This window comes from Tiliqua scincoides, chromosome 1 (genome assembly GCF_035046505.1).
Source record: "Tiliqua scincoides isolate rTilSci1 chromosome 1, rTilSci1.hap2, whole genome shotgun sequence".
NCBI classification, from domain to species: Eukaryota; Metazoa; Chordata; class Lepidosauria; order Squamata; family Scincidae; genus Tiliqua; species Tiliqua scincoides.
Window position 1 is genome coordinate 69,056,812 of NC_089821.1, and position 140,799 is coordinate 69,197,610.

General features: G+C 46.1%; 6 protein-coding genes across 8 annotated transcripts; 3 read left to right on the forward strand and 3 right to left on the reverse strand.

Annotated features, from left to right (window-relative positions):
* The first annotated feature begins 15,959 nt into the window (after positions 1 to 15,959).
* On the forward strand, positions 15,960 to 42,724 carry CARNS1 (carnosine synthase 1). Of its 2 annotated transcripts, XM_066611487.1 has the most exons (10): positions 15,960 to 16,091; positions 22,188 to 22,207; positions 23,242 to 23,494; positions 24,801 to 24,890; positions 30,278 to 30,765; positions 30,952 to 31,153; positions 32,005 to 32,090; positions 33,063 to 33,294; positions 37,390 to 37,661; positions 39,766 to 42,724. In XM_066611487.1, the coding sequence occupies exons 2-10, from the start codon at positions 22,202 to 22,204 to the stop codon at positions 40,996 to 40,998; spliced, it is 2,862 nt and encodes a 953-aa protein (XP_066467584.1). In that variant the 5' UTR covers positions 15,960 to 16,091; positions 22,188 to 22,201; the 3' UTR covers positions 40,999 to 42,724. The 2 variants fall into 2 exon arrangements, with proteins under 2 accessions (XP_066467584.1, XP_066467585.1); XM_066611488.1 differs by lacking the exons at positions 15,960 to 16,091; positions 22,188 to 22,207 and having other exon boundaries at positions 23,264 to 23,531.
* Positions 42,725 to 58,717: 15,993 nt separating this feature from the next.
* RPS6KB2 (ribosomal protein S6 kinase B2) lies at positions 58,718 to 74,446 on the forward strand. Of its 2 annotated transcripts, XR_010793523.1 has the most exons (16): positions 58,718 to 58,832; positions 58,930 to 58,964; positions 60,895 to 61,018; positions 63,099 to 63,167; positions 63,256 to 63,403; positions 63,555 to 63,612; positions 66,058 to 66,158; positions 66,246 to 66,336; positions 66,468 to 66,558; positions 67,153 to 67,260; positions 67,604 to 67,666; positions 69,109 to 69,186; positions 70,440 to 70,547; positions 70,737 to 70,849; positions 71,115 to 72,913; positions 74,273 to 74,446. XR_010793523.1 is itself a non-coding variant. In XM_066611490.1 (15 exons), the coding sequence occupies exons 1-15, from the start codon at positions 58,758 to 58,760 to the stop codon at positions 71,281 to 71,283; spliced, it is 1,431 nt and encodes a 476-aa protein (XP_066467587.1). In that variant the 5' UTR covers positions 58,718 to 58,757; the 3' UTR covers positions 71,284 to 74,446. The 2 variants fall into 2 exon arrangements, 1 of the variants encoding a protein (XP_066467587.1); XM_066611490.1 differs by having other exon boundaries at positions 71,115 to 74,446.
* PTPRCAP (protein tyrosine phosphatase receptor type C associated protein) lies at positions 72,131 to 72,986 on the reverse strand (the record flags this gene model as incomplete). The annotated part of the gene is made up of 1 exon (XM_066611491.1): positions 72,131 to 72,986. A coding segment is annotated over one exon (627 nt), but the record flags the coding sequence as incomplete, so codon positions are not given.
* Positions 74,447 to 84,299: 9,853 nt separating the features above from the next.
* Positions 84,300 to 103,286, reverse strand: CORO1B (coronin 1B). Its single transcript, XM_066631476.1, has 11 exons — positions 103,213 to 103,286; positions 99,040 to 99,242; positions 98,627 to 98,749; positions 97,925 to 98,054; positions 97,598 to 97,779; positions 90,265 to 90,384; positions 88,947 to 89,051; positions 87,557 to 87,702; positions 87,358 to 87,415; positions 85,972 to 86,256; positions 84,300 to 85,175 (listed from the first exon to the last, which is right to left on the reverse strand). Exons 2-11 carry the CDS (start codon positions 99,238 to 99,240, stop codon positions 85,047 to 85,049), a joined length of 1,479 nt encoding a protein of 492 aa, XP_066487573.1. The 5' UTR covers positions 99,241 to 99,242; positions 103,213 to 103,286; the 3' UTR covers positions 84,300 to 85,046.
* Positions 103,287 to 103,546: 260 nt separating this feature from the next.
* Positions 103,547 to 121,080, forward strand: CABP4 (calcium binding protein 4). The gene is made up of 6 exons (XM_066636668.1): positions 103,547 to 103,581; positions 114,069 to 114,099; positions 116,548 to 116,691; positions 118,373 to 118,482; positions 119,859 to 120,006; positions 120,754 to 121,080. The coding sequence occupies exons 3-6, from the start codon at positions 116,622 to 116,624 to the stop codon at positions 120,780 to 120,782; spliced, it is 357 nt and encodes a 118-aa protein (XP_066492765.1). The 5' UTR covers positions 103,547 to 103,581; positions 114,069 to 114,099; positions 116,548 to 116,621; the 3' UTR covers positions 120,783 to 121,080.
* A 2,489-nt stretch (positions 121,081 to 123,569) lies between these two features.
* ACY3 (aminoacylase 3) lies at positions 123,570 to 129,620 on the reverse strand. Its single transcript, XM_066621000.1, has 6 exons — positions 129,388 to 129,620; positions 127,677 to 127,872; positions 127,500 to 127,569; positions 125,374 to 125,481; positions 124,070 to 124,179; positions 123,570 to 123,764 (listed from the first exon to the last, which is right to left on the reverse strand). Exons 1-6 carry the CDS (start codon positions 129,618 to 129,620, stop codon positions 123,570 to 123,572), a joined length of 912 nt encoding a protein of 303 aa, XP_066477097.1.
* Positions 129,621 to 140,799: the final 11,179 nt, after the last annotated feature.

The window sequence follows — 140,799 nt, forward strand, 5'->3', positions numbered from 1 at the left end:
GGCAGAAGACCTCGGGCAGATACCGCTGCCCGAACGGCCCCTCCTGACCGAGGAGTTAAGTCAGATAGAGGTTAAAAGAGAAGATGTTTCAGACCTCATTGATAAATTAAAGATCAATAAATTAAAGATCACCAGGCCCTGATGGCATCCACCCAAGAGTTATTAAGGAATTGAAGAATGAAGTTGCAGATCTCTTGACTAAGGTATGCAACTTGTCCCTCAAAACGGCCACGGTGCCAGAAGATTGGAGGATAGCAAATGTCACGCCTATTTTTAAAAAGGGAAAGAGGGGGGACCTGGGAAACTATAGGCCGGTCAGCCTAACATCCATACCGGGTAAGATGGTGGAATGCCTCATCAAAGATAGGATCTCAAAACACATAGATGAACAGGCCTTGTTGAGGGAGAGTCAGCATGGCTTCTGTAAGGGTAAGTCTTGCCTCACAAACCTTATAGAATTATTTGAAAAGGTCAACAGGCATGTGGATTTGGGAGAACCCGTGGACATTATATATCTGGACTTTCAGAAGGCGTTTGACACGGTCCCTCACCAAAGGCTACTGAAAAAACTCCACAGTCAGGGAATTAGAGGACAGGTCCTCTCCTGGATTGAGAACTGGTTGGAGGCCAGGAAGCAGAGAGTGGGTGTCAATGGGCAATTTTCACAATGGAGAGAGGTGAAAAGCGGTGTGCCCCAAGGATCTGTCCTGGGACCGGTGCTTTTCAACCTCTTCATAAATGACCTGGAGACAGGGTTGAGCAGTGAAGTGGCTAAGTTTGCAGACGACACCAAACTTTTCCGAGTGGTGAAGACCAGAAGTGATTGTGAGGAGCTCCAGAAGGATCTCTCCAGACTGGCAGAATGGGCAGCAAAATGGCAGATGCGCTTCAATGTCAGTAAGTGTAAAGTCATGCACATTGGGGCAAAAAATCAAAACTTCACATATAGGCTGATGGGTTCTGAGCTGTCTGTGACAGATCAGGAGAGAAATCTTGGGGTGGTGGTGGACAGGTCGATGAAAGTGTCGACCCAATGTGCAGCGGCAGTGAAGAAGGCCAATTCTATGCTTGGGATCATTAGGAAGGGTATTGAGAACAAAACGGCTAGTATTATAATGCCGTTGTACAAATCTATGGTAAGGCCACACCTGGAGTATTGTGTCCAGTTGTGGTCGCCGCATCTCAAAAAAGACATAGTGGAAATGGAAAAGGTGCAAAAGAGAGCGACTAAGATGATTACGGGGCTGGGGCACCTTCCTTATGAGGAAAGGCTACGGCGTTTGGGCCTCTTCAGCCTAGAAAAGAGATGCCTGAGGGGGGACATGATTGAGACATACAAAATTATGCAGGGGATGGACAGAGTGGATAGGCAGATGCTCTTTACACTCTCACATAATACCAGAACCAGGGGACCTCCACTAAAATTGAGTGTTGGGCGGGTTAGGACAGACAAAAGAAAATATTTCTTTACTCAGCGTGTGGTCGGTCTATGGAACTCCTTGCCACAGGATGTGGTGCTGGCGTCTAGCCTAGACGCCTTTAAAAGGGGATTGGACAAGTTTCTGGAGGAAAAATCCATTACGGGGTACAAGCCATGATGTGTATGCGCAACCTCCTGATTTTAGAAATGGGTTATGTCAGAATGCCAGATGCAAGGGAGGGCACCAGGATGAGGTGTCTTGTTATCTGGTGTGCTCCCTGGGGCATTTGGTGGGCCGCTGTGAGATACGGGAAGCTGGACTAGATGGGCCTATGGCCTGATCCAGTGGGGCTGTTCTTATGTTCTTATGATCCTCCCTGTTATATAAACAGACACACTGCTGAAGGCTATGGAAGATGTGATTGCCTTATTAAGAGCATCTTTATTGTGCTTTGATCACTGTCATATACGCGGTCCATCATTAAGCAAATGGTTGTTAAGTGGCGCACACCTGTAATCATAATATTACTATTAAATATTAAGATCATTTAGCTTAGCTATGGGTTTGTCTTTAAAGTCTGTATTGGTTCTTCAGTTAATCAAACATTGGGTATATCTACACCACAGATTTTAACCAGTGTCAGACTTGTTGAAATGTCATGGCTGGCAGCCAAGGTACTTGTGAACTGCAATTCTATCAAGGGGCTTGACTCTCTAAAATCCATCTCCATCCCTAGAGGAAGCAACACCCCCATGTGAACATTCCCAACAAGTGCACCTTTCCCTATCATTGCACCTCCATGCTAATGGGGGGTGTGCACCTGTCAGATTTTTGTCTGTCATGAAGATCTCATGCTTCTGGAATCATGAAACCACAAGAACCCTATCAGGAAAATAAAATAGCGGTAACCATAAGACATCACAATTATATCCTTCCTGAGCCTATTTTTTACATCTGTGAAGGGGAAAGCTGCTTCTCGATATGTATCACAGTTTGCTGATGTGGGTTAAATACAGACAGATTTTGTTATTTATTTTATTTAAGAAATTTATATCCTGCCTTTCCTATGCCAAAGCAAATGCCCAAGGCAGCTTACAAATATGCCTTTTAGCCCTTCACGTCTCTCTCTGAACAAATGCTTGCTTGATTTAGATTAATTTAGAAGCAATAGGTTGTGCTCCACTCTTGTGACATGAAGTATCTTAAACTATTAATAATTTTTCAGCACTTTTGACGTGCAGAGTGTTTTATTATCCTCATCTCATTTTTATAATGGCAGTCCTACGAGGTAGGTCTCTGTTACTTCTGCATTTTTACAGATGTGGACTACAATTACTTGACAGTGGTCTGAAGCCGCAAAGTTCATGGGACTTTTATCCAAGTTTCCAGAGTTGTAGCCCAGAAGTTTCTCCATTTGATCACAATAGCTCATGATATAAAGTAAACACAATGCAGCATACAAACTATGTTTTATTGAGAAACTGGCTAAATGATTTGTGTAAGTTTGCCCTACATGATATGGTAAAAATCCATGATTTCTGTTTTTCCATTTTGAACCTTTCTGGCCTTCCCTCCCAACCTTTTAGGCGTCTAAGAGGTCCAAGCATCCTGAGGAAGACTGCTGAGCCATCCAAAGACAAATTGCCATACTCCTTTGTTTGGTATCTTCTCTTTCCCAAGAGCATTGCCCCCTTAACTGGTACCCAAAGAAATTTGACCTTGAACCAGCTCATTGGACCTTAAAGCCCACCTCATGCCCAAGGGCAGTAAATACAAGGACAGTGATCCCAAATCACCAATCCTTCAGAAAAAGCAGTTTACCCTTACTGATTATTATACAGCTTGGGGGTTATCCTGGACTCATGGCTGCTCCTGGATGCCCAGGTATCAGCTGTGGCCAGGAGCACCTTTGCCCAGCTTCGGTTGGTGCACCAGCTGCGGCCATACCTGCCTCAATCGGAGCTGGCCAAGGTGGTCCATGCCATGGTGACATCAAGATTAGACTATTGCAACGCGCTCTACATGGGGCTGCCCTTGAAGACAGTCGGGAAGTTGCAGCTAGTGCAGAATGCGGTGCCTTGTATGGTTGCTGGAGGTTGGTGGTTTGACTCTGTCACACCACTGCTCCAGCGGCTGCACTGCCTGCCCATTTGTTTCCGGTCCCAATTCAAGGTACTGGTTTTGACCTTTAAAGCCCTAAAAGGCTTGGGACCAGCGTATTTGAGAGACCACCTTCTACCATATATTCCAACCCGCTCTCTTCAGTCATTAGAGGGGGCCCTGTTGGTTGTGCCATCATAAAGAGAGGTTAGGGGGATGGTGGCCAGAAATAGGGCCTTCTCAGTGGTGGTGCCTGTATTGTGGAATTCCCTCCCCTTTGAGCTGAGAACAGCTCCTTCATTGTTAACCTTCTGGGGAGGCCTGAAGATGTTTTTATTCCAGCAAGACTTTGATGTTGGATGACTGCTTTTAACTGTTTTTACTACTGATTTTATTGCTGTTGTTTTAATGTATTGTAGGACTTTTAAATGTTGTTAGACACCTTGGGTGCCCTCCAAGGAGAAAGGCGGATTACAAATCAAATCAAATCAAAAAATAAATGCGTACAATTGCCCTGGTGCAATGTTGGAGCATGAGATGCTCAGTGTAGGTTGTGCTCATTTCCTTGACATCCTTGGGGATGAGAAGTCTGGAAGTTGAGATTGCATGAGTAAACTGAGATAGGAAATGTGTCTAGTTTAGCTGCATAATGCTTTGTTTATTTTCAACTTGCCAGAAAATTTCCCTGCCAAGCCCTCACCTTTTCTTTTTGTTTGCCAAAAAGATCCACATTTTCTCCTTATCATCTGCAGTTATCTCCCCTGTGATTCCAAAGCCTTGCAACCCCTTTTAATAAATTTCCTATTTTTTAAAACTGATGTTCTTTCCTGGTTCAAGTTCACTCTGGAGGGAACGTGAGACGTTTCTGACACTGTCCCATTTTTGCAAAAGAGAATTCTTAAGGATGTGGAGTTGCCTGTTCACATGGGAGAGAGATTCTTTCAAAGTAGCCTCTTCTCTGGGCTACCTAACTTTGGATGGTGGCGGCAACTCAATTACCAGTTTGCCCCAGTTTGCCCAGCAAAAGGAGAAAAGTGGGCGCTGCATGCTGGATGCTAACTTCCTAGATGCAATTCCTTGGTCAGCTCCCTGGCTTCCCTTATGAAAATGAGTCTAGATTCTTGAGCCATATCCTGAGACTAAGCTCAGAATTCCTTTCAGACCATTTCTGATTTCTAGAGCCAGCCAGCCTCTACCCTACACCAAGAATAGAGCAAAGATGTGGCTTGTAATGCCTCTGAGATCATGACTCTGAAAGCAGAGCCTGCTGCCCTTCTTCATTGACCCCTACCCCCAATCCCTGGGTCCTGTTCACTCCCCAGCAGCAGTACCTGTGAGGCTGATGATGCTGGAATCCTAGAACACCCAGATCCATGATGGGAAGAAACTGTGCCTTGGATAGTGACATGACTTTTCCTTTTTCTGCCTCCAAGTCTGATACCTGATATCCAGCCCAGTCATTTTCCAGGCTTACCAGCACAAGCAGGGAGCCTGGCTGGAGATGTCTTGCCAACATTCTGACCTATGTGGATACTGGTAACTCTTTCCAGAGGGCTTCTCAGTCTGCACCCCTTTGACCATCATTCAACACAGGAAGCAAATGTGCAAAAAAATCTCTTAACTCAGTAATGCATCAGCAGATGCAGTTGTAGCAGGGGCCAGTTTCACAATACGCTATATTGAGTATACTTGCTCTTTACATGGTGTTGGGCACACCTTTCTTCCAGTGCCTTTACTCAACTCCATGATTTGACAAATCAGCTGGGAAAAGAATCAGCTATAGTACAGCAAATCCTGAAATGTAGGCCCTCATAGTCCTAAACAGCCAGATGCTAAGACTGAGAAAGAGCAGATGTACACGCAGTATTGTGAACATTTTCTCTGTGTTGATTAAGGGTCAAACCTATCCAATTTTCCAGTACCAGTGCAGTGGTGCCAATGGGACGTGTGCTGCATCCTGTGGTGGGGATACAGTCACAGAGATCTCCTCAAGGTATGCAAACATTTGTTCCCTTACCTCAGGGCTGCATTACAGTTTCACTGATGCAGGAAAGTTGGATAGGATTGGGCCCTAAGCCACTTTTCCTTATAATTTATCTCCTGTATATCCCACCCTTCCTCTAAAGAGCTCAGTGTGACCTACATGGTGGTGATCCCACCCTGTGTTGGCATCCTTCAGTCTCGGAAGACTATGGTATCGCGCTCTGAATGGTGGTTCTGGAACAGAGTGTCCTCTCCAGTGCGCGAAGCCTGGGTAAAGTAGGTATGGAGGATAGACTGCTACCCATGCAGCAAATCCCTCCTCTCCATGTCGCTGAAATGGCCCAATGGAAAGGCAGAGGCCAATATGGGTTGGTTCCAGCGGCATCGCAGAAGTTGCCAGAACGTGACTGTGTTCAGCCATGAACTGCCTCAGGGATTCCGGCTCCAGATTTTGCCTTGAGGTTTGCTCCTGAAGCCTTTTCCATAACTGGATGTAGCCACAAGGCAGTGGAGGTTTGGGATCAGAGTCTTCCTTCTCTCAGATGAGCTGCCTTCCCAGGCTAACGAGTCCCATCTACCCGGTGGCTGTTTAGTCACCTCTTACAAGTACAGCCAGACTGAGGGCCTATTCTTATCCCCCAGCCCCCAGAGGTTGATCCCAATCTATCCTTTCAATAAATACTATATTCTGCCATTTAATGCTGCTCTTATTGCATTTTGCCTGCACTGCCTTTTGTTGCACATTATCTGGGTTTTATGATGTATTTCATGCTGATGCTTTATGTGCTTTATCACTGCTTATTTGCTGGGTTTTCTGTGTGTTGACGTTTCCCTTTATAATGTGCGCTGTTTTCATTTTGTTATTTTTAATATATAGTTTTATATGTTGTAAAAATTTTAATGACATTTAATACTAGTGTCTATTTTTTGTTATTTTATTGTTTGTTTTTCACATTTTAATACCATCCTTCTTCCAAGGAACTCAAGGTGGTGTACATTGTTCCTCCCTTACTTATTAGCTACTTTGGGCACTCCCAATTGCGGGGGAAAGGCAGTGTATAAATTCACTGGCGTCGCTAGGGGGTGTGGGGGGTGCAGGCCACATCAGGTGACGCGCTGGGGGGTGATGCGCCCTGGGGGTGATGCGCCCTGGGGGTGATGCGCTAAAATTGCGCCTTTACGAGCTACCACATCATACCATACACCGTTGGGTGTGGAATGACCAGTGGAACACAATGCAATAAACCCCATTGAGAACTCCTTTCGTTCAAAAATTATGGCCAAAAAACCGGAAGGAAAAAATGCATGGAGACCTATGGAAAGTGAAAGTGAGCCATATCGCGCATTTACTCACAAGTAGGTGTACTTGCCATAGTCCGTTGGAAAGGGCAGGCTGAGAGGGCTCCAGCATCGTCAGAATGGTCCTGATCCAATTAATGCATTCCCAAAAACACCTGAGGAGGAGGTCCCTCCCCCCCAGCTGCAAGTGTATGGAGCCCTATGGGAAGTGAAGCAGCCTCACATAGCGTTTACGTGCGAGTAGGCAGATGTGTCTTGGCTGGTGGTCAGGCCAGGCAAAGAATGTGAGAACACCAGAATGGTCCCGATCCGATGGGATTAGAGTGCAACAAAAGCCCCAGAAGGCAGCCTCCCCCCCCCCACTAGAAAGGACCAACAAAGAGGCTTGAACTGGTAAAGGGAAAGTTTTCTATTTTGCACTTGCAAAGTTTCCCTCACAGCCCAGTCCAACCCACATTTTCCTGGGAGTAAGCCCAACTGACTCTAATGGAACTTACTTCTGAGTAGACATGCGTAGAATTGGGCTCTGAGACTAGACTCCTATCACCACTTTCCTGGGAGTAAACCCCATTGACTCTAATGGGACTTACTTCTGAGTAGACAGGCATAGGCTTGGGCTCTCAGACTTGTAAAGCCAGGTGGGTCTTTGTATTGATGTGCTTGAAATAGAAGGACTTTAAACTGGGCATTGGGAGGGCTGGAAATCTCACTGATTCTTTGGGGGGGGGGTGTTATTGCAGGCAGACTACAGAGAAAACTCACTTGGTGGAACAGGACTGGCTCCCCCTTATTTAATTATTTTAATTTAACTATTTATAATTATTTATTTTAATTTTCTTGATGATGTCACTTCTGGCCATGACATCACTTCCAATGGTTCCTGGACAGATTGTCATTCTAAAAAGTGGGTCCCAGTGCTAAAAGTATGAGAACTGCTACAATAAGGTGTTTGTAAGTTGACAAGGGTGTGTGTGTGCATGACTCCACAAGTTTTCAAAATCACTAAAATCAGAATTTGGAGGAATAAGACCATCATGTTATATATCAATCAATGTGTAATTTCATGCAGAATGCAATGAAACAATCCACATTGAAATATCTGTGTTCTAACAAAAGGTACAGCCAAAAAGCCTGTGGCGGTGGGGCAATGGTACATCACCATGCCCACCACCTGGGGTGTTGCCCCGCCCACTACATGGGGTGATGCATAGGCCTCCCGCACCGGGTGATGCGAATCTTAGTGATGCCACTGTATAAATTGATTACATAAATAATCCAGTGAAATGGCAAAGGGTAGGCTGGGACAGACGGTTTGCCCAGTGAACCCCATGACTGAGTGTGGATTTGAGCCTCGACCTCCCCGGTCCTAATTCAGTGTTCTGTCCAATTTATCACAATGACTATTTTAAAACCAGCTTGCTTGTTCAGTTGGCTGACCAAGGTTACTGCAGTAAAAAGTTTGAAAACATTTCCGGCTGTGCACTCTTCTCTCCTGCCTGAGGGTATGGACTTTTTCACTATGGGACAAAGTCTCTGGGCTTGAGGATTTCCCAGCACAAGCTGAAATTCATTTAGCTCTGTTCCTGCCTTTTTCTTCACTGGGAGAATCAGGTTGTCTTTTCTCCCCAGTGGTCAGTAGATGTGGAAAAAAACTATGCATGCATCCTTTGTTGATAAAGGGATTCAGCCTCTTCTCTGTCAAGATTGTTGACATTCCGGAAGCCTTCCATCTCTGATACTGTTCAGACTGCCTTTACTATGCATGCAGATCTGCCACTTTGTCTTGGCATTGACAGAATTCAGCCCCATTGACAGAATTATAGACCCAGTACTTGAGCATCTCTGGCAATGTTGAGTTATTCCCGCTTCCCTTCCCTAGCTACCTGGGACTGGCTGCCTCTGTGTTGTTTATACAAGTAGGCCATGTTTCAGTTGAGACCTTTGTCCAAAGGTTTTTTGAGGGCTTAATTTGGATTGTATCCTGCCTTGAAAAAACATTGGCCTCAAAATTTTCCACTCTTCTCACAAGGAGGCTCTTGTGATTACTGTATTAGCGTTTGTTCAGATTCTTCTGTTGTAAATTAGCCCTCCAGCAAATATGGATAAATGTGCTGGTTGAACTGGATAGACTCCAACTTTGTGTAAAGACAAAATACAGCTCAGAAAGCACTGCAAATCCCTAAGCCTTATTCCCATAGTCAATGTGACTCTTGAAAGTGCCTGTGTGCAGGTTACATAATGATCATTTGTGAAAATTTGGATTGAACATTTTAAACAGCGGGAGCTGCTGCCGTGGTTCATCGAGCCCAGTATCCTGCCTTTGAAAGCAGCCAATCTTTGATGTTATAGTGAAAATGCACAATAGTATGAAATCATTGCTATACAGCTCATCTGGCCATTCATTGGTGTCTGACAAAGCACCAATCCCAGGTGAGTGAACTCCTGAGTGGCTGGGATATTTGGTGAAGGAGCAGAGAAAAGTCGAAATATCCATTCTGCCATGTCCAACCCTTGGCAATTCCATGAACCAGCTCTCTTCATGATTTCTGATCTTCTACAGCTTCTTTCAGTTGCTTTATATTTTGGCCAGTGTCTACTATGATTACATCTAGCCAACGCGTTCTTTGGTATCCTCGTCATCTTTTGCCACTGACCATTCCGAGCATAACATCTTTCTCCAATGATGCTAACTGCATGACATGGTCGGAGTAACTGTAAGTCTAAGTTTTATTATTTTGCCTTCCAGTGACGTGTCCAGTTTTATCCACTGCAGCACTTCTTTATTCGTTATCTTTGCCATCCATGGGATACGCAAGAGCTTCCTCCAACACCATAGCTCAAAAGAATCAATTTTCCTTCTGTCCAACTGTTATAGCCATATATAGTTATGGGGAACACGATAGTGTGGACTAATCTACAGTTGGTCACCAAACTGATTACTTTTCCATATTTGATTCATACTCATCATGATTGTGCGACCCAGCATAATTTGGCATTTAATTTCTTGGCTGCAGCCACCATTTTGATTTATCAGTGAACCTAAAAAGATGAATTCTTCCACACATTCAACCTCCTCTCCACCAATTACTATTTTGATATTTCCATTCTTTGCAGTTGTCATGAGTTTGGCCTTCGTGATGTTCATGAAGAGGCCAAACTTCTCACTTTCTTCTCTGGGTTTCATAATTAAGTACTTTAGGCCTTCTTGAGTTTCTGAGAGGAGGGTTGTATCATCTGCATGTCAAAGATGATTGATGTTTCTCCTGCCAATTTTTACCCCATATTAGATTTTTACCCCAATATTAGAGAAAAATTCCTTTCTAAATTCGTAAAGTGGTCTCTGTGTCTCTTCATTTGAAAAGTCTGCTTCCTAAGGTCAACCAGTTCTAAAGTTACACTCAGGGGAATAGAGGAGAAAATGCGTGCAAAGAAGCAACAGTCCATAAGATCTGTCCAAATACCATGAAGGAAATAGTTTCCTTTGCTGGTCATGTGTTTTATTTGAGGACAGAAGTTATAACGCCACGTGACATATCATAGGGAAGGACAATAAAAGATAATTTAAACCAGGAGTGTCAAGTCACAGATACTTCTGTGAATAGCAACTGTGAGTCCAGCAGAAGCCCCAAACTGTGAATCTGCTCTTTTAAGGGGAGCGCAACCCTATTCAGTGCAGGACGATAGTTCAGCACCTGCATCATTGATTTTTAAACCATGCAAAACTCTGTCTTGTTCAGATTTAATTTCAGCTTGTAGCACTGTCTGGAAGTAGTGAGGATCTGGATGGGGGCTAACAAGCTGAAATTAAATCCGGATAAGACAGAGACTCTCCTGGTTCGGAAATCCTCGATGCAGGTGCTGGATTATCGGCTTGCTCTGAATGGGGTTGCACTCCCTCTGAAGGAGCAGGTCTGCAGCTTGGGGGTCCACCTGGACTCGCAGCTGCTCCTGGATTCCCAGGTGGCGGCTGTGGCTAGGGGGGCCTTTGCTCAGCTTCGGCTGGTGCGCCAGCTGCGTCCGTACTTGGATCGTGCAGACCTGGCCACGGTGATCCATGCTACGGTGACATCGAGGTTAGATTATTGTAACGCGCTTTATGTGGGGCTGCCCCTGAAGACGGTTTGGAAACTGCAATTAGTGCAGAATGTGGCGGCCCGTGTGGTCACTGGAGCTAGGTGGTTTGACTCTGTCAGCCCGCTTCTCCGGGGGCTGCATTGGCTGCCCATTCATTTCCGGGCCCAATTCAAGGTGCTGGTTTTGACCTTTAAAGCCCTATACTGCTCTGGGCCAGGTTATCTTAGAGATCGCCTACTTCCGCACAATCCGGCTCGTCCTCTCAGGGCATCAGAGAAGACCTTTTTACAAGTGCCGCCGCCCAAGGAGGTTCGTGGGGCGGCGGCAAGAAATAGGGCCTTCTCAGTAGTGGCACCAACGTTATGGAACTCCCTTCCCCTTGACTTGAGAATGGCTCCCTCTCTTGAGACCTTTCGGCGAGGCCTGAAGACCTTGTTGTTTAACCAAGCCTTCTGACTTTATGGCCTTTTTAACATCTTTTATACATCTTTTAGTTGCTTTTTTACAGGCCCGATTCCTCTAAGAACTGCTGTTTTATGCTCTTTTATTCTAACTTTTATCTGACTACTGTTTTTATGGGTTCTGCTAATGTGTTTTTTAATATGTTTTTATCTGTTGTGAAATTATGTTTTAATCTGTTTTATATGTTGTTAGCCGCCCTGGGTCCCTTTGGGGAGAAGGGCGGGATAAAAATAAAGTTCTTTTATTATTATTATTATTATTATTATTATTATTATTATTATTATTATTATTATTATTATTATTATTATTATTATTATTCCTGGGCCACAACAGCCACACTGGTGTCCAGTGGAAAGGAGAGATAGAGCTGAGTGTCATCAGCAAACCGATGGCATCAAAATCCCTGATAACCTCTTCCAGCAGTTTCATACAGATATTAAATAACATGGGAGACAACATAGAACCCTGTGGCACCCACCCCAAGGACCAAGCTGCCAAGCAGGAGTCCCCCCCAGAACTGCTATTTGGGATCTGTTGGCCAAGAAGCAGTGGCAAGACCGCAGAACAGTGCCCCCAATCCCCAACTTGACCAACTGTTCCAGAAGGACACCACTATCAATGGTGTTGAAAGCTGCTGAAAGGTCCAAAAGTTGTATGGTTGTTAATTTCTGTTTATGTTCGTTTTAAGCCGCCCTAAGTTCTTGTGAGAAGACTAAGGGCCCGATCCTGTCCAACTTTTCAGCACCGGTGCAGCCGCAACACAGCCCTGAAGTAAGGGTATAAATGTCCCATACCTTGAGGAGGCCTCTGTGACTGCCCCCCACTTGCAAGATACAGTGCACGCCCCATTGGCACCAGCACTGGGAAATTGGATAGGATTGGGCCCTAAGAGTATCACTTTTAAAAATGCACATATGAATAAACAACAAGCTGACAGATGTATCCCCGCCTACTCAGGGCTAGACTTCATGCACCTGATTTGTTGTTTTTGCTGCTGCAGGACAACATGAACACCCCTCTGGAAATAGTAGTAAGGATGCCACCACTGGTGTTCAGGGATGCTGCATGTAGATAGGTGCCCTTTCAAGAGCTGATATAACACCAGGTAAATAATAATTTACAAGGTGATATCCAGTGGCGGGCTGGGGGGGGGGCAAAAGCCCCAGACACATGTCTGCAGGTCCTGCCTGCTGCAGTGCCACTGCTGCTGCCTCCATCCGCCCTCCGGAGCCATTCCGGGGGCAGGCGAAGCCCGCTCTGCACCTCCTCAGCACTCTGAAAGCCTTCTGAGGCCTCTGGAACACCTTTAACAGTACTTCTGGTTTCCATCAGGAAACTGGAAGTTCAAAATAGTTCAGAACATTTTGAAAATGATATAATCTGTCAACATTCAATCACAAACACTTAAATCATTTTAATCTATAAAACAGAAGCAGAAGAAAGTGCACCACATTAACTGTACTTGTAGTGGGCATTGGCTTAACTAAACAAAAGCAGACATACATCCCTGTGCTAATGCTGTCTACCACAGGTATTCACATTGTTGCTGCATATGCTTTCCAGTTAGCAGCTAGCAGGAAGTGACATCACTAGCATGCTTCTAGCTCGATTCATTAACAAATGACAACAAGCACAGAACATGGCACTTTACTACTAAGGATTAGGAGACCCTGACAAAAGATGCAGTGTGGCACCTTGTCAAAGGCAAACAGGCATCAACATGAGTACTGTAGTCAAATACCAAAATAACTTGGGTAAAATGTTACCAAAACTTAAACAGATAACTGTATGTATTTTACCTGCACATATTTGTCCATAACTTTCTTTGTTGGTTGCTATTTCTACTTTTCTTCCACCTGGGAGGTAAATGATCATGTGATGTATGGAGGCCGCCTATCTCCGGACCAGATCAGACAGAAAGCTCTTCAACCTCTCCAGACTGAGAGCAAAGTCCAAAGTCCAGCTGAAATGTCTGCATGACTTCCTCTTTGCTGACAATGCAGCTGTCACCGCCCACTCTGCCAAAGATCTCCAGCAACTCATGAACTGTTTTAGCAAGGCCTGCCAAGACTTTGGACTGACAATCAGCCTGAAGAAAACACAGGTCATGGTTCAGGATGTGGACTCACCTCCCTGCACTACAATCTCTGCACACGAACTGGAGGTTGTCCATGATTTTGTGTACCTTGGCTCAACAATCTCCGATACTCTTTCTCTCGATACCGAGCTAAATAAACGCATCGGCAAAGCAGCTACCATGTTTTCCAGACTCACAAAGAGAGTCTGGTCCAACAAGAAGCTGACGGAACATACCAAGGTCCAGGTCTACAGAGCTTGCATCTTGAGTACACTTCTGTACTGCAGCGAGTCATGGACTCTTCACACACAACAGGAGAAGAAGCTGAATGCTTTCCACATGCGCTGCCTCCGATGCATCCTCGGTATCACCTGGCAGGACAAAGTTCCAAACAACACAGTCCTGACACAAGCTGGAATCCCCAGCGTGTATACACTGCTGAAACACAGACGCCTGCGTTGGCTTGGTCATGTCGTGAGAATGGGCGATGGTCGGATCCCAAAGGATCTCCTCTATAGAGAACTTGTGCAGGGAAAGCGCCCTACGGGTAGACCACAGCTGTGCTACAAGGATATCTGCAAGAGGGATCTGAAAGCCTTAGGAATGAACCTCAACAGATGGGAAACCTTGGCCTCTGAGCGTTCTGCTTGGAGGCAGGCAATGCAGCATGGCCTTTCCCAGTTTGAAGAGACACTCTGCCAACAGTCTGAGGCAAAGAGGCAAAGAAGGAAGGCCCATAGCCAGGGAGACAGACCAGGGACACACTACACTTGCTCCCAGTGTGGAAGAGATTGTCACTCCCGAATTGGCCTTTTCAACCACACTAGACGCTGTGCCAGAACCACAATTCAGAGTGTGATACCATAGTCTTTCGAGACTGAAGGTTGCCAACAATGGAGGCTGCCATGTTTAATACCTTTGAACTTGAAGGAAAAGTTGCAAGTGTGGTGAACATGCTAGAAGCTGAAAAACATATGTGATCATAGCATGCTGGGAGATTTACATACACCTTTCTAGCACTACTGATACTGCTACCTGCAAAACATAGGCAGTCTCATATGCAGTCAAACCTGTTTCATATAGGAGGCCAAATAGCATTCATGGTGTCTGCTGAGGGCCAGAAGTGACATCATTAAGCAGGAAGTGATGTCTTTAAGCAAATAATGGTCAGAAATAAGCACTTTCCTCTCACATAGAAACTCATCAGAGGCAAATAACAGAAAATAGGCAACCTTGATAATATTTTCAAGATATGGGAGAGTCCAATTATCACACAGGCCACCCTTTCAGCAGCACTGCCTCTGCTGCAGAATCACTTAGCAGCTCAGCAGCTGAGAGGTGGTCTGCAAAGTGATGCCTCGGAAGGAGCAGTGCTACTGAAAAGGTGGCTTGTGTGATATAACTGGGCTCTTTCAGTACCTCAGCAGTGTCTCCCTTGCTCCTCTTGGTCTGCACCTTACCCTGTAGTGTTCCTTGCCTTCTGAGGCCTCCTTCCAGCTCTTCCTCTCAGAGCCTCCGCTGCTGAAAGCGTGGCTCTGGGAGAGCCCAATAGTCATGGATTCTGGATAAAGAGCTACTGGGGGCCTTATCCAGCCTGTGGGCCTTATGGGCCTTCTCTATTAGTATGACCAATACATGACCATAATAGAGTTGTTGAATTTACCGACACTGGCTGAATTAACCTGCACCCTTCTAGGGACTGCCTTGGGTGTGGCATTAGGATGGAGTCTGGGTGAGGGAAGCCCAGTTTCTCCAGCCTCAGCTATGAAGCTCAGTAGGTGGCCTTGAGTAAACCACAACATTTCAACCTCACTCACCCTAAAGAAGAAGCTCTGTGAGGCTAAAACGCTCCTTGGCATTCCTCCGGTGGAAGACAAGGACTGCACATAAAGAGGTACTTTTTCAGCACTGTCTCTCTTGTATTTGGCATGGAGAGACCAACTGTCTCTCTTCATCCCAGCACAGCATCCCTCCCAGGAGCTGTTTGCTGTTATCCAGGTCATCTCTTAGTCCAGGTTGTCAGCCCATCTGGGGCCAAGGAACCATTCTCCCCTCCATTTCTTTTGCTATGCAAAACACTTTGTTAGCTTGTTGTTGTTGTTGAAGAAATCTAATAATGGTAAGACTTGTCTTGTGCAGAGGCTGGGACTTCTAGGAAAGCCCTTCTCCTCTTCCCCCTTTGTAAAAAGGACATATGGTCAGCAATCACCTGCCCCACACAGTGGAGCTGTGGGCTGATCCAGGTCCAAGGAACTTTTGCACAGCTTGCAAGGGGTCTATCCATCAGCGGCCCTTCCATTTGCACGGGGCCAGATGGGTCTTTCCGCTCTTCCCCCCTCAGTCACCCTGCTGGAATCCTTCCTTCCCCACCCCTCGCAGCAATCCCAGCCCCCTCCGTGCACGCTCCCACTCCCAGCCCCTCGGAGCGGGTATCTCCCTCGGTCAATGGCTGTGGGTGTCGCTGGCGCGGGCGAGCGCCTGCCTTGCACCGATGCTTGATAAGCTGCCTGGCCTCACTGGGCATGCCCGCTCCGCTTCTATATAAAACCCGGCTGAGTTAATCCCTGGACATTCCCCGGCTCCTTTCACCCCGCCCTCGCCATCGGATTGTGCCGGATCGCGCTGCTTCTCCTCGGCATCACTCAGATCTGCTGCCGCCGCCGCCTTGCAACAAGGTAAGGGGGGAGGAAGGAGGAGGGGTCGCCTTTCTTTCCCCGCTCCGCGCAGGGTTCTTGCATCCATTCCTGCACCGGCGCCCGGATCGGTGGTTGGGGGAGAGGGGAAGGGAGCTGGGATCGGGGGGGGGGGATTAGAGGCACAGCCTGTTGCACCAAGGAAGGCCAAGGCAAGGGGTCGGGAGGGCGCCGCAGCACGCGTGCTTTGCAAGGACGGAGGACCAGCCGTGCCGTTCTCTCGGGAAAGTCCACTGCACAAGCCCCCGCTGACGGTCAGGGGCCTGGACGGCAACCTGTTCTGCGCTGGTGCGGGGCGAGGGAAGAACTCTCCGGCCCGGGCAGCCCGCGCGCGGCTCATCCCTGGCACCGATCATCAGGTCGCGAGGGGGTAGAGCAACAGAGCTCGGAGACGTGCGCGAAGGCAGCTCTGCGCGCGGTGGGGGGAGGGCGAGGGAGTCCAGCAGCGGCTTACGGGGTCCCTGCTTGACCCGCAGCCCCGCCCACATGGGCTTGTCTCCTCCTCCTCTGCCTCTCCCCCCCCCCCCCCCATAGAGCAGGCTGGGGAATAAAAGCATCAAGTTCCAGTGGTCCAGAAAGGACGCCTCAAACCCTGATCCCCAGCTGGGCACTGGGGACCTGCGCACCTCTGATGCACCCTGCCACAACACCTCGCCTTTGTTTGCCCCCTCCTTGTTGAAGTAGCCTGAATTGATTGCACATACACAGAGATTCTGCCTGCACCTTCCCTTGCACCGACCAGAATCAACATTCCACCCATCCATAAACATGCTGTGGAAAGGGAGGGCACAACACTCTCATTCTCTCCCTCTCCCCCCCCCCCATCCATCCCTTTGATTGTCTGCTGACAAAAAGGTGGTGGGTGGTGGTGAGTAACTCCAAGCATGTTGGCAGGCAGTTTTCTGCATTCCCCACTGAGGGCTGTAATGCACTTTCTGCAAAGAAGGAGGTAACCCTGGAACTTTTCCCTTGTATGACAGTGGAAAGCTGGCTGTGCAGATTGGACAAGGGATTCCACGGTCATCCACAGTCATGGGGGTTCTGAAGTCCCAGCTATGCACCAACTGGGGCCTCCAGAAACATTGCATTGCACCCTACCAAGACAACATGCAGACATGTCCTTCCTTAATTGGAGCACCACAAGGACAGGCCTATTTCCTCTTCCATATCTGGAATATTTAAGAATGTACAGCTACTTATGTTCATAGTTCTCCCCATACTTGTTGCCTAAACTTTTCCAACCAGGATCAGACAGTGATTTGACATTTTTGTCAATCACAAAATGAGAATTGCCAATAGCCACTTGCCCTTGCAGGTGGCAGTCACCTCTAGAGTAGCTTTTGGAAACCGGAAGAGAGTTTTGTTTTCTTTTTTTCATTCATTGATCAGCATGCAACAGCACTACTGATATCCTAACCCCCTTCCTGTGCCCAATTCCTGCAGCATGGGCAAAGATCCAAATTGAGTCACCTGAACCACGGAGGCTTACCTTGGGGAAGCCTCCTGCACTACTCCCCCCTCAAAGGATACAGCAGTCACTGTTTTGGTGCCACTGCATTGACAGATGGTGGGAGGGTGATAGGATTTGGCTGCATGTCCTTTTCCCCCTCCCAGCTGGTATTTGCACCTCAAGGTATTCATACAGGTGCAGTACTGTGCCTTTTTTTAAGTATAGCATTCTCACAATACCTTACACACAATGCTAGGGAGTCATGCAAAATTCCTAGCTATATGAATTTCTTACTGTTATGCATACCTACTTCTGAATAGACCTAACTGGAGCAGCTTCGGATTAGTTCTGTGTAAACATGTCCAAGCTGCACATGTGTGAAACCCCTTTTGTTGAATCAGGTGTTTGCCATTCCAGCCTCAGCTTCTCCCCCCCCCCCCGCTTTTGCTTGGAATACATCAGACTTGAAGCAATCCCTTCATTTCTGCTGTCTTGCAGATGTTGCATACATGTCACCACTGGCCAAGTTACACAAACAAATTACGCAATCCCACATTCCCAAGAACAATGTATGAATTAGGATTTCATAATAGTGGAATAGCAAGCGTGAAAATTGTACTTGGTAAAGTGAGCACTATATATATCGTAGGACCCTAACCTCTCACTCTCGCAGTTACCAATGGTTAAGAAAAACTGGCCTCATCTGCTCTTATGCACTTATACAGCTTGAGCTGCAGAAATCCGGTGAAGCATTTTGCACCATGGAGGGAAGCATTACCACCTGAAAAACACAGGGGCAAGAGCTGGTTCAAAGTTGGCAGCCCTGCCCTCATTAGTACTTGCCACCCAATGTGCCTTGTGAAGAATGGTGTATTGCTCTGTTTGTCTCATTCATTGCATTGATTCAATGCCAGTGCATGCATCCTGAATTCTATCCCTTGGCATGAGTAGAAGTTTGCCTAGGATACTCTTTTGGGAAAGGGCACTACTTCAACAATTTCCGTTTAAAGGGAAGCAAGTGAAGTAATTACACTGCATCCTAGAACAGCCTTCTTGGTCTGTTTTAACACTAGGATGGAACTACTACAGGGACTTTGGCAGAAAATAAACTGATTTAATACCAAACTCTTGCCCGGGTAATGTTAAATATATAGGCATTTCTCATAGTAACTTCTGCAGAAGCAAAGCAGCTGTGGTGCTTGCATTAAATGCTGCTGTGTTTTCCACATACTATGTAAAGATTAGCTTTCTCAATAAATGAAATCAGTAGTATGGCCCCTGTTCTTGTAGGAGATAGCAGTTTATTCTGATAAAATCAGACAGGCAAAATAATTTACTGTGTAGAAAATTAATCTCAGCATGTGTGCATTGAGTTTGACAGTGCCATTAGCACTGAACAGTCTATCCAAGAAGAACAAATGCAAATCTAAGTAAAATATCTCAATTTTTTTAAACTTGCTAATGAATTAACTGATTAATTATACTAATGCTTTCTACTCAGGATATACTAAAACTAGATTTTGACTGCACTGAAAAGCAGAGCTTCAAGCTTTAATTGATTAATTGGTGAGATTAATCAACTAAAGCTATAAGCGAGGATTAAAATTTTTATCCCTGTTTAATCAGTGAAGCTCACAACAAGCAAAGACTCAGAACTTAAAAGACTCGCTGTGCTCTAGGTCACACAGATGTGCCAACTCCCTTTTTGTTGCCACAGGTTTGATGGAAATGAAATGTAAAGAGAGCCCTTCAAGTTTGTATTCAAAGCTAGTGCACCATTTTCCTTACAAACTACAGGTAACTGAATCAGATGCTTGTATGCTGAAATCACTATAAATACATTATGCACCTGCTTCTACAATACTGATGAATCTTAGACTGGTTTATTAGACTAGTTCATCAACGAGTGGCAATATTATTACATTCCAAGGTTCCAACCCTGCTGGAGAGCTGGTGTGGTGTAGTAGCTGTAGTGCCTGCCCATGAAGCTCTCTGGGTGACCTGAATAATTTGTTCTCAGCTCACCCTACCTCACAGGGTTGTTGTGATGTTAAAAGGGGCAGAAGAACAATGTGTTCTGCCCTGAGTTCCTCAAAGGGTGGGACATAAATGCAATCAATAAATTGTGCCTAGAAGCAGCCATATTCAGCGACATTCAGGACATTATGGCTACTATCTTGTGCACAGGTATGCTGCTTAAATCCCAGTGTGATTTAAGTGGAGTTTCAGCAGCCTGCAAGAGACCTTGCAGCCCATACATTCACAGTTGGGTAAAATCCATCTTTAGTGCTGAAATACAACTGATTCTGACTGATAGGAATCCTTGTTGCTTGAGCTGATGTTTTATTGGTGGAAATAACCAACTTCATTTTCCCAGATTCTGCCTATAACCTGGATATTTATCCTGACATATGGGAGAAGCAACCAATAATAGACAAGGTGAAGAAAGTGATGTTTTGCAGGCCAGGCGAAAGTGTAGTGGGCTGAAAGCCAGCAGGCACTTCTGCATTCTGCTTCAGCTCACACCTTCAGTGAGTCTCAAGTTACTTGAAGAGGCCTAGAAAAGGAATGGGGATCACTGGGCTCCAAGCTGAGCAAGGATGTTGTTTCCTCATCAGGTTTTTATGAGGAGGATCTGGAAATGGCTAGTGCTACTTGTTTCTCCAGTAAACAAAGCTGAGCTTTATTTGAATTATCATGCTGCCTCGAATGGGTGTGTCAGAGCTACGTGTTTCAGTTACCTTATCTATAACCTCCTAGAGTCAGGAAACAAATGCAGGAAACCCGCTCTGCAATATTTTTATGGTGCTCACTACACAGCAGTATATGAACTGCATCTTTCTTCATTCCTTCTGATGGATCAGGAACAGAAAGTTCATCTGTGCACAGCCAGTTGTAATGCTTTTAAGTGCTGAAGTGGATGTAGAAAAACAAAGATGCGCATGTTCACAGGACACAACATCCTGGCTCCTTTCCTTTATCCTGGGCCAGCTTTGTTAATCTCGTGGAAGGAGTGGTTTGTTCAAAGCATCACTCTATGCACAGTGCATGTGTAGAGCAGTGGTTCAGATGAACCCCTCCCCCATGCAACAGAGGAAGCTCCCCCCCCCCCCCCCGATTCTGGGGGAATTGGAAGTGGCATATACCATGAGCATGTGTATCATCTGACCTAGCCCAAACTGTTGACTAAAGGCTGCCTCAGCCCTAAATGTTGCCACCTGATTTATGAATGCCCAGGGGTGTGGCTATAATAGTGATTGGGCAGCAGTACCCCCTTCCCAGTAGCTGCTTTTATCCCTTGATGCAGGTAGCCTAATCTGTCTTGTCAGTTTCACAACCCACAAGATTGGGTTGTGACCCACTGGTGTGTCCCAACCCAGAGTTTGGGTAAATGGAATAGCTCGCATAAATTGATTCACATTTCACTCTTAATTTTTGGCAACACAGTTTGAATCTAGGTTTAGGGGTGTGGATTTGATACAATTTACATTTTGGTCACTGTTTTGCCACAGACAAAGAAAGCTAGGTTTGAACTCTCAGAAAAAGAATTATGGACAAAAGAGTCAGGTGGCTAGAGACTGTAAAGCAGGAAGAGCTGCTAGAGGTTGTGCTGTGTAAAGAAGCACCAGTCTCTGGCTTGTTGAATGCCACCTGTAGTAGTGGCTACCTCTTTTCAGATCTTTTTCTGCAATGTGGACTAGAAATCTGCTCTCTAGTGTTCACACTCACACATACACACACACCCCTCAGGATTCTGTGGGGGCTCAGATTCTACATTTTAAGCTGTATTATTTGCTCTGCAACTTGTTGGCAACCTTAGCATTGACAACCTTGGCAACTCTGGGGCACAACACTTGGAAAGAACATTGAAATGAATCCATAACCCTATAGACTGTAGATTTACAATAGTTTTGTAAGAACTGAAGTTTGTGTAATCATTTCTCATGATATACACACATTTTTTTTGTGGTCCTGCTGTCATCTCTAGTCTAACAGATTTTGTACATTTTTAAAAAACACTACAAAAAGAGGACAGATAGTCACAGAATAAATATTTGATGGACCTTTCCTATCACCTTCAGCACTGCAGGGTTCTAGGCTTTGCTTTGGATATGTACATCATTGCCTGTTGTTGCTGTCGTTGCTCCAGCGGTCTCTTGGGGCCCAGGGCAACTGTTATCTGGTAGGACGGCAAAGCCATTGACTGAGCAGATAAAGAGGGCCCTTGCATGAACCTGTGAGCCAGCAGTAGTAGACTGAGGAAAGTGAGTGAATAGACATGTTACTTTAATCCTAACCGCATCTTTAAAATTCTAATCTCAAACTACTGGGAATTTCAGAGTTCTTAGCTGACCTGTTGTGGCTGCAGGGGCTTACCCTGGGACAAGGGGACAAATGTCCCCTTACTCTGAGGAGACCTCCAGGAGCCACAGATCCCCTGTGGGATGCTGTGTAGTCCATGCCAGCACCGCTGCGTCACTGCACAGGGATTTAGGTAGGACTGGGCTGTGAGTAGTGAGTTTATCCAGAAATCTTTTGGAGATGGAGATGTGAGTCACAAATTGTGAGTCACAAATTGCACACAAGGAAAAAAAAGCTCCATTCATTAATTTTTTCTTCTCTTGCAGCATCTTCACCCTGAATGATGGTGAGTTTACCCTTCTTTGACTCTCTTCTTTCTCACTTTGTATGTCCCCCTCCCCCTCGTTCAGGCAAACGTGTCTTATCTTGTGCTTGGAGCAATGCATGTCAGTTTGTGGTCTTTAAAAATCCCTGTATCCCATTTGAGGTTTCTGGAGATTTGTTTCCACTCCTGTAAACTACACGTGAGTGCATCTGTGCTCTCAGGAACCGAGTGTGTTCAATGTGGATACAGTCAGTGTGCTGTGTACCACGGATTTTTAATCTGTAGAAAAGAGCCCAGTCAGTCCAATGGAAATTTGTCCCTGTGTACAGACAGCTGTGCCTGTGCACCGACAACATTCTGTAGCTCGGTACAGCATGATATGTGAACAGCCACACACACAGAGCTGCCTTCACTATGCAAAGAAATCCCATCTGCAGCTCCAAGCTCCAAGTGCCAGCTGTGGTCTCAGGCAGCATTATCTGCAGCTCCTTCCTTTGCCTGTCCATCTCCTACAATTCATTCATAGTCCCGACAAGGCATTAATCTAGCAGAAGCATTTGCTTCTACCCTGTCCTGGGCCCCATTTTTTTTCCCCTCACTGTTAGTGTCCTTGCAAGCTACTATGGGAACAGGGGCCCTTGTTTTTCTCTGTAATTGTTCCTGGCCACTCCAGTCATTAACTTTCCTGATGTCCTAGTACAGGCCTGCTCCAACCTGCTGAAAAATGTAAGTTTTCTCTACCTGGTCCTTAATTTAGGACCTAATGTAGTTTAGGCCAAGGCACAACAGAACTCAGCTAGTATCACTGGCTTTCTTTTTGTCCAAGAGTGGTCCACTTCTTCCAGTGGGTTCCCAGCCTCCTGAGCACTCTGTGGCACTGTACCTCAACCAGCCACTTCCACACCAAAGCAGTGCAACTCTTGTCCCATCAGACCTTGTGTGCCTGCTCCTAGGAATTTCCTTCTCCTCTTTCCTGCTCCAGTAAATCCACAGAGCTGCCAAGATTCTTCTTTTCGGAGTACATTTCTCTGTCTCCTGTCTTTCTCTGTCTGCAGCTGTCTCTGGACCAGATCCACACAGAGCCACCCCCAACACCCAAGGAACTGGACTGGTCAGAACAGGGGTTCCAACCACCCCTGAGCCCTCTGCGCTGTGCTTGGCGCCGGGATGTGCCCCTGGATTGCAAGATCTGCCCTGAGGATGCACAGGCACGGGCCTGGACTGCTTACTATTATGACCTGTTGCAGTGCACCCTGCAGCAAGAAGGGCTCCCTGAGACTGTTGACCTCACCAAGGAGCCCCGGACAGGTGAGCCCTGCTTTGGCTGGAGGGCCCAGTGGCTCAGGTACAGTCCTTTCCAACAATCTACTGAAGTAATTCTTAGTAGTAGTATTGAGTGACATTCCTATAGCACAGTGGTTATGTATTAAATGCTACAATTCTATACATACTTTCCTGGGAGTAAGCTTCATTGATCATAATGGGACTTACTTCTGAGTAGTCATAAATAGGATTGCAATGTAAAATGCAAATTATTGGTCACATAGACACAAACGTTTGAATAAAGATGTTCCCAGAGCCGTACCGTCCAATATGTGCTGGGACTTTTATTCTAGTTCTGAAACAAAACGTTTTGTATCTCTCAAAGTTTTCTTCTGTGTCTTGTTTTGTTGATATTGCTCTTTTGTGGAATCACCAGCCTATAAGAGCACAGCAGCCCTTTAAAATTATTATCAGAAAGGTCATCAGCATAAAATTCCCTTGTACTGGGCAAAGGGAATGGGTATATGGAAGCAGGTGTGCTGCTGTGGCTGTGAGTGACAAAGGGGAAAGTCCTTGATTCTATTCCTGCTTCTGCCATAAATGCTCTATGAAGCCTGAGGCAAGCCTCTCTCTCTTAGCTCCTGCAATATGGGAACACTAATACCAGTTTACTTTACAGGGGTTTTCAAAGGATAATAGCAAGATAATGTATGTGAAGCATTTTGAACACTGACGTACTACATTATCCAGGCAAAGAGGATAACAGCAGTGTCTTATATGGGGAGGTGGTCTGGGCAATAAGGGCATAAGTGACACATGACACCTCCACAGTCACTCTCAGAACAATGCAATAACAAATGGAAACATGGAGTTTTGTATGAAACTTGAGCTAGGTCTTGGTTGAGAGCATCTGAAGTTATAACAGATCAAGCTGATTCAGAGAAATGGCTGAGGCAGTGACTAAAGCAGTAAACTTGCCACAGATTAATGTTTTGGGGTCAGGGGTGAAGGACATGGTATTCATTCCTGTGAATTTTCTGATAAATACCGTCTTTCAACTTAATCCTACACTTCAAAGAAAGCCCAAGAGGTGACCTGTGATTTCACTCTCAGTCATATTTCACCCTCATACATCAGAACATCTGCATGAATGGTTACCATGCCACAAATATATCTTTCCATGATTATGTCACTAGTTCATCTGAATCCACCTGTAGAATTATACTGGAATATAGGCTGTGGCAGACTCTGTTATCCAAGTCCTGGAATGTGGAATTGGAATACAAAAACATTGGGGTTCCCAGTTCTTTTCTGAGGACCAGGCAGTTGATTCTTCTCTTGTCTTTTGCAGGATTTGGGCCCTCAGACATAACCATCTGTGTCTTGGGTTCCCCCACCTCATATCTGTCTGTGCTTCTGGAAGGTGGCAACCAATGTCCTGGTGAGTTCCATTCAAAAGTCATGGTCAAGTCTCTTCACCTTTGCTTAACTACATGACGTACCTATTCTTACTGTTTGATTAGAACTGATGAAGTAATCCTATGATACCCCACCTCACCTGACAGGATTCCTAGATAAGACTGCCCACAGGCAGCACTTTTGCAGCACAGTCTCCCACTAGAGCATCTTCCCACCAGTAAAAGAATGCTGTGCTTATTCTCTCCATCTTTTAATATGGAAGGGAGGAACTGATCAATGACTTCCTCTGTGTAGGAGAGAGGGAGAGGCCGAAGAAGAAACAAACTTGCTGTTTCCTTGCCAGGCTCTAAGAAATCAGTGTCCTTGCAAGCAGAGTTGGTATACCTTGTTGGAGTAACTAGTAGTTGGATCCATAAGTTTTAGCTTTGGTAAGCGTGAACAAAAACCTGTAACCTAAAAACCGTAATGATGAGGTAATATGTAGGGAAAACATGGTGAGCAGTCCCTCATATGTGTACATTTTCCCCAAGGGGGGTTGAAAGGAATGGTTTTTTGAACAAGGGGAGGCAGTTTAATTGGTTGTTAGGAAAAACTCTGCAAGGGGCAGAAGCTGAATTTCTGAGCTATCTAAAGAAGCCACTTGAATCCTTCTGACATTTTGTCCTGTTCCTGGTTGAGATGCTAGCCTAGTTCTGAAGTAACCTTAAACCATGGTGTAGCACTATGAGAACAAGCTGTGACAAGCTTCAGACCCACACCCTCCCTCCATCTGCTCAAGAAGAGAAAACTGAAAGTATCTGCTTTAGTTTTTGTACTAACCTCTTTGCCATTATACCTGAACTCAGGGAACTGAAGTTTGTTCTAATTGAAGCTTAGTTAAAACTGCAAACCATGGTTTGATACTCTGGTTTGTTAACCATATTTTGGCAAATATTTCTATGACCAGAGAAAACAGTGCAACAGAAGAGAAGTGATGCCTCTTCACTTTCAGCTCTCTTACAACCTATTGCCGCATCGGCCTTCATCAAGCTTGCTGCAGTTAACTTTCCTGACTGCTTCTTGCTGCCAAAACAACAGGGGGGACCACTGCAAATCCTGTTGCTTCTCCCATGCAGGTTCTATGGGCATTGTAGGAACTCTCACTGCCAAAATCCTGGTACTGATAAACCCTGATGTCATTACTATTTACATGTAGTTCCATCATTCATACCTGTGGGATTAATTATTGCTTGCCAGATACTGGTTATACAAGAAAGGACAGGAGAGGCTCTGCAAACAATCATCTGCATATGTTGTGGGTGCCTAATTTTGCAGTTTTTTTGCATGCATAAGTTACACAGACTGCTTCCTAAGGGTACAATCCTATTCACACTTACCTAGGAGTAAGCTCCATTGATAATGAAACTTACTTTTGAATAGACATGAAATTCATGTATATATAAAAGAGGTGAGTAGATGGATCTAAATAAAACTATTGCCCTTATTGATTTGAGAAGGCAAATGTATACTCTTTGGCCCCAGTCCAGCAAAATGGGACATGGTCATGACTAACTTTAGCTGGATTAGGGGCATGTTCTTTACAGAACTGAACAACGACATAACTGTGGTGCTTTTTTGTGTTTACAAGTATATTATAATAAGCCACTTTATTCTAACCTAAGTACCTGAAAGTCATCAGGAAATTCTCTTTAGCTGTGATCCTCTCTGGACTGAGATTTCTGGCTATGCATGCTTCCCACAGACCCTCTTGGGCAGCTGCTGTTCTGTATTCCTGGCATTCTTCCCATTTTTTCTCAAAGGCCGAGACAGGGCTGGTGGTAACCAGAGCTCTCATGGCAGCTGAGCTGCTCAGATTTCCCTCTGGCTAAGGTGCATATAGAAGTGCCGGGTTGGAATGAACCCGAAGGTCAGCTCTCTCTAACCTTGTTCACCATGACACAGTCTTACATCAATCCTCCACACTTAGCTCTGAACTCTTTGTTCACATCCATTAATGCCCCTGGAGCACTTCTGCCAGGATTGTAAGACCTAACTTGCACTTGGCCTAGGCATGCCAAGGGCCTTAGTTTGAATGGCAGAATGTATACACAACACGTGAATGATGCAAGCATGTTGGAATGATTGGGTTTCTCCGCAATAAAAAATGGTTGTAGCTATTGGGAAGGGAACGGGGAACATTTTTGTATTTAGTGAAGAGAAACCTAGCCATTGAAATGCATGCACTTCATTCACAATTGACAGCATCATGTTTATATGTTGTCATATAAACTGGGATACAATTTTTGTGCTGTAGTTCAAAAAGCCTGTGACTGTGTTTCACCATGTCTGGTGTTTCAAGGCAAGCCAGAAGGGGGAGTGAGGATGGCTCCCAGCCACACACACACACAGTAGAACCAAAGGTGTGGTCTTAGAGGAGGGCTTATCTAAGCAATCCTTTTGGAAAAAAAACTGCCCCCAAAGTGCTGTGCTTTCCTGAAGATAACTGTGGCCCAGCCCCTTAGCATTTTTAGACTGAAACATATCCAGTCTTGTTTCCCCAACAGCAGTTTCATGAATGACTTCCTCCATTTCATGGCATTTAGTCATGTACCTTGGAAGAACTGGTGCAAAAGTGTTTGGGGGTCTTCTAGAAAAAAGTCTAGAAAAAAGCCACCTGTGAGGGGACATGATTGAGACATACAAAATTATGCAGGGGATAGAGTGTTCTTTTCCCTCTTACACATCAACAAATCCAGGGGACATCCACTAAAACTGAATGCTGGAAGAGTTAGGACAGACAAAAGAAAATATTTCTTTGCCCAGCTTGTAATTAGCTTGTGGAACTCCTTGCTAGATGCCTTTAAAGGGGGATTGGACATATTTCTGAAAGAAAAGTCCATCACAGGTTACAAGCCGTGATGTGTATGTGCAACTTCATGATTTTAGGCTACCTCAGAAGGCCAGATGCAAGGGAGTGGCGCCAGGATGCAGGAACCTTGTTGTCTTGTGTGCTCCCTGAGGCATCTGGTGGGCCACTGTGAAACTCAGGAAGCTGGACTAGATGGGCCTTTGGCCTGATCCAGCACCTTATGTTCTGAGGTGGAGAGAAATTGCCAAGGAGAATGAAATGGGGGGGGGGGGGTGTTTCTGGTTAGCAGGGATGTATGTGAAAAGTTTTTCTACAGAGAGCTTGCCCTTCCCACCTCACCTTTCCTCATGTGTCCAGAACATCTACCTCAGCATTGTGATGTGCAAGAATTCTTTCATATATATGAATTTGGGGTCTTTGTGCAGGTACAAGGCCTTTTCCACTTTCATACTTGAGGATTCAGATTTCCTTGATGCAGCACTAGAATTGACATTAACAGTTTTGGGGAGGGCAGAAGGATAGCAGTTCTGCATGGCTGGTGAGTTTCAAGCAAGTGTTAATTGGAGTGTGTGCTGGATGCTTGGATCAGGAGCGGTTATTTGGCTTCTCTATTGCAATGTTTGCTTCATTGCAGCTGGGAGGGAGGGGTGTGTATATCTTTTTGCCCTCCTCTTGCACCAGCACCTATAGCAAAAGCCACAAAGTTTAGGGAGAGAGAGAGCTTCTTTTCACAGATTATGTTGAAATGGGGGGGGGGGAAGAGTAGGATCATATATGCTGTCTCAGCTCCTGGCTGCCACACATTCAGTTGACTGTCTAGAACCTATGTACGTTGTCATCCTACAAGGTTTTTCCCCAGCTTTTCCAGACATTCAACTGAATGTATGAAGGTAGGGAGCAGGGTGGCATTCCATGTGTTCTTTGTGAAAAGGATTGTTGTCTACTCTCTAGGCATTTCTAGACAACTGGAGTGGAAAAGGGTAAAGATTTTTGCAAGAGAGCAGAGAAAAGAGACCTCTCCTCCCCTTTAAATTAGGGCAGGGATGAGGGGCAATGTATTTGCCTGGGGTCTCTGCTGCCTGAGGTGAGACATTTCTGAGCATGTGGCAGCTCTGTTCTTCTGAGGAACTCTCTTGAGGTGAAGTGGCCTTTGATATGGCTATGAGAGAAAGAAGAGGGGCACAGAAGTGCTGTGGTTGGGAGTCTCCACTTTCATCCTGTTTAATTCAAAACCTGAGAATTTTTGAGCCTCTGATATGAGCATTCCAAATGGATAATCTTGCAGCATCTCTAGAAGGAGATGTAGTTTGGGAAAGATCAAAGAAGTGTGTGCTCTCTCCATCCCTGCACCCCATGACTGAACATGCACATACCCCAAGGACTTAAAAAAAACACAACTGCCTCATTCTGCTTGAATTCTTCCCCAGCACAGTAGAACAGAGTGTAATGGAACAGGATCTAGGGTTAGATCGTAGAGTTCCTTGCTGCATGAGCAGTGAATACCAGTGCAGAGGAGGGGAGGAGAGAACGAGGTCTCTTGTAAATGCAGGTCATCGCACTAACCATAATCCCCAAGTACAAAGTGAATCAATCAATCAATCAATCAATCAATCAATCAATCACAGTGTTTTGAACCCTTTTGCATTGATTGATTTTGTTCTCTTTTATTCCTTGGTTTCTTTTAGTTTACATGGCAAACACAATTCCCTTTCAGTCAGAGTACTTTCTTGTGGATTAGATATGAAATACTGTATGGAAGGAGGGAGTTTTGCAAGACTCATAGTACAAAAAGGGGGTGGTGGTGGAAGGCAGCCTCCCAACACAGATGCCATGATATATACACAGACACAGACAACTCTTCAGCCACCTGTAGATTGGTTGTGTTTGTCAATCAATATAGTTCTAGCTAAAGATTTTTTCTTATATTTATATTTCTCTGCTTAGGGGCTACTTCTTTGCACTCTGGACTAGTAATGGTGTTATTGACTGATTCAAGACTTGTGGGACTATTATCCCTCAAAGACTAAACTGCAGCACAGGGCAAATGTTGACAGATACACCCTGATAGCCTCTCATGCAAACCATGAGCAGCTAGAGTTTCTCAAATGCAATATATAAGAACAGAGCATCAGGACTATTGGCTATTACAGTGTTGGAAAAGGTGCTGCTGATGTCATAGCAGACAATTCCATTTCCCTTTCTCTGTTCAGTCTCTTTCCATTCAGTGGTGTCCTGTGGAAAAGCAGTGATCCAGTAACATACTTCAGGGAACAAGAATAGGACATATTCTTGCCTTGCTGGCTCCAAGGCAGTTGTCAGGGCAGATAATCACGGTATTGACGGCACTGAGACCACAGAGGGTGCCAATTCTCCCAGCTGCTACCAATTACTCTGACATGAAGTTTGTACAGGCTGCCAAATGTTGGCAAACCCCTCCCAAAACTTTAGCCCACTGTATACTTTTGCCACCCTTGCAGGTTCAGGGCAAGCTTTTCTGTAGTGTGAGTCCATCTCTCATACACACTATTTGGCTGGATTTTCTGTCTTCTCCCTTCCCCTAGGTAACATGCTGCTGTGCCTCTCGCCAGCCTGGCTCTCCAAAGTACCATCAGAGATGCATCCTGGAGAGTCATCTTTGCTGGTCTTCAAGGCTGTGACCTTTGAACTTGGTGGGCGAACAACACTGGAAGAATTTGCACCCCCACGCCGCGTCACCTATTTCACAGGCTGCTTTGGGCCATGCAAGGTACAGGGCCAGTCAGCGGCAGAATTGGCTCGAGACCTTGACTGCCCGACTGGAGGCTCAGGAGAGCTGGCCCGCCTGCTGGAGGACAAGCTAATGACACGCCAGCTCATGGACCAGCAGGCCCAGATAGCAGTGCCTCCTACCCTGGCCTTCACCTTCAAGCGCCCGTTGCCCCTGCGCAACGTGACAGAGGAGGAGCATGTCCGCATGGTAGAGCTGAGTGGCCGTGAGGGACAAGACAACCTGCTGCAGGAGGAAATTACAGCCTTCTTGCAAGGTGGTGCCATGGAGTCCTACAGCCAGGTGAGAAACTCTAGACCTGAGGAGGAAGAGTCAGGAACTGGAGCAGGGCATATTAGAGAGCTTATGTCCAGTTTAGGGACTAACGGGGTAATTGCATTGAGGGTAACTAAATATGAACAGATCTTTTGGGAAGGAATGAAGCTGCCTGTTTGTGCCTAAGCCCAGTTTCTGTTGTGCTTCTTGCAGGTGGTGGTGAAACCTTCAGGCTGGCGCTGGAGTGGAGCCCAAGCTGTATCATTCCATGCTAAGTCAGAACAGGGATGTGTCCTCCAAGCTGTGCTTACTCTTCTGGAGACCCTGGAGGAGGAAGAAAGCATCCTCCTGGAAGCCTTCATACCCACTGCTCAGATTGTCCGACCTGGCCCACCTGAGATAAACACCTCCCTATGTAAGGATATCTTTGAGCCTCTTCCCACTAACATATTAATGTAACCTAAGAAAGCCTTCCTTCCACTTGCTTTGCTTCATCTTTTTACCATTCTTGGCCATGAGTTTGAAAGGGACGCTTAGCGCTGACATTCTGTTGCATGAGACTGCTGGACAACTGATAGAACTGGGAAAGATGGGCAAGTTACCATATTGTAGCCCCAGAATCCGCAAGGGTAATTTTGCCCTGTTGATTCAACTCCAAATCAGCATATTCTTCCAGCAGTGGCACAACCTGGAATGCCACTCAATGTCTCTGCACAATAATAATAATAATTTTTAAAAAGCAGCTGCCTACCATGCTCCTTGCACAGGGTTCTTCAGTTGCCGAAATGCAGGACTTTTGGTTTGATTTAAAGGGACCATGTGAATGAAGGAGCTCCTTCATTCACATAGTCCCTATTAATCAGACCAGAAGTCCTGCACTTCCAGATTTAAAAACAACAACAACTGTGCCTGGACTAAGGTAAGGAGGTGGGCGATCCACTTTCTGCTTGCTTTTAGCAGGCAGAGAGTGGATCAGTGCAGGTTCCATCCATGGCAGGCTGGAGAGAGGTGATGGTATTGGCAGACTTGGCGTGAAGGGCACCCTGAATCTGCCACCCTCTTTTCCTCTCCAGTCTCTCACTGATGAAACCCACACCATGTCACCTAATGTATAGGCCACCACAGTATCCCTCTATCCCTGCTCTCTTATCCTGTCCTTTACACTCTCCTCCATGTGGTCCACACCTATCATTTTGTTTCTCTGATATATTCTCTGATATATTCTATCTCCCTTCCCACACCCCACCCCAAATCTCTGATTCCCAGGCAACATGTCTCCATGTGCTAATCTGGCAATCCGAATATGCGCTGTTGTCTGCAGATCCCGAAAGGACCAGCCTCTGCTGAGCAAGGTAATGCAGTGTGTGAGTTCAGTTGGAAATTAGTAGAAGAAAGTCCCAAGAAACATCACTAGCAGGAGGTGGCAGTGTCCCAACCTGGCCCAAAGGTCAAGTGGGGACGCAGGAGTTGTTTTCTCTATCCATAGTCAGAGAAGGCAATTCGCTGGTTGACAGTGAAGAAATATACACTGTATATTTTGATACACTATTTTGAACTGTTTTGTGAGGAACTGGTACAAACAAGGAAAATCTGGTTGGTGCTCGCAAAATAGGGCAACTTTTTGCTCCAAAATTTTCCCTTGTTTGAAAATAGGCTAGGCTATATGAACAGCTGCCAGACTCACCATTTTTAACCTCCTCCTGGCCAAGGAATACTCATAAATCTGGCTAGAATTGGAAATCTTTCTTAATACCTATACTTCCTCTGCTTTAGGGTCAGAACCAGCTGGTAGGCATACTGGACCACAGGCCTGGAAGGTTCCATTGCTCGACATCCCTATCCATTGGCAGGAGTGGAGGAAAGAAGGGCCCACACAACACTCATGCAAACAGCTGCTTGCTGTTTCTCCTTCTCCTCCTCTCTGCCATGGGAATTTTGTTCTCATTCAGCAGCTGGCTCATTCACAAGCTGGTGCTGACCCTGCCATGTAGGCACAAAGCATAGTTGGCTCACTGTGCAGAAGGAAGTGGACAAGCTAACCGGGCATTCTCGAAATGGAGATGTTAAGGATTTGAGGATGGGACAGTTACATGCCAGCAGCCCAGGAAGGTCATACAGGCATCATGTGCGTAACCAAAAAGTGTATGCAGCCTCCAGGTTTTCAAGGTAGCCTGTCTCTTAATGCCAGATGCAAGGGAGTGGCAATAGGATACAGGTCTCCCAAAGGCATCTGGTGGGCCACAGTGAGATACAGGAAGTTGGACTGGGTGGGCCCTGGGCCTGATCCAGCAGGGCTCTTCTTATGTTCCTGTGGTTCTTTCCAGGTTGTGTGTGGAATGGGCCGCTCAGATAAGCCTGTGAAGCATCAGGCCACAGTGCCTCAGACACTGGAAAGCAGCCTACGGCAGTGGGGGCTGAAGGATGAAGCCCAGGTTGCAGCCATCCATTCCCAGATAAAGGAAAAGGCTGAGGCAGCCATGAAAGCCTTCATGGATATGGAGGCCAGTCTGTCAGCTGAGCAAAGAGGTGGTCGCCGTGCACAAACTGACGTTATTGGTGAGTTTCCTTCTCAGTCATTACAGAGGCTATTTGTAGGACATCATGGGGCACAGCAATTTATTTATTTATTGCACAAATAAACACAGGAAAACAAATGAAAATAATTAACCAGCAAGGAAAAGCAGTGTGAATGTTTCTGATAATGTTGGACATAAAGTGATATACAGGGGCCCCCATATCCGCGGATCCCGTATCCGCAGTTTCACATACCTGCAAATCAGGTCTGCAGGGCCCCCCTGTGCATGCCCCAGCAGAGCAACCCTTCCCTCCAGAGGTCCCATCACTACTGGAGGGTCTTCTGAGCCCAACAGAGGCAGTGTGCAGTTTTTGCCTGGCTCAGAATGATGATTTCTGGCCGAAAAATGCAACTTCCGGTTTTTGGCCGAAAACTAGCATTTTTCTGCACATACAAAATTATGCATGGGAAGGATAAAGTGAATAGAGAGATGCTCTTTACACTCTCACATAACACCAGAACCAGGAGACATCCACTAAAATTGAGTGTTGGGAGAGTTAGGACAGACAAAAGAAAATATTTCTTTACTCAGCCTGTGGTCGGTCAGTGGAACTCCTTGCCGCAGGATGTGGTGACGGCATCTGACCTGGATGCCTTTAAAAGGGGATTGGACAAGTTTCTGGAGGAAAAATCCATTATGGGTTACAAGCCATGATGTGTATGTGCAACCTCCTGATATTAGAAATGGGCTATGTCAGAATGCCAATGCAAGGGAGGGCACCAGGATGCAGGTCTCCTGTTATATGGTGTGCTCCCTGGGGCATTTGGTGGGCCGCTGTGAGATACAGGAAGCTGGACTAGATGGGCCTATGGCCTGATCCAGTGGGGCTGTTCTTATGTTCTTAAAAGGAGTGCTGGGCATTCCCTCATATCCATGGTTTTACTTAACTGGGGCAGGGAGTGGTGGTTCTAAAACAGAACCTCCATGGATACGCCGGCATTCCTGTATAATATGTATAATTAATTGATGTGGCAACTGTGTTTGGCTTTCACATGATGTTCTGCTTACACTGTTACATCACTTCTGTGAACTTGGAGTGCACCATTCTCTGAATCACTTGTAAGTCAGGACTCTCATGCTCCAGTGAACTTGTGTCTTTCATGGGGGTTGCCTCTTGAGCTTGTGAGGCAAACTACATTGACTTATTGTTCTCCACTGCTTTCAATACATGAATTTCCGTCATGTGGTGACTCATCCATGAGGTTTCTACAGGACACTGGTGGATCCTGGCTGACACTTCTGGAAACGGCTGCTATAACTGCCTAATGGAACTCTTGACCTTAGTCAAGTAATAGATTGATTCCAATGGAAATAGTTTTTCTTAAAGCAACTAGAAAAACAAATAAATCCACTTGTCATCATGTCACTTACATGCTGAATGTACTGAATGTCCCACTTTATCAGAAACTTCCAAACTGCTTTTCCTTACCTGATATTATTTTGATATATTTTTCAGTCTATGACTGTGTAAATTGATCCCACCTGTTCTCACTCCTCTGACAGTGGCCTATGGATGCAAAAACCTTCCCTTGTTCCCCACTTCATTAGACATGCAGTAGCAGTATCTCAGCACTGCACTATCACTTAGGCCAGTGTTTCTCTAACTGTGGGTCGGGACCCACTAGGTGGGTCGCGAGACAATTTCAGGTGGGTCCCCAATCTATAATTTTAATATATTAAACTTGATGCTACCATGATATGTGACTGCAATTGGGGAAATGTTATAGACCTGTACTTTTAACAAACTACTATGTGTATTCTCTAAACAATGATAGTAAAGGAAACTTACTCCTGGGTAAGTGTGGGTAGGATTACAGCCTAGGATGGTGAAAAATTTTCCTGCTTGATGATGTCACTTCCGGTCATTACATCACTTCTGGTGGGTCCTGACTGATTCTCATTCTGTCCTGGTGGGTCCCGGTGCTAAATGTGTGAGAACCACTGACTTAGGCTGCTGGTGAATCAGCTCAAGAGATACCATTTTTCTTTTACACCTAGTGCCCCTGTGGTCTTCTTGCTCAGCTCAAGAGGATTTCTGCTCACCCAGATCCTCTTCAGGACAAATGTCCCTGCCATAGGATCAGGCTTTCTCCTCTGTCTCTTTCACCTTTTGGATAGACCGTCAATCACAGACTCAGTAGCTTCAAAGTCCAGCCCAGCATTCTGAAAAGACTGAAGTATTAGTCCTACTGAGTTATCCTCTATCCAGTTGTGTTGGTTTTATTTTGAAGAGCTTGAATCTCAGATTGGCCATGAAACGTCGTACAACCCAAAATGCACTGGACTAACACATTGTTCTTATGTCTGTTTTTTGAGGGTGTCCTCTTTCTTTTGTTCCTTTGCCGATACCTTCTCCTCATTCCTTCCTTGTCCTTAATGCTCACTTGGGCCTTGATAATTGGGTTTCAGTGAAAGAGGCTGTTCTTTTATCAGCTCAGAGCCAAATCCTATCTAATTTTCCAGTGCCATTGCAGCTGTGCCAATGGGGTGTGCACTGCATCCTGTAGTGGGGCAGCAGTCACAGAGACCTCTTCAAGGTATGGGATCATTTGTTCCCTTACTTTGGGGCTGCATTGCAGCTGCACTGGTGCTGGAAAGTTGGATAGGATTGGGCTCTCGGTTTCTAACCCTTAAGCCTTGCCAGAATGATGAACCGGCCAGCTGCTCCTGAACGTGGGTTGCCAGCTACCCAACAGAAGCACTAAAGCCACAGGAGGGATGCAGCTGCTGTGTCTCCCATCCTATTTCTTCACTGCCCCCCCCCATCTGTAACACATTTGGCTTCATAGCAGGCAAGGGTGGAGAGGAGACAAGAGGATTGAAAGTAGCCGGGTAGGAAACACAGCAGCTGAATCCCTGCTTGGTGTCTTCGAGTCCTTGGTGTGCAATGGTGGTGAAGAAGACTAATTCCATGCTGTGATTATGAGGATAGCAATTGAAAACAAAACATAAGCTTTTATATAAATCTATGATGCAGCCACATTTTGACTAATGTGTACGGTTGCATCATAGAATGCATGTCATTGAAGGAAAGTATAATGCAATTGGTGTTTTTTAGTTCGTGGTGACTAATGGGAGGTATGACAGAGGCTTAGAAAAATACAAGTATTACAGAACAAGTGGACAGAGAGAAGTTTTTCCACTCCGGTAATACTAGAACTCGGGCTCACCCAATAAAATTGGCTGGTAATAGACTTAAGACAATTCACATGATACATAACACAGGCCTACAAAATTGAGGGTCAGAAAAGTTTTTCCCAAACTTTACAATGGTTTGATATGAATTTGGGGTGCCAATTCCCAAAATGGCATCCGTTTTGCCCTATCACATCTAGTTCTGGAGATATAGTATAGCCTCATTAGTGAATGGTTCAAGCAGCTTCCTCATGAGGAAGCCATGGTGTAAGCTTCCTCATGAGGAAGCTGCTTGAACCATTCACCAAAGAGGCTATGCTGTGTCTCCAAAACTAGACGTGATAGGGCAAAACGGATGTCATTTTGGGAATCGGCACCCCAAATATACCCAAGAATTGGTCTAATGTTTAAGGAAGCAAAATGTGTGTTGGCCTGTGTAATTAGCATATGAAATTCACTGCCACAAGTTGTGGTGATGGCCACAAGTAAGATGTAAAAGGGGATTAAACAAAATTCAGGTAGGACAAGTCTACCAGTCATGATGGCTAAATATAAAGTTTATGTGTTCTTGATTGTGTTCAGAGGCAGTAAGTCACTACATACCAGCAGCTGGGGGAGTTGGGGGGAGAAACATTGGGAGTGGGCCGTTGCCTTCATGCCCTGCTTGTGGGTATCTTGGAGGCATTTGGTGGCCACTGTTGGAAACTGGATGCTGGATTAGATGGATCTATGGACTAATCTAGCATGGCTCCTCTTCATAAAATGAGCACCAGAAGTTCTATCTCAGAAAAATGATTTTGTTATCCACTTGTACTTGGGATTCCTCAGATGTCTGTGTCTAAGGCGAGAGCTCACCAGCATTTCTGTGATCTTCAGTGAGTCTTTGCTTGTGTTCTGGACCTTAGTGACTAATGATTTCTTTGGTTCCTGCTTTCTACAGGTGTGGATTTCCTCCTGGGCTCAGAAGACCAGGTGCTACAGCTAGTGGCACTGGAGATGAACTCGCAACTGTGCTTGGAGACCTGCTCAATCTTCGAGTCCATGGGCCGGGTGGTGGGGGTACCAGCGGGTGAGGCGGCACGCCCCCTGGTGGAGACGATGCTGCGTCGTGCGCAATGCCACCTGATGGAGGGCAAGCATGTGTTGGTGATTGGGGCCGGCGGAGTCAGCAAAAAGTTCGTCTGGGAGGCAGCCAGGGACTACGGGCTAAAAGTAAGATGCGGAAACCGGACCCATGCAGCCCCCACAGGCTGCTGGATGGACTATAGCTAGAGCAGCACCACCCCTGCAGCCCTTGTCCATATTACATAAACTGTATGGGTGCAATCTAAGCACAGAGAGGGGAGAACACAGACCCCTCACCCCCCACCACTAACTAAAAAGGGCTCACCCATTTCACTATGCATTCCTACCAAAGGAGCTTGCCTGCTCTATTTCTTGGCTTTCCTGGTACTAGTCATCTTAGCAGTATTCCTTCAAGCAGGGCATTGGAGGGCCCAACCCAGAAGCAAGTTTCTGTTGGAAGAGTCACTGGGGATGGAGAATAGTTCTGGTCAGCCATTGTGTATCTTAGGCGTAACCACAGCTGCCTTTTACCATATTCTGCTTCCATTAATAATGATAAGAAGCAAAAGTGGGGCAGGACAGTTAAATTAACTGTGAAGGTATTTGGGTCCCCAGTATCCTTGCCTGACTCTTGAACCAACAGTGATGGGAGGAAGTGCATGCTGCCAAGTAGTGTTGCTGCTTATTTTGACAGGGTTCCTGACCTTTAATGGCTGCATGGCAAGCAGAGACTGACTTTTTTCCATCACTGTATCTCCAGCAGGACATACAGCTAGCACCTGTGTGAAAGTACAGGGGCTCTGCCAGGAAAAGGGTGGGAATTCTATTGCCAAGGCAGCAGAGTAATATCCAAAGTGGTTGTTCAGTGAAATCTCCTTTTCTTACTCCTCATTTTCCAGAGGCCTACACAAAAACTTTTTTGACCTCTCTAAACTCAATACAACCCCGCATTTCCCTTCTCAGTACTGGGAAATTGGATGCTGAACTTTCCTTCCTTTAGAGGGGAAAGGAATATATGTAGTTTCAAGAATGAACTCTCTGGGGACTTTCCAGGACTCGGAAAGTCCCCATTCCAAGATTTACAGATCACCTGAGCCCCACCATCTGTATACATGAATGTGGGTCCCTCTGGGTGATGGGAGACTGGTGCAAATAATATATGAGGCAAGGTACAGAGGGAGGTAGTGCAGTTGGGGTGAAATGAGAATTCACCAGGTAGTAGGAAGCAGAGAGAAACCAGCTGATGGTTTGGCCATCAGCGACTCATTCCATTGTTCCTGAAGAGTACAAGTGCCTTGATGTCAGCTTATGCCTCTGGGATTGAAGGTTGAGTTTGCCCCTGTTGCTTACCTTCCTTCTCCAGCTCAAACCCTCAACTGAGCACTTTGGCTGCACATGCCAGAACCTATTCCAGCAGCTGCAATATTCACAATGGGAGAGTCTATATGGGACAATGGGACAGTTTATCCAAGCTCCTCTTGGAAAAAGGCTTGGCTCTTCAGTTACTTTAATGCGAGGGAGGTCTCCTTGACAGTCTCCACATCCCTGGAGTTGCTAGAGGTTCCTGCTGAAAGCATGAGCAGTGCAAGCATTAAGGCTACCCCACCCTCCACTCCCTGCATATGACTCACAAAGTCTAGTGAGCAGAATGGAGGCACCTCCCTGATCTAAACCAAATATAAAGAGTCACAAGGCAGGTGGAAGATGGGAGTGGTGTGACTCCCCTGTAATTCTGTCATGCAACCAGGAGACTCCGCTTTTGGTCTCACAAGACTTTGACCCTTTCCTCTCTGCCCTGGGTCACTCCTTTCCTCCCACACCTAGATGCTAATGGACTAAACTCAGTTGCTGCAGAAAAAGGAATCTAGAGAAAGTTCCGATTCCATCTCCCTTCCTCCCTCGCACAAATCTATGGGTGCTGGTAGAATGGCCACCTTCTTCACCATGAACCTGAATGGAATGCTCAAGAGTTAAATTTATATAGGGTGGGGAGTGGCTGGCTGTGGATGCTGCCCCCTTCCGGGTGACTGCTGTGCTGTGCCTGGTCCTGAGGAGTTGGCCTTCACTGATATTTTCAGTAGTGATGCATCTCTGATTTTTCTCCCACCTTCTCTGCATCTCTGCCCTTCTGTATCTACCCTCCCCTCTTCCCCACCCCGTCTTCCTCTCTCACCTCTCTCTGTCTCGCTTTGGCTCTCTCTCTCTCTCTCTCTCTCTCTCTCTCTCTCTCTCTCCTATTTCCCATCCCCAGATCCACCTGGTGGAGTCCGACCCCAACCACTTTGCCTCCCAGCTGGTGCAGACCTTCATCCACTATGACACTACAGACCACAAGCGGGACGAGGAACATGCCCAGCGGCTGCTGGAGCTTGTACGGGAGCGGGGCCTGCGCCTGGATGGCTGCCTGTCCTACTGGGATGACTGCATGGTCCTGACAGCTCTGGTGTGTGAAGGGCTGGGCCTACGCTGCAGCTCTCCCACAGCCATGCGGGTGGCTAAGCAGAAGAGCCGCACTCACCTGCACCTACTGCGGCGGCGCAAAGAGGGGGCTCGCTGGCCCTCAGCTGCACTCTATGCCGTACCGTGCTGTCACCTGGAGAGCCATGCTGATGTGGAGCGAGCTGCCAGCCACCTCAGCTTTCCCGGTGTCATGAAGCTAGAGTATGGGGCAGGGGCTGTGGGGGTAAAACTGGTAGAGGATGCACAGCAGTGCCATCTGCACTTTAACAAGATCTCCCGGGACCTGCAGGATGACTCTGACCATCCAGGAATCGGGCTGGGTTGGGGCAACGCCATGCTGCTGATGGAGTACGTCTCTGGCACTGAACACGACGTGGATCTCGTGGTATATGAAGGGCGCATGCTGGGGGCATTTGTGTCCGACAACGGGCCTACCCGTGTTCCCAATTTCACCGAGACCGCAGCCTGCATGCCCACCTGTCTGCCCCGTGACCGCGAGGCTCAACTCATCCGTGCTGCCTACCAGTGCTGCTTAGGCTGTGGTCTGACCGATGGTGTCTTCAATGTGGAGCTGAAGCTGACAGCAGCTGGCCCCAAGCTGATTGAGATCAATCCCCGCATGGGTGGCTTCTACCTACGCGACTGGATCCAGGAGATCTATGGAGTAGACATCATGCTGGCCTCCGTCATGGTTGCCTGTGGGGTGGTCCCCCTGTTGCCTGCCCGCTCCCACCCCCGCACAAACCTGGTGGGGGTGATGTGCTTGGTGTCCCAGCACCTGCAGGCCCTCAAGTCCACAGCCAGCCTGGAGACGCTCCAGGCTCTTCACGAGCGTGGTGTCATCCGCCTCAACCTGCTTGATGACGAGCTAGTGTCCAGCGAGTATGAAGAGCCCTACTGCAATGTGGCCTGTGCCAGTTCTAGCCGCCGTGAGGCCTGCCTCAAGCTGCTAGGCCTCTGCCAGGTGCTGGGCATCGACTCGCCACACTACCCTGTCACCCATTTCCTCTCCCACTTCAAATAGCCTCGGAGATATGGCTCCCTCAGTCTGGAGCTGAGCTTGGGCCTGCTCCAGAGAGGAAGCCTTGCTGCCCCCTCTTAAATTATCCTTCCCTTACTCCCAGCTCACCTCTGGGGTTTGCTCTACCCAGGCACCCTATTTCCTACAGTTTTTCTCAAGTGGCTGCTGTGTCCCTCAGGAAGGAGTGTGGCACCATCTGGGGCCATCTCTGGTAAGTGCCACATCCACATCACCAGCACCTTTGAATGGGCTCACTTCCTCCTTTGTGGGGGGGTTCTGTTAAGCGAAGAGCCCCATCTCTTCTGACTGCCCTCTCTGGAGTCATCACCTTTTACTTGCAATCCTGGTGAATTCCCCCCCCACACCTCAGTTCCTGAATTGTTCCTCCCCCACATCAAAGAGGCAAGTTCCAGCCTCTTCAGTTACTTTTCTTTCACTGGTGAAAGGCTGTTGGCTTCTGGTCATGCAGCTCTTGGATTGACCTCTTGCTGCCTCTGGCTTCCAGGATTACTGGAAGAGAGGGTTTGGGTCAGATCTTCTGCAGTCTCTGGCAGCCAGTACTTCAGCCATGATCCTACAATAACAATATAGTATGTGCTGACTGAGCACTTGTAGTTTCTGTACTGAATTCCTGTATGCAAACTACATGCTCCTTAGTAAGAATCCACTTAACAGGCAAATCCCCTCCCTGACTTCTCACCACCTCTACAGTGACAAAAGGATCATCTGCAAGCCTACAATAACAGATGTTTATAGAGCAGTAGAATGTGAGACAATTAACAAGCTAATTCTGCTGGCTCAGCACTTGCACACCCTGTAATAACATCGTAGTGCTGCATGGACCTTTTAGGCTGCACAACTCAGTGCTTGTAAATGGCCATAGAATAATACAGGGCAATTCTGTGGTAATCCCTGACATGTGTGCCTAGTGTTGGGGGAAAACCACCCCCTGAACTGTTAGTGCTCATAAGAGAACCTGCTATAACAATCCCCCCAACCCTTGCAGTGCCCCAAGAGACCCTTTAGTACTACATCACTGTGACGTCACTTCCAAGCACCCTACAATAACCTAGTTGAATTGGCTTGCCAATAAAAGACCATAGCACCAGCACCCCTGACATCTTAAAATAATAAGCCTTCTGATGGAACCCCAATGCCCCCATAAGACCCTACAACTAAGAAACTAGAGTGCCAGCATTCCTGAGTGTTTCTGCAATAACAAGCCACAACCTTGCCACCACACCAAATTATGAAAAGTAGCAGTGCTTTGTGCATAGTGCTAGTGTTCCCCAATGCATAATGTTACCTATAGTACCAGCATCCTTAAAAATGCCTACAACCAGCATAAGGAGAGAGAACAAAGCAAAACAGTTTTAACCGGCATGGTGGAATAAGTGTCTGTCTTTTTAATAGCTCACAGGCTTCCTGCTGCTTCCATGATGAAGGGTAGAGAAGGTGCAGGTTGGAGGAACTGAAGGGCCTGGGAGGACATTCCAGAGCCTGTGAGACATAAAATGACAGACAGTTGATCCCATTTGGGGGGAGGGGAGGCAGGAACTGAGAACTTCTTGGCCCCCATGATTGGGTGACTAACAGCAAGACCATTAGCTAAGTATGCCCCTCTTAGCATGGGTTGGTGGCCCTGCCTGCCTTCCTGCCTATCCTTCCACACCTCTTGTGTAAGGCAGACATAATAGTCCCTCTCCCAATAAAATGCCGTGTAAAAATATCCGGACTGCAGCGGTGTTATTTGCACCTGCTCCACAGCTCAGTCTCCAGCTATTTACTGGTGAGTGAAAGATAATTTGGTGGGAGAGACTTGCTGAGAAGTGAATGGATTTTGGATGACTTCACTGTATGGAGAAGACTCCAACTCTTGTGGACCTAGGAGACCTCTGGACATTTCCATGCACAACTGTTCTTGAGAAAATAGTTGTTCAGACCTTGGCTGTCCATCATCTTATCTGAAGAACAAGACTGGCTTCACTTAGCCCCTAGACCAGAAGCTCTTCTCAGATACCTTCAGAACTGACCCTCCTAAGGTTTTATCTTCTAGACATCTTTAGAGCAGTTGGACTGGAGTTTGTTCCCCTCCCCCAATTCCCTGAGGGGGAGAGCAACTCTTCCTTTTGAATGCCTGGGCAGATTCAGTCACCTTTACCTTTAAGGGAACAGTTCTCATATGTTCCCATATGACAGGGTGGAGGGGTGAGAGTCTGCAATATGGAAACAGGTAGGAGTAGCTGTCATTTCTGGGTGGTGACCTTGGGTCAGCCATAATCTGCCCCTTTCCTTTATGGTAACCAGTGATCTGGGATTACTTAATGTTTCTGGGTTTGGATTGAAGCCCAATTCTTTTAGCTCTTGTCATCAGAGCTAGGTTCATTCACTGGACTTACACCACATCTCCTGCTTCTTTCAATCTTTGTAGTAAGAGCAGAAAGCATATGAATTCTAAACATACAAAATGCACAATGAAGAACTCAAATTATGTGACTAGAATGTATTAGGCAGGTGGAAGAAAGGCAAATGTTCTTAATTTGCATAACTCCTCTACATGAAGTTAGTCCATAATGTTGTCATGGAATTTGTAACACTTTGGCAGTGATGGGTGTTGCTAGGCAGCTTGTGAAAGCCCTTGAGCTGCCGAAGAGTAGAAGTCTGAAAGAAAGACCTGCAGATGGAATGGTAGATGGAATGGATCCTGGGGAAAGGGAGAGGAAGTGACTGCCAAGCTGCTTCCCTTCAGCCATGAAAACTGCAGGAGTCCCAGCACTTGACATTCTGTACCTTAAATGCTTCCTTTAGGAATCCTGGGAGTGAAGCAAATTCTGAATGTACGACTGGGAGGGATGAGCCTGGTTGGAGAATGCCAGGTCTCCACTGGTTCTTCAGCCTGGAGGCTGCCAGTGTCTCTCAAACTGCCTTGTAGTTCATATGAAACCCTGAAACTCATTTTCCTGGAAAGCTGCTAAAAAAGAGGTGAGGAATGGTGGTTAAGTGCCCCATTCTTAAAGTGGCTTGCTAGCATTTTCTCCATGGCTGTTTTTACTGTGAATTGGCCACTGAAGGGGCCCGATAGTACCTCTCAAGGAATAAGATTTGGCCCAGGGGCATCTAGTTGCTGTCCCCTACTATAGAGTCCGTTTATAACATGAGAACTGAACAAAATCTTGGGAGCTCTAAATCACAAACTCTTGTTCCCCCCCCCCCCAAAAAAACAAGATAATATGCACAGTGAATAAAATTCAGTGTTTACACAGAGCATCCTAAGTGGAAAAGTTCTACAAGGTAGAATTGGATCTGTACCAGTGTTAAAGACCTCCTATTGTAGCAGAAAAATCACACAAACACCAAAGCCCAGACACAGATGGGAATGGAGTTTTGTGCTTGCAAATTGTTCTCGTGGTACCAGGATATGGGCACAATCCTAACCAGGTCTACTCAGAAGTAAGTCCTGTTTTGTTCAATGGGGCTTACTCTCAGGAAAGTGTGGTTAGGATTGCAGCCTGTATCTCATATCAGAGCATTGTTCACCAACTGGGGTGGGATGTCCTGAACTCTGTATCAGGTCTTCCAACCTGACACAGAGTCTCTCAAGTCTGTGCTGGCAAAATAGCCAGTGAAGACTTGAGAAGCTCCATCTTGGGGCTTCCCCCAAGGAGACCTCTGGCTGCTTCCCAGCACCTGCTGGACACAGCAGTAGCCGCTTTGACGCTGCTGCTCTTGCAGGCGCCAGGAAGCTGTGGAGCAGGCTGCCAACCTCTTGGAAGAGGTCTACTCCTCACTGCAATCATATCACAAACTGATGAGGAGAACAAAGTTTTTAAAGGATGTGAAATGTGTCATTATGAGGAAATGCTTGTATTTCTTTTGGGAAGCATTTTCCTGCGCTCATAGTGGCATAGAAACAATAGAAGTTGTCTGATGGTTTAACTGAAAACTGAAAACAGGAAGCCAAGCAAGCAGACAATTAAAATCAACAACTATCAGGTAAAGTTCTTGCAATCTGCTAACAAATAAGCAGCCATCTAATAATCAGATGCAAGCCCAAAGAGCAAACTTTTCAGTCTTGCCAAAAAGCAGAAAGGGAGGAGACTCTGATCCTAAGAGGCTGTGAATACAGGGCAGCTGCTATCAAGGCCTTGCATCCTGTTCCTGAGAGCTGATGTTTTGACTTTACAAAGTGCAGGTACCTGAGAACTTGCACCAATAAGGTGAGAAAACTGATGTAGAAGACGTATGTGAGCTCTCTGTCCTGAAGGGCTTTCAAAGGTATGTATCTTGAACAGGGCCTGGAAGGAAAAGGAAGTCGGCACAGTTGCTACAACACTGGGTAAGTATTGGCCATGCCTATCCAAGTTCTTCACAGTGTTTTGGACCAGCTTCAGCTTCCATGTCATCTTGGAGCAGCACACACAACACAACAGTAGTGTGCATAGTTTTCAAAAAGTGGTGGAGTCTGCAACAGATGCAGCTGGTAAAAAGCACCTGCCCACCACTGAGACTTTAAATATGTCGACATTTCCACCCATTTATCGCAGGGTAACCACTTTTCAAACTTGCTACTTGCATTGCTAGTCATTTTTAACATACTATTTGCCTTGGACAAGATGATGATCTAAGTATAACTATGCTCTGTAGCACAGTGGTTCCCAAGCTGGAAGTCACAACCCCTCCCCCCCAGGCAACCAGAGCTACTGCATTCCACCTTAAGAAGAATGGTGACAGCGGTCACGTGGGATGGTGGTGGCACTGCAGGGATTGCACTGCCACTGCAAAAAAGGGATTTTTAGATGTACCTGGGGGTAGCGCTGCACTACAGAGAGTATGGGGGGGCCTGTGCCCCCCTCTGTGGGCCTCCCTGCACCTCAGAACAGCTCCCTGAAGTGATTGTGACCTACCTCTGGTTTTTGTTGATGTTCTGAAGTGCGGGGAGGCCCACAGAGGGGGGCGTGGATCCCCTGCACCCTCTGGGAGGTGGCACTACCCACAGGTACATCTAAAAACCCCTTTTTGCTGCTGCAGCATGATCCCTGCAGTGCCATTGCCGCAGTAGCTCCCCGCAAATACTTACAGTGGTCCTAACCTTGTAAAGTATTTGTAAACCTTGTAAAATACTTACAGTGGTCCCAACTTGTGTAAAGGTTGGGAACCATTACGGTTTCTTATCAAGGATTCATACCACCAAGAACTAGACTAGCTTTTAAACAGTGCAGCAGTGATAGCCACTGTGTCGCTCTGGATAGCCACTGTATTGCTCTCTATTGGTACTCATACATCACTGGAAGTGATGATGGAAAGAGCAGTTTGTTTCTTGCTGGTCGTGTAAATAATAAGGTAGTGACTGTTGCTACCTTCCAAATGCCAGCAGACGTTAGAGCAGTGAATACAGCTGAGAACATTCCTGTTAGTTGTATAGCTGCATGGAAACTACCTTTCCATGAAATGATCCCACATAGCTGGGGACTGCATGTCAATTATTCAACTATGTGGGTAGGACAAGACTGCATGGCACTTTCCCACACAACTGGCATCCCCACCAATGGTAAAAACTAATGTCTAGTCTCAGCTGAAAAAAGGTGGCACCCAATATCTCATCATCATGTTGCATGGCATTCTTGCATTGAAAACATCCCTGGCGGTAGTCTGGTACTGTACAATGGAGGCATGTGATGACATATATAAGCTCCCACAGATAAACCACCAGAACAAGAAGTGATCGTGTGGATGCTGCAGAAGAAAAGGCAGGTAATAAGGTGCAGAACAGCCATAATGGGCATGCTTTCATACTCTAGAATTGGCCATGTTGCCAATTCAAAACCAGCATACTCTGTTTGCTTAAACTGAAGAACCCAACATGCAGACAAGGAGTCTGCATGCTAAATGGAGACTAATGAACATTAACAGGAAGCAGCTTCCTGTTAACTGGTTCCTGTTATTCATTAGCCTCCCTCTAGCATGCAGGCTCCCTGCATGCACATTGTGTTCAGCAGGTTAAGCAAGCAAGTTCTTCGGTTTAAACAGAAACACCTGTGCTGCCATAACTACAGATGAAAAATAAAGGTACTGTAACAGGCACAGGTGATCTCCCCAGATCTGTGGGTAGTTGAAACCGCAAACACCAGCTCCACAGATATGGGGAGACACCTGTAACTTGCACGGTTGTTATCAAGATTATATATGTGATGTGGTTTGCACACACAAAATGCTGTATAAATCCAAAGTATGTTTACTACCTCTTTCCAAAACACATACACGCACCCTAATTTTCCCGCTAAGGATTCAATTTCTACAGGTTAATTAATTATATGGACCTGCATCCATATGAACAGGATCAGGCTGTTCACAAACAGCCAAGCCCAAGTGTTGAACGATAAGGTTACAGAAGCAGTTCACATACCAGATATTTTTGCCTACTAGATTTTTGCCTACTACTTTCTTCTTTCTCTGCTCTCTGACACAAAAGTGATATCCCTACCCTCAGTGTCTTGCAAGAAGAACCCTCTGTACAGGAGGAAATCAAAGACAGTCTGATTGCTGTCCATCAGTGCAGAGAGAGAGAGAGGTGTCATGAACATTCCAGACCATCATATTGCCTCTATGGTGGAAGATTTTTTTTTAAAAAAAATATGTGGATGTCAATTTCAACCCAAATCCTGAAAACAGCAATTTTTTTTTTTGAGGGAAAATAAACGGGACCACTCACACAAACTACAGATATCCCCAGCTTTCTGACAGTTCATTTTTCGATGATCTGCTCTTCCAACACATTTCAGTTATACCCAGAAGGCATTCATTCAAGCATGCTCCACTCTTTCATCCTCTCTCTGCTGGCCTAATGGCTAAAATTGTTCTCTCCCATGTTGATTTGCATAAGACATGGTGATTCAAATTGTTTTGGTGTGTGTGTGTGAGAGAGAGAGAGAGAGAGGGCACAGGACAACTTTAGCTCTGGGTTTATTCCCATTCCCAAAGGTGCTAATGAGAGTCCATTTTCAGAGATATTTTTGTGACTGCAGGAATTTGCAAGATAAAAAGACATTTGCAATTTGCTAGCTAGAAAAGCATTGGAAGCAACATTTGTACACTAAAAAATGACTGGGTTCCACTTTTCAACCATTTTCACTTTTCACCACTACTCCAGGCCCTTATCCTGTCAAATGAGCAGAGGATGCCTGTATGACTTCCAAGACTGCCAGTTTTCAGGGCCTTTTGAGACATTCCCCATCCCCCAAGTTGAGATGGGGCCAGGATGTGCCCCTATCTTCGTGCTGTACTGGTACTGTACATCACACATCACACAAATCCCTGTTCTTTAGCTGAGCCAAAGGAGGGGACAGTCATAATGTTGTCTTCACTGACACTTCTGGTATAAATAGAAGCAAGCCCCACTGTGTACCATGCAATCTTATACAAATCCTACTTGCAAGTGCCATTACATTGTAAGTAGGGCTTACTTTTGAACAGACATGCATAGGATTGTGCTGTAAATCTCCTTTGTGTTGAGACATGATTCCTACTGGGGTTAATCATGCCCACAAATTATGAACTCAGATCAGAATAAAAAAACCTGTTCTGAGTGCAGATATGATTTCCTGCCACCATCATTACCAACTGTAGTCCCTTTGTCCTTGGGCTTATCTTAGCCATCACAGTTTTCTTTGAACTGCCAGCACACAATTTATTGCTGCATGTTTCATGTAAGGAATTAAGGAGTAGAGAAATTGCTACATAGTCGACAAGAGCCAATAATTTACTATTACTGTACAGTATTGACAAGGCTTTCTATAGCACCACTTCAACTGCGCCTCTCAGCCCATCTTGCCAGCTGCCTTCCTCACTTGGGCCTTGTTCCTAAGCCAGCTGCTCCAGGGAGAACTGTAGGAAGCTTTGGGAGCTAGATGGACTACCATAGTTTGTGCAGTGCACATGTACTAGCAGTGCTGGCAGATGAAAAAGAAATCATGGCAGTGGTAGCAAAGATAAAGGCCCTAGAGCAGGCATGTCAAACACGTTTCATACAGTGGGCGGAATAGCGTTCATGACACCTGCCGTGGGCCAGGAGTGATGTCATTCAGCAGGAACTGATGTCATTAAGCAAGTGATGACCAGAAATGAGAACTTTTTTCTCACATAAGGAACTAAGTAGCTGCAAATGACAGAAGAGAAAATATGCAAATCTTGATCATATTTCCAAGATATGGGAGAGCCCAATTATCGCATGGGCCACCCTTTCAGCAGTTCCATTTCTGCCCAGGTGACACTTCCCAGCTCAACGGCTGAGAGGTGCTCTGCAAAGTGACACCTCCACTGAAAGGGTGGCCTTTGTGATAATTGGGCTCTCTCAGCACTGCCTCCTTTCTCCCTCTCTCGCTCCTCTTGGTCTGCCTCTTCCCCTATACCATTCCCTGTCTTCTGAGACCTCCTTCCATCTCTTCCTCCCAGCACCTCAGTAGAAGCAGCACTGCTGAAAGGGCAGTGCTAAAAAACCCCAATTTTCACATGGGCTGCCCTTTCAGAAGTGACACTTCAACAGAAGTGGTACTCCTAAAAGGGTGGCCTGCATGATAATTGGGCTCTCCCAGCTCCACTAGTACCACTCCAGCCAATGTATCATTTTGAAGCAGCTGATAGCAGCTAATGGTGGTGCTGGGAGACCATGGAGAAGCGGGAGAAATGACTCAAAGAGCTTCCATGGGCTGTATCCAGCCCACAGACCTTATATGTGACACTCCTGCCCTATAACAAAGACAGAGCAGCACCATGAATGGGCAATGCAAAGTCACGTGCACCAGGATTAGGTGAGCAAATCTACCTGAACTCCAGTAGCCTAAATCTCCATGAAGAACTCTAAATTAGGCATACAAATGCTTCAGGCAATACTTTGTCCATTAATCCCACTTCATGTTTGCATTGCCCCATCAGGCTTGGCCCAATTCCCCGCACACTGGGGTTTCTTCACTTAATCTCATGGAGAGGGCGGTTCAACTAAACCTTTACATGCACACCTTTTAACATGCTGCTAATGCTACTTTCAATGCAGTACTAGAGCCAGAATGAGTCAGGGTGGTGTAGTGGTTCAGGAGTTGTATTTAGGGCTGGAGGATCCAGGTCCAAATCCCAGTTCTGCCATGAAGCTTCCTGGGTAACTTGGGCCACTCACTATCTCAGTTTCACCTACCTCACAGGGTTGTTGTGAGGACAAAAGGAGGGAAAGGAACCATGTACACCATCCTGAGTTCCTTGGAGGAAGGGTGGAATAAAGATGTGCGACCAGTATTATTTATTTTTCACATGTGGGAGAGTTGACAAACATCTCTCCTCTATGATTAAGATAAAAGGCCCCAGCATGAGGGGAGGGTACACACATATGCAAAGAGGGTAGGCTGATTTAGTAAGCCATTTCCTTTCCTGTTAGGCCGGTGAGGGAGCAAGAGAGCCGCAGGAAGGCGGGCAGGCAAGGGAGGTGCAGCGGCCGTCTCAGATTATGATTAGGACAAGCCAAGATTTACCAGGTTTGGACAGCATGACAAATCTTGACTTGTTCTGAACCAGAAATAGAAATTGATAATTCTTCCCCTTGTGCATGAAGTGAGGTAAGGAGTGTGAGCACCAAGATTCACAATTGTCCTGAGTTTTGTGTATGAGAACCCCTGGGGGCTGGGGATAAGAATAGGCCCTCAGTTTGGCTGTACTTGTCATAAGAGGCGACTAAACAGCCACCGGGTAGATGGGACTCGTCAGCCTGGGAAGGCAGCTCATCTGAGAGAAGGAAAACTCTGATCCCAAACCTCCACTGCCTTGTGGCTACATCCAGTTATGGAAAAGGCTTCAGGAGTCAACCTCGAGGCAAAATCCGGAGCCGGAGTCCCTGAGGCAGTTCATGGCTGAACACAGTCACGTTCTGGCAACTCCTGCGGTGCCGCTGGAACCAACCGTAATGGCTTCTGCCTTTCCATTGGACCATTTCAGCGATGTGGAGAGGGGGGATTTGCTCCATAGGTAACAGTCTATCGTCCATATCTACTCTACCCAGGCTTCGCGTACTGGAGAGGACACTCTGTTCCAGAACCACCATTCAGAGTGAAATATCATAGTCTTCCGAGACTGAAGGATGCCAACATTATTCCCCTTCAACGGTGATTCAAAGGATTCCTGTTTCTGACCCTGGAAGTAGCAGATAGCCTTTGTGGCTAGTAGCCATTGATAAACTTCTGCTCCATGAATGTCTTATACAGTACCCTTTTAACCCCATTTAGTTCCTGTTCTGCAAGGCTAGGGATAATGAGCAGGGCTGTTTGTGTTCCAACAAATGGAAAAACAATAAAGCTAGGCAACTAGGAGACTTGTCAGAGACTAGTTCTGTAAGATATTTCTATCATCCCATATTTATTCTCTGTAATGACAGTTTTTTTAAAAAAGAATTATTCTTTAAAAAAAACACACCAACATCTATCCTTTGTCCTTGTAGAAAAGCAGCTGGTAGCATTTTGAATGAAGGTGGACACCAAGATTCAAGTTTATGCTCTCCTATAAGTCTTCCGAACTCTTGGAGTGTTGTGGAAGCAATAGACTTGAAAGCCAGATCCAACATATTTTAATTGTAAAAAAAAAAAATCTTAAATTTGAAAAAAAGTTCTTTACCTTTGAATTTCCGTAGCTGCTTGTTGTAGTTAGGCAAAACTGTTAACCACTGTAACCACTGTTCACAGTGTATGCATGCCTTGCTGAGTGGGCTGTAAAATTACATCATGTCACTTTTACAAAGGTGACATTTATGAGAATGGCACAGTGCCAGGGCAGCTAGGGTAAAGACAGACGTAATGGTTTAAGACAGTGTTACCAATTTGACTTGAAGGCACTTGTAATCCCCTAAGCAGGCATACATTTTTTCTTCCCTAGAGTGAGCTCTGCAAAAAAAATCTGCATGTTCCAGCATATCAGAGATAAGCTGGCTATAGTGAGCATGTATTGGCTTGCACTTGCAGCACTACCATTACACCTCAATCACCAAAGCAGTTCTGCAACTACTTTGCAAAGTTTCTAATTTTTTTAAATGAATAAAATATATAAAACTGTGCAAATACATATTTCCTGCTTTAAAAAGACTACCTAACGTATATGGGGACTCAAAGAAAAGGCAGCAGTTGACTTCTACACATGTATGTGTGTGAGGCAAGTTGCAAAATCAGGTTTGGACCACCAGTGAGGTGCTATTGTGAAGAATGTTACACTTTTTTTTCCACCCCTAGATCTAGTAACCTCTTTCATATCTAGACCACTTGTAAATTCCCTTCTATAGAAGGTTAATATGCCAGGCCTCCATCTTCAGACAGATTCCCTAGTGGTTTGTTACCTTCCTTTACATTCTGGAAATGAAACTCTTCCCTCTTTATAAGTACTTTTGCTATACAGATTTACTTATATCCATACTGCTCACACTAAGACCACCCCTTCATCTTCATACCAAGATTTTCGATATAAGGTTCCAGAATGGTAGGAAGGGAAAAGGACAGGCAGTCCAATCCAAAATGGTTACCCAGCAGGTCAGGAAAAACCCAGAGGTCTCCTCTGGGGAAGGAGACTTTTTCCCCCAAAGAAAGCACTGGCACCTGCAATGGGGCTACTTGAGTCTGCGCCAGCTCTTTTGCCAGTGCAGAAATGAGAAGCTCCATGTTAGACTTCACAGCCTGACACAGTGCATAGGATCTGGTGGAGTAGGCCTCCGCCAGTCCTGCCCCCCTCCTGGGGCGGTCCCTCCCCATCCCACCCTCACCTTGCCCCAGTACACCTCCCCCCGCCTTGAAAATCCATACTGCCGCCTGGCAGTACTGCTTACCGCCAGCAGCTTATTTTGGGTGTCCCCTCAGTGCTGACATCCGGCACCGACTGGTGCTGGCCTAGCACTGGTGCTCCCTCCTCCCCAGGTGCCACAAACATGCTTTACGGCACATTTGCGACACTCGTGTACTGCCGGTGCTGAGGAGGATAGGATTGGGCCCCAAATCTCTCATGGAGACAAGGTCTACTTCCCATTTGACCCAATGATGCACTTCCCCCTCTGCTTTGAGCTCCAGAGAAGGGGATGAATTTGCCTCACATGCTCAAGGAGTTCCAGGAGGTTGGATCAAATTTTGGATTTCTTCCCCGGGTGGGACACCCCCATTCTTGAGTGTGCTTCTGAAGGCTTTAAGAGAAGCTCTAATCAGGACCCTCAGACCAAGCACAGTTGGAGAAGTGTCACCTTCTGTCTGAGATACACTTCCTGATGGGTAGCACACCCCATGCTTTCAAGGCATGGGCATTACATGCTCCTTTTTACAATGTATTTGGTTTTGTGCTGTTTCTACAAATTACTGTGACTATGAGTCCTATAAAAAAGATGGGGCGAAAATCATGGGAAATATAGAGAAACACGTGAAACATAAGAGTTGCTCATAGTTCGCAACTAAAGCTTGAAGTGCTAAACCTCATGTGATGCTAGAACTTCTGAAACATTTTTCATCATCAACTTTTAACACGTTATTGACGCTGTATAATGCTGCTATTAAATGCTATTTATTCTATTTTACAGTGTCATGCAACTTTTTCCTTATGCTATTAGGCATTTAGGATGAACTTGGAATGGTTTTGGAATGAGTTCGAATTTTCCCCATTAAAATTCATGTAATGATTTGTAATAATTGTACCTGTTATCCAGATTTTCACAAAGAGCTGTTTTCAGGAATGGATTAAGTACTAGACTTCTAGAGTTTGGGGAGTAAGGAAGGCCTGGGTTCCCCACTTACCCATGAACACACTGGTTTACCTTGGCATGGTCACCAATTGTGAACATAGCCTAACTTAAAGGGCTGCTGTGAGGATAAGGTGGACAGGAACCCTGAACTTGTCTGAGAAAAACTGAAGTCCTGGATCTTTCCAAGAACTAGCATTACCCAATTTCTGCCCAGCCCACAGGTGTACACATTTGATTCCTGTTGTATATATGCATGCTGGGTAGAAATGGCTTAATGCTTGAGTGCCACTTGGCAACATAGCTTGGGAACACTATCTTGTCCTTCGCCACAGGCAGCAAAACCTCCTAGGCCGGCCCTAGCTTCACCTTATTGTCTTTCATCCAGTCTATTGTCTAACACAGGGGTCTCTAAACTTTTCGGCTGAAGGGCTGCATCAAATGTCTGGCACAGTGTCGAGGGCTGAAAATAATAATTAAATATAAAATTTAAATAAATACACTAGAGATGGAACTTAGATGAATGAAAAAATGGGCTCAGATATCCAGGATTTCTCCAAACACCAACACAGCCCAAAGCACACACTTAAACAGACCCGATTCCCCCACCCCACAAGCACAACTCTGGTTGTGTTTGGTCAACTGGGCCAGAGGCTCTCAGGGGATCAGAGGTTGGCCGCGGGCCAGATAGAGGCTTGCTGTGGGCCACATCTGGTCCCTGGGCCAGGGTTTGGAGACCCCTGGACTAACAGACAACTGAAAATACATATGTATTGTAAACCACCTTTTGTTTCTTAGAGTTGCCTCTTGTAACTTGTGCACATTCTCAGGATTTGCATAAAACACCAAGAACACACCAAACTAAATTCTGAATCAGAATGTGGATATATTGCAATTCCCACAATGATCACCAGAGGCTGTTGTTGAACCACATCGCTCCACACAGAAGGTGGTTCTGCAGAGAAAAAACGGAGATGTGCATACTGATAGAAAAAGGTATTGTGACAGATGCATAGTGTGAACATAAGAACAGCCCCACTGGATCAGGCCATAGGCCCATCTAGTCCAGCTTCCTGTATTTCACAGCGGCCCACCAAATGCCCCAGGGAGCACACCAGATAACAAGAGACCTGCATCCTGGTGCCCTCCCTTGCATCTGGCATTCCGACATAGCCCATTTCCAAAATCAGAAGGTTGCGCATACACATCATGGCTTGTAACCCGTAATGGATTTTTCCTCCAGAAAGTTGTACAATCCCCTTTTAAAGGCATCCAGGCCAGATGCCATCACCACATCCTGTGGCAAGGAGTTCCACAGACCAACCACACGCTGAGTAAAGAAATATTTTCTTTTGTCTGTCCTAACTCTCCCAACACTCAATTTTAGTGGATGTCCCCTGGTTCTGGTGTTATGTGAGTGTAAAGAGCATCTCTCTATCCACTCTGTCCACCCCCTGTATAATTTTGTATGTCTCAATAATGTCCCCCCTCAGGTGCTTCTTTTCTAGGCTGAAGAAGCCCAAAGGCCGTAGCCTTTCCTCATAAGGAAGGTGCCCCAGCCCCGTAATCATCTTTGTCGCTCTCTTCTGCACCTTTTCCATTTCCACTGTCCTTTTTGAGATGTGGCGATCAGAACTGGACACAATACTCCAGGTGTGGCCTTACCATAGATTTGTACAATGGCATTATATTAGCTGTTTTGTCCTCAATACCTTTTCTAATGATCCCAAGCATAGAATTGGCCTACTTCGCTGCCGCCACACACTGGGTCGACACTTTCATCGACCTATCCACCACCACCACAAGATCTCTCTCCTGATCTGTCACAGACAACTCAGAACCCATCAGCCTATGTGTGAAGTTTTGATTTTTTGCCCCAATGTGCATGACTTTACACTTACTGACATTGAAGCGCATCTGCCATTTTGCTGCCCATTCTGCCAGTCTGGAGAGATCCTTCTGGAGCTCCTCACAGTAACCTTGGGTAAGCATTGAAAACTGCAATTGTCAAGACTCAGAGTCACTTTATTTTGCTCCACGTCTGTCCACTTGAAAAGTGATAACTACAGGAACATATATTTTGTGCTGGAAGATGGAATGGAAAATTCCAGTTTAGCCTGGAATGCCAACAAGGACTTCAACACTAGATGCACAGACTTTTCAAAGGTCTAAAATTCAGTTCCATTGTCTGCAGATAATTGGCAACCTCTTATGAAACAATGGCAAAATCTAGAAGTTTAGCATAGCTGTGTCTTTGTTTAGCATAGTTTAGCATAGCTCCCCTGGGGGCTGGGGGATAAGAATAGGCTCTCAGTCTGGCTGTACTTGTCATAAGAGGCGACTAAACAGCCACCTTTAGTCACCGGGTAGATGGGACTCATCAGCCTGGGAAGGCAGCTCATCTGAGAGAAGGAAAACTCTGATCCCAAACCTCCACTGCCTTGTGGCTAAATCCAGTTATGGAAAAGGCTTCAGGAGTCAACCTCGAGGCAAAATCCGGAGCCGGAGTCCCTGAGGCAGTTCATGGCTGAACACAGTCACGTTCTGGCAACTCCTGCGACGCCACTGGAACCAACCGTATTGGCTTCTGCTTTTCCATTGGACCATTTCAGCGACATGGAGAGGCGGGATTTGCTGCATGGGAAACAGTCTATCCTCCATATCTACTTTATCCAGGCTTCGCGCACTGGAGGACACTCTGTTCCAGAACCACCATTCAGAGCGCGATACCATAGTCTTCCGAGACTGAAGGATGCCAACAGTCTTTGCAGCAGCGGCCACCCACCCCTCCCCCCTGCAAAAAGACAGAGGCAAGGACAGTTCTTGCTTTTTCTAACTTCCTTAGAAAATGTGGAAAATGTTTTTAAACATTAAAAAAAATTGCTCTTCCAATGCAAACACAGCCCAAGGTTATTATTCCCATTTTAGTTATACAGCAGCTTACAATCACGATGCTGCAGTGCACTCTAGTGCAGTGTTTCTCAAAGTTTTTCCTCCGCTGTGCCACTTCACATGGTCCACCTATTTGAAATACCACCAGAAGTAACTGGTGATGACATCACTGCCAGATTTCTGGGTTGGAAAGTGAGATGTGTAGTGACATCGAGGAAGATATTACCGAGGGGATAGGAAATGGTGTCCACAGTGCCCTTTGCTCTAAGTAAGTGCAGGGTTAAAGCCCAGGTGGTAGCTGGAGGTGTGCTGCACAGCTGCAGCCACTAGAGGCTAAAGTGAACCTGGGAGCATATAAACAGCACCTGGAGGAACTAAAGGTGGTGGGTTGTAGGAGGAGTGAATGTGTGGAGGAGAGGAGATGAGGCTTATTGACTCTGACTTGGCCACTTTTGTTGATTGGACTGAGAATTGACTCTGACTTTTGCTTGCTGTACTGGTGAGTCAACCAAGGGAAACTAATCAGCCTTAAGTGGGCACAAGGCCCAGTGGATTGGGATTTGGCAAAACAAGATGTGACACAACAAACACCAGTAAGAGGCTCAGGGCAAATGAGAGGGTTTTTTTTCAAACATGGAAAAGCATGCTTTAAAGCCTCCTACTACTGTTGGTTGTGTCACGTTCCTGGTCTCTGCTAGCCAGCAGGTGTCCAGCAAGTACCACTGGTCTCTGAGAAACACTGCTCTAGTGTTATTCTTTCCAGGAGCAGGTGGGTGGGTAAAGGAGTTTACAACAACCCTGCAATATAGTCCAGTGCTGTTGTTCCCATATTGCAAAAGGGGGCTGAGATGAGATGATACAGAGCAGTTTGCATGAATCCTGCAATGGGATCTGGTGTTTTTATGTACTTAGGAATCTCTCATATGCTGAAACCATCCTTTTGAACATCCGCCAGGGCTGTTCAATAGTACCTAAAAATACTACAGTGGAAATTATACTTCTTCCCTCGCCTCTTTCACTTTCTGTCGGTGGCCGTTTTGAATTTCCAGCCCCCTCCCCACAAAAAACTCCCATGTAAAACACACCTCAGGTAAAGTAAATTGCAAACAAACTTGTAAACCTCCTTGCTCCCCTCCACTGGCTGCAGAGCCCTGCAAGATAAGGCCAAGGGCCCATCTAGGCCAGCTTCCTGTATCTCACAGTGGCCCACCAGATGTTTCAGGGAGCACACAAGACAGCAAGAGACCTGCACCAGGTGCCCCCTCCACTGGCTGCAGAGAACCTAAGAAGAGCCCTGCTGGGTCAGGCCAAGGCCCATCTAGGCTGGCTTCCTGCATCCCACAGTGGCCCTCAGGGACCACACAAGACAGCAAGAGACCTGCACCCAGTGCCCTCCTTGCACTTGGCACTCTGAGGCCGCCTGCTTCTGAAACCAGGAGGCTGCACATGCCCATCACGGCTTGACACCTGCGATGGACTTTCCTCCAGAAACCTGCCCAGTCCCCTTCAAAAGCACCCAGGCCAGAGCCATCACCACACCCTGTGGCAGGATTTCTGCAGGCTCAGTGCATGCTGGATAAAGAAATATTGCGACCTGTGATGGGCTTTTCCTCCAGAAACTTGTCCAACCCCCTTTTTTAAAGGCACAAGTCAGATGCCATCACCACACCCTGTGGCAGGGAGTTCCACAGGCTCATCACAGGCTGGGTAAAGAAGCACGAACTTCTGCCTGCCCTGACTCTCCCACCTCTCAATCCCCGGCTCTGGGGGGTGTGGGAGGGAAAACAGCGCCCCCCCCTCCCCAGCCCCTGCATCACTCTGCGTGCCTCCATCATGCCCCCCAGGGGCCTTCTGGAGAGCCCCAAGCTCTGCAAGGAGGCGCCTGGGCCTGCTCCCTTCACTTTCAAGCAGCGGAAGAGCCCCGCCTGCTCCCCCCCGAAGCCACGCCCACCCCTGGCCACCTCCCCCCACCCCTCCTCTCTATGGTGCGCTGCGCTGCCCAGAGCGCCTTCTCGTTGGCCCCTGGCATCACCGCGTTCCCTGGTGATGACGGAGCAGCGGCGTCGCTGGAAGGATGACGAGGGGCCGGGAGGCGGGGCCTGGAAGGCCACCGGGTGACTGGGGAGCCCCTGCTATGGCCGGCGTCTTCGACATCGACCTGGAAACGGAGGAGGGGAGCGACGGGGAGGAGCCTGAGGCGGGGGGCGCGGTAAGGGGGGTGGAGAGCGAGGGGGCGGGAGGCTCCCTCCATCCCTGGCCTGCCAGCTGCTCCTGCTTGGCTCTCATCTCTGTCCTCTCGTTCTCAGGACTTGGATCCGGACCTGCGAGGCCCTGGGCCGGAGTGAGTACATGTGACCTCTGGCTCTGCTGACCCCCACCCGCCCACCGACCCTCAGCCCTGGCCCCTGCAGAGTGGAGCATCTCCGGCCCCCCCCCCCAAGAGGGCTGATTCATTAGACCAGGGACGCGCAGTGGGAGGTGAGGCAGTGCCTCCCCAACAGAGTCCTTCAAGAAGCGCCACCGTCGTGCGGGCCACCCAATAACCCACCACCCATGCACTCTGAGCTCTCCACACTCTGTGCATGGGTGGTGGGTGCTCGGGTGCCTCGCACAACAGCGGCACTTTTCAAAGGACTCCTGTGGGGACGTATTGCCTCACCTGCCTAGCCACCCACCGCGCATCCCTGCACTGGACTCGGTTTGCCCCTGAGAAGCAAGGAGGCGAGAACTGTTTTGGTGTATCCCTGTTGTTCGGAGGTCTTCAGGACATGTGTCTTGTGGCATCTTGAGGGGCCAAGACATTGTTTCTCAACATGTGTCCTCTGCTGTACCACTTCACTTGGTCTGGTCTCTTCTTATCTGGTGTGCTCCCTGGGGCATTTGGTGGGCCTTTGTGAGATACAGGAAGCTGGACTAGATGGGCCTATGGCCTGATCCAGTGGGGCTGTTCTTATGAAGTACCACCAGAAGTAACTGGCGGTGACATCATTGCCAGTTACTTCTGGTTGGGAGCTAGATGCGACGTGACAAACACCAGTAAGAGACTTGGGGCAGACAGGAGGGCTTTATCGAGCACAGAAAAGCATACTTTGAAGCCTCCATGTTGTATCATGTTCCTTCTGGCAAGTGTTCGGAAGTTCCACAACTACCACCAGACACCAGCAGGTGCTTTTGTAATCAAGGTCTGTATTATCTACACACACAGCTGCAGTGAAAAAGAAATGTAAACAAAGAGTTTTCTTCCTTTCATGATTCCGCAATGTCTGTACATTTGTCAAATGAGAACAACCGTTCATGCATGCAGACTTTGAGTCTAGACTGCTCTCTGTGGACGTCTTCCTATCTGGATAGTCTTCCTCAGGTTCATGGTTGGGCATACCATGCTTGGCATTATTCATGTGCCTGTTGCTAGTTCTTCCTGGAACTCCTCCTTTCCTTCCATCCATATGTAGGAGCTTTACTTGGGAGGCTCTGCATTATTGAGGAGCTTCTGAAGGACAGGATGGGAGAGGAGAGGTGATGATGGAGTGATTCTCTTGGCTGAAAGAAAAGTTCTGTGGCCTCCTCATTAAGGGTATAGATGTGTCCTTGGAGAGCTACAGTTAACTTTCTTCCGAGAGCCCTGGACAGCTGCCCAGTGATACCAACCTTTGACTGCTGCCTTTAGACCAGAAAGCCCATGCCAAAATAAATCTTTCAGTATTTAAGGTGTCACAAGACTGTTGGTTTTAGTGATTCAGACCGCAAAGGAACCTATATTCTTTTCCAAGAGTGACCAGTCAGAGAGTTCTAAACTCACATGCTGGGCATGAAAGCGAATGCCTTCTTCTGGTTGCTTGTTCCTAGATACTGATGGCCCCCACTCTCTTCTTCTAAGCAGGCAGAAAACATGCTGTTGTTGTGCTATTTGTTGTATGATGTCTTTTGCATGCATGGCATTTAAAAGCACTAAGCATAGCTCAGGCCCTGTGCTGAAAAATATACAGGCTACGTATTTCTAGAAGGCTGAGATGAAATTTAAAAGGAGTGGTATGTATAGTCATGTTCTCAGCATTTAAATCACCCCAAGTTACCACCTCCAGTTTTGTTCTGACAAGGCTAAAGTTGATTACACGCTATTTCTGAACACTTTGCTTTCATAGAACAAATGCCATATCTCTGCAGTGTTAATTAGCTTTCTTTTAAACTGAAAATCGTTGCTTTTGAGGTGCCTCCCTGCCTTTTCCTGTGCTCTGTTCCTTAACTGTGCTGCCTTCCTTTTTCTTTGCCAGGCTAGTGCCAGGACACTATGAGGAAATTGAAATCTCTGAAAGCATTGTCAACAATGGTCCCGAGCGCATTGGGCCCCACTGTTTCGAGCTGCTGCGTGTTTTGGGCAAGGGTGGATATGGCAAGGTGAGCATTGGCTTGCGGGTGAAGGCTGTTAACCGTTCTCCTACTGAAGACATCTGCGGTGCTGAAAAGACCAGGAATGTACAGATTCCTACCTTCTTACAATCTTGTTGGAGAAGTGGACTAGTTGGAAACTCCTAGAGTCATCTGAGACTCTCCAACATCTCTGGAGGCTTTTTCCAAAGCCTGCTCACACCAAAGTTGGAAATCAGTCTACAGTTGTGCCACTGCAGATTGCAAGGGAGTTCACAGGGTAGAATTGTTCTCCCTGACATCTGGTTTTTTACAAGAAGACTTTTTTTGCAAGAGTATTTAGTCATGTGAGCTCTGGCCAGCAGCCTGAAGTGAGACAGCCCAGGCAGATTGCTGCCTCAGTAAGAACAAGGCCAGAAAGCTGCTCTGACAGTGGCTTTGTTGATCCCTTTGAAAGAGCAGGTTCATCAGGATCATCAATTAGTGGTTCTAGAGCATCACGTTTTCTGCTCTGCTCACATGTGTTTTCTTGGTTTATGGAAAAGTTAAGACAGGTAGAACAAGAGCAGATACTGGGAATGCTTGACATTCACCAAAGCCAACCAATTAGTACAGATTGTGTTTAAGGCTATGCCATGGTGGAGGTTGTGTGAGTGTAATTTTTCTGTTTCTGTTTTGTCTGCAAAGATATACAGCATAGCTGAAGCTGCAGTTGAGTGGAGTGAATGAGCTGGTGAATCCTGGTTGTTGATGCTCAAAGATAAGCAGAGAGCAAAAACGATTAAGCAATATGCTTACAGTACCAATTTTATCACCTGCATTGCAAATAAAATGTATTGTTTTTGCTGTAACAAGAGGTGGGAGGAGCGTGGGCCTCTCAATTTAAACTTGGAATCAGAATTCAACTAAAAAGGCCAGAAGGGTCCGGTTTTATGTGGTTTGTTTTCACAGTCTTAACTTGTCACTTTTAAGAGCATGATAGTAACCATTTGCAAGCAAGACCCTCGTGAAAGCTTTGAAAAATTGGGCATTGGAAGTAATGCCAGAGAGCATCAAAGTTGCAGTAATTCAATATCTATTCTAGAAACAAAGCCCGAATGTGAAGTCTCAGTTTAGTTCTTGCTCTCTTTTCAGTTTTTCTTTTCAAGGAAGTCATCGCCCTGCAGCTTCAGGCAAGCTTGTGGAACTCTGTCGATCTGGATTTCAGTCTGGTTGTAACACTGAGACTGTGTTGTAGCCTTGGTCAATGATCTTCAGCAGCTTGGTCAATTATCTAATTGTCTTAATTAGAGCTTTGCTTGTCCTTCTGTAGCAAGTGTGATATGGCAATGAAAGGATGTGGGCAGGATGGTTCTGTTCTTAATAAGGAGAATGTGATAGCCAACAGTTTGCCGCCTGCACTCTGAAACTATTAATTTGTATTCACTTCTTTGTAGTGACCTTGTTTTGTGTTATAAAAGAAGTAGGATCTGTTCAGTTAAGCTGGTATGCTCATGCCAAAGAGAGTTTTAAATGGAAGGTCCACTACCCTCACACTAGAGGTAGATTAGGGACTCTTCCATTGCTTGCATGGCTGAGGTGGAGTTAATCAAAAGCCTGCACTCATGGTCAAAGCCTTCCAGCCTTTTGGTTCCCTGTTTTGGAATGGGGTGATTTTTCTAGTCTTTTCTATAGTAAAAAATTTGGAAATCTTAGCCATGTTTGTGAGGAGTTTACTATGATTTTTTTTAATCATTTCGTGTTTATTTATTCATCTTTCTAACTCTATTAAAGCCTCTAAACTTTGATGCCCTTAAATAAGCCTCATTTTGCTTTTTAAAAATCTGCTGGGAGGCTAATTTCTTCCACCCTTACTCTACCTGTGCTACTATAGGGCTTCATTTGATCAAGGTTTGAGCCTGTCTGGGGCCACCCTACCAGTATTTGTCCTTTTAAAAATAGAAATGTCCTACTATTCTTGTTCTATACTGGGAGGTGTTGTATTTGTTGAAGTACAGGGAGGTCTTGGGTGTTCCCCACACCCTGCCTGTGACCTCAGGATCTTCCTCTGTCCATCCCCAAATCTTTCTTGGTATGCTGATCTTCCTTTTACTTCTGTTTCCATGCATAGGTCTTCCAAGTACGGAAGGTTCAAGGCACAAATGCTGGGAAAATATTTGCCATGAAAGTCCTCAAGAAGGTAAGCTGTGTGTCTTTTTGCCTCTCTGTGTACTCTTAGTGTTGCATATCTTAGTTTAACCTTAGTTCTCTCTGGGTATCTCTTACAGGCCAAGATTGCCTGTAATGCTAAGGATACAGCCCACACAAAGGCTGAGAGAAATATCCTGGAGGCCATCAAGCATCCCTTCATTGTGGACCTCATCTATGCCTTTCAGACAGGTGGCAAGCTGTACCTCATCCTGGAATGTCTCAGTGGTATGGGAGCCCAGATCAGCATTACTCAGTGAAAAAGAAACCATTCTGGTGCCAGGAATCTACTGTGTCCCTTCTTTCCTTATGAATTTTGGATGTGGGGCAGACTGAGTTGAAGCAGGCTGATGTCTTCTTTTTCTCTTGCACTTTCTAGGTGGGGAGCTTTTCATGCAGCTGGAGCGAGAAGGCATCTTCATGGAGGATGCAGCCTGGTCAGTGAAAACACCACATTGCCTGAATTGGGGTAGTCAGGTCTGTAATAACCTACAGACTTTCTCTCCTGTCCCTTGCACTGGCCAGTGATGGGAAAGCTGAAAATGGGTAGCTGAGATCTGTGGGAATATTTCCACCAGATAGAGTCTGAGGGTGAGAGTAACTTAGATCCATTCTTGCAACTAACCTCTCTGTGTCACTTGCAATAGTTCCTCTGTTCTTTTTAGTGCCACGCCAATGACAGTAGTGTGTTCTGGCTAGCATGGGGCCAGTCACTTGCTGCCAGGAAATGCTTGAAGACAGGAAATGACAGGCAAGGCAATCTGCCCTAGATGCCTTCTTCAAGAAGAAGTCTCTAATTTCCAAGGATGAGTCACAACCTCCTCCCATCATCTTCCACTGCTGCCATGCAGGAGGAGTGACACACGCAGTGTCAATTAGAGAGCAGGCTCTCACCTAATGCACTGGGAGTACAGTACTGTGAACTCATCTACATGAGAACAGTGTTATAATGACCTCCCATAGCACTGTTCAGGCCAGCACAGTTTTCTAGGAACACATCTACAACATTATAGGAGGTGTTGCACTGCTGAAGTGGTCTCAGAGGCCCATCAGTCTTGGTAGATCTGTGGAAAAATCATTCTGTACTTTCCGTTCCCAAGGCAGACCTCAAAGGATACAGCCAGACTTGTCTTTGTTGGGTTGCTGATGTGCAACACAATCCCATTTGTGTATCTGAATGAAAGTTCTACTGTGCATTACTCACCAATAAGTGTATTTGGGTCTTTAATTCATCTTCTCTCTGTCTGGAATGTGTTGTCTGGAATGTGTTCTTGTGTTTCCTGTAGAGTGCATTGTAAGCTCTACACTGTAAAAATTACGCCAGCCTTTTTAGGCACCACTGTCAATAAGACTAAGGGCCCGAGGGAGCTGCATCCCCTTCCTCTCAAGATGAACACTATGGCAAGGGGCAGATCAGCCAACCCTCACTATTGACCAGAGAATGGAGCAACTGCAGGGAGCCTGCCTCTTTCCCTCCCTGCTGCCTTAAAAAAAACTCTGCTCCAGTTGCCAGTTGTCCAGGGCCTGCAGAAACAAGCAGAGGCATTGACTGCAGGGCCAAAGGTTCCTGGGTTGTTCTCCACTCTTATTGTAAGCCACTTTGGGCATCATTTTGATTAAAAGGTGAATTGTAAAAACATCCACATTGTGTCGTGTTACTATGCAGGCTTTAAAGAACTAGCAACGAGAAAAGCGTGCACTGATATTTGAGAGGTACCTGTGTCTGAAATGGTTCCTTCTGCGATCATGGCATTTCCTTATCTTCATGCTACATTATGGTGTTAACAAGCTGCTGTTTTAAAATCTGTAAAGTGTATAATAATAGATACATCTTGCAGATCAACAAAAATATCAAAGCAGTTGCCAAATGTGGTGGGTGAGGGAAGAGTGAGCATTCTCAAATAAGGCAGTTCTCCCCATTGTTAGCCAATGAAAGAGGGTCATTGTGTTTGTTTACAGGGGCGTTTTGCCACCCCTCCTCCTGGCTAATAGGGAGGGGTGCCAAGCCACATAAATGCATGTGGCTTTTTTTCATCCTGATGATTTTTTCTGTTGACTGCCAGAGTTCTGACCAAGGGTGCTGGAAAGGGAAGGGCACAAGGTCATTGATGCAATTCACACTAGCTTGAAATATTGAATTGCTAAATATTATCCTTGAAGCACACTGAAGCAAACAACTAAATTAAATTCAGCTGAGATTTTTTGGAATTGTAGATCTCTGTTTATGTAGTGGCTGTCCCTCCTGGCTTTGCTCCTGCTAGTTAAGATTCTCAGTATCATCAAATCCTTTTTCCCAAGCTAAAAGCAACTCAGATTTGAGACCACACTGCATGTTCTGTCAAGCACATCATTGACCTTGACATTCTCTTTTGTGTGTGTCTTCAGTAGTATAATGGGGGCAAGGGGGGAGTCTGGATCTGGACAACAGTATGATAATCAGAGAGGCTTTAATCCTTTGCCCTGCCGTAGTCACAGTCTAGATCCTCTTCCCACTCACACAGTTGCTTTTTATTCCCAGGAGCACACTGCGAAAAAAACCAGTGAAGTACATCAAGACCAATGCCATACTTGACAGAATATGTAATTTAACTCTTGCCTACATGGGGCAAGCATTCCTAGCTGTATCAGAAACTTCAGGATCCCATCCACCCAACTCCTCTCTTTGATAGCTGGGTCCTTTATTTCCTCGGGTGAATTAGTCTTGCAAATCACCCCCCTCTCCAGGACCTTTTGATGGGCACTAGACTTTTTCCCATCAGCCTATATTGCCTCTTAGGGGCATCCTGGGTGTTTCTTCAGATATGGAGATATCAAGCACATTCTGAAGCATGTGAGTGGTTTTTGAGCATGTTGTTGACAGAATCCTTTTTCTGTTCTTCCAGCTTCTACCTGAGTGAGATCACCATGGCTCTGGGCCACCTGCACTCCAATGGCATCATCTATCGGGATCTCAAACCTGAGAACATAATGTTAAATAGCCAGGGTATGAAGCAGTGTCCCAACTTGCATACTGCTTTATGTCCCTAACCAGGGCAGAAACAGGATTTCATTCCTCTGATCTCTTCTGCAGGGCATATTAAACTGACAGACTTTGGGCTTTGCAAGGAGTCTATCCATGATGGCGCTGTCACCCACACTTTTTGTGGCACCATTGAATACATGTAGGTGACACGGTATTTTTGGAAAATCTACACAACCTGCATGGAAACTTTGACCTAGTTGGAGCTGGGTGAAGGACATCTGTGGATCAATAGTTATCGCCCTCTCTCTCCCTCCTTCCCCTCCATTAAAGGGCCCCAGAAATATTGGTGCGCAGTGGCCACAATCGGGCTGTCGACTGGTGGAGTCTCGGTGCCCTGATGTACGACATGCTCACTGGATCGGCAAGTCTCACTTGTCCTGTTTGTGAGGGCAGGGGTGGAAGCTGCAAAGCGTAGGAGTGGCAGAAGTGAAACCAAGCAGTGGTGGGCGTGGGCAAGGGAGGAGTTGTAGGCCGGTGACTCTCACTGGATGATGGTTCTTCTATCACAAAGACCCTTTGTCTGTGGCTCACTGCGATGCCCTCAAAGGGTTGTAGGAATGTGGTCCTGGCACCCTAAGCAGGAAGCTGTTGAGAGTGGGAGAGCATAGCCCACAGATTCTGAATCAAGATAAAAATTTCACTGCTAGGCCTGTCTGGTAAGAAATTTGGGAGACCCCTTAGAAGTGGTACTTTGCCCTTTGGGCTATAGTTTCCTGGAATCTGTCTTATCTTTTCCTGGATGGAGCACAACCTGTTGGTTTTGGTGTCTGCTTCTGCATAGATATGCATGTGTTCCCCTTTCATGGTTTGCCACCCACGTTTCTTGCTGCACTGTTTCCCTTACTGTCCCCCCACCCATCGTGCAAGTGCTTGGACTTCCAAGCAGACTGCTTTCCCCCCTCCCAAGTCTATACTGAGTCCTCTGACTTCCCTATACTGTGCCTCTAACTTGTAGCCTCCTTTTACGGCTGAAAATCGTAAGAAAACAATTGACAAAATCCTCAAGGGGAAGTTGGTCCTTCCACCGTATCTGACACCAGATGCCCGTGACCTGATCAAGAAGGTACAAGCCTGGTTTTTGTTTGCTGGAACTTTGCAAATTAAATTGTGTTTCTTTCTCCCCACCCCATTCCCCAACATTGCTTTGGAGTCCAGTGTTTGTGTTGTTGTGCCAGAAAAAGGTTCTGCTGAATACTGTTGAAACAGTTTGCATGTTTCATGTGTTTCTAAATTTGAAAGAGTTACAGTAATATGGGATGTCCCAATTTGTGCTGGGTTCACAGTAGTGAGCAGCATGAATTGGAGGAAATACTATGTGAACCTGTCACAGGCTATTCAAAGTCTGATTTTGCCCTTTGGGCTTACCCAAGGCACAGTTTCCTCCATGTCTTCTTTCATTTCCACAGTTCCTCAAGAGGAATTCCAGTCAGAGGATTGGGGGTGGACCAGGTGATGCAGCAGATGTGCAGGTAGGGAGAGGACAGTGTCAAGACTTGCTTCTGGTGCATATCGCATTTGAAAAACAGTGGAAGTATACCATGTTCAGGATTGGAAGTGTTCTACAGTGGACAAATTTGACATTGGACAGAGTACAGAGTCCTAAGAATCTGCTTTCATTTTTGTAAAGCAAGTTTCTAGTCCAGTGATTTTCAACCTTTTTCATTTCAGGGCACACTGACAAGGTACAAAAATGGTCAAGGCACACCATCAGTTTTTGGGCAATTGACAAGGCACACCACACTGCTGGTGGGGGCCTAACATCCCCCATTGGCTCTACTAATAAATGATCCTCCCCCAAACTCCCATGGCACACCTACAGACCATTCACGGCACACCAGTGTGCCACGGCACAGTGGTTGAAAATGGCTGTTCTAGTCCTTGTGGCTACATAAGTGTGCTTTAAAATACATGGGAAATGACTGATGAACTCTCCAAAGCCAGGTTAGTGGGGGAGGGCAGACTTGCTAAGAGATGAGGGTTTCAGTGCTTTGCAGAGTTGTGTGAAACTGCTTTCCACTGTGTCAGCACCTTTGGTCTATTAGCCCAGTACTTTAGTCCAAAGCCTAGACTGAATGGCAGCAACTCGTTATGGTTTCCCAACCTTTCCTGGAAATATCAGGGATTGAGACTGGGATCTTCTGGGTACAAAGCGTGTCCTCTGCTTCAGCCTTTTTATTTAGTGGCATCTTATTCCCTGCTTAGTATATGGGATTCTGCTGCTTGAGTTTGCCATCTGAGCTGAGGTCACTGGGGACTGAGCTTCTTACTCAGCAATCCAAAGACTATCAATTCAGAATGCAGGGAGAGTATTAGGTGTTTGAGAGTTCATTCCCATTCCACACAGAAGACTCCCTGCCTGTAGAAAGCTAACTTGCTGGCTAGAAACCTTCTCTCTGGCATGCTGGCTTGGTACGTGGCGAAAGGTGGGGAGGGACACTCAAAGATCCTCCACCTGGATTCTAAAATGATGTAGTCCCTGGAATGCTGCACCACATGTGCTTTCTGAGAAACATTAACCGACCCCAATTTTGTACTTGAAGAATCTGCTTTTCCACCAAGGTGAACTAGCTGCTAATGGAGTTGTTCTAGAGCAACCCAGCATTCTGTCTGCAGCATTCTCAATGACAGGTGTAATCAGCGCTGCAGCCTTCATGTTTGTCTAGTTACTGTGTCTGTTAAGTATCAAAGTAGGCTGGGGAGAAACTGAATAAGGTAGAGGTCACCCCCCCCCCGGCCCTGTGATGCTTTCTAATTCCCTGGAATAAAATGTTCCCACCCAGACTTTGATGTGTCCACAATTTTGTAGAGATTAGAAGGATAAATTTGAAGCTGCAGTGATGAGGGCTGCATGTTTCAGGAGCCCCAGTGCTTTTTGGGCAGCATTAACTTCTCTGTGTCCTTTCTCTTTCAGAGACACCCATTCTTCCGACACATTAATTGGGATGACTTGCTGGCCCGAATTGTTGATCCACCCTTCCGGCCCTCTCTGGTACTGCCAACACCCTTGTTCTCTTCCCTTAGCTGCTGCTTTTTATTATTCTGCTCTAGACTGCATGGCTCTTCCCAGTCTTCGGCACCTGGTCTCTGTAGCTTGGATGATGATGGTTATTATGAAGGGGATGCTGAGCTGAAATAGACACCGATTGTTTTCTGCACCATCTCTGTGTTGTCTCGGCTGTCGTTAGGCAGATCCTCACTCTCTGCATACCTGTTATTTCCCAGCTGCAAGTGTACACTTTATTTCAGTACTATACTGCAGCCAATTCCTAGCAACATATTTGCAAGCAGCTTGTCGAAAGATAATTTCATTTTCACTTTACTAACAACTTCTTCTGGCCAGTGGTTTTCAAACTGGGGCATCACGACACCCCAGCCTGAGGGCCCTGGCCTCTGCCCCCTTAAGTGGCGGGGGCAGCAACGCGATCCCCAGGATAGCATTGCTAACAGAGCTGCAGGGACTGGGATGCACTCACCAGTCCCTGCAGCAGCCATCCTGGAGTGCGGGAGCCCTGCGCGAGCATCTGAATGTGAAAGTGGAGCAATCGTGCTCCATTTCCGGTTTTGCAGGGGTGGAGCGCGATCGCTCCACTTTCACTTTTGGCAACCTGGGGAGGCCTGCAGATGCTCGCGCAGGGCTCCCCACACCCCAGGAAGGCTGCTCCAGGGACTGGTGAGTGCATCCCAGTTCCTGCAGCCCCATTAGTGACGTGATCCTGGGGATCGCGTCACTGCCTCCCCCCACCCCCACCAAGAGCTACTGCGGTTCAAACTCTGAGAGTTTGAAAACTGTTGCCTTTTGGCCATTCCGGCTCAGTTATTTCTAACCCTACTGCACCTTGTACGGCAGCTGATACAGGAACACAGCCTCCTCTATGTATGCAGAGTTACCTAAACTAGTTAAAGGACATCCTGTGGCTATGTAGTTTGTTGCTAAAATGGATTAAAATCCCTGGTTCACTCATTAGCATGAACTGAAGTAGTAGAGGAAGCCTACAATTTGTATAGCGAGGAATAACAGAATGGCTAAGGAATAATTAACCCATGTTAGTGATCTTGGGTGTGTATTTTAAGATTGTCATCTAAATTAGTGTTAAGAATAATATGATGTATCTGCTGATCCTGTTCACTCTATCTGCTCAACTAATAGGAAAGTATAATGTCTTTTGCCTCTCCTGGAATGACTAAAGGTCCTTCTTAGCCCTGGATACTGATCTCCGCATTCTCTTGTTATTCCACCCACAGCAATCAGAAGATGATGTCAGTCAGTTTGACACCCGCTTCACCCGCCAGACGCCAGTGGATAGTCCTGATGATGGCTCCCTCAGTGAGAGCGCCAATCAGGCCTTCCTGGTAAGGGATATCCAGTGGGAGCTATTGTAAGGAGGAGGGGGGAGGAAACGGCAGAGCTCTCCTTGCACTGCTGTAAAACGTTGTCGTGTTGGTGCTGCCCCTGACCAGACAAGGCAGAACCCCAACCAGATCCTCTGCTGCAATGGTGGCCAGAATCATAGCTCTGTTGACCAGCTATTTCTCCCACAGGGCTTCACTTATGTGGCCCCCTCGGTGTTGGAGAGTATCAAGGAAGGATTTTCCTTCCAACCCAAGTTGCGATCTCCACGGCGACTCAACAGCAGCCCCCGCACACCTGTCAGGTAACTCGATTCAAGAGGTAGCCTAGATCCTTGGGCTGTATTCCTCGCAGCCCTGGCTAGCTTCATGAAGGGAGCTGGGCCCTTGTTTGGCAAAAGAAAAGCTGCACCTAATAGCCCATCCCTAGTGCAGGAAATTTCCTATCTGTCACTCTGTTTGGATCTTAGACCCCAAAGTGGGGGGGGGAGGTGAGGGGGGCAGGGCAGGGCAGCGCAGGGCAGAGGGGCCAAATGGATTATCAGCTTAACGCCAGACTTTCTTTTGCAGTCCAGTGAAGTTCTCGCCATTTGATGCCTTCAAACCAAGCACAACAGTGGAACTGATGGAGCTGTCTGCACCCCAAGTCATGCCTGTGCCAGAAGTCACTGCCCCACTGCCCATCAAAACGCCATCAGGCGCCAAGAAAAAGAAAGGAGGCCGGGGACGGGCACGGTAGCTGGGGCAGCAAGGAATGACTGGACTGCCTGCCTTGCGAAGTTGAGCGTAGCTTGCTGGGCAGGACCCGCAGGGGAATTGAGTGGGGCCCCAGGGACTCTGAGCCCTAATGGGGAGCACATTCCCTCCCCTGCTGCAAGGGCACCATCTTCCCTCCCAGATGTAAGGTGCTGTGTGGTGTTGGTGCTTTCAGGGTGGAGGGAACGATCCCCAAATGAGGTGCTTTCAGTTCAGTATATAAGGAATCATGTTTAGGGTACACAAAGGACCAGTCAGCAGGCGTCGGTTTGTGGCTGGTTGTGTTGCCACTCTTCAGGCTGTGTGTGCGTGCGTGTGCGTGCACATTGGGATGCATGGAGGGAGGGCTTTGTTGTGGAGGTCCCAGGGCTGTCTTTCCTCACTGTTGCTAAACCTGTGCCAATTGCAATTTGCAAATCAAGAGGGGCAACATGTTGAAGAGGAACAGCCTCCCTGAAAATGTCTCCACCAGCTTCCTTTTGTGGGTGTGTACCAAGTGCCAGAAACTCCTACTGCTTCCTGACACTTCCCAACATGACTGTTCTCTCAGATCACTACCTACCCAGCCTTTCCCTTTATATCCTGGCCTGTGAATGATTCCCAGCCATTGCTGACAGAATCATGCTAACTAGGTGCATGCCCAGAAAGCGGGCTGCTTGTCATGAGGATTGATAGGCTGTTTGTGGGTGAAGATATAATACACATGAAGCACTTTGAATCGTCAGAAAGTTCTCTCTAAATGCTAAGCAGTGTTTTTGTCGTAAGTGTGCCAGCTGTATGCAGTCATGTTTGTCAGTCATTCCATTAATGGAAGACGCTGCTTCCCTCTGCTTTTATTGACATGAAAACAGTTGCCACTTTCAAAGCAAGCTGGAGCAAGCAAGTACAGTAGTACAAGGGGGGGGAGGTTAAGTTGGCAGGAAGTGTCTTTGCCGTATCCCTAGAATGAGACAGGACTCAGTTTGTGGCAGTCCCTGGATATGGCACCATCGGCCAGCTCTACTTCAGTCCAGAGTTGCCCATGTGAAGAATCGAACTGTGCCCTCCTTCCAGCCATGTCTAAAGGGCAGTGACGTGCAAATGTTTGCCACTATCCTCCCAGGCTGCTGTTCCAGAGAAGGAATGCAGGTCACTGAGCAGAGCCTCTGCACTGCTCTCTGTTGCCCTTGAGGCCCCATCTTTCTCAGAGGGCTCCAGCAGCACTGCTTTTTCTGGAGGCTCAGAATCAGCATTCTCACTGAACCTTTCCTCCTTCTCTTCCTCCTCCTCGGCTTTCTGTTGTAGCTGCAGGGACTGCTCCTCCTTCTCTTCTTCCTCTGTATCATCATCTTGCTGTGGCTCCCCCAGCTCTTCGTCTCTCTGTCTTTCATGCTCATATTCTTGGGACAGCTCCTGTGTGGGAACTTCCCCCCTGAACTCCTGCCACCGGAGGAGCAAGCCTCTCAGCAGTGTCCGAGGGTGGTACCTTCCTTCAGACTCCTGGCTCAGCCGACGCCATGCTAGGAACAGCAGGAGGAGGAGCAGCAGCAGCAAGCAGACTAGAATGCTCACAGTGGCAGAATCACTGCTGCCGCCATCATTGCCACTTTTCTCTGAGGCCAGGGCACTCCCAGGTAATCCTAGAAACAGCAGGAGCAGTGCACAGAGAAGTTCGAGTCCCTGTAGAAAGAAGGGAGCCAGGATGAGTCACTGCCCTTTGGAGCTCAGTGTTAGACATCTTCCTGGCTGTTTTGTTGCCCTCACTCCCACAGGTGGAGCTATTAACTTCCTTTGGATACAACCATATCTTAAGACATGACTAAGCCCTATTGAAACAAATGGGACTTAATTTCAACTAACTTGTCTCATTGATTTCAATGTTGTTTAGTCTTCACTTTCTATGAATACAACCCATGATCCATCAATTACATACTGAAAGCTCCTAATTGCACATTATTAATCGAAGTGATACAGACTGCAGTGGGGCCACCTGGTCAGTTAGATATCAGGGTCCTGTGCCTACTTAAAAGCCTGTCTTAACTTGTAAACATTCACCAGAAGCTGCCTGCATATTTTTAAACTACTTGGTCTGCCTCGGAGGACTTGCCATTTAAAGCACCTTTGTGGTCTCCAAGCTTCTATTGCAGGGGTGTCAAACTTGTTTCATGTAGCAGGCCAAATAGCATTAATGGTGCCTGCTGAAGGCCAGAAGTGACATCATTAAGCAGATGATGACTATAAATAAGCACTTTATTCTCACACAGAAGCTCAACTGAGGCAAATAACAGAAAAGAAAGTATGCAAACCTTAATAATAGTTTCAAGATATGGGAAAGCTCAATTATGCAGGCTGCCCTTTCAGCAGTGCTGCTTCTGCCGCAGCCTCACTTCACGGCTCAGTGAAGTGATGTCTTGACAGAAGCAGTGCTACTGAAAAGTTCACCCATGTTAAAACTGGGCTCGTCTAGCACCTCCCTTACCCCTATTGGTCTGTACCTTACCCTGTAGTCCTTGCCTTCTGAGGCATCTCTCCCTCCCAGAGGCTTGGCCAAAGTGGTGCTGCTGAAAGAGTGGGAGAGCCCAATAATCACCAGAGGGTGGAGAACCAAGAGCTTCTGGGGGTCACATCCAGGCCACAGGCCTTATGTTTGACACCCCTCTTCTGTTGCATGCTGTGATTGACAATCTAGTTGGGGCCTTTACAGTATCAATGTGGACATGTAAATCCCCAGATGTTTGCTCTATTGTCATTAAAAGGTATGAAAGAGAAAGAAAGAGGTTGCTTGTATTCTGTTGCAAGCTTCAGCTTTGTGGTCAAGTCCCAAGACAGAGACCTAGCCACACATCACTCAGGGCTGCATGTATTCTGTGCTTTTAAAAAGAAAATTTATATGACAGCAAATTATGCAAATTAATTTACATGCATTTTCCTCTTATTGCTGCATGAATTTCAGTTTCTTACTGTTTTTGCACAATTTATTTTGATGTTGCCAGTCACAGGAGGACAAAGAGCTAAGCAAGGCCCCGACGTCCCATCTATACCCACTGGAAGTCTTGTTCAGCTGCTTCTGAGACTTCAGCAGGCACTGCTCACATACTTTCTAATGCTTATGATTGTGAAGAAACCCCCAAAAAACTTGCTATTTTTAACAAATAAAAGATGAGATTTTAGGACAATGAATTCTGCATTCAGTGTGACATTGTGGCAAAATAGCCCTGACCTTTGCTGCTGGAGGCAGGGGCTGGATTTGTAGAAAGCTGCTGCATTTGCTCCCTGAAGTGTGGAAGGAAGTGGTCTGTGGAAGGGAGAGCACAGGCTGGATGGATAAATAGTCTTGTGTTGCTCAGGCACTGTGTCATTGGGTACTCTGCCCTTGGCCACCTTGCAGCTGGGTAGAGCATTGACCACACTCATTCTGGGAATATTTGGCATAAGGAGCTTGGAGGTGGGTGAACAGTTGCAGCTTCATGTTGGTCTAGGGCAGCAAAGATTATAAATGCAGCCAGCATTCATTGTTTGGGGGCTGGTGGCTGTTTGTTGTGGTGCTTGTGTGTGTGTGGGGGTGGGGGGGGGCTCATAAGAACAGCCCCACTGGATCAGGCCATAGGCCCATCTAGTCCAGCTTCCTGTATCTCACAGCGGCCCACCAAATACCCCAGGGAGCACACCAGATAACAAGAGACCTCATCCTGGTGCCCTCCTTTGCATCTGGCATTCTGACATAACCCATTTCTAAAATCAGGAGGTTGCGCATACACATTATGGCTTGTACCCCATAATGGATTTTTTCCTCCAGAAACTTGTCCAATTCCCTTTTAAAGGCGTCTAGGCTAGACGCCAGCACCACATCCTGTGGCAAGGAGTTCGACAGACCAACCACACGCTGAGTAAAGAAATATTTTCTTTTGTCTGTCCTAACCCGCCCAATACTCAATTTTAGTGGATGTTCCCTGGTTCTGGTATTATGTGAGAGTGTAAAGAGCATCTCCCTATCCACTCTGTCCATCCCCTGCATAATTTTGTATATCTCAATCATGTCCCCCCTCAGGCGTCTCTTTTCTAGGCTGAAGAGGCCCAAACGCCGTAGCCTTTCCTCATAAGGAAGGTGCCCCAGCCCCGTAATCATCTTCGTCGCTCTCTTTTGCACCTTTTCCATTTCTACTATATCCTTTTTGAGATGTGGTGACCAGAACTGGACACAATACTCCAGGTGTGGCCCTACCATCGATTTGTACAACGGCATTATGATACTAGCCGTTTTGTTCTCAATACCCTTCCTAATGATCCCAAGCATAGAATTGGCCTTCTTCACTGATCTTCAAGATCTCTCTCCTGATCTGTCACAGATCCTGTGATTGAGCCGCTGATCGTCTCATCCAAGCAAGACCAATGAATACAATTCTAGAGCAGTGGAGGGAAGCCTTGAGGTTTTGGTTGAGTAGCGGATTAAGGGAGAATGCTAGGACAGAAGTTGGGAGGAGAGAAGCTGCAAATCTACCTAGGAGCTGTGCTTGTCAGAACATTGCAGCTCTGCAGGTTGTCTTGCAAGCTTTAGCCCAGTTCTGCATTAACATATGATATACATACATCATATGTCCTTTGGTGTTACCAAGACTCTGTTCTCATTCATTGTTCTGAAGCAGGCTTTTCACAGAAAGATTGTAAAGATTGTCCTGAATGCCCTGCATTTTCAAACTGTGGTTCCCCTTCTGAAGGTGTTGCCTCCATCAAGGGTGACTGAGGCTCTTGGCCAAACTATGCTCCTAAATGTTGTTAGAGGGGAAGCTGTAGGGAGGGTTCACAAGCCCTACCCCAGAAAGGTCTTCTGTATTCCTGTTCTGTTCTACCTGCTGCATTGTGGGGCCTCCTGTAGTAGAAAGCACAGGGCTATCAATTCCCTTCACTTTCATACTTTTTCCAGCCTTGTGTTTCGCCTATCCTATTGGTATTCTGCATGTTGTTTGCAGAAATGATCATAGAAGCAACTAGCTTTGACTGGGATGAAGAGACTTGCCTCTCCTCTTGTCCCACAATTCAGATCAAGCAGCAATCCATATTGCATTGATTTTAGGCAGTTTGGCTGCTATGGGGTCATTTTACAGGCCTCTGCTTATGAAAGGTTTTCATTCCCATTTGTCACATACAGTAGTGTGTGATTTAGGACTATACTTATCAGAGCTTTGGCAACTTCTGCATCAAAATATACCTTAATATGAACCAGCTTCTATGGCTGAGATCAGAGAGCTCTTTTCTCCTCTTGCACTGTTCAGCTCTGTAGTTTCTTACAGCCAAGAACAGTGATCTTCAAACTTTTGAGGGCCTGTACTCCAATAAATAAATAACTGAAGTATGAGACAGATTTATTCCAAGTGGGTGAAGGGAAACAGTTGTAAGGTTCTAACTACTGACCAGCTAGTTGGCACTAAGGTATGAGAAGGTAGTGATGCTGGTAAGTTGCCAAGGGAAGAAAGGACCCCGCAGAAAGTGATCCCACTTTCACTCACACTCACTCACACACACACACACACACACACACAGAGCACAACCTTAGCTAGCAGACGTTTACTATTGGGCACAAAAAATGTATAGTACGAGAAAGCATGTACAGGTGGAAAAACAATATTCCTTCACTGATGATGTAGTAGAAACAGAGACTTGACATGTTTTTGTTTCAAATCACTATGATGCTTTACACATTTAGTCAGAAGTTCCATTGTATGGGACTTATACCCAAGTAATTGTCCATAAAATTGCCAACCTAAGAGCTACTAATTTCCCCTCTATTGCTCTAAGTGCCTAATTTCTTGGTCCTGGGCTGTGGTTCCTTAGTCTTAAGCTTTTTAACCCTCAGCCACCTGGCAGCCTTAGCTAGCAGAGTGATAACCATCAGCACTAAAATTGAAACCCATGAGTTTCACATACTAAAGCAGTTACAATATTTTACTGTCCTGCCCCTAGCATAGCAGGAAGTGTTTGAGGGGCTATGATAGCATGACCTCATGAGTAGATCTCACCAGTAGGTTTGTGTTCAGTTCAGTATTCAAGTCAGTTTTTGGTGCTGGGATGTGTGCCTATCTGTTTCAAACAACTGTTTTCTCACCCGTTTTCAGTGCAGCAGTCTCGCCATTTCTCTATCCCCCTTGGAACAACTATAATATCAGTAGAAGGCCTTATGATGACCCTTAGAAGGTACAAAGTGTATTATAGAGGCGAGAGGTCTTTTTAAAAGGTGGGGGAGACAGGGAATAGAGCACAAACATTCCCAGATTGTGCCAGTAAATTCACACAGCAGCTTCACAAATTCAGAACTGAGAGAGGAACATGCATTGTTCTTATCTGTAATGAACTGTGATAAATCTTAATAAATTGTAATTAGTCATGAAATTACTTAAGCTGGGCAGCTGTCCCAGATACTCCATGCATCTCCCTAATACAGTGATTCTCAAACTTTTTAGCCCAGGACCCACTTTTTAGAATGACAGTTGGTTGGGACCCACAGGAAGTGATGTCATGGCTGGAAGTGACATCATCAGGAAAAAAATTTTAACAATCCTAGGCTGCAAACCTATTCACACTTACCCAGGAATAAGCCCCAGTGACTGTCATTGTTAAAAGCATATACATTGTAGCCTCTTAAAAGTAAAAATCTCCCCAAATGCAGTCAGATTCCATGTTGGCATCAAGTCTAATATAATGAAAATATTGAATTGAATGGGGACCCACCTGAAATTGGCTCACAACCCCCCCCAGTGGATCCTGACCCACTATTTGAGAAACAGTGCCCTAATGCAGGGGTGCCCAAACCCCGGCCCTAGGGCCACTTGCGGCCCTCGAGGCCTCTCAATGCGGCCCTCAGGGAGCCCCCAGTCTCCAATGAGCCTCTGGCCCTCCAGAGACTTGTTGGAGCCCACACTGGCCCAATGCAAGTGCTCTCAGTGTGAGGGCGACTGTTTGACCTCTCGCATGAGCTGTGGGATGAAGGCTCTCTCCACTGCTTGCTGTTTCACGTCTGTGACACAGTAGCGGCAGCAAAGGAAAGGCCAGCCTTGCTTTGTGCAAGGCCTTTTATAGTCCTTGAGCTATTGCAAGACCTTCATTCATTCATATAAGTTCATCTTTAATATATTCATTTATGTAAATTTATTCAAATTTTAAATGTAAATGAATTCTTTTTTTCCTCCGGCCCCCAACACAGTGCCAGAGAGATGATGTGGCCTTCCTGCCAAAAACTTTGGACACCCCTGCCCTAATGTATTAAACAGGCAGGTTGTACCTCAAGAGTTCAGCTGGCAACTTTAACAGGCTGCATCCCATCAGCTTGAAAGGCGAAGCCATAGTTAATAGTGAACAATTCCTCATTTAGAAGCAAAACTTGCGCCTTATTCAGCAGAAAGAAAGATGAGCATTTTGCTTTGGAGTAAGAGGAAGCATGATAGCAGGACAGGGCTCAGAAGCAACCCCAACACCAAGCAAGAGGGGTGGCTAGGCACCACCTCAAGTGATGAGAATTTGGCAGCGGAATAAATGGAATATCTGAACAGAGGTCTGTAAGCGGTGAGAAAGCAGCAGCTCCAGTCTGCCTCATCTGGTTTCACCATACCAAAGACAGGCAAGATACAATCCTTGTTTAAGCACTTGCTGCTTTCAGTTGTCAGATGCAAAAAGACAATATGGCATCTCAAGGTTCTTCCAGAATTAACTTGTAAGATCGCCACACTGCTTTTCCAGTTAATACACCCATAGCAGCACTTCTTCTCTACCCCCCCCCACCCCGCAGAAAGATTGGGCTGTGCCTCCACATGTGTGGGTTTTCTAGAGATACAAGGCAGAGTAGGTAACACAGATCCAGGGGAGCGGTGTGCTTGCAGCTTGGATCATAGACGCATCTCTAGTCATGCTGTGCCTGCACCAGCCTATCCTTTCTTCTGCATGGTGCCCTGCTTGGCCCTTTCTTAAGGAGATGCAAAAACCCAAAACCTCTTGCTCAAAGCTAGAGAAGAGCAAATGAAAAAAGCCAGGTTGTGGTAAGCATGCGCTATAGTCATGAACACTTGACAAGGGCTACATGTGGCTCACAAGGAACTCAGACATGTTCTTCTAAAAGGTTTCAGTCACTATCACCTGCCTCTGCTGGACCTGGCCATCTTCTCCTCCCTTTCAAAATTTCACTCTCCACCCACTGGCCCTGGCCAGTTACTTACCATCCTTCGGAGTAGAACACCTTCCTCTCTGCTGCTCTGTAGGTCTGCAGTGTCTTGGGTGGAAAACGAGGCTTTGCAAGCTGCGACCTGCCATAAGGGTGGGGAGCACTTCCTGCCTGTTTGTCGCTCAAAGGACAGAATTAGCTGCAAAGCTCTGCTTAGCATCATATGCAAAGTTTGCACTTTCCCAGCCACCCATTGCTCTCTCTCTGTGAAATTTCAGTCAGTGCTGGGGAAGTAGGGGAATTTCTTCTATGTCACTTATGAACTTCACTTATGAAACAAAATTCATTGTACCAATGGGCCAGGTATCAAAACCCTATTAAGCAAATTCCTTTTCTGCACAGTGCCCCGTTTGCTTAGAAACAAAGCGATCGGAAGGTATTAAATGTGCTGCAGCAAGCTCTTCGAAACCCAGTCAACATTTCTCAGGCTTACCAGCCATTTTCACTTATGCAGTAGAGCAATGCTTCTTAAACTGTGGGTTGGGACCCACTAGGTAGATTGCAAGTCAATTTCAGGCGAGTCCCCATTCACTTCGATATTGTAAATATATTAGACTTGATGCTCCTAGGTTATGTGACTGGAGAAGTTTTACAGATCTGTACTTTTAACAGGCTACCATGTATATGCCTTTAACAATGAGAGTAAATGGGACTCGCTCCTAGGATTATTTAAAAAATTTCCTGCTTGATGATGTCACTTCCAGTGGTTTCTGACAGATTCTCATTCTAAAAAGTGCTTCCTGGTGTGAAAAGTTTGAGAGCCACTGAAACTGGCTCTCAAACTGCAATCTGCTCCACCATTTTGTCCTTTATCTGAGACCTGGGTTAACCGAACTTGAATAATCCTCTAGTATGAGGATGAGATAACTACCACTACAAAAAGATTGTAACATTATGCTGGTCCTCCCTGCAGCTGCCAGGGTACAACATCAGATCTATGAAGGGAGTATGCTGAGAACGGAGTATAGCAAGCCCTAATTTAACAGACTTCAAAAATAACACTGTCCACTTTACTAGTTTACTAGTCAGGTTTAAAGGTTTACTAGTCATATTCATGACTTGTAAATTTATGCCTTCTCATAAATTCAGATTGACTTTCAGCATTAACAGACACTCCTTCCCCCATCAGTCTGTTACATCGAGAGTTCACTGTACAGACATGTAACATGGTCCTGAAGGCTCACCAGTGTGGAAAAGGTAGTGAATATCAGTTGCTCCACCCAAGCATGTTTTCTCAACCATACAGTGAGAACAGCTCACAAACCATGCCCAATCATCATTTCTCCTGGCCCAATACAAACTTGTAACATGGGCCCCCTTCTCCTCAAAAGAGCCTTGCCTATTTAGAAAACCTAGACAATTGAACCATGCTTTCAACTTCTTTAGATTTCTTTGTTTAAGCTCCTTATATTTTGGGCTGCCCAATTTGTATTTATATCCAGACATAGCAGAATTGCATGTGTGTCAATGACAACAGAATAAGCCTCATTTGTTCACATTTGTTCAAAACCTGGTGCTTTTCCCACCTGGGGCCACCACCACCCCATTCGCTTCCCCCAACCCAAAAGTAATCATGGTAACATTGTCATCCCAATTACTTTCGTGCCACTGCCTCCTCCCTTCTGAAAAAAAGGGGGGAGAAGGCAGCCCAGAGACTTCTGCACTGCTGCTAAGCGGAACGGAAGGCTCCATCAGAACTTTTTCACGCTGCTGAAGCAGTGCCCAGGAGGTGAGCACCACTCCTGGGCGCCGCTTCTAGCAGTGCAAAACAGCTCAGAGAGAGCCTTCCGCTCCGCTGCTAAGCAGCGCAAAAAGTTTCATCAGAGCTTGAAGCAGCGTGTCCCTCCTCCAAAATTGGAGGCAAGCACCGCTTCCAGCTGGGACAGCTACCTGGTTGATCTGAGGGCCATCCTCTTCTTCCCTTTCTTTAAATGGGAGGAGAGGAGGGTAGCCCTTAGACGCAGTCTGGAACCACACTGAGAGTTTAAAGAAAGGGGAGAAGACAGCAGCCCTCAGATTGATGCGGAACCATAAAAAAAGTGGTAGGGGAGCAGGTCACAGCCTAATGCCCTGGGCATTTGCACCCCTTGCCCCCTGGGTACACCGCAGTATTTGTTATCAGATGTAACATGCACTGCTTCTGATAGGCTCCAGCAAATTTACTTCAGGGATCACCTGCATACACAGTACATACACAGGCCAAAAGTTGCAAAAATAAGAGCATGAGTTATAATTTTGCCTCAACTTTCCCCTTCATGGGAACGAGCTTGCAACCCTGACCTGCCCTCCCCCCAACCACCAGGCTAAGGTGAAGTGCCCTTTCTCCTGTCTTGCTTGCACTCTCAAGTCCCCACACTGTGAGCCCCTTTTATGGTGCAGACTTGCACACATGCTTACAATTGTTCCACAGCACTGTTTCCTGCAGACTCTGGCAAGCGCAGCCACCTCAGTTCAGTAGTACCAACCACAAGCTTCCTGTCACCCTTAGAAGAGTCCTACTTGCTTGGCCCAGGCCAGGAAGAACAATGCATCACCTGCCACCCACCACCCCTGCTCTGAAGTTATTGAGCACCAAGTGCTTCAGTGCTCACACATCCTGGTAGAAGCCATGTGACGTCTGTTGAAAAAAACTCTGTTCATAGGGGTGGATACCACAGAGCATATTCTCTATGCACTTCAAGTGCTCCAGTAAGGATGAGAAATGAGTTTAAGTGAAGGGAAATGTTTTACAGCCTGAAGCAGCATTCAAGAGGACATTCACCCATCTGTGTAGGTGCGTGTATTGTGTATGAACACATACAAACATGCTCCTCTTCACATGGACACATTCACATTTGGATGTGGCCTAGGGTCAGGAAAAAACAAGTGTCACCACCGTTCCCTTGTCCATCACCATATTGCAAACTAAGTCCAGGTACAAGTATATGAAAACTCCAAATATTCTTTTCTCTCTTACCCTGCCACCACTCCACTCCCCTGCCGCCTTCATCTCTCTTATGTCTTTTTCTAGGTCAGGAGTACCTTAGGCAGGGACCTGTCCTCTCTGCAGTTGAACAGTGCCATGCGTCCAGCATAATAAAACAACAACAACCAAACAAGCTATTGGAACTGTAGAACACAAGAGATATTTCATCTGCTATGAAAGTCTCTTAAGACAAATCTAGGTTCTGCCTACTAAAAAACACACAAGAGGCCAAATAAAAGGATGGTGTGGCAGTGGAGGCAATGGACAGTGAAGTCTTATTAGCTCAGAAAGGCTGAGGTTCTGTGAACAGATTGATGCTGAAAAGCCCCCTAGTGTACATTGATGGAGAATTTTCTCTTAGGGAGCCAGCTTTCTAGTCACAAGTAGCTGGAGCCAGCGGAGATATGAAATCTAGTCTTTCCAGATACAGCCAAAACAAAACACAGATTGTCTTTTAGATTATACCATTTGGGGATGGAAATGTATGGGCAGATTTCAAGTTCCTGAGTTTTTGTCACAATTCAGTTCTGTCCTACACTTAGCACTGAGAAAAATCCCTGTTAGGAGACAGCACCAGGTTAGCAGATTGTTAGAGTTTGCTATACAGTATTTGTTTGTGCACAATGGGATACTGTCTTATCTAACTTCTTCACCTTCTAAAATAGAGTGTTCCTCTCCTCTCACTTGAGTCACTGTATCTAGTTCACCTACCTCCTACTCTGTTTTTGTTTTTTTTTTTAAAGTTTGCCATTCCAAAGGAAGTTGGGGGTGGGAGAGAAGGGTTTGCATTGTCCTTTTGCACATGAAGCACATACATTATAGAACTGGCAGTTGCATCCCCTTTCGATTGCTTAGAATAACTGGGAGTAGGTTTACGTTACCATTCAAAAACACAACAGCCACTGGGAGGTTCCACTTTTGGGAAATGTGAACCATTATGAAGATCAGTGAAAAGGCAAACCTGGCAAAGTTGCTATCCAGTGGGAAAAGGTAAACTTTGGAAGTTTAATGAGAAAAGCATGCTTATGCCAGACAAACACATACACCCTTCATTACTTTTCCAAGTCAAATGTGAAACTGCTTTCCCCGAAGCATTTGTGAGTTTGAGAACACGCGCACCCCTATGCCCCCTCCCCCACAGCCAGCCCATCCATGAAGTGAGCGACTTGGCTTGCCTAGCGGCAAACAGATTCGGGTGCTTTTCACCCCAAGTCTGCCACTGTCTCCCTCCAGCCTGCTGCAGAAGGAGCTGCTCCAATCTGCTTCCCTATCCTCTTTCCATGCTCTTCCTCATGTAGTCACTTTAAACAGGAACTGCAAGACATGCTGGGAGTGCTGCCAGTACATTCCACACTTCCTGAAATGTATAAAGGGGCTGTGCAATGAAGTGGGTAGGAGAAAGGCAAGAGGGTAGGCGGCTGGATCACTGTCTTCTGCACTGTTTTTTTTTTCCCCAGGGGATGCATGATGGCAGTATTTGTAGCCATTTCAAGCAGTGCATGGCTAGGGCTGATGCCCACAGACAAACTACTTTCTATGTAGAAAGGCTTACAATGACTGTTTAAAGCAGAGTAACTCCTGCAAACCTTTATCACAACTATGCTCGCTCCTAGGATAGGTGGGATCGGGCTTCTTTGGGCACGTTAACTAAGCTGAGCAGTGGGAAGTGTTAGATTGTGCTTTGTGGTTCCCCATGTCATTCACAGAAGTGGAACCATCCTAAAGGGTCTTAAGGAGGCACACTTGTTCCAGGAAAGAGTCTGCACTTACCTGCGATTCATCTCCAAGTGGGGGGGGGGGGTGCGCGATGACAAGAAGGAGGACAGCAACAGACCTCAGAACATAGCTGTGGCTTTATAAAGACTTTTATTTGGAATGAAAATATAGATCTTGGTCCTGAACGGTTTCTTTCCCCTCCCTCTATTCTTTTTATTTAGTTAAAATCTGCTTTGCTTGGAGGACCAGGGAGGGGTCTCGAATAAAAGGGGCTCAGAAAGTGACTGGATGGCAAGTTGCTTTCCCTGCCTGGCAGTCCATTGGTCACCTCCATGGTCTCTTTGCAAAAATAAATGCAGGCAATCCTCACCAAGATCTCAATGGTCCTAGCGGGGAAAGAGGAAGAAGCGGCATGGCCAGCCCCGGTAGTGAATCCCAGCAGGTGCTAATTTACATTTATCAGGCTTGCCTGCCATGAGAGATAGGGGAGGCCACCACAGCCTTCTTCCCAGTGGAAAGAGTGGGCATATCAGATGGAGTAGTTCACCACTTCTGATCCCTTTAGAGGGGCAGGCAGACTAACCCCAGCCATGGAAATTGGACAGGGTAAAGAGACCCTGACCCGAGTAAGGCAAAGGGGCAGATGTGGGGAGACCAGCACATTGCCCCTTGGGTAATATGGGATGGGGAGCCACAGGAAGAGGGTGTTTGGTCAGACACAAAACCCAAGAAACTTGCCCAGTAGCAGCAAGAAAGGGCAAGTCCCCATCTCACACCACAGGGCAGGATGAGGCAATGTAAGGGATTACTGGCAGCTCAAAAAAGATGAAGCATTTCAGAAGATCAATGTTGATGTGGTCTCCTCTGTGGGGCAAAACCCCTAGGCATCGCCATTCTCCATGCGGCTCAACTGATCCTCCAGCCGGGTAATGCGGTCACCCTGTGCTGCCACAAGCGCTCGCAGCAATGCCACCTCGCGCAGCACCTCCTCAGTCACTTGTCCACCTTCCTGCAACAGGAAGAGGGTGTCACATTTCTGTTCCAACAGCCCCAAAATCTAGCTGCTCAGTTCAACTCGGACTATGACTTAGGCACCCCTGGAACCAGACTGGCTAATACACACATACATGCACACACAAAAATGGGGGTGGGTGGAAGCGACAAAACTGAGCAGCACTGACAAATGCATCCAACACAGCACCCTGCCTCAATCTTATGAAAGCCACAGGAAGGAACAATAGGGTATAACCCTATTGTTATACCTCCAAAGCAAATAAAAATCCCAAGCAGCCTTGCCTGGTTGCCATGCTCTTTTCTACCAAGAGCCTTGTTTACAAGGCATTTAAAAATACTTGTCAAAGAACATACCATAAACTTCCAAGATTATCTGACTCTATATGGAAAGGGCAGTTGTGCAAGTCAATAAAAACCCCACATGCCAAACACAAGAAAGCCTACCAGTCTTGCTCAAACACCTGAAATGACAGTATTGAGTATCTTTTCCCAACTCTTTGCCATAGGCATGATGGTTATATTCATGTTTTTAATTTGAAGTAGTGGAATTCTGGGTCTTAAAATATAGCAGACACACAACCTTGGCTCTAATGTTTCCTTTCCCACCCTACCTCACAACACATCAGAATCATCCCCTACTCCTGACTTGGTGCACTTAGTATTAAGCCAGACCACCCGCCAGCTCAACCTCTTTGCAACCCCTGGGAACTTAGAGAAGCACCAGCAAACAGACAAACCCACCCTTCCTGCCTCCCCCCATTCTGAAGCAGATGGCAACCCCACATGCATACCCCACTGGCAGTGCTGACGCTAGCAGCTGGCATGGCTGTAGACTGGGACATGGCACTGGGGTATGTGGCACTCGGTCCGGTGCTGGGGGTGGCAGCAGCAGGGCGGCTCTCCTGCAACAGGCTCCTTCGGCTCACTTTGAGGTCACGCTGCTTGGTGGGCACGTAGGCTTCCCGCAGAGAGATCAGGATGGGTGCTGCTGTCTTTCCCGCCACCCATTCCTCTGCTTCCATGGCAGCTTCTGGCCCAGCTGTGTCTGGGTACAAGTCATCTTGGAAGAGATCTGACTGCAGAAAGACAACACCGTCAGCTCTCTGGTGCAGGGATACAGCACATACTGTACAAGGTTCAATACAAGAACATAACTGGCATATCTGCAAGCTACCAGACACTCTTGGGACCAGCACATGCACTGCTGCACAACAGAACAAGCCTCACCTCAGGCTGAAATTAGAGGGAGGCCATTATGGATTTGGTGTATGTTTTTCCACTTATTGAGACTTGGGTTTGAATCCCAGTCTCTTAGTTAGTAAGGATCCCTGTCCAAGAAGCAACAAATTGCTGGACAGGATTAACTGTACTAGGATAGGTCAAAGAGGCCATTGTTCAGACCACATCTTATTTCCTCAACATTAAATCCTGTTCTAAAGTTTCTCTTCTGTCCAATCCTCCCACACTCAGTTGTACAAGCTGTTTATAGGAAGTTGCCAAAGCAGGTTAGTCTTGCTACCAATTGCTTTACAGAAGAAATCCTGCTTGCCCAATCAGAGGGAGGCCTGCAATTCACCTAGTCAGCACTCCATTTGCAAGTCCATCAGACATTTGATAACATCACTGAATGCCAGACTATTGAGATAGAATCTGGTGCACATGTTCAGGGTGCTGTTCTGAAGCTGAATATCACACATACCTATTTACCAATAGGGAAGGGGGGAATTCATTCATTCATTCCCTCCTCATCTCATCTTTCTCTCTTTCTTCCTCCCCCCCCCAAGGGGTCACAGATGGCACACTGGCCTTAGGTCAAGGAAGTGCTGCTGTCCAGGTGGAAACTTGGGGGCAAATGGACACACAACACTTATACCCCAGAAGTGGTTCAGCAACCTCTTCTAGTTGCCAGAAGTGAAATGCTCAGTCTTCCTGGACCTGTATATGAAGTGTGCGTTCGGCACCATTGGGCACATCACAAGCCACATGACCACAGAGGCAGTTTTTTCATTATTGGTGTCTTGAGACTAATGTAGAACTGACAGGCCAATGAAAAATAGATTAGGGGGCACTCTTTCACAGCTACTTGTATGTTCACATGCCTCGTGTACAAGGGGATAATGTGGATCTGAAAACTAGGATAGCTCTCCCCCCCCACTTCCTTTCTATAAAGCACCTACCTTCCTTGGCACTGTCATGATAATGGGCTCACACTTGCGCTCATGGAGTTTGTAAAACCTGCAGAAACATAGAGGAGGCAGAAGCCATTCATGGGACAGGAGCAACAATATGCATGCAAATCAATTATTTGGCTCCACAAGTTCTCAGACTGCCAGACCGTCTGCATTCCCAACCTCCCCCTCCAGTTATCCTGAATACCTGGCAATTTCACACTTGTTGACATCCAGTCCCCGCTTGGGCATCCATCCCATGCCGCGCTGTGGTTCTTTGCTAGTGAACACGTTCAAGAAGTGAATATAGGGTGCTTCTGCTGTGATCTCAAAGTACCGGATGCTTGAATCTCCCTGGAAGGGAAAGGGATGGAGTAGGGAACAGGACAAAGGATACACAGTAGAGGCTCTAGTGTCTATCCAGGATATTGTTATTGCTCCATGTTAACAAATCACTTAGGACTCTATAGCCTTCTGGAGCACATCATTGTAACACAATTCCACCTTGTGTAAAAAAAAAATCAATTTCCAAGAATAGAATAGCAAAAAAGGGGCGGGGAGAGTACAAACTAGAATTTGGAATCCCAAGGAGAAGTTAGCCTCGGCCATCAAGTATCTTTGAACTGGTTCTCATATACTTGAATCACCTAATTACTTTGCAAATGATGAACTGCCTGTGTGTGAATTTACAGTATTGTGTTTTGAGGAAGGATGAAAGCTCTGGTTTGTGCCATTTGATTATTGATACACACAGGTATCTACTACTAGATGGCGCAGTCAGCAGTTGATTAAATTGCACATGTGAACCAGCCCTTCAAGTGTGCAGGCAGGAAAGTTGCAGTGTGGCTTGTGGCCAAATCTGCCCAAGAAAACAGACTGTGTGTCAGATTTTGGCCTACATAGGTACTAAGAGACAATTCAGCTAATAGACATTCCCATGCAGACAATCCAAGATTTCACAGAACAACGTACCGGTAAGTGCCAGTGTAGTGAGATATATTTGACCAGAATCAGAATTTCTAGTTCTTTTTTCCCCTGATGCAATATGAGTTACAACACAACTATAGAAAGGAAAACAATCAGACACCCAACATTGCAGAAAAAGATACAGTGTACTATTAAGAGTAGAACCTAATGGTAAGAATTGCTCTGCTCCTAATCCAAAGAAGAAAATGAAACAAAAAAGATAGATACTGACAGCTGTAAGAAGACAAGCAGAGACAGAACAGGGGATTGGTTTGAGGATGTGACTGACAGACAGCAAAACAAGACTGAACAGGCTATAAAGAATGGAGTACCAGATAGTTTAGATCTTGGTTTTGGCCCCAGCTAAACCACAAGCCCAGTGAGCATACAGACCACAATCTCCAATATGCCAACAAACATTTGCGCTGACTGAACATTTGGTTCAATGTCATCAATTTCTGCTTAGCAAGATGCTGAAGTGGGCCCAATCCAAAGAGGGAGTAGGAATCACTCAAGGTGGGATAGCTATTATCAGCACTCTGCTGTATATAGTGCAATCTGTGTATACAATACAGTGTGGAAAAGACAACAACAAATGGGGCACCATCTCCGAAGCCCATAGGATAGCATACCTTGCCACAGACATAGACTACATTGGTATCAGGGTCATAGAAAGGCAGAAGGGCCCCATTGCTCGAGTCCAGCTCCTGCAGTGCCATGGGTTCCTCAAGGTTCTCCTGCAATGCACACACACACAGAGCATTTTGTACAGCAATTTTGAGTGTTCGTAGTACTTTGTACATATCATCATGTTGCAATTCTTACCACAATCCTAAAAAGTAAGCAACAGGGCCGGCTATAGGCCAATTCAACCAATTTTGACCAATTTGGTCAAATAGGGTCCTGCACTATGGTGGAGAGTGGGCTGCCCACAGCAGCAGCCAGCACACTGCTTGGAGGTAAGCCTCCATGCAGAGGCTAGCCCAGCAAGTGGACCTTTTGCTGGGCCTCCCTGCTTCTGACTGGCCTGAAATCAGGCCATCCCAGAAACAGTTGGTGGTGATATGACAGTGTCAGCGCGTCAACGCCGATCTATTTCCAGGTGCTGTGCTGACATACCAGTGCCATACCTGGCTGAGGCCGCCATCACTCAACGTTGTCGTAAGGGGAGGGCATGCAGTGAAGCCCACCACAAAACAAATTAGGGGCCCACAAGGACCATCTGGAATTGGGCCCCACACCTGCTAAAGTCAGCCCTAGTAAGCAAGCATCATTCTGCCCATACGGCAGGCAAGGGTCAAGGCTGAGTGGGAGTGAGTGGTCTATGGACTTCATGGCAGAAGATGGTCCAGACTGGGGACTTCCTGGAGTTGCTACGCAACACATCTAGTGGGTGGGTCAATCTTTAAACCATATCCATTTTGTCCAATTGTACTGGACAAACCACAATTTGCCTCTGAAATGAAAATAGCTAATTTTTACTAATTTCGAAGTGCTGAACACGAAAATGACAATGAAATCTGTTGATTGGCTCCAGTTTAGGAGAAACTAAATGCTTTGTGTACATAGGTGGTGGAAAAGAAGTGGACATTTACCAGCACGTGTCTGAAGAATGTTCTATTGAGAATCTCTCACAAACCCTAGCCAGTTTTGCATTTTCATTGTTATTTTTGTGTTTAGCCCATAAAAGTCTATAAGAAATGACTAATCTTGGAGGCATGTTGTTCAAAAAAAAACTGTTGTCCAGTGTCACAAGTGTAAAGAGAACAGTTACACACAGAAGTGGCAAGAGGAGGAAATTATCCTTCTCCTTTATAGATTGGGATGGTAGGAAGAGCGCTTTACTCAGGATATAGAATTTGAAAGCAAAGAGAGCATTTCTCCACGCATGCCCCTGCCTGCCTTCACGGGCAGAATCAAGCCCATGCCTAGATCCATCTTCCCACTCACCGGGTCCCAGAGTGCCAACTGTCGCTCACTCATACGACTAAAGCCTGTTGTGAAGATCTTCCCATCAGCCATAAAGATGGCCCGCATTGGACGCGCTCCCTCGTGGGCTTTCTCCTTCTCCTGTAAAGTAAAGGACAAGGGCAGGGAGCAGGTAAGTACCATAAGGCCTTTACCCAGCACGAGTTCTCCACCCAATCTCTGCTCCAATCTGCTGGATCTAAACCAGCTCATATACTAGAGCAGGAGTGTCACTTGCCTTCACCCATAATAAATGGACTGCAACTGTGTGGTGGCTCTCAGCTCTCCATTCTGCCAGAGAACATTCTTAAGGCAGAAAGCCAAGTAGAAGTAAGACACTAGTAAGAAGTAAGAAGTTACTTTCAAGCCATTGAAAGTAAGAGGCCCCTGATTCAGTCCCAAGCATATCTGGCTACAGAGCAGAGAAAGACACACCACACACCCACTGCTATGGGATGAACATGGTCCAATTGAATCTAAAGTCTCCCTACAACCCACCCAAGAATTTACTACAGCCAGAAGAAACTGGGGAACACAGCAATGCTTTAGCTACATGAGGCCAACTGGTTGATTTTCCAGAACAAGAAATCAACATGGGAATACCAAAATACTCTCCCCAATATCTTGCACACTAGACCAGAAGTTACTCTCAGCAAACATCACCTGGGCTACATCAGACCTCACTTAGGCCTTGCCCTTGCTCTTCTTATGCGGCCAAACAGCTTTCTCTGCTGGTGTCTCACTCCAGTTCCCGATGTTTCTAATACTGCAAAGAGCACAGAAGCTATAGCTAGGGCCTACCAGGGAGAAGCATAGGTGCAGGCCAGGCAATGGTCTTTAAGCAAAAGAAAAGCTATACAGGCCAACACTGTGACAGAGCTCCATTTCAGATGTCCACCCTGAAGGCAACTCTTGTACCTTTTAACAGAGACACAGTAGGAAGAGATGTCACCTTGCCCGTCATTGTGCCGCAACCATGGAAAACTTACTGAACAGCTTTCTGACATGCAACTATTCAAGACAAAAGCTTCCCCTCAGCTGCCTCAAACACAGGCAAACCTCTACTGCAGCAGTTCCCAAAATTGTAGGGAGTCTGGGAACCAAGGTAAGAGCTTGCAGGGGGAGGCAGCAACGTGATTGCCAGGACTGCACCACTGCTGGGGATGGGGGGAAGGTTTGAACCTAATGCAGCGCAGGCCTCCAGGAGGTGCAGGGAACTGAACAGACCTCTCCACAGGGCTCCCTGTGCCTCTGCAAGTCTAAAATTAACACACTTCTGGTTTTGAGACTGCAACACCTCAAACTAAACAGGCCCCAAGTTAGGCACAGCAGGGAGACTTGCTCTAGACCTATGAAGGCCAACCAACCTTCTAAACAAATTGCATATGAAAAGGTATCCCACTCCATGTAACAGTGCCATACAATATGCACATATAGCTGTATATGAAGTTTGGAGGCTTAGTGGCAACATTAGGAATGAAAATCCAGAACAAATAAGAAAAAAAAAATACTATAGCATGTCACTCACCCCACAATCAGATTCCAAGCCATTGTGGTTCTCAGGAAAAGCTTAAAAGAAGAGTAGGGAAAGAGAGAGAAAGGGACAAAGACAGCCTGGCTAAATGCTCAGAGCAGGAGTGTCCAAACTTCTTGGCAGGAGAGCAACTTTATTTCTCTGACACTATGTCAGGGAATAAATTTAATAAAATTTGAATAAATTTACATAAATGAATATATTAGAGATGGAATTTATATGAATGAATGAAGGTCTTGTGATAGCTCAAGGTCTATAAAAAGCCTTGCGCAAAGCAAGGTCAGCCTTTCCTTCACTGATGCTGCTGCATCAGGATGTGGTGATGGCATCTGGCTTAGATGCCTTTAAAAGGGGATTGGACAAATTTCTGGAGGAAAAATCCATCATGGGTTACAAGCCATGATGTGCATGTACAACCTCCTGATTTTAGAAATGGGCTATGTCAGAATGCCAATGCAAGGGAGGGCACCAGGATGCAGGTCTCTTGTTATCTGGTGTGCTCCCTGGGGCATTTGGTGGGCCGCTGTGAGATACGGGAAGCTGGACTAGATGGGCCTATGGCCTGACCCAGTGGGGCTGTTCTTATGTTCACAGACATGAAACAGCAAGCAGAGGAGGGAGCCTTCAGCCCGCAGCTCATGCAAGAGGGCGAACAGTCGGGCCCTTGTGCTGACAGCAATCACGTCAGGCCAGCATGGGCTCCAGCAAATGACCGGCAGACCAGATGCTCATTGGAGACTGGGAGCTCCTTGCGGACCAGAGTGGTGGTCCCCGAGTGCCACAAATGGCCCCCAGGCCGGGGTTTGGGCACCCCTGGCTCAGAGGAACATAGTGGTGCTTCTAGGAGAGGCATCACAGCTCCCTATCATTCTTCATAGATCTCTACCTCTGCTGACTACCGTCACACCAGGCTCCGACCTATTTACCTCCAAAAGAATAGTTAGTATAGGGTAGTCAACATACAGTAGCACCAATGACACTGCTTTAAACATTTTGCATTGCTTCAATTTTTAATCTCTGCAAATTGTTACAAACTGGCACACAGCACCCGGAGCAGTGGGGTGGCCCCGGCTGTGTGTTTTAAACTTTGGTCTAGGCCTGCCCATAGTGAAGCCTGTGAGCCAAATTAAAAAGTACATTTTTACCCCACTGCTTTCAAGATTTCCTGCTGCCGCCTGCTCTTTCGTTGTTATAAATAAAGTCTGAATGAGATCCAATACACTAATCCTCCCCCCTTACAGGTTGTAACTTCCAGAGCACACCCAGCTGGCCTAATCAACATAACTGCATTATTCAGATGTGCAGGGCACCAAATAACCATGGGACATCCTGGCAAGGGAGGAAAACAAAGTCATTTTAGGCCCTCAAAAGAACAATAGGCGAAAACCTCCAGAACCTCCCAAGCATCTCACAGAAACTGACCTGGCCTAACCCTCAGGAAATGGCTGTAAACAATCAAACCTTTGGGGGACTAAAGAACAATAGGAACAAACTCTCCCTATCAGCTTCAAGGACGGTGCCTCATCCATGTCCAAAATGCCCTGTGAGGATTTGCCTTTTCAATCCCCAGGGCCCTATAATGACCCCTGCTTCTCCTCACCAAAATGAGTCTCTCCTGAGCCATCACCTGTCTCGTGCGCCTGTCAAGGCACCTCTCAAAGTAAAGCCACTTCAGGTTGCCTCAAAGTCTAAACTGGGTAGAGAGCCACAATTTCATCTCTGCCTCTCCAGATCGTGTCCTAATCATGCTGTGGTACAGCACCCCATTCTCAGCTTAGCAGAGTGATGGCAGACCTATGACACATGTGTCGAACATGATACACCACAACATTTTGGGTGACACGCCAGTGTGTACCAACATCCGACAACAACGAAGAGCCACTGTCTGGCACTTCCAACAAACTGCTTGCCTGCCCAAGAGTCTATCGAAGTCCAGGGCGCATGTGTTCCCCCCCTTCACTTTTGTGCTGTCCTATCCTCTCTTGCACATGTGCTAGCAGACCTGGCCAGCAATGCCACTGCTGCCACTGAACCCTGCAGAGGCTTCCCACCTCCCCCACCAGGCTCAGCCCCCACACCCCCGCTCAGTCCCATCAAGCAAAGTCAAGTGGTGTCAGGGAGGGAGACACATTGTACTTGATGCTCTAGTAACTGAAGGGGGCAGGGATGCCGCTGTTCCCCCTCAGTCACGGAGGCAGGGGTGCCTGCCTATCTACCTACTTACGAGAGATATGTGCCTCTCTTTCCTGGGGCTTCTGATTGAAGTGAACAGGAGCGGTACGTGCTTCTCAGTGCGTGCTGCTTCTGTTCATTTCAGAGAGAAGCAGCATGATGGAGGAAGAGAAGCTGTGTACGGAACTCAGGTATGAAAAGGGAAAATGGAGTTGGGGACGCATGTCTAGACATGGATGCACTATACATGATTGGACTGATTTTTTTAATGAATGAAAATTTAAAGAATTGTTTCTCTTTTGTTTGGGGGGGGGGGTTGACACACCAGCAGAGTCAAGTTAGGTATTTTCCAAATTTTTGACATGCCAAGCCCAAACGGTTTGCCATTACTGGCCTAGTCACTCAGCTACTGAACGACCTGCAACCCACCTCTTCCCAGTCTCTCTCTGTCTGGAACCAAGCACCATACTGCCCTTACTGCAGCCGAAATAAAGCTAAGATCACTAAAACCAAAATCACAAAAAGTCATAATACGACTGTGCTTGGCCTGTTTTCTCAGTAGATCAGAGGCATTTGTTCTCTCTCCCTGTAGAACAGAGGCCTCAAAAACTGCAGTCTGTAGGCCAGATTCAGTAGGCCAGATTCGGCCAGATTGCGCCCAACAATCTCATCTGGGCATGGCTGTGCCAAAGCTTTACCAGTCTGGCACAAACTGACCCATTTTCACTGACTTGCATTTCATTAATTTGCAGAGACTTGCACTGTGAAGTCAAGTCTGACAGGAAATCGGGGTGCAAAGCCCCCTGGCAGCAGAATAGTCTCTCTAGTGAGAGGCTCTGCAAATTCACAGTGCAAAAATGGGTTGCTTTGTGCTGGAATGGTAAGGCTTCAGCTCCACCATGCCCGGATCCGATCATCAGGCACACCATAGACCATGGTTTGGAGACCACTGCTTTACATATTCCTGATCACTGATCTGAAGTTTTACCTGACTGTACCATGACTGAACACTGTGGCTCTTCTGAGCACCCTGGGACAGCCAGTAGCATACACAGGGGCTGCAGCTCCCCGGGATGGTGACAGTATGACATCACATGATGCGGTGACATAACTTTCGGGTTCTCCCAGAGAACAGGGACCTCCTTCTCTTCATGTTTGGTGAAAGGGGAGTCCCTATCAGGAGGGTGGAAGGAGCCAACAAACCAAGCTAAGCGGAGCAGGCATCCATGTGAGTTGCTGGAGTCCACAAAAGTGCCTGGCCTTTTCTTTACTTTTTAAATGTTTTTAAAGTGGGACCCCGGTATCCACAAGAAAAGAAAAAAAATCACACTCTCCTTGGTGTAGCACCCAGAACAGGTGCCCCCTCTTGTTATGCCTCTGGGGCAGTGATTTTCAACCTTTTTCATCTCATGGCACACTGATAAGGTACTAAAATGGTCAAGGCACACCACCAGGTTTTTGATAATTGACAAGGCACACCATGCTGCCAGAGGGGGCTCACATCTCCCACTGGCCATATTAATAAATGACCTTCCCCCAAATTCCTGTGGCACACCTGTGGACCACTCGTGGCACACTAGTGTGCCACAGCACAGTGGTTGAAAATGGCTGCTCTGGGGACAGATAAAATATCTCAGTCGTTGGTTTCCCTCCTTCCACATGCAACCTCTTCATTGATTTGCCTTTTCCCCTCTATCCTTCCTTTCAGTGTTTATTTTTCTCCACACATATAGGAGAGAACCTGGAGAACCAACCTCCAGGATCTCTAGAACATGGGTCTAGTTAGAAGCCTTCTCAGCATGTGCACAAACTGCTGTTGAACAAACTGCTAGGGTCTTTTAGCATTTGGGAGTGAACCAAATAGGCCCTCAAAGGCACTGGGACTGGTTAAGGTCCTTGTGATAAACAGAAAGCTGCCCAAACATGGGTACATAGTGAGGTCTTTTAAGATCTAGCTTCTTCCCAGTTAGTCTCCTCTTTCTAGGTTATACATATGTCAAGTCACTGAAGCGCACCTAGGTCATTCCCTCTGTTCCTTTATGCCTTGCAACTGGTTTTCTCACTTTACCTTTCACTTTACTCACTTTGCCCTAGATTCAAGGTGTGTTTTTTCTAAAATTTCACTTGCCCTCCTGGCTAAATCTCCTAATAACCATAATGCACTTGCATCCCTTCACTAAATGTGATCTCTGACTGCTCTCTCTTCCCTTCTCCTTTTCCCAGAGGAACCAAGCACACCCTTCCTCTGCTCTCTCTTTCAGGATACTTCTTCGGGTTAAAATGCACCTACAGCTAGTTCTAAGTAAGTCTATTAGTATATTTTTGTTCATTTATTTGCCTCTCATTTGTATTGTTTTACCTCATGTATTTTGCCTCTTGTATTTTGATTTTGCCTCTAACACCACATTCATTATTTTGCCTCTTGTACTGCATTTGATTCCCCCTCTTATTAATATAAACAATCCTTAATAAAGCATCTATTGTGCTCTGAACCCTTTGGATTCTCTCACCCTTCTTCTTCCCCTTTAAAAAAATTACCAAAAATACCTCAAAGTGCACCACAACCAATGGTCAAAAATTCTTTAATGTGTTTCTTTCGGGTAGTTGTGCAGACCTATATTAATAAATAGTGAACAAGGACTATCAGGTTTTAGAGAAATAGAAATCTGACTGCTGGCATTCTGGGAAGACCCAGGGATGAAGAAGATGACAATCTGCATCCTACCAGTATCCCCAGTGCAATAATCTAAAATGACTTAAGGGCCCAATCTTATCCAACTTTCCAGCACTGATGCAGCCGTGCCAATGGGGTGTGTGCTGCATCCCGCAATGTGAGGGCAATCACCGAGACCTCCTCAAGATAAGGGAATGTTTGTTCTCTTTCTTCAGGGCTGCATTATGGCTGCTTCGGCACGGGGAAGTTGGACAGAATTGGGCCCTTAGAGACTTCTAACTTCCATGTCCTACTTCCAATCACCAGGAACACACAAAAGATGGCTCTCACATTTATGTTCTTCCTATGAGCTTCTAGAGACTTCGGGGTGGTTACTGCTGGACGCCTGGTCCAATACAGAGAGATGATTCTTATGCTCTTAATTTCCTTTGAGTATTAAGCATTATTTTACAATCCAACTCAAAAACAAAGTACACTTGGAAGTCAATCACCACCATGCACCAAAGTCAATCACCTCTGAATCACCTACCAGCATGTCAGATCAACACTGTACAGAACTACTTAACCCAAAAGACAATGGTATGGAGCTTGCAAACATCAGACAAATTGCTGCAAAGTTAAACAGGGCAAGTTAAATCACAGACATGTTCAACTCCCTGGTGATCAAGCTAGAGAAGGGAACAGAAGCAGAAAGCACAGAAGGACACAGCTACTCAGATAACAGGATGGGCAGAACTGACTATGGTCCAAAAGCAACACCCCAAATACAAAGAAGAGTTCCTTTGATTGCCTAAGTCAGAATGGCCTTGTCAAAATACCAGAAGGGAATAACTGTAACAGAGAGGGAACGCTTACATAAACGTCCACCAGGTCAAGAATGATAGGGTGACCAGAGAAAAACAGATGTGTCAAAAGACACATCGAGGCAGACATACCGCAACCACCTGCCCTCGACGGGGGTCGATAATGCGCACACTCTTATCCTTGCAGGTTGAGCAGAAGAGGCTGCCATCACGGTTCCAGCTGACATTATAAATGAGGTCAGGATGCAGATCATCAAGGCGGTAAAGCTCCTCAGTTGTGCCCACATTCCACACGATAACCACATTATCACAGCCTGGAAAGAGAAATGCACATTAGAACAGGTTTGTCACTGAAGTGTCTCCCCAGATAGCTCATATCCACAGATCTCATAACAACCACCCAATATGCTCAAAGCTAAAGCTTCTCAACCTTGCTTCCTTCACCATCACCAACAATACCTGCACTGAGAAGAACATTGCGGGCAGTTGGATGCCAAGTGATGATACCCACACGCTTCGAGTGACCTTCTAGAACTACCACTGGCTCGGTCAAAGGCAGTGCCAGCCCATTCTCTGGGATCTGCCATACCTGGGGAGAAAGGTGGAGTAATAAGCAATACAACAACTAGCCACTCTCCTCCACTCTGACCTGCCCACCAGTCCACATCCTAGTCTAAAACTGTGCTCTCCTATCATTCTGCTTCAAACACCCAACCATCAAATGTAACAATCTGCTTTCAATCTGGCTCATATCCAAAAACCCCTCCTTCTCCACCCCATACTTTGCAGGTAGCCTGCTACCTTCCAAAGCCTCCTCTCACCAATTATCTCCTCCAGCTTCAAATCCATCAGGAATATTGGCCCTACCATTTCACCGTATATAGAACTGTGTACATGTTGCAATGGGGAAGAGGTATCAAAATCACACAGCAAGGAAAACTGAATTCTTCACTTTCAAGTTTTCACAGTCTTATAGTTCAGAAATCTGCATTTAAAAAATTAGTGAAATTATAAGGATGCAAAGTTCTGGGCTCTAATGCCAAGTTCCGACTGTTTGATTACTGAATACGTATAGCTCCAAATTAATGCATACATCTCCCTGAGAACATGGTTACAGGTAAGCCCATTATATCCACACATCCTTTCCCAACTCTCCCTTACCATGACGGTGCAGTCCTCAGAGCCACTGGCAATGACATGGTCATTGTGTGGGCACCAGTCAATGTCCAAAACAGGCCCTGTGTGCCCACATACCGTAGGATAAGACTTATCAATACGCCCAGTCTGGAGGGGAAAAAAAGGAACAAGAAGTGTCAGGCACGTAAAGTTCCTTCCAGTATCTTCCAAGTCCAGATCCCCATCCCAGGCTGCCAACATTCTCAACGTCACCCCATCCCCAACTTGTCTGTTCATAAAAGATGTATTTGGTAATGCATAACAAGAGGATGCAAGAAGAAAAATGTAGTTTAATGGGTGTTTAAAAATACTCATGGTCTGGGAAGAGGGTCCTAGGTAAGACATCCCTACTCAGCTTCCTCCTTCCATCTTGGTGACATTGCTAGCAGTCTCCTCACCTTTTGTAGTGGAAGCACCATAAAAGCTCCTCCCCCACTGGCCTCTACAATTACAGCCACAAACTTGGGGTTGACAGCACAGAAGGTGCTGTCCCATGTAACCCGCGATACTCGGATGTCATCATAGCACTGGTCGTTCTTGACAGGCTGCCCAAAGACATGGCGGAACTTGCTCTGGCGCACAACCTTTCGGAATGACATGACTGGGGAGACACAAGGGAAAACCAAGGTCACACACTTTTAATCTAACATCAAAGCTAATTCAAAAGCAGTTGATGATACCATAATCCCTCATGCACAATTGAGATCATCTTTATTTCCATGAGCAATCCCAATACAGTCGCTCAGTAATGTAAACAAGGAATTAAGAAAACTAGACAGTTTGGAAACACCCACCTAAAGCAAACTGTAGCCTAATGGCTGCCAATCTGTTTCAGGGTTCAATTTAAGGATCTGGTTTTACCCTTGTCCAAGGTTGTTTAGAGCTTCAAAGGTTATCTCCACAACCACCTCCTCCAATACCCAACTTCCAACTCTACCCAACTCCTCCAGTCATTTAGGAGGTCCTCTCTAATGCTCCACTAATGTCAGATACATAGCAGATGAGTACAACAATGAGGCCCACAATGAGAGGGCCTTCTTAGTGGTGGCACCCAAATCATGAAATGCCCTCCCCAAAGATGAATGCTGATCCCCATCAATACTTGTCTTTTGGAAGTCAGTGAAGATTGTCCTACATATATCTTTGCTTAGAGCTATCCCTCCTGTGCTAATGCCTTGAAACTCCTGCTGTTTTATGTTTCATAGAATCACAGTTGGAGATCATCAAGTCCATCCCCCTGCCAATATAGGCAGTCCACAACTACAACATCCCTGATAGATAGCTAACCAGCCACTGCTTAAAGACCTCCAACAATGAAAAATTCTGAGGAAGATCAACACCTTCTGAGGAAGATTGTTCCACTGCTGAACAGGAACTTACTGTCAGGAAGTTTGTCCTAACACTTATCAAAAACCTTCCTGGTAATTTGAACTCATTTGTCCTCATTCTACCACTCAGAGCAACTGCAAACAAATCCACTCCCTCTTCCTTGAGAAAGCCCAGCAAATATTTGGAGATAGCTATCATGGCACCTCTTAACCATCTCTTCACCAAACTAAACATGGCCAACTCTTTCAATCTTACCTCATAAGACATAGTCTCCCGCCTGCTCAGTGTCCCAGGCACCCTCCTCTAGACCCTCTCCAGTTTGTCAATATCCCTTTAAACTGTGGCACCCAGAACTGGACATAGTATTCCAGGTGGAGTCTGACAAAAGCAGAATACAGCAGGACCCTTACTTCTTTTGATCAGGGTAGTATGCTTTTGCTGATGAAGCCCAGAATCGCACTGACCATGTTTGCTGCAGCATCACACTACCATCTCACGTTTAGCTTGTCATTCACCAAAACATCAAGATCCTTTTAACAAAGACTACTGTCAAGAAAAGTATCCACTATCTTATGTATACATACTTAACTTTTCCCACCCAACTTTATCCCTGTTGCAGTTCACATTTGCCCAATCCTCCATCCTGCCAAGAACATCTTGCATCCTGTTCCTGCACTCTAGAGTATTAGCTACTCAGCCCAGTTTGATGTTGCCTGCAGATCTGATGAGCATCCCTCTACTCCCTCATTCAAGTCATTTATAAAGATATTGAACAAAGATAAAGATTAAAGAATGTGCACTGGCAAGAAATGGATACCAACTCAAGGTGTGTTTTGCAGCTGCTTTTGGAAGCTTGGAAAGTACAACAGCTGTGCATCCAGAACGATTGCACCATGAACAGAAATATCTGGAGCAGTGGTTCTCGCACATTTAGCACCGGGACCCACTTTTTAGAATAAAAATCTGTCAGGACCCACCAGGAGTGCTGTCATGACCAGAAGTGACATCATCATGCAGGAAATTTTTAAACAATCCTAGGTTGCAATTCTACCCACATTCACCCAGGAGTAAGTCCCATTTACTGTCATTGTTCAAAGAATATACACAGTCGCTTGTTAAAAGTACAGGTCTGTAACATTTCCCCAAATGCAGTCACATACCAGGGTAGCATCAAGTCTTAATATACTAAAAATAAAATATTGAAATGAATGGGGACCCACCTGAAATTGGCTAATGACCCACCTAGTGGGTCCCAACCCATAGTTTGAGAGACACTAATCTGGAGAATTCTAATAGCTTCTTTCATAGAATAGCACTTGCAAAAGTCCCATTTGAAAAAATGGGATTTATGGTCAGCCTGCCTATATGAACCGCCTTGATTGAATGTAACTGTACAAGTTTTTGACAAAGTTTTTGACAAAGTACATAAACCACTCTGCGTATGTGCGTGTATGTATGTGTATACTCTGAAATGTTTGCAGCTTAAAATACAATTTTATTGTAAAAACATGGAGAAAAATTATAGTAATAAATAAAATATTACTTCCAATAGGGAGGCTGCACTTAACATCAGGATCATCTATTGGAGCCAGAAGCCAACCAACCATCTTTCCAGCCAGAGGTAGGGAGATGAAAGTCATACAAGCCTGCAAGGCTACAGCAATCCATTTTCAGACACAAATCTCATTTCAGCCATTCCTTCAATCTCCAGGCTCCTGTTTAGTTCACTGACAGCCCCACCCTACCTCAAGTAGCCACCAGGTGTAACTAGGGCCAGACTGAAGTCTTTGGGCTGGTTCCAGTGACATCACTGGCAGAGCAGGGCTCAAAAATGGGGAAGTATTTTAATCTTTCTGCACAGTCAATAATTTTTTAAACTGAAGATATAGGAGGGTATAGGGGAACTATCCTGAGGTTAATCTATGTCAGTAAACTATAGTCAAAAACTCTATTCCATTTGGGGGGCCATGTAAGGGGAAACCAGGGCGACCAGATGTCATAACCGTAAAAGAGGACAGGGCACCCCTAAATGTAGGACATCCAAAAATGTAGGACATGTCAAAATAAAAGGTAAAATCACTCATATGTGGATTTCATGTTTTTAAACACTATATTACTTATTATTAAATATAGAAATATATTAGGTACAATTTATTCATTACAAGAAGGCTATGCGCTGCCTGCAGGGGCTGCTCACAGGGAAAAGGAGGACATTTAAGTTCTTTTCCAGGCCAGGAGGTTTAAAAAAAAGGACATGTCCTGGAAAAAAGAGGTCTGGCCACCCTGGGGGAAACAAAACATAGCAAGTACTTAAGAAACACAACTTTTTTCTTTTAAGGTTCCTGCAAGAAGCAACCTCATGAAGAGAAGGGAGCCCAATCCTATCTGACTTTCCAGCTGCAATGCAGCCCCAAGGTAAGGGAACAAATGTTCCCATACCTTCATGAGGCCTCCAAGATTGCCTTCCCAACATCCCATAGGCACTGGCACTGGAAAATTGGATAGGATTGGGCCCTAAATCTAAATGTAGCGACTCCACTGGAGAGGAAGGATTTGAACAGAAAATTTTGCAACCCAAGCCCTGTTGTGGGTCCCAAAAGTTGCTGGAAGAATCTCAGCAAATCACAGCTGGGTCTGTCAGGAGAGATCCTGAAGTACAGTACTGCATACTGTATTGTATCTGCCTCTACACCTCAATACACCCTTTGGAGGTGGGCAAGGAACTAGGGCTCCAATCCTATCCACACTTTCCTGCGAGTAAGCCCCACTGACTATAATGGGACTTACTTCTGAGTAGACATGGCTAGGATTGGGCTGTAGAACCTCCCGGTTCCGGGTGCGCTTTCAATAGAAAACAGCATCTCAGATCTCAGCCCCGGAACCTGCTGAAGGCTGGAGCCCAAGCCTACAACAGAACCACAACAGGGTGCCTCTGCGCACGTGCAGAGTGCTCCCCTCCCTTGCCACCGAGCAACCACAGCCAACCAGGCAGGCAGCTGGCAGAAGGGATCCTGGCGCCTGAGCTTCCACCACAGCACGATGCTTCTCCCCCACGGGACGGCTGGTCGTCCCTTCCCCCTCCCCGAGGAAAAGGCGCAGCAGCAGCAGGGCGGGACCCTTGGCCGGCGGAGCCGGGCTGGCTCTTGCGAAATCGCCTCCTCCAGCCCTGCTGGCCTTGCCCCCCGGAGCCCGGCTCCCCCCTCCCCACCCCCACCGAGGCTCAGCCGCCCACCTCCACTCACCGGCTGGGGGGAAGCGGGGAACGCCGCAGCCTCTCCCTTGCGCGCTGCCCGGGGTGGCGCAAGCGGCTGGAGGGAGGGAGAGAGCAGCCGGGCTGGGCTGAGCTGGGCTGGGCTCCCGGCGGCTACAGGAAGTGACAGAGGCAGCGAGGCAGGCGGGGGAAGCCTCCCTCCCTTCCCCTCGTCGCCTTTACCTGCCTGGGAAAGCGGAGGCTGGGAAGGGAAGGCAAGCACCGCTCCTGGGGTCAGGAGCCGGCCACGGGCAAGGGCTGCCTGCCCGGGCACCAGCGCTGCTGCTTGGGGCGCGTGGTTCAGGGGCTGGTCCAAAGAGTAGCCTGGGCGGTAGGAAGGCATCGTCAAGAGTGCCTCTGAGTATGTGCCGAGTGCATTTCTCGCGCAACCAGTCCATTAAGCGGCCGTGGGACGTGGCGGGAGATGTGGTGCCCCAGGACCTCTCCCTTTAGAAAGGAAGCACTGGCTGCTTAGATAGGGAGCAAGGAGGCGGCGGTGTCCCCCAGTTCTGAGCTGAGCTCTGACTCGGGATGCAGCACGAAGACAAGCCGGGTATGTGACTCTACTACAGGCTCCCTCCGTTCCCACCAGGGCGTGGACTCGTGAGCCTGCCTACCTTGCAGCCCAATCCTATGCATGTCTACTCAGAAATAAGTCCGATTAGAGTCAATGGGGCTTACTCCCAGGCAAGTGTGGATAGGATTGCAGCCATACAGTCCTATGCACCCTTTCCTGGGAGCAAGCCCCATTGAACATAATGGGATTTACTTTTGAGTAGACCCACTTAGGATTTGGCTGTCAGTCTCCAGGGGAGACTTCTCCATTGGCCAGGAGTCAAGAGCATTCGGTGCCTTTGATCTATTTTGAGCCCACAGGTGCTGGTTGACCTGGCCTGTGTTGGAACCAGCCAGGGAGTAGCTTCAGCTAGAAAGGGCATGGTCAGCATTTGCAATACAGTAGTTATTTTTATATCCCTATCAGTGTATATAAGGCCTGATAGAGAGGCATGGGGGGGAATGGTATTTACTAATGAGGGAGCATTTCGGGGGGGGGGGGGAAGATCCCAATCCTATCCAACTTTCCAATGCCAGTACAGTGGTCAAGTCAATGGGACATGCACTGTACCCCATAGTGGGAGAGTCATGGAGGCCTCCTCAAGGTAAGAGAACATTTGTTTCCTTACCACGGGGCTGCATTGCAGCTGCATTTGCACTGTAAAGTTGGATAGGATTGGGCCCAGAGAGATGCAAAAGTAATAAGGGATGACTTTCTGTTATAAGGGGGACTCTGGAACTTCTCATGAGCTCAGGAGTTGCCTTTGAAACTTTTTTCCAAAGATATTGACTGAGAAGAAGCAGCAGGCTCAGTAGGAGGCCAACAAAGACATTGTCTGGGGTGTATGTCTAGGCCACCAAGGGATACCTGAGAAACAATATGTAGCTCATAAAAGCTAGGTATAATCCTATGGAAATTTATGTGAGAGTAATTTCTACTGTACTCCCTGGGACTTCCTTCTGAGTAAAGAAATGTTATAAACATTCTTAATAATAAATATGCATAGAGGCTAACACTCTAATACATCTTCTATTTAGCTGGAATTATTTTTTGATTCCTTATTTTCAGTTTTTATGTATTTGCATTAAGCAATTGCAATCCATTGCAAGAGTATGGGATAAAATGAGTGAGATCTCTTTTGGTTCAAGGTAGGAATAAATGGCAGGCAAAGAAAACACTTTAATGAAGAAATGTAAAGTTGGGCTTTTTCATTGTACAGTTTGTCAGCCCAATCCTATCCATGCTTTTCTGGGAGTAAGCCCCATTGACTCTAATGGGACTTACTTCTGAGTAGACATGCATAGGATTGGGCTCCCAGTGGGGTATGGAGGGGATAGCAGCCAAATGTGGTGCTTTGTATACCTGCATATATGCTGATTTTGTAAGTTAACTTACTTAGCAGAAAGTGGTTTCACTTCCTTTGAGCTTAGTTGTTTTAATTTTTGTTCTTTTGCATTTGTGATGACTTAATAAAACTAGAGACTGAGCTGTGTGTAAATCAATAACTTACATACTGTACTCTTATACCAAATGGAATTGACCCGCTAAAGCAGAGGTCTCCAAACTTTTCAGTATGAGGGCCACATCATCAATGTTTTCATGTGCCCCCCAAAAATCTGTTCATGAATGAAATTTAAATGAATGAATGAGCCCAATCCTATGCATGTCTACTGAGATATGTCACATTATAGTTAGTGGGGCGCTTGTTTAGCTCGGTATCGAGAGAATGAGTGTCGGAGATCGTTGAGCCAAGGTACACAAAGTCATGGACAACCTCCAGTTCATACAAGCTCCAGCTGCGATACAAGGACATCTGCAAGAGGGATCTGAAGGCCTTAGGGATGGACCTCAACAAGTGGGAAACCCTGGCCTCTGAGCGGCCCGCTTGGAGGCAGGCTGTGCAGCATGGCCTTTCCCAGTTTGAAGAGACACTTTGCCAACAGTCTGAGGCTAAGAGGCAAAGAAGGAAGGCCCATAGCCAGGGAGACAGACCAGGGACAGACTGCACTTGCTCCCGGTGTGGAAGGGATTGTCACTCCCGGATTGGCCTTTTCAGCCACACTAGACGCTGTGCCAGAACCACCTTTCAGAGCGCGATACCATAGTCTTTCGAGACTGAAGGTTGCCAATACAAAGTTAGTGGGGCTTACTCCCATGTAAATGTGGATAGGATTGCAGTCTATGTTTTACTTGGATCTTTTTTGTAATCAGCACAATTTGTTTCAGAAAAAAAGAGATGTGATAAAATGAGGGTTAGCCAGAAAGGCACTACTCCTTTCTGCTAATTGGGTAAGAGGCACTTTTTCAAGTGGGTGCTCCTTTTTTTAGCAGGGGGAGAGTAACTGGCCCATCTCACCCCAGCAGTGTCTGTTCTAGTGGCTGTCTGCTGGTATTCATTTGCATCTTTTTAGATTGTGAGCCCTTTTGGGACAGGGAGCCATTTAGTTATTTGATTTTTCTCTGTAAACTGCTTTGTGAACTTTTAGTTGAAAAGCGGTATATAAATACTGTTAATTAATAATACTCTGGCCACATGGAAAGGTGTGCAGCAGACAGAACAGACAGGTGTACAGCAGACAGAACAGGTTAATTGATCAAATGTGTGGTTGGGAAAACATATTTTGTTGCTGTGGGCAGATAAAATCTTATAGCAGATCAGATGTGGCTCCCAGGCTGTAGTTTGGAGACCCCTAAGTAAAGCATCCCTTCTCCATTTTGTTTTCATATGCTCTGGTTCTTCTGGTGAACTTCATTGACCTACAGAGTGCATGCTCAAGGATTGGTGAGTCTAATGCAGTGCTAGGAGGCATAATCTTCTACATGAAAATAGCCATTATAAACATTGTATGATTACTTTTCTTTTGCTAATGAGACTATCTTGATCTTCAGTCCACCTGGGAGGTGGGTTGTTCCCTAGAAAAATCTGTCTGCACTCTTATGCACATAGAAGTAAGTTAGGGCCCAATCCTAAACAGTGTGCACCAGCTTACCACCAGCGCACACTGTTGCAAATGTGCAGCCTCCAGCACCGGTGCTAGCTCAGCACTAGGCTAGTGCCAGTGGACCGCCACTGTTCCGCGGTCACCCATACTGGCAGGCAGTGGGGAGGTAGGTGCCCAAGGGTTGCCACAGAATCAAGTAGCCCCATTGCGGGGCTACTGACCTTACCCAAGGGAAAGGGACAAAAGTCCCCTTGCCCCAAGCAACTGCCAGTGGCTGCCCTGTTGCATGCAGGAGGTCACAGAACTGTTTTGGCACTGCAGCAGTCCCGGAACAACGGGCAGCTCAGGATTGGGCTGCCCCTCAGTTGGACTTCTGAGAATATGTGCATAGAACTAGGTTGTGTGCATTGATGCTTCAGCCACTATGTGGTGCTAGAGGCACTGAAATGGAAAAAATTGAGGGTGGGAGTAGGCTACCTGTTATTTCACAGCAGTAATTTTTCAGACATTGTTGTGAGGCACAGCTCAGTTTCATAGGAGTCTAAACTGTGCTTTAGAGATTGTGACTGAGAAGATGTTACAAATGGAAATGTCTTGCAGGTCTAGATGGCTAAAAATAAATTTAAAAAAATCTAAGAAACCACCTGTAACTATTTGTTTTTCTTAGCTGCTGATAGCTAGGAAGGGGCAGTGAGGACACAGCATGATGTGACTGTCCTGTGTGGCTGACACCTATCCCAAAATTTGCTACTCGAGACTATCAGCTTTTTGTTTCAACAATACTCTGGTACTCTTTCATGAAAACCTCATAAAACTGCATTTTCTTGAATGAGTTAGAAGCAAAAAAAAAAAAAAAGCACAGGGAAGAAGGGAAGAAGCTTTGAAAAGAAAACTGAGTTGTGTGGAAGCTCAATTGTGAGATGTGGAAGACATGGAAAGAAAGAATTGTGTACTCTGAAAATGATAACGAACCAACGGTACCCAGGCAGCATTGAACCACCTTGAACCAGGTTCTTCCCTGTCTTAGAAAAAGGTGCCTTTCTCATTTCCTCTTCTTAAGAATCCTTAACTGGAGATGCTTGTCTCACATCTCAGGCAATGTGCCTGGTAAAACACATGCTCTGCCTCATGGTTACAGCTCCACCTACTTGGGCATCATAGAGGTGGTAACTTTGAGATGGCTATGTAGTAGAAGCTGTGGATTTAGGCAGCTGTAAGGGGCTGAAGGCAGTACCAATATCTCCACAATAATCCCCACTAATTAGCTTATCCCTCCTGCTCCTCCCTGGAGGTGGAGTGCAAGTGGATTTCTTGGTGTCTTCTTAAGAAGCCACATTCTGCGTCTTCGAACAATACCCATCTCAGAGACGCATACCTGTCCCATGCCACGAAAGCAGTCTGGGGAGGTGGAGGGCCCAGCCAAGGGCAAAGCAGAGGAAGGGGAGCAACCCCCCAAAGAAGAAGGTGAGCCCAAGGACAGTAAAAGTCCAGGTTCTGAATCACGGCGGAGCTCCCAGTCTGGCCACGGGCGCAAGCACAGCAAGAAGCATCAAGTTGACCCGCATGCAGCTGCTGTAAAAACCTATTCACCTTTCCTCAACACTGTCTTTGGCAAGGTGAGTCCATGTCTGTATGTGGAAGTAAGGAAGTGGGGAGTCTTCATGACAACATACAGAATACTGTATGTGCAAGGAAGCCAGGAGACTGGGGAACCAGTTCATCAGCTGAGAAATCGGGCTTAGAAAGAACAATGGCAAAAGAGGGCAAGAATGGATACATACAGAGTGCCAGCAAAATGTTTTGTGTCATTCTATGAGAAAACACGCACTGTCATCACTATGTCAAGGTCGTGTATAAATGTAACACTAAAATAGACTTCCACTCATGTTTGCAATGTAAACGACAGGCAGACATACCAGTGATTCATGGCCCACTCTTATCCAGCTTTCAAGTGTTGATGCAGCCACAGTGCAGCCTGGAGCTAAGGAAACAAATGTCCTTAAGATAACTGCCCCACCACCATACAATGCAGCGCAGGGCCCATTGGCACAGCTACATCAGTGCTGGAAAGTTGGATAGGATTGTGCCCTCAAACACTGATTTATAAGTCTTGCATCTTCACTATGCTTTGTGAAGTGTCCTTCTTGTTTTCTTAACGCACAATCTGTACATTTAGGACACAATCCTAACCCCTTATGTCAGTGCTGGAAAGCACTGACATAAGGGCAATGCAAGTCTGAGGTAAAGGAACAAACATTCCCTTATTTTGAGGAGGCTTCCGTGAGTGACACCCAACTGCAGGAAGCAGCTCGTGTCCCAATGGCACTGCTATGCCAGTGCTGGAAAGTGACATAAGGGGTTAGGATTGCACCCTTACTCATTTAAAGTTAATCCATCATCTTTTTTAAAAGCACATTGGTTTTAAAAGAGTTACAAAACAGCACAAGGAATGAGGGCAAAGTTGATATTTGACATCATAGGTGCCAGCCAATTTCCACTACAGACTTGCAGACCTTTAGCATAAGCTTAGAGCAGGGGTGTCCAAAGTTTTTGGTAGGAGGGCCACATCATCTCTCTGACACTGTGTCAGGGGGAAAAAAAGAATTAATTTACATTTAAAATTTGAATAAATTTGCATAAGTTTACATAAATGAATATATTAAAGATGAAGTTATATGAATGAATGAAGGTCTTGCAATAGCTCAAGGCCTATAAAAGGTCTTGCACAAAGCAAGGCTGGCCTTTCCTTTGCTGCCACTACTGCATCACAGATGTGAAACAGCAAGCAGTGGAGGAAGCCCTCGTTCCACAGCTCACACAAGAGGTCAAACATTGGCCCTCATGCTGAGAGCAGTTGCGTCGGGCCAGTGCAGGCTCCAACAAATCTCTGGAGGGCCAGAGGCTCATTGGAGACTGGGGGGCCCCTGAGGGCCACATTGAGAGACTTTGAGGGCCGCATGTGGCCCCAGGGCTGGGGTTTGGGCACCCCTGGCTTAGAGAGTAAATTGCTCATTTGAATAACATGGTGAGTCGTTCATTTCCATTTTGTTGTGTGGCCTTAGAGAGCCACGGTAGCATTAATGGAAAATTATTGAGAGTTTTTAAGTTGGAGTCTTCACTTGCCCCTTCCTGGGGATAAGATGCAGATGGTTACTTAAGGGAAAGATCAGGGTAGAGAAAGGTATCTTTAGAAGAGCTGATTCGTGATTTGAACATTTGTACTTTGTACTAATAGGACTTTAACAGCACCATTCTGCTTGTGTCTAAGAATTAAGTGCCACTGTGTTCAATGGGACTTACTTCCATAAGTGGATATAGGGTTTCAGTCTTAGGGCCCAATCCTATCCAAATTTCCAGCACCAGTGCAGCCCTGAGGTAAAGGAACAAATGTTTCCTTTCATTGAGGAGGTCAACATGACTGCCCGCCCCCCCCCCCAGGATGCAGCACATGCCCCATTGGCATGGCTGTATCAACACTGAAAAGTTGGATAGGATTGGGCCCTTGGTTATTCAATGATGGGTTTCAGGAACTGCAGAATGTACCTCACAATTTTCGAAAGTGTTAAAACACTGAGCGTTATGAATTGAGAATAATGCATAAAGAGTCATTAATAAACTTCCTTTTAAAATAAAAGGGTGACTCTCTAAAAGGGACATGCTCTTTGGGGTGACTGTACGAGTCTCTATCTATGCTGTTCCAGAGGGGTGTCTTCCTTCCCTTCTCCTATGGGGGGAAGAGCCCAACTTCAGCAGGAATTTGGAAAAGGTGTGAACAGATAGAGGTGGGATACCGAATGCACATTTGCAAGTGTACACAAAATGCACCACATTTTTGAGGGGAAGGAAAGAATCTGGACTAAGTTATGTCTAAATTTATTTTAAAGTTGTATAATCCATTCACCATGGCTCTGAAGGACCCATGCTTTGATTCCAATTGGACCTTTTTTCCTGAGGCAAACAGCATCTGGGAAATGATCCAGGTGGGACTATGACAGAGGGTCCCCACACATTCTACTTGCAGAGAAAGAACAGCATGCCAGAACCAAGGGCGGGACTGAAATAGAATCTAGTGGTGCTCTTCTGCATTCTGAATTGCCTTGAGTTGTGTAACTCCAGTAGGTCTGCTTCCCAACACCATGTGCGCGGTTGACAAATGATAACTCTTACTAGATTTTTTCCTAAATATTTAACAGCTATTCAGAAACTCAGGTTGACTAGGATTCAGAAGTGGATTGGGGGGGGGGGGCGGGAGAAGAAATGAGCTGGATCTATAATAATAATAATAATACTTGGATCCTATACAGCACAGGGATGGTACAATGCCCATGAAGATTAGCATCAGCTCCCCCCAATAGCCTGACACTTGCATGATTAACTTATATAAATAGCCCAGGTCTGATGTCTTGCTGTGAGGACAGGAAATCCCATTAGCCACAGCAGTAGGTAGTAAGAAGAGTTGGAGAAAATGCAACCTAGATGGGGGGGGGGGGGTGAGAGGGTTTCTGAGGCTCCCTCCTGCTCTGGAAAGAAGGCCAGGAGTCCTCATCGAAAGGGCCATGACTCGAAAGTTTCTCCATATCATGTTTTAATTTAAAAAAAAAAAGTTATGAATTGCTTGTTTCTGTTCACCCAGAGATTTACCATTTATTTATCAGCTACATTTATATCCAGCTTTTCTCCCTGAGGGGCACCCAAAGTGGCCTGCAAATATAAAAACCACATTTAAAACAATAAATTATATCTAAACATTAAAATAACCTTAAACATTAAAACAACCTTAAAATCACAATAAAACACAAAATCAGCAGCAATTAAGAAAGGGTAAAGCCTGTAAAAATCGAAAACAGCATAAAAGGAAAAGACCCAGATGTAAAAACAAAAAAAAAAAACAACACACCATGAACTCAGAAGGCTAATCAGAACTCAGAAATGTCTTTAAGCCCCCATGGAGGGAGCAATTCCTAAACTGAGAGGGAGGGTGTTCCCTAAGATTGATTTGAGAAGGCCCTTTTTCCTTGCCACAGCCCCTTCCACTTCTATAGGTGACAGTCTCTGTAAAGGGGCTGTCTCCAGTTACCATAGGGGACAAACTGGATTGTACAGAACAAGGCAGTTTCTCAAACACATTGTATAGGGCTTTAAAGGTCAAAACCAGCATCCTGAATTGGGCCCAGAAACGAATTGGCAGCCAGTGCAGCCGCTGGAGTAGAGGCCCAAAGGAGTTGAACCGCTTACCTCCAGCCACAGCTGGAGCTTACAGGGGCTGCCACATTCTGCACTAAGCTGCAGTTTCCTTTCTTCAAAGGCAGCTCCACATAGAGCCTGGCTGCACTTTGCTTGCCCTCCAATCCCCTTAATCCTACCTTCAGTTGGAATTTGGGAAGTGATTCTCACTGAGGAGAGCTCAGTTCATTATGCAAGCTTCCCTCCACTAAATCCACTTCCTTCTCCGAGGACACTGTTGGAGAACAATTTTCCTAATAACAAAGGCACTAAGAATAATAAAGAGACTTGTAGCACTTTAAGGGTTAAAAAAAAACATCCTGTTTATGATACACTTTTGTAGACCTCAGTCCACTTAATCAGATGCATGAAGTGAAACCTTCAGGAGGATTAAACTTGGGTACAGAGGGAAAAATTGAAAGTAAGAAAGACAAATACCAGATGAAATGCAAGGGGCTGACTGCTGGGATATCTGTAACATGATTAAAGATCCCTTTTCTTCTTCATACCCATATGCAGATATACCTACCTGCCTTGTGCATCTGATGCAGGGATCTGCAGTGCACAAAAGCTAATGTTACTATCAATTCATTAGTGTGTGTGTGTGTGTGTGTGTGTGTGTGTGTGTGTGTGTGTGTGTAGGTTTAAGAGGATGGAGAGTGGGCACCCTAATCAATTTCACTTTTTATCTATTGGGTTCCCATTGTATACTGTATAAATGTGCAGATCAAAACTGCTTCAATTTGGACTGAATTGTCTATTTGTGTTCCCAGTCTTTACCTGTAGTGGCTGCTAAGGCTTACCCCAAGGAGAACTCCAAAAATTCCTTGTGGGATACAGTGGTAGCTGCATTGGTGTTGCTGCATTGCCACACAAGGATTTAGATTGGATTGGGCTGTAAGTCAATGACTTACAATGAGCCCAATCCTGAGCTCCTGGCACCCAGGGCACCAAAAATGGGACTTTCATCCCCTTGTCCCCTTCCTCCAGGTAAACCGAGTAGCCCTGCAATGGGGCCACTTGATTCCATGCCAACCCTTGGGTTGGCGTAGAATTTTGAGCCTCTGTGTAGAACCAGCAGCCTGAAATGGAGGCTCAGGATCTGGCAGAGCAAAGCTCCACTGGTACCGCCTGCAGCTGTCCCCACTCCCTCCTCCTGGAATACCTCCTCCCTGCCCTCCCTCTGCCTCCCTCAGCCCCTCCCCACCTCCCCTCATCCCTCCACCTACCTCACTGCTGCTTGGCGGTCCGCACAACCACTGAGTGGTGAAGCTCCAATGTTCACCCAGCGCTAGGCCGGCACTGGGCTACCACTGGCAGAGCACCGGCACTAGGGCCCGCAAATGTGCCTTACGGCATGTTTGTGACAGTGTGTGCCGGAGGCAAGCCAGTACACTGAGTTCAGGATTGGGCTCTATGTCTTTAAAATTATTAAATATTTTTAAATAAAAGGTATTGTTATACTGTAGTTATAATTATTATAATTATAGTAACAGTATTTATATATTTGCTTTTCAACAAGAAAGTTCACAAAGCAGTTTACAGACAAAATCAAAAAATTAAATGGTTCCTTGTCCCAAAAGGGCTTACAATCTTGAAAGATGCAGTAGAAAACTGGCAACAGCAGCTAGAAAAGACACTGCTGGCTTGAAAAGGGACAGTTCCCCCCTGCTAAATATAAGAGAAGCACCACTTGATAAAGTGCCTCTTGCCCAGTTAGCAGGGGACATCTGGTTACCTTACAGAACATTTTGTTGTTGTCGTCCCCTAAATGGATCTTGCCCTAAATGGTAGAATGAGGAAATGTGAGGGTTGGGGATGAGTGGGAAAACAGCTGGAGTCTTATGACACAAAAGCAAACTGCTGATACTATTATCTGAGCTGTGAAACCCAGGAACGGATGTAGGATACCAAAGCAGTATCTGTACAGAGTACTTGACTTCAAGAAGCACATTCTCCTCTCTCACCCCTTGTACTATATGGATAAGTGGCTTAGAAACAGAAATAAATATCTATCTATCTGACCCTTAAACTTTGCTCATGTAGTAGTTCTATGCAGTTAAACACAGGTTATCTTCAGGAATCCCTGTTCCAAATTCTAACCCCCTACTCTCCTTTTTCCTCCAGGAGAGGGAGCTTAGCCCAGAGGAGCTGGATGGTGAGTTGACATCATTTTCTGCAGATGGCAGTGGTAGAGCAAAAGTGTAGCTTTTCACTGTAGATGTTATTCAAGGCCATTGCACATTGGAATACCTCTTTCCAGTATCCCAAGGGCGGCTTTCCAATGTCCATTTTGGAAGAGACTTAGGATAATTAAATTAAAGCTTTTTTATATTAAAACGGGAAGAAATAGGAATTTTTCATATTTTGTGAATCCAAGAGTTGTTTGGACACACACAACTTGGGTCTTTATAAAAATCAAATCCAGGTCGCTGTAATTATTTGTAATTATTACTGAAGTCTTCACTTTAATTGTTATGGGGACAAGAGAAATGTTTAGGGTAATCGTTATCCTTCTCCGTTATTTCCTTCATTTCCCTCTATCTAATTAGGAAAATCAGTATTATAGAAATGTTTGCTCTGAGACTGGTGTTGGGTTGGGATCATCAGGCAGCTGTCTAGGGCCTTCAGAAGGGGATTTTGGCCTTGCCCTGAGGGGAACAGGCTTTGGTCATAATGTAACAAAGGCTTCTAGAAACTCCTGTCAGCCAATAGACCACTGTACAAGCAGTTTTCAATAGATAACCCGTGGAGGCTCTGGGAGGACTGCCCAGAGCTGCCACAGTCAGCGGCCAGCTCCTACAGTGCCTGCCAATGGCATCAGTGATCCCTCAAGCAGTGGTGGACAACTGATGTCAGCTCTTAAAAAGGGCTGCCATCACAAGGTGGGAGAAACCAGAAGGGGAAGATTCAGAGCAGCGAAACAGAGGCGGCAGGAGGAAAGGGAAATGACCAAAAGGGAGGAAGTAACTCCCAGGAAGCCATCTGGAAAAGGGGGGGGGGAATGGGTAAGTGAGCAAGATCCCCAAGGAAGATGAACTGGGAGCAAGGTGAGAAGGAAGACAAAAGGAAGATAGACACAGAGCAGGGGAAAAAGAAGAATCAAGGGAGATAGACACAGAGCAGGGGAGAAGAATCAAGAAAAGGAGAGAGTGGAGCTACGTTTGAGAGGGAGGGGGAAGAGGGGTGGAACTGCCCTACCCACCCCTGGAGCAGTGTAGACAGAGTCAGCCAAAGACATGCCTTTCTCACATCCCACCCCAAGTCTGGGAGAAGCCCACCAACTCCTATCCAGGACTGAAACTGACCCATCTGACTAATTGGGCTCTGTAGAGGTCCTGCCTGCCAAGGAGCAATTGGGGACACTGGATATGGTCATGAGAGAGAACACACTCAAGGCTGGAGTAAAGCAACAGCCAGAATCTGATTGGATCTCTTTTCCTGGTGAAGCAACCATGTTTCATTGACTCCATTTATTTGCATGCTTTATGAGCTTTTCTAATTTTCTAACCCCCCTTGAAGCATCAGCTCAAGGGGTAGGTGTGGTTCCTGCCTCTCCCCAGATGTCATTCCTTTGCCCCTTGGAAGTTGAGCTCCCCCCATAGGGCAAGATGGAGGAGAGTGCAGCACTCCCAGGCCCCACGAGATTGACACTCCTCAGCCAGCCCAGTAAGCATTTGACCATGACTTCATCCTGCACCTTTCATTGCTGCTCTGCATGATTGCTAGCGCCTCAGGGCTATATCATGCTTTCTTAGCAATGGTGCCAGGGGCCATTGGAGAAAATGACAGTTCTGGATTGGCAGGCGTGAGGCAGACTCACCTGTCAGCTCCATTTAGAGGTGCCACTTATCCTGGCCAATTATGAACTGCTCATCAGCAGGCAAAATGACTGAGGTAATCGAGGGACTTGATGAGATCACAACATTATAATCAGTATCTAGTCATATTGTTATCTTTAATAATTCAGATCAGCAGCACCCAAAATTGCAACCTCGGTTCTCCTAAAATGCTTTCCCTGTCCAGACTGTAGGTTTTTGTTCTGCTCCGTCACAGCTTGTCCTCCTGATAGATCTGGGTACCAGGATGCTCTGGGACATTGCATCTGTTGCCTGGCATTCCAGAAGGCTGCACAACAGGATGACTGGGCAGACCTGTCTGCCCAGAGCATCCTGGTGCCCAGGTCTACTGGGAGGACAAGCCACACAGGAGTGGAACAAAAAGTTCTGCTCACCAGACAGACAGATCTGCTCGAACGCCAGATCTGGCCTCTGGGCCTGGGTTTGCATGGTCCTGATTCAGATCATTAAGTGTTGGAAACCAGGTCACTGATGCCTGAATAATCCCTCAGTGTCCTATGCTGCAATTTCATTTGTCAGAGGGTTGATGATAAACAAACCAACTACATACACAAACATTTTATCCTTACTAGCTTGCAAGCCAGTGGTGAGGTATCCAGGAACCTTTCAAAGTCAGCACCAGAGCAGTACCTAAAGGCATGTCCTTGTCTTTTCTTTGTGCCCCTTCTACTGTCATATGCCTTAAGAAAGTCCCCCGTGCAAGGCAGGAATCTTTTCACATCTCTGTAAAATGTCTTTCCTGGCAGAACTTCTAGATGCCTTCAAGGAGTTTGACACGGACCAGGATGGCTACATCAGTTACAAGGATCTGGGCGAGTGCATGCGAACCATGGGCTATATGCCCACTGAGATGGAGCTGATTGAGATCTCACAACACATCAAGATGCGAAGTGAGCTGGGCGGGCTGGTGGGTGGGAATCACATTCCCCCTCTCCCCAACACTCATGCCCCAAACAAGTCTGGAGGTGCTGTCCAATTCCTTATAGTTCAATGCCTGTTGGCTAGGCTGTTTTCCCACCCTCAAACCATAGGGGGCCCTCTGCTCCCTATTTACCAGGAGGTCTGGAAAGTTCAGTCAATTATTTGGTCAGATTAAGTTTTTTAAAACTTTGGTTGACTGAAAAGATGCCCTAATTAATTTGGCAACAGATTCTAAATATAAATAAAGATGCTGTATGTATTGCAAATTCTTATCAAAGTTGCAGGTAACAAGCAACACCTTACCACAGGCACATAAAAGGGAATGTTTTGTCTAGGCAGGTTTTGTTTGAACATCGGAAAAGTGATATAGAAACCTTTTAAATAAAAAAAAATAGGATGATGGCTGCTCCAACACACACTAAATAAAAACAAACATGCAGTCCCATACCTTTTTATTCAGAAGTAAGCCTCCCTGTGTTCAGTGGGGCTTATTTATTGATTTGCTTATTTAAAAATATTCATACCTTTCCTTCCCCCCCCCCCCCCGCCCCCACTGGCTGCTCAAGGCAACTTACAATATTAAAATATACATTATAAAATACAATACAGGTGTCCCCTAGAATCTGCAGGGAATATGTTCCTGGTATCTGTGGGTGATCCGTATTTCCATGGTTCCCTGAACCCCCCATGCCCATTACCTTCATTTATCTTCATTACATTTGCTTTAATCAGGCTTAGACTAAGGGTGCAATCCTACCCTGCGCTGAAACAGGCAAGCCAAGAGGCTTGCGCTGAATCCAGTGCAGGGTAGGGGCCAGAATGGGCTCAGCCAGAGGCAAGGGGAAACTTTCCTCTTACCCCTGGGCAAGGTGCCCTGGCCCCTACGGGTTTCCTCGAACCCGCGCCACCTCCTGAGGTTGTGCAAGTCTGAGGAGAGCGGAGCAGTTTCAAGCCGCTCCAGACGCCCTGGGAATGGGGGTTGGGGTCTGAACTGCTGGATCCCAACTCCGCTCCCTGCCTGCCTGTCCCCGGGGCTGCCCATCGCCCAACTTCCCCCCACCCAGGAACGCCTCCCTCCCACCTCCTCCCTACCCACCTGAGAGCCTTGTCTCAGCCCAGGTGGGCCAATGCAAAGCTCACCACGCAAGCCGCCGTGGAGGCTGTTTCAGCTTGCACAGCTTGCTCGTGAGGAGGCACAAATGTGTTTTACGGCATGTTTGTGACCCTCCTGGGCTGGCGCAAGGTACGTGCGCTGGCCCAAGTGCAGCTTAGGATTGCGCTGCACAAGTGATAGTTAACAGGAAGCAGGGGGTTCCAAATTCTGGGCTCTCTGTCACATTCTTTTCTAACCCATTACCCAATGGTTCCCAAACTGTGAATCAGAGCTCCCTGGGGAACTGTGGGAACCAGCCAGGGGAGCCATGGAATCTTTGCAAAACCTGCTGCCCCCTATACAGTGTATAGGACTGTAGCCCTAATGGGGAGCCACAGCCAATGACCCAGTAGGTCAAAGGAGCTACCAGTCAAAAAAGTTTGGGAACCACTGCCACTACTCATGGTCTGAACTTCATCACCTAAAGATGCCCCTTGCTCTGGGTAGTCTCCTCTCCCATTTTCTCGGAAACTGTTTCTTATTCTCTTTCCTCATAGTGGGAGGACGTGTAGACTTTGAGGACTTTGTAGAGATGATGGGTCCAAAGCTGCGTGAAGAGACAGCTCACATGGTGGGCGTGAGGGAGCTAAAGATTGCCTTCCGTGAGGTAATATGGGGTAACAGTGGATGGGAGGGAACTATGAATGCGACATTCTCCAGATGAGACCCTATGCAATGATTTAATTGCACATATCAATTATATTTCTATAACCCCCAATACTAAGCTAAATTATAAGGCACACAGCAAACTGTGAATGTGGGCTAAAAGTGAAGGCAGCAGCTAACCAAGGAGTACAGCTGGCTTGGAGAAGACCCAGAACATTCCTGTCACCCCAACCCTTCATTGCGGAATAGAATTACATTGCATAACCGGTATTATGGGGCCTATTGTAACATGTAGAGAACAAAAGGAGAGTTATTCCTCAGCAAGACAGAAGATAATGTGACTCACTTACACAAGACATTATATTTTTCACTATACAGTATTATCTGTGAGTTCTTTGTGAGCAATGTGACATATGTTGAAATAATAAGCACCGGGGTACTTTCTGTCACTTCAGGTTCTTGAAGTAATCTTCTTGTGTGTATAGAATGTGTTTGCCACTTTCCTAGTCTGCAAAACATATAAATCCTGATCTTCTCTAATGTGCTGGCTTCACAGCATGGGAGGCTGCTGTTTACAAAATGGTTTAATTCTCTGGAACTTCTGCTGAGGCAAAACAACGCTAACTAGAGATTTTAATACAGCTCCTTCTCGTGACTGTCATGTAAATGGTGATCCTTCTTGTAGCAATGTTTTGCTTGCATGAAGAAGAAGTGTGTGTGTGATATGAAGAGATGTCCTTTGTCTCCTATGTCACCAATACAACTGCAAAGAGTTACTGAACACATGTTCCAAAGCTTTGCCATGTTGGTGAAGTTCCTTCTTAGAGGATATGGTGATCTAAAACAAGGCAATATTTATTAAAGAAGGGCAAACCATTAGTCATATTTTGGCAGGAATGGACTGGAATTGGCCTGGCATATAAAAGCAAGTCCCCTTCACACATACCTGCCATGGTGCAAGAGCCACTTCCATAAGCAACCTCATGGTGGAGCCAATCACTTGGGTCTTTCCTACCTGACTGGAACCCCATAAGAGGGAAGACATTGGCTGGGTAGAAAAGGATCCCTGTGATTTTTTCCTGACCATGTGAGTATTTCATTCATATGTACTTCCCAATGTTGCACATTCATGCACTTACTCCCATGCTGCACTAAGTTCATATGAAGAAGACTAAAGCCAATGTCACATGCTTGGCAGTTCAGGAAGGAGACATTGAGATGTGCAGCAGCAGCAATGTGAACAGGATTAGGGGGTGTGGGTAAGCATGAGAAGAATCTGGGAATAGGGATGAAAAATTGGGACGAGAATAAAGGAAGAAATTCAAGTTGCAGGTACAGTCACAAAGCCAGGCCCTCACATTCTTCCTTCTGTTGAAGTTTGATCAAGATGGAGATGGAGCAATCAGCGGAGCAGAGCTGCGCCAAGCTGTGACTGCCCTACTAGGGGAGCAACTCAAGGCCCAGGAGGTGGATGAAATGCTGCAGGATGTGGACCTCAATGGAGATGGAAGTGTAGACTTTGATGGTGAGAGCCCCTTGCACATTTACCAACAGCCCTCTTATCTAAACCTGTACAGGCATGTGCCGCTTAACAATCGTTCACTTAATGACAGACTACATATATGACAGTGGTCAAAGCACAAAAAAGATGCTCTTAATGAGGCAATTGCATCTCCCATAGCCTGCAGAAGTGTCTGTTTACACAATAGAGAGGCTCTTAATGCAAAAAAGAGGCAATCTAACTCCAGTAGCCTGTGCAGCCAGGCAGGGTGTGTCTGTTTACACAACAAAGGCAATAGATTGGACTGAATGTTCACTTAATGACCTAATCGCATAAAGGGATCAGAGAACGTATCTCGGAGAATGTTAAGTTCTCCATATCTCATTGTTAAGTGGTGCACACCTGTACTCGTGATCGCACTTGCCTTCCATAGTACTGCAAGGATTACAGTTTAGCTCCATTATGCTATGAGCCTCTATTACACAAACTTTTCCTAAAAGATTTTTCTTCTTTTTGTTGACTTTTCAAAAAATGGCACTGTTTGAGCACTACTCCTACTCTTCCTAAGCATAGCCTTGTTCTTTACCTCCTCGCTGTGCTACAGTGCTAACACTAAATGTTTTTTCCCCGTTTCTGCCTATGTACTGGCCCTGATTCTGCAGGCAGTGTAAGTTGAGATGCTGAATAATGAGGTGAAACTACTTGGAGAGTGTGAAACATTATAGAAAATTTCAGTTTGGAGACTGATTCTGCTCTTCTTGCTTCCTTCAGAGTTTGTGATGATGCTGTCAACCCGGTAACCAGATCTGATGTGAAGGGACTCTCTGTTCCCCTCCATCATTATTGTTACCATAGCAAGAGGGAGCTGACTGCCGTCTGATGGCTCTTCACCTCCTGGAGATGGGGAGAAAGGCTGAAACCCTGGATCCTTCGCAGACGTCACTGAAAACAATTGCACGCTCAACAACATGTTTAACTTCAACTTACTGTGCAAGGTACCTTGGAGACTGCTGCCAGCTACATCCAAGCAGAGCAATCCTTCCAGTTGGCTAGGCCAGGCCTAGAGCATTCATCTCACAATCTCTCTCCCTGTTAACTACAAGCACCCTACAGCCCACCCTGACACAGTGGGGACTGGAAAAGGTCTGGAAAACCATTCCCAACCATGGATCAAATCTGAGGGCAGGATGATTCTCCAATATCCAAGCTTTCTGCACAACCATGGGCTCCATCAAAGGCTGGAGAATGGCTGGAGATCTCCACTACAGTAATGACATACAAATGTTCATATTTCCCTTCTATCTGAAACATCACTATCCTGCTGAACTGAATGGAATTGCATCTTTCTCTTAGGCAAAGCTGATAAATGAATGTTCTCTTTAAAGAGACTTTGAGATGAAATGGAAGAGGGGAAAAAAACTACTCCAACCTGCCACTGCTGACAGCTGTTGGGAAGTGTCATGTTGTGTGTACTGTTTGGTTCAATCTGATATGGAAAAGTCAGACTGGCTGGTGATTAATAGGCAGAGCCAGCCCATTCTGAGAGCCTTTTGGGTAACCTATTGTGAAGTCCTCCAAAAGCTGCTACAGTTGTTGAGCACTTCCCAGGGACTGTTGTTGAAGCCCCATCCTTGTCATGTTTGTGCAGCACAGCATTTTAAGTCACGCTTCAAATCCTGTCATCTCCTCTGCCAAGAGTTAGGAAGGTCTTGTACTATACAACAAAAGGGTGGCTGAGCGTGTATGCCACAGACAGAAGATCCCAGGTTCAGCTTTCCAAATTTCCAGCCAAAAGGATCACAGGAGGGAAGGGCCCATACCCACCATACTAGAGAGCCACCAGCAACCAGAGCAGGCAGCCAAAGACCCAGCCAGACAGGCAAACACTCAAACTGAGCACACAAGGCACAACTTTATTATAGGTGGAGAAAGGATGAGGAGTAGTGTGAGCAACCAGAAACCACATTTCCTTTACTTCTGAACCCTGAGAAGATGTTCGTAAAGTGCATGAGCTGTATGCTTGGGCAAAATCAAGTAGGGGCCCATCCAAATTGTTCCTAAGTGTGGCTTAATGCTATATCAACAGTTGCTAGATCCATTTCAAAGCTGAGTAGCTCTAAGGCTTGCGCTTCAGGTAATGTATTTTTCTTTTGAAATGCAATCATATTATACTTTACGTGTGTGTGTGTGTGTGTGTGCGCGCGCACACACACACACACACACACACACCCGTGGGCCCTGTGCTGTGTTTTGCCATGAGGAACACTCCTTCAGAATAAAGGGCATTCCTTGCCAAATGATAATCCGGATGGTTGGAGACCAGCTCTCGGCAGAAACACAGGTGGAGCTTGTTATCAGACTATGGGGTTCAGTTCCTGCTATAAATCAGCTTACTACTGTAAGCTAAATTAGCAACATTTGGTGCCAGAACACTGTGTTTCTGAGGGTGCAATCCTAACCCCTTATGTCAGTGCTTTCCAGCATTGTGCTTTCCAGCACTGACATAAGGGCAGTGCAGCTCTGAGGTAAAGGAACAAACATTCCCTTACTTTGAGGAGGCCTCCGTGAGTGACACCCAACTGCAGGATGCAGCACGTGTCCCATTGGCACTGCTATGCCAGTGCTGGAAAGCACTGACATAAGGGGTTAGGATTGCGCCCTGAATCAGTTATTCTTTCAACACAAAGTAGTAATTTAAGAATAGCAACTAAAACTCAAATGCAGCATTGACACAGATCCAGATGGCTTGTTTTGCTAAAGCTCTGAACATACTTGAGAGGCTCCTTGGTCCTGATGCTGGTGGATCCCAAGTCGCATTTGTGGAAGCAGATGACATAGATTTGTTAATTATTAACTTGTGCACATTCCTGCTACTTTCCACCTTTCTTCCATGATAGAATTGAAGGCAGTACATATAGAATTCCCTATATATAGGTCTTCCATTCAAGCATTGAGCAGACCTCCTACATTCAATGCAGCCATTCAAGGTGGCTGCAACAAGATGAGGCATCCAGAATCTTACATTGAAGACTCTTGGGTAATCCTCCACTCTGACAGGACTATGTAACTATGTTGGACTTCACAAAGACTTCTCTCTTTCTCATGCACCCAAGCATGATAAAACATGGGTGGACAAGATCATTTCCAACAGCTCCTTCCACTGTGGATTAATTTACTCTTTGTGTGCAGAATGGGAAACTGAGGCTGAGCTAAACTGGCTTGTCCAAGGCTTTCCAGGCAGCCTATGGCTGGATTTCAGAATTTGAATCAAGGTCTGCTGTGATGCTGGAACACCCAGGATTACTGGTTCCAAGTATAGTTTCACTTCACAAGTGTCAAAAGTCCAACCTAGAAAACATGCTGAGGACCAGACTAGTGCAAGTTCTCTGCATGAACTCTCCGTGGACTACAGTGTCAGAGAACAAAGTGCTCATGTCATGCATACATAATAAGGCTGTCTCTGATAAACTATGGACTAATAAAGTGTTTATTCTTTGCAAGTGATGGCTTAGATCATATAAAACACATTGATGTTCATTGTCTTCTTGAAACTCCGTGTTTGGTTCCTATAACTAAATGTGGCTTATTTAAAGCTCTCTCTGCAGTGCCGGTTGGGAGGATGTGTGTTTCTCTGTCATGATAAAAGCACATTTCTTCTCATAGTAGGCAGCTTCATTGATGAAGACTGGGTAGGTGATGTCATCACCTTCATACAGGATATCGTCCCCACTGAGCGTCTGAAAAATGGGGTCCCCAGGCTTCAGGGGCTGGAAATCTTTATCCTAAGGAGTGATGGTTTCATTATGGATCAAGTAGGCAAAAGCTCCACCCCTAAACCCATGCTGCTACACCTGGGCAAGGGCAGCCAGAAGCTGCCACCACCTGTTAGTCCACCTGTCAGTCCACCACCACCTGTTACCAGTGCCATAGTCAGCACAGTGTTGGTGATGAGATGGAATACAGGGTGGGGCTTCACATGCATTAGGAGTTCTATAATAGTGGGAATTTCTGCAATTCTCTCTCTCTCTCTCTCTCTCTCTCTGAGAGTGTATCTGTCCCTCTTTCTTCCAGTTCATTGCATCCTCACCTGCAGATTTGGATGTATCACAGCAGAGATCTCACCATCAGGATAGCGGGGGTAGTCCATACGTCCAACCAACTTGTATGCTTCAATCTCAAAAGCTGGAAATAATGTGCCTGACAAAAGGAGATGGATGGACAACTAAACCAGAGAAAGGGCTGGCTTATTTATGCTCATCCTTTGATGCTGGGACTCTACTTAGTCAAAACAAAGGGAAAGTTCCACCCAGATCAACAGTCCTAATGGGCTGTGTGTCAGGGAGCACAGGTGTGTCCTGATCAAGGCCTCAGAGACAGATGTGTTACTTAAGATCATACCCAGATGAGAGGCTACTACATGGTGGAACAGAATGCATATCACTCCACACACTGCTGTGGAGACATATAAGATGGAGCAGATTAATTTACCTAGGATCATTATAGAGTGATGTGTGATGGTTGGATGGTCAGTTGATCTTTCTGTCTTTCTTATGGGTATCAAAGACTGAGGATGGTCAGCCCAGTCAGGGCTGGTTCAGGTTCCTCCACCAGCATTTGAGGAGATGCAGCATGGCCCCCATCCTTGGTAGCGCACAACATGCACCACTTGCCACTACTCCCCATGCTACCCCAGTCCCATCCTGTGGTGTATACAGTGCAGCTCACACTGCTCTTCCCCCCCCACCCATGCTCCCTTTGGCAGTTTGCAGAGCACACCATTCTTCCCCTACATCACTTGCCACTCTTCCTGCCTATTGGGATGTGACTCCTCTTTTCCCTGTGCAATAGCACACTACTTCTAGCACCACTGCCTCTCATGCATCTCCTCCTCCAACTCCCTAATGTCTCCACTTTAGCCCACCACTCTACTCTCCTTCACAGTTCCTATTGATTTGTTTCCCTCTGCTTTTTGAAAGTCCTTGGAATGGGAGGAGAAGCAGCACTGACAACTGCTGATGTGCCACCGGCACACCACCAGACAAGGGACACTGGTGTGGGGGCAGCTGGCAGAAGTGGCTAGACATGTGATGTGCAGAGGACTCATGTGGGGCACCAATTCACCAATCCACCACCTGAGTTGACCATTTCACTGCACCTCATTAGCAGGCTGGTTCTGGCAATGAACAATGTCAACCATCTTCAATCTTTGATACACTGCTCCATCTACCTCCTCATCAATGAGTCCAAGTCCTCGTCCCTAAAGGCAGTACAGAATGAGGCACAGTGGGATGGGACAGTTGGGGCATTTGGTGGGCCACTGTGAGATACAGGAAGCTGGACTAGATGGGGCTATGGTCTGATCCAGCAGGGCTGTTCTTCTGTTCTTATTACCTTTGTTAAAAAGTTCAATGAAGTCCAGACCGCAGGCCACAATGGATCTCATTTGAGCAAGCAGGTCAGCTCGTACCACACCTTGGGGCTGTGGACCCAGCTCTAATGCTGCACATGAAAATGGTTATGTGGTTACACCACTATTGGAATGACCATGTAGAGTCCCTGTCTATACTAGCTTCCAAGAGCCTTCTGCACATGTCTAGCATAACTGGCACAGAGTGGCTCATTCAATGGCATGAACAACAGCTTTGCCTGGATAATTCTTAACTCATGCTCCATGCCATGGCTTCTCCCAGGACTTGAGCATCTCTGGTTCAGGGGTCATCAATTTGTCAAGATCTGAGATTCACTTCAAACCACAAGCTGAAACACAGGACTCACCTTCAGAGGACAAGAAGAGTGGGTGAATGAGTAGTCCTGGTTCCTCTTCTTTTTCCACCTGTGACAGTTAATGTACGGCCTGCTACTGTGCTATTCTGCCATCTCTTACCTTCCAAATCACTTGGAAGGAGAAGAGGGGTGGAAAGCGGCAGGACACCAGTACACAGTTTTGTAAAATGGAAGGAGGGAAAGAAGAAGTAAGGTAGAGAGCACAGTGAGTGCCATCCCACGGGAGAACTGATGGGTGGCATAGAGATTGGGAAGCCCATTGAAGATTGGGGGACATGACCAAACAACTCTTTCAAAGCCAAAGTTTCCAAAGGAATTTTCCTCCTCTGTAGGATCTCTAGGCCTGGTTACTGTTCAAATGGTGCAGGTCTGAGTCCCAATATAGTGGTGATAGCACTGCCACAACTCACCTGAAATTGGGTTGTGGTCCACTTTTGGATCCTGACCTACCTGTTGAATATCTCTGATCTGGCTCATTATGAACCATCCCACCTCAACCCATTCAATATGTCAGGATGCCCCTCTTGGTTTCACTAAGAACTGAAAGCATTTGGTACCCCTTAGGCAGAAGGCTGAGTACTATAAACCATGGTAGGATACTCAGATAGGAGAGAAAAAACTGTAATAAGAGATTTGAGCAAGAAAAGGATTTAGTAATGTGATGGACAGAGAGATCTGAATGAAAAGGCTGTTGACTTCTATCTATACATTTATAAATTTAAATCCCATTATCCTAGTCAAAACTGTCACACCCTTACTATTGTTCACCACAGGCAAACCAGAAACTGCAATATTTTAAAAACCTTCAAAGAACCAGCTTTGTTAGAAAGACTAGTTTAAAAAATGGCTGCAGAAATAGTTATCTCTACCACTCCTAATTAAATGTGTTCTAAAGATATGAATTTAAACAAACAGCTGTAGGTCTCTTAAGGCTATAGCAATTTCTGATTAAAATGCAGACAAGTGACAGAAATGGAGAAACAAGAAGAAAGGATTAATGCAGGCAAGCCTAGGTCAGCTCAGGGCACTGAGAAGCATAGATAATTGGGGCACTTTGCTGCACAGGCTGAAAGGTGCAGGACTTTTTTGCCAAGCTGCCATGTTGTTGGGCCACACATTGGGCTCAGGCCTGACTGAAGCTAAACCAGGGAGCAAAGCACCATCCACATTCTGCCACCTTTTCTTCTGTGTGCAGTTGCTCCACCCACCCCACTGCAACCAGCCTTCTGCTTCTTCAAAGTTGGCTAGACAGAGAGATCCTGGGAGCTCCCAGGATCCTCCCCACCTGGCCTGTTTTGGTGGCAGAGGAGGAGGGGAGCTGCAATTGCAATCCTCCTTCTAATCAGGGGCAGGAATTGTAGTGGCCCTACTTCTTCAATCAGTTCCTTTGTTGCAATCCTCAGCACTGGCATGGAAGAAGAAAGTAATACTCCCCCTCCTCCTCTCAGGAGAATGAGTGAGAAGTGGATGGGACAACAGCATGGTGGAGCAGCTCTGCATATAACAGGCCAGGCAAAGTGGTGGCCAGACACAGGGTATCTGCCAATTTCCTCAGCATACTGCTCAAAGCAGCCACTTCAAACTCTAGCTTAGATAGCTTGGGCTGTTGGCCTGGCCCACTTAGAGAGGTCACTGCAGAAGTTGTGTGGGGCAACTAAACCTGAATGTTTTAGCCATCAGGAAAGTCCAGGATGAAAGCTACTCCCTACCTACACAACCTTTAGCCACCATACCAACACCATTGGACTCTTCTCCTGGTAGCAGATAGACGAAGATGGGGCAGGGGCTCACTGTGTAATGTTTCTGTGGAGGGAAGAGCAAAAGAGAAAAGCTTTAAGGAGAATACAGACCTTGTTTCCCTGAGAACCATAGATAATTTTTTTAAGGATATCCCTGCAGCATGGCCTCACCTGAATGTAACTGCACATGTGCATGGGCAGCAGACTGTGCTCAGATTTCACAATAAGGCAGGAGCCCATGTTGGCTGTGGTGTTGTGCAGGTCAAACATGAAGTCATAGGCCTGACATGAACCCTTGGGCCCAAAGATCTGATTGATCTCCTGTGCACGTTGCACTTCATACACATCCGCATCTGAGCCCTTAGAGCTGAGACAGAGACACTCAAAGCAAAAATAGTATAGAATTTTGCACAGTGGTCTGATTTCTGTGCCCAAAGAGAGATTTTATCCATTATACAATAGCAGGATCATATTGTCCCCTGGAAATTATGGGTGGGGTGTCTGTTGCCCAGATGGGATGCTGTGCCCCCTGAACCAAAGTTTGGTACCTTACAATGTCTTCTGGGAGTATGAGCTGTGCTAGCAGGTAAGCACAGCCTTTTCTTTATTTCAGAAGACAAGGGATTTGAGTGCTCTTGTAAAAGCAAACCCTGAGAACTGGCATTCTCATGGTCCTCTGAGGCTGAATATCCTTCTGCCAAAATCAGCCAAATGCCAATTACAATAAGTTTTGCATCAATTCCAATTGGGCAAGCTGGAGCGTGTCTGAGAGTGACCCTGGGTCAGAGTGAGCTTCTCATCCAATGTTCAGTAACAGAAATAATTGGAATGCCATTCTCAGCCAACTGATAATTCTTCTCTCCAAGTATGATCTATGACATATTGTTGATGCCCCTTGGATGAGAGATGGGGGTAGTCAAACAAGAGTTGTTCCCCCTCCCCATTAGTGAAGTTTCAATTGCAGGCCCTTGGTTAGAGGCTTTGATCCCCCCTTCTACGATAGTCTATAAACCCCCTTAAAGGCAAATATTCCTTCCCTAGAATGCAGGTGGAGACATAAGCCATGAGCATGTGTATGTGTATGTGAGGGTTGCTTCAACTGGCTCCTCTCTCTCCCTTGGAGCCAAATTATTCTATGGCTTTATTTCCCCTCCTTCCTGCCTCTTTAATTTTTCCCTTTTCTTTCCCTCTTGTTAAATGTTTTCTTTGCTAGGAATCTCTTGTTTTTCCTTGGAAAAATTTCATATGCATATTCAACAAATACTTTTAAAAAATTATTTCATTTATATATTTGCTATTGCTTTCTTCTAGTTAACTTTTTAAACCCCACTCGCCTGTACAAGCAATAAATTGTTGTTTATGAACAAATTCATATTTGCATGCTGTTTCTTTCATTCAATTGATTTTTATATCTCTCGTCATTATGAGAGATAAAAATTATATTTTATATAATATAATATATTATATTCATTATATTATATAATATTCATTATGATATGAATATAATTATATTATATTCACTATATTAATTTTTCTCAATAAATGAGTTGTTTGGAACTGAGTGGACTCTATGTCACTTTCTATTCCCCTTTTATTCTTATAGTGATAGTTTGTGGGGTGACTGCATCAAGATCAATGGCTACAAGATCCCTGGACATACATGTTGAGAGGCACATCTAAATGCATAATGCCGGTGACACCAGAGCATGCTCATTAACAGGTTTTATGCAGCAAAAGTAAAGATTTAGTGTATGTTGGCATACTCAGCCCATTACGGAAGAATGCATGCTAAATCCAACCCCTCTCTAGTAACTTCAGCAGAGGTACAGCTCTTATCTACCTAAGGAAACCTCTGCAGAGATGCACATGATGCAATACTCACTTAAGGATATCAGCAGTGAACATACGATTAAGATCCCTTCCAATGTAGCGCACACACTTCTCAACTGCACGTGGATTACTCATAAAAACCGTGGCATGGAAGGTGCTACGCTGCAGCTCAGAGGGGTCCCGTAGCCAGTGCTTGGCCAAATAAACTCCGGACATCTCATTCCCATGAGTGCCTCCACATACTGCCACTTGTCTCAAGGGAGGAAGGTAGTGGGGGGATGCCATGACTGTGGTGGTTTCTGTTCCTATTAGAGAAAAAAGTCCAGGTGATACTGTTACCCTCTTGGAAACACTATCAACCCATCTCAGTAGAATCAGCTTTTCTCTCTCTCTGCTTTGAATCTAAAAGTCTGTCTCTCGTCTCTTCCTTGGCTCCTTGATTCTTTCCTGCACTTATTCAGCAACCTAGCCTGGGGGCTTGGTTGCTCCCCCAAGGGTCACTGCAACATCTGGCGCCCGAGCAGGGACATCTAATCCTAGAACAGGGACTTCTAGTCTCAGAACAGGAACCTCTAATCCTAGAACAGGGACCCTCTGCAACAATCAGGTACAGTAGACAGGCTGCTTGTTCTCTGGCTACCTCCCATTCATTGCTTTGACTTTCTGTTGCTCCAGTTTTCAAACCCTCAGAGTGCTTCTGCTTTAGCACTCTCCCTCAGGCAACAAGATACAGTCTTGTGTGTCTCCCAGGCAGCCTTGCGTTGCTACATTCGGGTTTATTCTGCCTCTCTGACTTTTCACTGCATCTGTTCTTATAAGCATCCTGTCTCTGAAGTCAAGTTGCTTCTCAACGCTATTGTAGCTATACCAGGCGCCCAGACGTGGGGCCAGCTAAGTATAGGAAACAAGCTTCTTTGCTCTTTTCTATATCAAGTAGCCTGTTTCGGGTTGCTTCCCAGTCATTGCTTCATCTGACCCTGAAACAGGGGCCACGCAGACTACAGCCCGCTCACCTCGCCTTGCACAGGTTACAGACGCGTCAATCATCCTTCGGGATCCCAGGTGAGTATGGGTTCCAGCCTTTCGGCTGAACAAGAGCATCATCGCAATGACTTACGGTTCCTCCTCCGAAAAGCACAGCATTCTGTTTCCTCGCAGGAGGTCACAGACTTAGTGCGCATAATTGGAGAACAATGCCCATGGTATCCGGAGGCAGGCACTTTTAGGGTACACGATTGGGAACGTATAGGAGAAACTTTACATAAAGAACCCCGGGCTTCTATTCAAGTTCTTCATTTATGGCATCTTTGTTTAAATGCTGTCAAAAGCTGCACTCCAAAGCCAGAGCCACCAGGGCAGGAGAGTAACAATGCTCCTTCTAAAAGCCCTTGTATTTTTCCTCCTCCCCCTTCTGCACCAGCTCTGTTAGAGCAAAAAGAACCACCAAACATTAGACAACCCTCCTTCATGGAAGCCATGGCTCGCCAGGCCATGAAGTCAGAGAATTTAACAGCAGAAGAATCCCTCGAGCTATCCTTGCTCTGTCCTGTGGTGCAGGGTCACGATGCACAAGGACAGGTTACTAGAGTGTGGCAAACTCTTCCTTATTCAGCACTGAAGGAGGTAAGGGTTGCACTCAAGGATTTTGGCATCACAAGCACCTATTCCAGAGGGTTGCTAGAAGGAATTGCCAATGCATACTGTCTAGTTCCTTATGATTGGAAATCTCTCATGCGCATGGTTTTAACTCCTGCACAAAATGCAGTGTGGCTTAATGAGTTTCGCCAAACTTGTGAAATCCACGCTGCACGCCTGCGCGCACAAAATCCACAAAACAACGTAATTTGGGAACAGCTAGCAGGAGAAGGCCAATTCAGCACTACAGACATGCAGGTACAACTAGGGGACCAGTATTTAAGTGAAACAGCCAATTGTGCACTACGGGCTTTACATAAAGTCCCTGTAACAGGGCTGCCTGGAAAGTCTTTTGCAACAATTAGGCAGGGGGCGGCAGAATCCTACGTGGATTTTGTGAACTGCCTCCAGGAAGCCATTGGCAAGCAAGTGGACAATAATGAAGCAGCAGAAGAGCTGTTAATGAAACTTGCTATAGACAATGCCAATGAGGACTGCAGAAAGGCACTTCAACCCTTATCAGCAGTCCGGAACTTAACTCTGGCAGACATGATTAGAACTTGCCAGAATATAGGCACCCACAGTCACAAAGCTAGTCTCCTTGCAGCAGCCTTACAGCAGTCAGACGCCCAACTCCCATCCCTAAAGCAGTCACAGTGTTCACTGATGAGTTTCCAACCAGGGGGGTAGTTACATACCAAAGGGAAGGTCAGAAAAAAAAAAAAAAAACCACACTTTATAACAAGAGCAAATTGTACAAGAGAGCTTTAAACACCTTGGCTCCAGTTCTGATCCTCAAACTGCTACTAACAAGCTAAACTCACCCCTCCCTTTCAGTTTAGTTTGTAGTAGTTCCCTAACTTTTCAGTGTCTCTCATTCCACACACCTTTCAGAACGGCAACCATCAGCCATTTTGTCCACCAGCAGCAGTTATTACAGCTTTAAAGTCAAACTAAACCTTATTCTGTCATTAGTCAGAGCTACACCTCTTTTTATTAAGATGTTTATGTAAAGGTAATAACAAAGCTATTCAGGCTTTTAAAAAGTCTCCCTGTTCCCATAGCTTTGACTGATTCTATCCTGTTCCATCAGAATCCTATAGTTTTAATCAAGCCCTTAAGGCCTTTTTGTTTTCATATATAAGTGACTAGCAGATAATAATATTTTAAATTAGTTGTAGTGGTTTAATTATATCAGAAAGGTTTACACAAGGTTATTTCCAGTTCAAAGTTCAGATTCTCACAGAGAGTGCAAAAGATAGCAGTTTAGCAACAGTTATGTTGCATTTCAAAGGCCAGAGTAAGTCATACAATGGTTATGAAAAATGAAGTCATTGTAATTAAAAGTGCAATGCTATTTGCTGACTGCAGAGAGTATGTGAATTATATGTGTAAGATGAAACAGAATTGTTTCCAGTAAAAAATGTATGTGTTTCAAAGAGAGAACCCCACATTGTAATAACACACATACAAGCTTTTCTCTTCTTCTCACTTCTGAATCTCACACACATACTCAATGCTTAGACATAAATCCCTTAAGATGTTGATGTAACTTCACTCACTCTCACTTCTAACTCTAACACTCTCTCAATGCTTAAATATAATGTGCTTTTACCCCCCATGTGCTTTTACAGATAATTGCCGGACCCAGAGTAAAAGGGCAAGCTTCATTAATAACTTAGCAGCAAGATTCTGCTATTCTGTTTATTTTCACAGAAATGTTTTAAGTGTCAGCACAGTGCGTGAAGATGCGTAGCACTAAAGTTTCCTGAAGACATCCAGTGAACCAAGAACCCCTAATAAAAAGTTCAATGTTGTTGTTCTTATGTTTGTTTTTGCTTTTTATAATTGTGTTAAAAGATAGTCATTTAGCACCCCCCTTAAGGGAGTGCATAGTATGTAACCAAGTTTTTAAATTTTCCCAATGTTTGCATAGCTCATGATCTTATAATGTAAATGTAATTCATAGTGAAATCCCAATGTCCATTTTGCATAGTGTCAAATGACCCCACAATGCCAAATGCTATCTCAAAATTTAAATAAATAAAAAGGGGGACAATGTGGTATTTTCAAGTGCTTAAGCAGAAGCACACAGAAAGCCTTGGTAAGATGGCAATTGCGGGCAAACCCCCCTTGTTATTGGCAAACCGACAAGGAATGCTAGTTTCCAGGCTGAAGTGTGACAATAGCTGATACAGCACTCTGTGAAGAAGCACCCATTGTTCTCACCCCTGTATGAGATTCTAATGTGGCTTTATCTGAGAACTGAATGTAGCTGTCAATGTTGCAAGTACAATAAAAACGCAGGAGGAGGCTAGTAGAATCAGCTTTTCTCTCTCTCTGCTTTGAATCTAAAAGTCTGTCTCTCGTCTCTTCCTTGGCTCCTTGATTCTTTCCTGCACTTATTCAGCAACCTAGCCTGGGGGCTTGGTTGCTCCCCCAAGGGTCACTGCAACACATCTCTTTATGATATTTCTATGTAATTAAAAATTTCCCAAAGTGGTTTACAAATAAAACAATAACTATCAATAAAAACAGGAGCAATTAATTAGCAATTAATATCAGCAGTCTGAAAGGAAAACTTTTGCACATAAGCTTCGGTAGACTACTGCCCACTTCATCAGATGCATCTAGGCTAGATCACAAAAGTTAGCACTGAAATACATGTGCTGGCCTTTAAGGACTTACAGCATCCATGGAGACAACAATCGGCAGGTCCTTAGAAGGGAAAACAAGGTTTTGCCAACTAAAAAATAATAATATCCAACATCTAAGTCATGAGGTCGTTTATCAATGCCTTGCAATCCTGAGTTGATGATGATACTGATCACTTGTAGACAACTGAAGAGTGATTGCTCTTCACAGATGATGAGGCTTCCCTCAACACTTCCCTCAACAAATTCTTAGCCTTGCAGGCTAAGGAGGCCAATCCTACACGAAGGTCATAAAATAATATTTGTGTTCTGTGAGTCCACAAGTGACCAGAGAAGGGTAATGCCACAGCTCATATTGCACTCTTGCTCAGCTAACTTCTTCACTTATTTGAAAATTATTGTTCAGAAACTGAGTGAACTTACCAGGCTATAACCTCTCACCCCAAAGGAACACCCCAGGGTTGTAATAAGCAAATATGTAAAATTCCCCACAAAAGAATACTTGGAAAGGCACTGAAAAAGATGCTGTTCCACTAGGGCTTCCCCACAACCTGAATTTATATTCTTTCCAGACTAGATAAAGCATGTCAAGTACCACGTAGCTTTCCTTGGAGATCACTGTATAGCTCAAGAACACAACATGACTTTTCTTTTAGGTTCTTTTGCATGCAATGCCTGGGAGAGGGTCAAGTTGTTTCAAAAACTGACTGCAGTCATTTCCCACTGACTCAAATCAGCTGACTTACTTACCTACCCCTGCCTGGGTTTGACAAGCGTCCTCTGGTTGTTCCAACCAACTCACCCTAGTCTACAGCTTTTATGAGACATCTCCAGCTGTTGATTCAGTTACTTTGCCTGGCTGCAGTCTTTGGGTGGGTGGAGTTCTGCTTTTCTGTTCGCTCCCTCCCTGAAGCTCAGTATGTAGCCACATCACAACCCTGCCGGGAGCTTTGTTTATTCTGCTATTGTCTCTAGCCTGTCTGCTGTGTCTTCACTTTGACTTGTTATCCCAGGGGGCAAACTTATCCTATTTTGGATATACTTATATTGGCCAGGATCCTCATAGCCCTTGCCCATCATTTAACTCATGTTTGGGTGCGTCTGTCTGTTCCCTGTGATTTACAGCTTCTTGTTGAATGTAAACAGTGCTTATTAACAGAGACCTGTTATTAGGATGATTGACTGTAAGAGGTTTGCCTTATTTATTAAGTTTCCTTTCATCTTGTTTCTTTTCCATTTAAGATGATATTCTAGTTGTTAGTGGGTTTACTCTAGTGGTAACTCCTTTATTCTTTTATATTTACAGTTACTGGTTAATGCTGTGGTAACTGTGTTCATTATTCTTGTGACCTGGTACCTTCTTACACCATACTGAGCATATGGATGATTTATGCCCTCTCAGGTGCTCAGTGTTACCTCAGCCACAGCCTATGGATCACATTGGACAGGACCATTCACCGTTTTATTTATTTATTTATTTATTTATTTATTTATTTATTTATTTATTTGAAGAATTTATACCCCACTTTTCTACCACACTCTGCCGTAAACCTGATTGTTAATAGCTTTATCAGGGACCTGGCTCTGGGGCCTCCACACCTGGGTGACTACTAGCTAGTATCTCAGGAGAAAGCCTTCATGTTAGTAGTGCCCTGTCTGTAGAATTTCCTCCCTGTATCTTCACCAAGTGCCTACTTTGCTTGCATTTCGTCACCAGGTAGAAACTGTTCATTAGTAGTGTGTGATCCATCTGAATGATCCTGCTGAAGTTTTGTTGGGAACCAACTATTGATTGCGTTATTATCTTGTGTTAACATTGTTTTAATTTGATGTGTAAGTCACCTTGGGAACCATGGTCAAAAGGGAGGGTAGACACATTTAAATAAATAAATATTATCAATTGAGTTGGTATCAGTGGCATTGCTAATGACTGTGTAGCCTGGTGCTGAGCTCAAAATGATGCCCCAGAAATGATGTCACAGCCCAAAGTGATGTCATGCCTGGGCTTCTAAAAAAATGAAAATGGGAGGGGGAGAACCTGCCTCCTCCACCCAGAGCTCCTCCAGAGCAGGTTTCAACCCACTTGCTCTACTGCCTCCCCCCAGTCAGTGGCATAGCTAAGGCATCTATCTGCTACCTGGGATTTTGTAGGCCCCCTCCACGACAAAAACAATTTTAATGAATTAAGTAAATAAATGAAAAGTGTGCCCCTTATTGGTTAGAGACACTGTGCTAGGGTGAAGAGGAGTGGTTATTCTTCCCCTGCTAAATGTAAGAGGAGCACTACTTGAAAAAGTGCCTCTTTACCCAGCTAGCAGGGGTAACTGTATTATGATACATGGAAATGAGAGCTGACTCATATTAACACCTTAGGGCGCAATCCTAACCCCTTAGGTCAGTGCTTTCCAGCAGTGACATAAAGGCAATGCAGCTCTGAGGTAAGGGAACAATCATTCCCTTACTTTGAGGAGGCCTCTGTGAGTGACACCCAACTGCAGGATGCAGCACGCATCCCATTGGCACCACTATGCCAGTGCTGGAAAGTACTGACATAAGGGGTTAGGATTGCGCCTTTATTGGTTCCATGCTGGGTTATAATAATATCTCATTGGCTCATAATCAGTCTCATAGGTCTGTTTTTAGTTAAAGAAATCCACTTTTTGTTCCATAAGGCAGTTGCGTTTTTATTTTCTGGTTAATTGGCCATAACGCTTGATAGAATACTGATATGTTTCATTGCATTCTGCATTAAATTACCTTTCCACTGATGTCTAATATGATAGTATTATTCATACATACCAAGGTTTTCACAATTTTCATCACTAGTGCTAAGCTCAGCTTGTTGCCACCCTGAAGCTTGTTGCCTAGTGCAATTGCTACCTCCTGCACTCCCTTAACTACACCACTGGCTAGTATTTATTGGGGGGTGAAGTGGCCTTAGGGACTTGCTTGGTTTCTCTGTTTTATTCCCCCATTATAGCAACATAGGCTTCAACTCTTTCAAGATACTTCTTTCAACAGCCTGTTATTGAAATGCCTCTGATCATGTTCACGCAGATTCATTTCCATTAAGTTCTTTTCTACCCCCTCCTCTCAGTTCTAGCAACCCTTTTCTGGATCTTCCACTAGCTGCTTCCACAACATCATTCCGACTGTTACCTGCTAATGTAAATGACAATAGTCATGCTACCCAGAACAAGTCCTTGGCCTCTCTGATTTCCAAAGGCCATGCACAGGAACTGTAGACACTTACCTGTCAGACCCTCCAGCTGCCCTCTGAGAGTATCAGAATTGTTCTGAGGGCAGGTTGCAGCCTCCTGGCTTACTGTGCTGGAGTTGCTACATTCACAGAGACTAGAAAGTTGATGTTTAACATTTACCTCTTGTTATTTGTTGGTGAATGATTGTTTCGTTGCAATGTCCAGTGAACTATGGAACCCCACGCCTCCCCCCCCCCCAGCTTGTTGTCAATTACCTCACTTTCCAATACATGCATAGTCTCTCCTAACTCCATTTTGGTCTCTCAAGCAGCCCTCCTTAGGAGCCAGTCAGTGCGACTATCTTAGAAAAGGTCATGCTAATCAAGGGCCATATTGTGGAATGGAAGGCTGTGGTACTGCAGAGCACTTATGTGTCATCTTTCTTCAAAGGTCTTGCAAACTTGGGCTCTCCACCTTGGCATAATTTCACTGCAAGCACAAGTCTTACTGCATAGCAAACTAAGTGCCAGTTGCCCAGTGACCAGGTCACCTGGACAGTCTTTACAAATTTCTTCTCTAGGAAGCCTCTCCCACCAACGACCTGAGCATGAGTGCAGCACACACCCTGCCATGCCTTTTCTCCCTCAGAAACCTCTCTGACTTTCTGGAAGGACATACTTTAACTTAGTCAAGTCCAGGAACCTCCTAGCTGCCAGCCAGGAAAAGTTCCAAATGCTATTGTCCAACTAGGAATGTCTTTCTTTACTTTATCTAAAACCCTGTAACTACCCCTGCATTCCTCCATCTTTGAAGGTGTCCTTGCTGTCCGTTTTGGCAGTCTTTCCCCCCATACAGTCTCCCTCCATTTTGTGGTGCTTTCTTTCCCACTGACAGCTTCTGTGCTGTGCAGTTTTTATAAGGAAACAGAGGTGGGGAAGAGGGTGGACTGAGTCCAAGAAGGGGGCTGGTTTGGTAGCAGCAGCGCCCACCAAATCCTCACCCCCTTCACAGATTCCATCCACCTTCACAGGTCCACACAGACTTGCACCAGCAATGTCACTGGTGCAGGTCCAAGTAGGCCCAGTGAGCTGACATGGGCTTACCCTGGGGCAAGGGAACAAATATTTCTTTACCCCAGGGAGACCTCTAGAGGTCAAAACTTCCAGTGGGATACAGTGGACACCACACTGGTTCTACTGCATGTCCATGCAGGAGGTTACAGAAGACTGGTCTTTGTGAGAAATGAAACCTGGCAAAACAGTCAGCTCTTTTCATCTTCAAGCACCTTGCAAAATATCTCATGACAGGCTTCGTTTTACATTTGTGATTCCCAGAAATCTTGGCCTCTTGCTTCCTACTCACCTCTGGCTGAACACCAGCTTCTCACTCCCATCTCAGATCTAGCCCCCCCATCTCATTATCAAGGGGGAGTCCTTCTCTGCTGCCCATTTATCTCCCTCTGTCACCAACACTGGCAGCTCTAATAACTCCTAGGCAGGTATTGAGCTGGACGATGAGGAGGTGTGAGAAGACACAAGGAGCAACTGTCACTGGCTTGACAGGAGGAAGATGGATGGCACAGCAAGAAGACTGTGCTCCAGAGCCGGAGGGCTGAGTGCGAAGAGGGGGAAAGGAAGGTTGGATGGCTCTCTCACTAGCCCACTGGCTTATTTGTATTTTAGCCACAACTTGATGTTGCATGCATGTGTGGGCTCACACCTAACCTGAGAAGCTTTTTGTAAAGCCATATCCCCAGTTGCATCTATTTAATAGGTACACCTAAAGGTATAGCAACTCCCCCCCCCTTGTTTGGTACAGAGTGGTAGTTTGAGTGGAACTCTCACTGGCTATCTGTACTTTTTTGACAGATATTGTATTAATGCCTGCCATTTGGGGGGATTGGATCTCACAGCCTTACCCATGTGTGTTGAATTTTGAAATTCTGAACAGATTCTTTTTTGGAATGCCATGAAACTAAACATGTACATCAGTAACATCACACTGAAAACAAGCATGCTGGGTGGTTTGAAAAAGCATTCAACTCTGTGCTTTTGTGGACATGCCACCACAGGCATAGCAGTAGGCTGTTCATTCGGCTGGCTCACTGGCGATGATTGATCCCTTGTTAGTTTCATGTTAGACAATGTCATATACAGTACTGGTCCATGTAAAATGTGGGAAGATATAGAACACAAAGCTTGCCAGGGAAAGGTAGCATAGAGTCCTCCTCTGTATAGTCACTACAGCACATGTGTTTATATTGCGTCTGCTGCTTTCTGATGTGTGTACTAGATTTCTATCCAAAGCTAGATCTTCCTTGCCAATTATATTTATTTTGCTGGCAACCACTGTGTTGTCACTATGGCTATTGTTGTTACTGAGCCATCAATGTTCATAGTTTATATATACAGTGAAGATTAAAATGACACTGCTCTGAGAAGCAGGGCAGAGAGAGAGAGAGAGAGAGAGAGAGAGAGAGAGAGAGAGAGAGAGATCATAGGAAACAAGAAGCAATTACTCTTGCATAGGAGCAAATGCAGCCAGTTACTTGTACCCATCTTTGAACTGGAAATGGGGACTAACAGCCCAATCCAATCCAATTTTCCAGTACCAGTGCAGCCATGCCAACAGGGTGTGGGCTCCATCATGCAGTTAAGGTGGCCTCTTCAAGGTAAGGGAACATTTGTTCCCTTATTTTGGGACTGCACTGTGACTGCACTGGTGCTAGAAAATTGGATTAAGATTGGGCCCTAAAGAGTTAAATCAAATGGACCAGTGAAATGGGCCCCATAATGTTGTTTGTATGAACTTAATTTTGAAATTCTGGAAACTTTATCATTTGGGGAGATGTTCTGGGACATATGTATTTACAAATAACTCAGAACCCTATCCTGAGCTATGCCGGCACTGCACCGGTGGTGAGTGTCGCAAACCTGCTGCCTGTAAAGCATGTTCATGGCCCTCAGTGCCAGCCCAGTGCCAGAGGTAGCTCAGCGCCAGCTGGCGCTGGGCTAGCACTGGTGGATTGCTGGAGTTTCACCGCTCAGCAGTCACACGGACCACTGGGCAACAGAGGGGTGAGTGGGGGTGTGGGGGGAAACAAAGAGGAGGCATTCCAGGGTGGGGGGGGGAGGAGAGAGGAGGGTGGAGAGAGGGCAGGGAGGAGGTGTGCCAGGTGAGGGAGTGGAGTGGCAGGGAGGTGGGACCAGTGGAGCTCCGTTCCACTGCATCCAGAACCTCCACATCAGGCCATGGGCCCAACACGAAGGCTCTTGATTTTATGGCAGCAAAAGAGCTATCGCAGAATCGAGTAGCCCCATTTGGGGGCTACTCACCTTATCCAGAGGAAGGAAACAAAAGTCCCCTTCCCCCAAAGAGCCACCAGCCGTTTTGGTGCTGTGGCAGTCTCGACTGCCCAAATCCTAAGGCAGAAACACTAGCTATATGCAGAACTTGAGCCCAAGAGAAAGGGGCAGTCATCATCTCACTTTGAGGGAGGCCTGAGAGTTGGTGAACCTGTGGTGGAAACTATGCATGGCCAATCCACTCTTGAGTGTGCTGCTTTCTCTGTCCCTTGCCCCATCCTGACCTTCTCCAATCTATCTATCAAAGACTCCTGGAAGAGACATATATATTTGGGAGCAATGCAATTCCCACCAATCATGCAGGTCTTTGGGGTTTGTTAGGTACTCCAGGGTCCAGGAATCAAAACAGACACCAACCGAGGCCCTCGCCTGATGCATTCCTCTGATACTAGAAGTGAAACATCCTGCTACTGCAACTAGGGTGACCAGCTGCAAAGGAGGACAATGCAGAGGAGGGAATTTCAGCAGCAGGTGCATCTCTACATCTCATTAATGCTGCAAGGGTGAGAAAAGCTGCACTTCCAAAACTCCCTCCTGTAAACAACTCATAAGGTACTAAACAGACCTGGAGCCCTCTTTCTGTCCTCTTTTGTCTGTATGCTAAAGGTTT

Coding starts and splice junctions, on each gene's coding strand:
- CABP4 (XM_066636668.1), top strand. CDS start 116,622: ATGCGAACCATGGGCTATATGCCCACTGAGATGGAGCTGATTGAGATC. Junction 116,692..118,372: donor ACAACACATCAAGATGCGAA/GTGAGCTGGGCG, acceptor CTTTCCTCATAG/TGGGAGGACGTGTAGACTTT. Junction 118,483..119,858: donor TAAAGATTGCCTTCCGTGAG/GTAATATGGGGT, acceptor CTTCTGTTGAAG/TTTGATCAAGATGGAGATGG.
- ACY3 (XM_066621000.1), bottom strand. CDS start 129,620: ATGGCATCCCCCCACTACCTTCCTCCCTTGAGACAAGTGGCAGTATGT. Junction 127,873..129,387: donor TTCACTGCTGATATCCTTAA/GTGAGTATTGCA, acceptor TCTCTGTCTCAG/CTCTAAGGGCTCAGATGCGG. Junction 125,482..127,499: donor AGAAGAGTCCAATGGTGTTG/GTATGGTGGCTA, acceptor TTTCATGTGCAG/CATTAGAGCTGGGTCCACAG.
- CORO1B (XM_066631476.1), bottom strand. CDS start 99,240: ATGTCATTCCGAAAGGTTGTGCGCCAGAGCAAGTTCCGCCATGTCTTT. Junction 87,703..88,946: donor TAGTCTATGTCTGTGGCAAG/GTATGCTATCCT, acceptor TTTCCCTTCCAG/GGAGATTCAAGCATCCGGTA. Junction 87,416..87,556: donor AACAAGTGTGAAATTGCCAG/GTATTCAGGATA, acceptor ATGTTTCTGCAG/GTTTTACAAACTCCATGAGC.
- CARNS1 (XM_066611487.1), top strand. Junction 31,154..32,004: donor TGAGATAAACACCTCCCTAT/GTAAGGATATCT, acceptor TCTGATTCCCAG/GCAACATGTCTCCATGTGCT. Junction 33,295..37,389: donor TGCACAAACTGACGTTATTG/GTGAGTTTCCTT, acceptor TGCTTTCTACAG/GTGTGGATTTCCTCCTGGGC.
- RPS6KB2 (XM_066611490.1), top strand. CDS start 58,758: ATGGCCGGCGTCTTCGACATCGACCTGGAAACGGAGGAGGGGAGCGAC. Junction 58,965..60,894: donor CTGCGAGGCCCTGGGCCGGA/GTGAGTACATGT, acceptor TTTCTTTGCCAG/GCTAGTGCCAGGACACTATG. Junction 63,168..63,255: donor CCATGAAAGTCCTCAAGAAG/GTAAGCTGTGTG, acceptor TATCTCTTACAG/GCCAAGATTGCCTGTAATGC.